The 115000-nt window shown below is 31.8% G+C and overlaps 5 protein-coding genes, 2 long non-coding RNA genes and 1 pseudogene across 19 annotated transcripts; 5 read left to right on the plus strand and 3 right to left on the minus strand.

Annotated features, from left to right (window-relative positions):
• Positions 1-161: 161 nt before the first annotated feature.
• On the minus strand, positions 162-1788 carry LOC139782968 (52 kDa repressor of the inhibitor of the protein kinase-like; the record flags this gene model as incomplete). The annotated part of the gene is made up of 4 exons (XM_071722069.1): positions 1686-1788; positions 736-921; positions 500-565; positions 162-278 (listed from the first exon to the last, which is right to left on the minus strand). Coding segments are annotated over exons 1-4 (470 nt in total), but the record flags the coding sequence as incomplete, so codon positions are not given.
• Positions 1789-4059: 2271 nt separating this feature from the next.
• LOC139782960 (uncharacterized) lies at positions 4060-5867 on the minus strand. Its single transcript, XR_011721072.1, has 2 exons — positions 4366-5867; positions 4060-4249 (listed from the first exon to the last, which is right to left on the minus strand). It is a non-coding gene; the product is annotated as an uncharacterized lncRNA (long non-coding RNA).
• An 886-nt stretch (positions 5868-6753) lies between these two features.
• Positions 6754-17580, plus strand: LOC139782963 (cytochrome P450 4C1-like). 5 transcript variants are annotated; one of them, XM_071722055.1, is made up of 13 exons: positions 6754-6890; positions 8039-8266; positions 8597-8706; positions 8972-9062; positions 11444-11629; positions 11831-11924; positions 12368-12470; positions 12648-12753; positions 12946-13052; positions 13134-13202; positions 13868-14036; positions 14419-14598; positions 14674-17580. In XM_071722055.1, the coding sequence occupies exons 2-13, from the start codon at positions 8110-8112 to the stop codon at positions 14847-14849; spliced, it is 1548 nt and encodes a 515-aa protein (XP_071578156.1). In that variant the 5' UTR covers positions 6754-6890; positions 8039-8109; the 3' UTR covers positions 14850-17580. The 5 variants fall into 5 exon arrangements, with proteins under 5 accessions (XP_071578156.1, XP_071578158.1, XP_071578159.1 ...); XM_071722057.1 differs by having other exon boundaries at positions 12377-12470; XM_071722056.1 differs by lacking the exon at positions 6754-6890 and adding an exon at positions 6906-7183.
• A 47-nt stretch (positions 17581-17627) lies between these two features.
• Positions 17628-30173, plus strand: LOC139782961 (cytochrome P450 4C1-like; annotated as a pseudogene).
• Positions 30174-32752: 2579 nt separating this feature from the next.
• Positions 32753-40226, plus strand: LOC139782965 (cytochrome P450 4C1-like). 6 transcript variants are annotated; one of them, XM_071722061.1, is made up of 13 exons: positions 32753-32893; positions 33916-34134; positions 35611-35720; positions 35996-36086; positions 36571-36756; positions 36947-37040; positions 37481-37583; positions 37761-37866; positions 38059-38165; positions 38358-38426; positions 39053-39221; positions 39604-39783; positions 39859-40226. In XM_071722061.1, the coding sequence occupies exons 2-13, from the start codon at positions 33978-33980 to the stop codon at positions 40032-40034; spliced, it is 1548 nt and encodes a 515-aa protein (XP_071578162.1). In that variant the 5' UTR covers positions 32753-32893; positions 33916-33977; the 3' UTR covers positions 40035-40226. The 6 variants fall into 6 exon arrangements, with proteins under 6 accessions (XP_071578162.1, XP_071578166.1, XP_071578165.1 ...); XM_071722065.1 differs by having other exon boundaries at positions 36571-36660; XM_071722062.1 differs by having other exon boundaries at positions 32784-32870.
• A 150-nt stretch (positions 40227-40376) lies between these two features.
• Positions 40377-65717, plus strand: LOC139782962 (cytochrome P450 4C1-like). Of its 2 annotated transcripts, XM_071722053.1 has the most exons (13): positions 40377-43021; positions 43842-44066; positions 52676-52785; positions 53032-53122; positions 53582-53767; positions 53984-54077; positions 60923-61025; positions 61200-61305; positions 61487-61593; positions 61672-61740; positions 63522-63690; positions 65090-65269; positions 65351-65717. In XM_071722053.1, exons 2-13 carry the CDS (start codon positions 43910-43912, stop codon positions 65527-65529), a joined length of 1551 nt encoding a protein of 516 aa, XP_071578154.1. In that variant the 5' UTR covers positions 40377-43021; positions 43842-43909; the 3' UTR covers positions 65530-65717. The 2 variants fall into 2 exon arrangements, with proteins under 2 accessions (XP_071578154.1, XP_071578155.1); XM_071722054.1 differs by lacking the exon at positions 63522-63690 and having other exon boundaries at positions 65351-65571.
• LOC139782966 (uncharacterized) lies at positions 46875-52300 on the minus strand. 3 transcript variants are annotated; one of them, XR_011721074.1, is made up of 7 exons: positions 51744-52298; positions 51477-51615; positions 51250-51372; positions 50768-50982; positions 50472-50675; positions 50189-50346; positions 46875-50098 (listed from the first exon to the last, which is right to left on the minus strand). It is a non-coding gene; the product is annotated as an uncharacterized lncRNA (long non-coding RNA). The 3 variants fall into 3 exon arrangements; XR_011721075.1 differs by having other exon boundaries at positions 50185-50346; positions 51250-51615; positions 51744-52300; XR_011721073.1 differs by having other exon boundaries at positions 51250-51615.
• A 2039-nt stretch (positions 65718-67756) lies between the features above and the next one.
• On the plus strand, positions 67757-74935 carry LOC139782967 (cytochrome P450 4C1-like). Its single transcript, XM_071722067.1, has 13 exons — positions 67757-67859; positions 68876-69100; positions 69417-69526; positions 69792-69882; positions 70420-70605; positions 70818-70911; positions 71818-71920; positions 72093-72198; positions 72975-73081; positions 73162-73230; positions 73906-74074; positions 74463-74642; positions 74720-74935. The coding sequence occupies exons 2-13, from the start codon at positions 68944-68946 to the stop codon at positions 74896-74898; spliced, it is 1551 nt and encodes a 516-aa protein (XP_071578168.1). The 5' UTR covers positions 67757-67859; positions 68876-68943; the 3' UTR covers positions 74899-74935.
• Positions 74936-115000: the final 40065 nt, after the last annotated feature.

Genomic DNA, 115000 nt, shown 5'->3' on the forward strand with positions numbered 1-115000 from the left:
AAAAATGTTTGCGGATATATATATATATATATATATATATATATATATATATATATGAATGTATGTATGTATGCATGTATGTATGTATATATGTATGTATTGTATATATATGTATATGTTTGTATATAATTGACTTTAATAATTTATGTATAAAAACTTACGGTTCAATTTGAGGTTCTATGTCAGCATGCAATGGCACAGTTTCATCTCCTTCTATCAGCTCACAATCAGTTTCTGTTTGCATTACTTCAGTTTCTGATTCTCTTGGCTGTAGATCTCTGAAAAATATACAATGATAACAGATAAAATCTTAATTACTATTAATTTTATGTTTAATAAAAGCAAAATTATTTTATTATCTATACACGTAATATGCAAGCAATTTATATTTGTATATATATTGTTATTGAAAGAAAAATGCGAACAGATTTTATATAATAGAGATATGCTATATTATTATTAAAATAAATATAGATAAAAAAATTCACATTAAATATACCTATTTATTTCCTCTTGTTGATTTTCTGCATCTTTTTCTTCAGATATTAAATTGGAAACTTCATTACTGTAAAAAGAATTATTATCATCAATTTTTTTTCTTATATTTTATTTATATATTCATATTCAGTATATTAGAAACATTATATTTGTATTATATATAAACATCAAACACACACATTTTATACATATAGTTATTTAAATTATTACAGTAATAATAACAAGATGAAAGCCTACCTATTATTCAAATCTGACATAAAAAATTTCGTTGGAATGGCATTTGGATGAAGTCGTGCTCTTGCTTTAATTGTATACCATTTTTCTTCAAAATGATGGTGACACAGACGACAATTTCGATAGGCATATTCTGGTCCTAAAGGTATAAGATCTTGCCTTCCACATGCTTGTACCCATGCCAACCATCTATATAATATTAAATATATTAATATATTATATAAATAAACAATTAATAAGTAATTAAAAATAATTAATTGTTAATAGTAAATAATTAATTAAATACTAAAAAATTAATAATAAATAATATAAATAACTATAAAATAATTAATATTTATAATTCAATATTAATAAATGTTGGATTACATATCTACATTCAGACATTTATTAATAGTTTCAACATTTAATTGAAAGCAGTGCATTGCACATAATATATACTACTCTAAAAAAATAGGAAACGCGTTTTACAAAGAAAGAAATGGGCTATCTTCAAATCGTTGTAACTCCGTGAAAAATCATCATACAGAGGTGCTCAAAAAAGCATTTCAAAACTTGAAGTTTCTACTTAAACGTACTATTGATAGTTTTTAAAAATCTCTTAATCTTCTCAGTGCTGTGTTCTAAAAAAGGGCATATCGTTTTTTTCCCTTAAATTTACGTATTTTTAACGTTCTATGCCGTGACAGGATAAATTCTCTCGACAAATACAACTAAATTTCCATAAACTACAATCTTTTACGTACAAATTGCTTTTTTAAAATTTTTCTACAATTTTTTTGCCCGAGTTACATGACTTTGAAGCTAAACTTGTTCTCTTTTTCAATATATAATGCCAGTTATGACAAAAAAAAAATATATATATATGTAATCAAAAATCTAACATATTATTATTTATACAATTTTAAAATATTTATGTATTATAATATATTAAATATTAAGTAATATATGTATACCTTTGATGCTCTTTTGGAAAACGGAAATAATGTCGCTTCTCTAAATTTACTGCCAACATGCAGTTTGGTGCTGCACACCAATGAGTATTCTTCGAAGTCATAATATATTTTTTCTTGAAAAATCTTCACTCTAAATTACAGCAAAATCTGAAACAAAATCAAGACCAAAGCGTAGACCAAAAAAAAAAGCTCACGAGGGATTGAAAACCTGTGTAACCTGTATATACTGTTTATACAGATTACAATCCCTAAAATTGGTTTCTCCTTTCCTTATCACTTCCTTTTCACTTGCACTTAACTAGTAGATCACTCAATGTAACACTACACTTGTCATGAGAATTGACATTTAATCAGACACCACAATTTAAATGCACCTCTGATTGACACAGCTGACTGACGTACATTTACCGCCAATTTCTCACGCAATAAACAAATGACGGTAGACTCAGTCAACAGCAAGCCAACAACAAAGAGAATCCAACACACAATATAGAAAAGACATTGAAAAGATAGATTTTTAAATTAAATATATTTATATCACAGAAAAAGAGAGATTTTCTGTTATTTAATATTTATTTCTATTTCTAATTTTTTTTATTGCGCGTTGGGCCTAACACACACATATCATACAATAAAGTATGCTTTATTGCAGTTACATTAATGAGTGAAAAATTGTGATAGTAATACATATATATTTATAAAATTCTTTTTGAATAATTTATTTTTTACAAAGCAAACAAAGGAACAGATCTATATAATTCTTTTATATATATATATATATATATATATATATGTGTGTGTGTTAGATAGATGCATAAAAATTTACTTAAAAGAATTATATAAATCTGTTCTTTTTTTGCTTTGTAAAAAATAAATTATTCAAAAATAATTTTATAAATATATATGTATTACTATCACAATTTTTCACTCATTACCCAGTGAGAAATACCTCATCAAAACGATATCAAATTGACGTCAAATAGATGAAAATTTCATCTATTTGACGTCAATTTGATATCGTTTTGATGAGGTATTTCTCACTGGATAATGTAACTGCAATATAGCATACTTTATTGTATGATATATGTGTATACATATATGTATATTTATAATGTATATTTACTATACATTACATTGCATATACATTTTAATTTTAGGAATATTCACATATATGTTACATATAGTGTGATGCGTAAAATTATAAATAAAATTCTTTTAAAATTGATATTAAACATGGTGCAAGTAGAAACTTGCACATTGCTTCCTCATAGTTTTTAAGTGTGAAACTTTCTTACTTTATTTATTTTGGCTTCCTCATAGAGGAAGCTATCCACTTCCCGGAAAATTCTACCTCTGTTTCATATACTTTTGATAAAAATTCGGTCCACTAACAAATGAGTAGTTCGCGGACAAACGGACGGACGGACGGACGGACGGACAGACAAACAGTCGGGTTTTATATAATAGTATGATAGTATGATAGTATTCGTATTATACAAATATCGAGATTAAAATAACACGTTACTTTATTGATTTAAAAATAAATTATTTCTATTTTTAAAACAAACTTTAACAGGGTTCTATTTATGTACAGATTCTCAAAAATTTCAAACGTCTGTAACTCCGGAACTAATTAACCAAATTTTAATTAATTGTATATGAAATAGGGGTAGAAAAAACTGGAAAATACAATAGAATTAGATATAGATCGCTATCTCAAATATTAAAAAATTACAGCGTAAAACACACTTTTCTAAAAAAAAATTTTTTTTCAAAGAACCCTTTTACAGATCATCGCCCAATTCAATACCAACCTTCGTTGAATGATTCTCTATCGATTAAAAAAAAAGAGCCCGATATCTCAATATTTGCGAAAGTTAGAGCACATACAGACAACATATGCACACACATACACACATACATACAGACGGACATGCGATTTTAATGCAATATTTCGACATTTTAGAACACTCTGAACATATTGGCATCAAAAACTCAAAAAACAATCTTTTCTTTGGTTTCTTCTACCCCTATTTCATATATAATTCATTTAAATTTGGTTGACTAGACCCAACTTTATACACGATCAAAGGTTCATATACGAAATTCACGAAAACAAAGCTTCCTCTATGAAGAAGCAAAATTATAAATACTCTAAAAGCATTATTAATATTTATTATAATATTTATTATAACATTTATTTATATAAAACATTGTTATATACTCATATTTGTTCTATAAGGATTTTCTATAAGGATTTATTTTATATAAGGGTATTAATTAGTGACATTTAAATTCTAAGAAATATTTTTATTACAATTATATATTTCCATTACATTTAGAATACATTTATTATAATTTTACTATTGTCATATATAAATATATTACATTTTTATTTATTTAAACATTATATAAATATACATTATACATATCTAACTATAAATGTACATAACGACCTATTTGAAATGGGCGCTCAGAGGGCGCTGCCATCACTTGCCCTAAGTCGCGCATGACCGTGGACAGCTTGGCTTCACAAAATAAGCGGAGTTGCGCTACTGTATATACTGTGCCCAAACACAAGTTTCAGGTTTGATCGCCCACGAAATATTAGACATCAACGATAATGAAAAAACTACACTGGATTCGTGTTCAGCATGCATTACTCTTTATAATCACGTACCTCGAGATTTGGGGAGCAAATATTATTGCAGATATTACAAAATTTCCACGCGCAAAAAATTTCACTTTCACCTTCCGAAAACACGTTTGCCCTCGTAAAAATCATAACACGGCAGGTAACCTGCCGAAACTCCGTTGGTCACATGGGTACCATAAGCAGCGTTTACAATGTTAATAGCGAGTTCGCACAATATACAGGTTCCGAGATATTTGATTTGACGCTTCAACCCCGTTGACCTTTTAGCCCCGGTCTCCCCTACTTGATATTTTATTACACAATAAAACTGCATTGCAGCGCAAACGAACAATTTTTATAAATAATAAATAATAAGTTATGAAATACTCTCCTTGCATTCCCTGTCACATCTGGCCATTTCACTGGCCTCCTTTTTCTTTTTCTTTTTTTCTTATTGCTATTCTTTTATAGCACTTAGATTTGTTCGGTAAAATAATTACTGATACACAGATCACGTGGCTTCGTCATACTTTGTACGATATTAAATACGACGCGTATTTAATAATGTCGCAACAGCAGAGAGATAGAAGCCTGACCTCTGCGATGTTTCACAAATAAAAGTTCAATAAAATGAAGTATCAGTACATGAGCGTAGAATCTGTACCACGCAAAAGATATTGCAGTAAATAATAAATAGACGGTTCTTCTTTGAGGATAGGTCATTAGTAACTGCAATAATTTATTTATTATAAAAAGAAAACTCTTAAAAAGTGTTGAACAGTTTATGTAACAAATATGGTGGAAATAGAGAATGACCCTTAACCAATTTTGTGGCCTTCTAAATTCGAATCGAATTGTATGCCAAACAATGCTACATGATGGGACATTAATCTCAGCAAATTTTAAGTTGAGGATAATTTTGGAGATACGGGAAGTCATAGTGGCCAAATTCCCAATATTGTCCGAGCACAAAGGACACAAAAAAAAGTTAAAACTTCTTTGATAATAGTGGTAATTTGATTAAAATTAGTCAGAATAGTTCTCTGACCACCGTACTAAAAATCCGACCCTTCCACCCTTGTTGCTTAATTTTTAAAGGGGCCCCCAAAAAATCTGTCCCCCAAAAAAGTTTTTGCTCTCGAAAACGGATGCAGTTACGAAAAAATGTTTCAAATGGAAGGTGTTTATCTTGGAATTCGATCTACACAAATAGGTCTCTTTAATTTTTTTCGTAGGGCTAATCCTTTGGCTCGAAAACTCTCTCACTCGCTCACTCTCTCAATGCATCTTTCTTTTAATTTAAAGTATAAGAACTGACGCTGAGTCTGGTCTTACTAAGCTCTTACCGTCTATCACTTGCAATATGCCAACAATAACTTTTCAAACTCTTAAGCTGGGTATACACTTAGCGAACAAACACCGAACGAACAGTGAATGCAAACGTTTGTTGTCAATTATTCAACAGATATAATGAAAAATCTGAAATTGCTACATGCAGCAAACACCGAATTTAGTCGAATTCTGGTATTTGGTGCAAACGAAAAAAAGAACAAGCAACCAAGGAACACAAATGCGAATGTCCGAACGTTCACGTTTGCTGTTTGTTCTCTAAGTGTATATCCAGCTTTAGACGTATTATTAATCCATATGCATTTTTAATCTTTAACTTCCCATTAAACAGGGAATCCATTAAACGAGGTATACGCGAAATGAAGGCCGGGCCGGAATCGAATCACGGACCTTTGAGTTAATAAAATCATTCGCGCAACCACGGAGCCACGCGTCATCCCCCTCTCAATATGCATCTGCGAGGCTTGATCGTTAGCGCATTCTCTCAGAAATTGCAACCGTACAAGAAAATCGAAACATATTAAAAATCTGAACATACTAAAAATTCTCCTGCTCGCATAAATATACACGGTAGTGTCTCGCGCCTCGCGTGTACTTGACGCGAGACACTACCGTGCCTCTTGATATTTCCATGTATGAGCGTCTAGACTCTAGACTCTATATAGACTCTAGAGCATTCTCGGCGGTTGGAGAGGTGACGATGCAGTCACAACAATACAATATTTATACAATTTATACAATATTAAAACAATTATTTTCTTTTATTATAAAGTGTATTATATTACTGTTTGTGCTGGTATTGATGCAGCACTAAGAGAAGGAATCGAAAAAAGTTGAAGAAGTTTTCAGATCGTTAAATATTTAATAGATACGGCACATTTATTATTCCATATTAATCTCTTTATTCATTTTAATATCAATGATGCAAATCATATGCGACATTGTAGTGATTCTAACTATTTCGCTATTGATAACCTTTATACTACTGATATTATTTATAGATATTGCTTGTATAATCAATTTTTTTTTAATCTTATAAAAGCTTATTAATAACAAATTTTAGATATTGTTATCATCTAAGACTGTTCACGTCAATGAAATGATCAAACAGAACATCATAAAAGCAAACGAATAGTCAATAGATCAGTACCAGAACTGATCATGCAGTCACTCGCAAGCGTTTAATATAAAAACTTCGGTTTATCGTGACACACTTTATAGTAACGAAAACATTTGTATCTTTAAAATATTTAGAAATTAAATAAATTTTTACTCAATTTACATTTTTGTTGTGCACATGCACATTTTTTAATAAAATAAATAATACATTATATCTCTTCAAAATTTGTTAGTAGTAGAGTATTAATAAAGTATTTAAACGTACTTTTTATTTATCAAACGTAATTAAGATATAAAGACCGTAAATACATATTTAGTGACTTGTGTAATTTAAGAACTAAAAGAAGATATCAACACATAAAAAGAGAGCATATAGTGCCACAACAGAGTGTTTGTAAATAACCTTTAGTTAAAATAATACTTTAACAAACGTTTCGGTCTGTTGTCAGATCATCTTTAGTGTAATCAGTTAAGATAATACATAAAGACTAGTAAACAAGAGGATGTAAATAAAAACCGCAAAACATTGCATTAATCGCATTAGTTCTTATTACAATATAAAATTTGAATCGAATGCATCCTATTTCTTCAAAGTATAAAAGTCGAGAAACAAATTGAAATAAATAACGGATTCACAAATGACAACATGTCACAATAAACTAATAACATTAGTGAAATTTTACAACATGACTCTCTACATAGAACATCATATCTAATCATCTCATCACTTATGCACATATTCAGAAAACATTTTACTTACACGTTTATTTCGATGACATGTTATTATTTGTGAATCCGTAATTCATTTCAGTTTACTCCTCGACTTTTATATTTAAAAAATAGAATGTTTGTTCGATTCGAATTTTATGCGATAAGAACTAATGCGATAAAAACTAATGCAATTAATGCATTTATTGTGATTTATATTTTTATCTTTTTGTTTACCGGTCTTTATGTTACCTTAAGTTATCACATTAAAGATGGTCTGATAACAGACCAAAACATTTGTTAAAATATTATTTTAGTTAAAATAAGAACTAATGCGATTAATGCAATATTTTGCGGTTTTTATTTACATCTCCTTGTTTACTAGTCTTTATGTATTATCTTGACTGATTACACTAAAAATGATCTGATAACAGACCGAAACGTTTGTTAAAGTATTATTTTAAATAAAGGTTACGAACACCCTGTTGTGGCTCCATGACCTCTTTTTTATGTGTTGATTTCTAATCAATTGAGTTTTTAGATATTAAAAGAAAACAGCAGAAAAAGGAAACGAAACTTGCTAAAACTGGCTAATTATTTCGTCAGTCAATAATGATCACTATTATACTGCTATTACTTACCCTTATTCTACTGATATCTAATTACTATGTGCATTATCATGGAAGAAAGGGGCGACTTATCAATCTTATACCAGGACCATCAGGTTATCCGATTGTTGGAAATGCATTTCAATATCTTGCTTCACGAGGTAAGTTATAATTTCACATACAATATTCCCGTAAATAAATATTCACCTGTGCACACAAATTTTTAAATATAAAATTTGCAACCATTTTTCTCTGAGATATATAATTATCGATATTATTGCACGTTAACTACTTTTAAGAATTATTTAAGCTTATAGGTAAATATTTTTAAGCAATAACATTCATTTTTTGATTACTGAAGTTATTTGAGGAATAAAATATCTAGGTACATTATATCAATATAACGATAAAGTCAATCATACATATTTCGATCAATATTTATAATATTTCCGTAAACTTACATAACAAACATATATACATACATTTTTTAGAAGAACAATGGAAGTTTCTGATTACCTTAACTGACGAGTTTTATCCCATTGGAAAAGCTTGGGGATTCTTTTTTCCCCTAATATCCATCCGTCATCCGAATGATTTAGAGGTGAAATATGAAATTTTATTCTGTTTTTTTATTATTGATACATTAGCGATAAAATGTTTACTTCTTTATGTTTTTTATTTTGCAAAAATATGTTTATTCGCCAAAAGTCTGAAATAATTAAATATTTAAAATTAAAGATGATTATCTCTTCATTCATCTCTCAGAGATAATTGAATATTTAAAATACTTGTGAAATCAATTAATTGATTATTTAAATGGCGTCCAAATTAAATAACATTTAACTTAATATTTTCTGTAATTTTAGACAATATTAAGCAGCACAAAACATATCGAAAAGAGTCTTTTTTATGATATTTTACATCCGTGGTTCGGTACTGGTCTTCTCACTAGTGGAGGTAACATCACGATATTAATGTAAAAATGGTACATGCTTTATTAAATTTTGCTTTGGCTTTATATTAAATTTTGTTTTAAGTTTCAATTTTGATAACAGAATAAATCTATGTAATTAAATGTAAACAGCACATATTATATCACACAGTAATTAGATTTACATATATGTTTACAATATCTCATATTAATCATGAAAAAATAATTGTAAGTATTATTAAATATAAAAATAAATTAATAATTGATATAATCACATTGAATATAAATATTATAAAAAAAGATGATAAGCGTATAAAAAAGAATTTCTTTCTTATCTATATATATATTACGGGCAATTTGATTAATTCGGTCATTATGCATAATGGCCGGGCAATATGCATAATTCCCGCTTCTTTCGGGACATTTGAATAATAAAAGCCAAAATGTTCAAATTAATCAAACTGACCGGTCATTATGCATAATGCCCACAGACAAGTGGGAAATGTGATTAACATATTAAAATATCTTTCTAAAAAGAATGGCAGTCTGTCTATAATTTCAACTTTCGGTAAATGTCTACAATTAGGGCCCCAACGAGAAATCAATTGAAAAGAGGTAAATTCTATGTATTTTTGCCCCTCGAATCCAAAACTGTTGATAAAATTTGGGGGTTGCTAGAATTTGTTAAGATATCGTTAAGAAAATAAGAAAAAAACACTAAACTCGGATATTTGGTTTTTTTATTTATCAAATACGGATTAATTATTACTTATTGTCGGTTGTATTCTCTTTCGGTGGAAAAAATTTTCTGATGACTTTGAAAAAAGCAACTATTCTGTCGCTAAACTTGTACATAGGTTAGTGACGCGCTTTAAACAGTTAAATACTTTTAAAGCGCGTCATCTAACCTATGTAGGTTATACCTTTGTTGGCAACATTGTCGCTGTCGCTATCGCTATCGCTATCGTCTATTGTGCAAGGGGCTTAAGATTGCCGGGAAAATTAACTCAAATAAGGTGATTTATCAAAATGACCATTTAGCATTGGGAAATATGCATAATGACCGGGCAATTTGATTAATTCTTCTCTATTAATCATTTTGACCGAACAAATTGGGAATTATGCATATTGCCCGGCCATTATGCATAATGCCCAATTTATCAAATTGCCCGTAACATATATAAAATAGAATGTCTGTATGTATGTATGTATGTATGTATGTATGTATGTTCTTTATACACTCTTGAACTATTTGACCGAATTTTTACCAAAAATATATGAAATAGGGGTAGAATTTTTCCGGGGAGTGTTATAGAGTGTATAGTTTTTTGTTACCGATCTTTTTGGGAACCGGTATCCGAAATTTTTCCAATTTTTCGGGAAATAATTGACCGAATTTCAAAGAATTGTATGTAAAATAGGGGTAGAATTTTCCGGGAAGTGGCATAAAGTGTATAATTTTTCGTTACCAATCTTTTTGGAAAACGGTATCAGAAATTTTTCGAATTTTTCGGGAATTAATTGATCGAATCTTAAAGAATTGTATATAAAACAGGGGTAGAATTTCCCGGGAAGTGTTATAAACTATATAGTTTTTTGTTACCGATCTTTTTGGGAACCGGTATTCAAAATTTTTTCAATTTTTTGGGAAATAATTGATCAAATCTTAAAGAATTGTATATAAAACAGGGGTAGAATTTCCCGAGGAGTGCTATAAACTGTATAGTTTTTTGTTACCGATCTTTTTGGGAACCGGTATTCAAAATTTTTTTAATTTTTCGGGAAATAATTGACCAAATTTTAAAGAATTGTATATAAAACAGGGGTAGAATTTCCCGGGGAGTGCCATAAAATGTATAATTTTTTGTTACCGATTTTTTTGGAAATCGGTTAAGAAATTTTTCCAATTTTTTAAGAAATAAATTGAGTAAATTTCAAAGAATTGTATACGACGGAATTGAACTTTAGTCGATAAAAAAGTGATATTTTTCAATTTATAGCATTTTTATAGATTGGTGTGTATGTATGTTTGTTTAAGGAGGTTCAATGGCTACAAAAAAATGCAGCCAGTTTCATGAAATTTTAATATGTTGTTCTGGAATGCAAAATAGAACTATATGAATTTTTTGGGAATTTTTCACCGTCCCGTTTTGAAAAAAATCTACTCCAAATGAAGTCGTTTGAAGGAAAACGACTCCCGGGCGAAGCCCGGGTAACCAGCTAGTACGTTATATTACACAATGTGCCGTCGTAAAAGTTTAAACACATATCACAAAAGAAATACATTTGTAATATGGTTATTAAAAATCAATAAATTTCAAATTAAGTAAAAAATATACAAATCTCACTGCAATGTTTGTTTCAGATTGTTATTCCACAATTGTGTAACATGTTATTTATGTTTCAGGCGCCAAGTGGCATCTACGACGAAAGATATTAACCCCCACATTTCATTTTAATATATTACAGCAGTTTATTCAGATTTTGATCGAAGAAGGTGAAAACATGACCAAATCTTTGAAAAATGCAGGAGGCACAGTTGTGAAAAATTTAGTACCATTTTTTAGTGAACATACGCTGAATGCAATATGTGGTATAATGTGTTCATAACTATATATTTTAACTGTAAATTTTATTCCTATTGATATATAAAATTAGACTAAAATCAAATTTTTAAAACTGTAAGTAGTAATATCACAACATAGATACTGATTCGTATATAATTATTACAGCCACAGATTTTTGAAATATGTATAATAATATTATCATGATACTTTTACAAATGCGTTTGCAGAAACTGCCATGGGCACTTCTTTACGAGGCCTCGGTGATTTTCAGCAGCAGTATCGAAAAGCAGTTCATCGGATGGGAGAACTTTTTATTTACAGGTATAATAATTCATGTTTTATTAGCTATAAATAACTGTATATTTATATTCTGTCTTAATTAAAATATAAATTTGTATTGTATAATTATATGAACAGGTATTATAAGTATAATAATACAATATTTAATGTAAAGGTAAATTATCACTTTCGTTAATTAGAAATGTATGAATTACGTGTATGTTAAATTATCTATTTAAAAAGAAATAAAAACAAATTTAAAAATAAATAGTTAAAAAGAGATGTAATGTTTATACTATATATAAGATTTTGCATATGTATCTAGCATAATTTTATTAGTGTTCTAATGTATTCTCTTTTTATATAGTTAATGAAATAAAACTAATTGTAAAAGTATACAAAAAGCTTAAAGAAATATATGTTTTCCAAATTTACATTATTATCTTTTCTTAAAGTAACATGCCTAACATTTATTAATTATTTAGACTATTTAGGCAATGGCTGTACAGCGATTGGATATTCTCGTTGACGTCGAAAGGTAAAGAGCAAAAGAAGATGCTGAAAATATTACATGGATTTACTAAACAAGTATGCAAAAATGCTACTTAATATTATATTTAGACATTATTTATTTAGAATTATTACAACACAAAGAAATTACAACATAATTAGAGTGTAGAAAAATTATAATTTGTAAATGTTAACAACACATTATTAACGTATTTATAGAAGAACCATTATAATGTTAATGTATTTTATACATAGATAATTGCTGAAAGAAAAGTTTATCATAATCGCACTAATGGTCAATACTTAAAAAATTTTGATAATGACACGTCGGCAAAGAGAGATGACGCAGAACCGGTAAGAGGTACGTAATTTAATCAGTTATAGCTATTCTTTAAATCTGGTTGGTGTTTAATTTCATTAATTATATTTTACAACTTATGAATATTATACTTATAGTTTAAATTCTTAACGTAGTCAAGTTTATGTAATGAAAACGTCGCAGAAGAATTGAGTTGTTAATTTGATACAGACATGTTTACGTATTTCGATTTAGTACGAAGAAAACGGCTTGCAATGTTGGATCTTCTAATAGCGGCATCTCGTGACGGCCTTATGACTGATTCAGATATTAGAGAGGAAGTTGACACTTTTATGTTTGAGGTACATAATTTCTTTTGTAACCTCTCTTATTCATTATTTATAGATACATATATTATAATACATTGATGTATACGATTATAGGGTCATGATACTACAGCGATGGGTCTGTGCTTCATTTCGGCACTATTATCTGAGCATAAGGACATTCAGGTATCGTCAAATGTAAATTGCTATTCCAAGACAAAGAAATTAATTAATTCCAAAAGTTATTTATTAACCTTCCGTCTGTATACGTGAGTCTATAGCGCCCGAGCCAAAATGATATTTGCTTATGACTTAATAAGCAAATAAAACTTGCGAGCTTTCCAGAAAATATTAAATTAACGATGTTTATCGAAATGATTATAAAATCTTTAACTACAGTGTAGACAGAGGTTTCTTGAATTTTTTCTTCTCTTCTTAGAAGAAGAAGAAAAAAAATTTTTTCAAATTTTTTAAAATACTTTAGAGAAAAATAGCGTCCAACGTGATAGACCCGCACGTATACACTCCGAGGATGCAAAAAAAATGTATACAAACGGACGATTAAATATAAATCAATATCTAACTTTTTAAATATTTTTTAAGTGTGTATATGTATGTACACAATTTGCTTTTTTGAATTAATAGATGTATAGAAAATATTCGCACGCACACGCTTAAGCGTACGCACATATTTCAAATATTCTTTTATATCTTAAGTGCAATTTATATACACATATTTCAAATAAATTAATCAAAACATTTGTAAAATAAATATTTCCTAGATATATTTGTTTCCACGTATAAACATCACAATAACAAGAGAAGCCTTTTAATTAACAATGATGATACAGGATCGTGTCAGGAACGAAGTCAATACTGCCTTGCAAAAGAATGAGCAGAAGTTTACTATGAAATTATTGCAAGACCTACCATATTTGGACAGATGTATAAAGGAAGCATTGCGCTTATATCCCAGCGTATTTGCAATATCACGAATTGCTGGGGAAGACGTAAAATTACGTATGCATCTAATCAATTTTTTTCTTGTATAAATTTTTAAATAATTACGCAAACATGTCATTAAATACGCATAAAAGGCAACATTCCCGTATATTTCAAAGATTTAAAAATTTGTATATTTCTATTGATTTTATTTCTATAATATTTCAAAATTTTATATACAAAGCTTCATCTAATACAACGTATAATATTTTCAGAAAATAATGTTAAGCAAGTAATGCTCAGTAAAATTTGAATAATAATTACATTATATTTTTTATCTTGCAAATTATAGGCAACTATTAACTATTCCTACGTTGTATTATATGTATATTCAATTTTAAAATTTTAATACAGCTTAAATTATTTTTTTTAAGTCTTAATTGTACGATATGCTTTCTAGAGTCATATTTGGTACCTGCTGGAACATTGTTGCATCTTAACATTTACGGAGTCCACAGAGATCCAAATTTTTGGTCAAATCCAGAAGTATTTGAGCCTGATAGATTCTTGCCTGAGAAGATCCGACATCGTCATCCTTATTCGTATTTACCATTCAGTGCAGGACCACGTAACTGCATCGGTAAGCTGTATTTTTTATATCCTGATGTGTAATACCATGTCATATTAACAGATTACGATATGTACCAAATTATAGGTCAACGATTTGCTATGCTGGAAATGAAGGCCATGATAGCTCCTCTGGTACACAATTTTTACTTGGAGCCCATTGATTATTTAAAGAACCTTCGGCCGAAGGTTGATTTGGTAATTCGCGTTGATCAACTTCGTGTAAAATTTATCCCTGTCTGTAAAACGAATTTAAGCCTTTGAAGCAAATACCGAGTTAATGAACATCGTAGAAGGCAAAGAAAAGGTTTTGTTTGCTTACAAAACGATTGTCAATTGCATCATAATAGTAACACTTTGCTCACGTGTCATTATCGGTCACAACATTGAAATATAAATGAAATGTAACAAATATATAAAATATATAAAATATTTAGAATATTAAATATAAAAAATATGAAATATATAAAAAATATAAAGTATATAAATTTTATAAATTTTATAAAATATAAAAAATATATAAAATATATAAAATATATAAAATATATAAAATATATAAAATATATAAAATATATAAAATATATAAAATATATAAAATATATAAAATATATAAAATATATATTCAATAAATAATTATTTTACTATATAGTCAATGTTGTTGACAATCTTTTTATAGACAAACGGGATCCTTACATAAAATATCGTAAAGATAAGAAATATTATACATATTATACATAATCAATAACATATATTACATTTATTTTAATTCTTGAAATGCACACAATTATTCAAAATATATTCTAACTTGTAGAGCGTAAAAGAATAACATATTAGAAAAGAATCTTTATAGGAAGAACTATTATGTGTATTATGTTTTATGTATTAAATATACACACTATAAAATATGTATTATGTGTGTACGTACATATTATATTAAATCGGAAACCATACAAAATATCTATAGTGTAAGTAAGACTTTGACGGAGTGTATTATCAAATATAATGCAGATTTTACATAAAATAATGTCCAGCAATGTATAAATAACTTCAGACGTTTACATTTTCAAATTTTCATGATTAACAAAGTGATACTCTAATTTGTATTTTATTACGTATAAGTTATTGTTTTTTTGTTACATATAAGGTTACATATAAGATTATTTATTTATCATGTTATCTTACATTTACAATTTACTCATTGCAACGATAATATTCTATATACCAACAAATTATATTCCTTTTTAATGTATTAATTGATGTTTACCGGGTATAATCTACTTTATATTAACCTTACTATACTAATCTCATTTTCACCCTTATATTTCCTGTCACACAACCCTAACAGCATTAATATCCGGTATATCTGTAGAATATACTAAAAATGTCTTAATATACTGAGAACATCCTTATAATATCTTACACTTTACGATATCCTCTGAACATTCTCAGAATATACATTTGCTCTTAGGAAACGTGAACATTCAATTCACGAATCGCAAAATACAAGAGGATAATCGTTCACATTTACAAGATTTACAAAACACCTGTATGTACATGCTACTAAAACGAACTATCATCGTGTTGTCAAATTTGTCGTGAAATAACAATAACGTCGTCGACCGCTGGACGCGCGGAAAAAGCAATGCGCCGATGAGCGTTATCTCGCTTGCTCTTTTATTCTCTCGCTCACTCACTCTCTCGCTCGCTCACTCTCTCACTCGCCCACTATCTCAATGTATTTTTTTTTATTCAAAGTATAAGAACTGACACTGAGGCTATCTTACTAAGCTCTTATCGTCTATAATATGCCAACAATAACTTTTCAAACTCTTAAGCTGAGTATACACTTAGCGAACAAACACCGAACAAACAGTGAACGCAATTAAACGTTTGTTGTCATTATTCAACAAATATAACCAAAAATCTCAAATTGCTAAATGCAGCAAACACCGAATGTGGTCGAATTCTGGTGTTTGGTGCAACCGAAAAAAAAGAACGAACAACCAAGAAACACAAATGCAAATAATGTCCGAACGTTCGCGTTTGCTGTTCGTTCTCTAAGTGTATACCCATCTTTAAACGGATTATTAATCCATATGTATCTTTAATCTTTAACTTCCCATTGAACAGGGAATCCACCTCTTAAACGAGGTATAGGCGTAGGCCGGGCCGGAATCGAATCACGGACGCATAACACTAGTTGCATATGATTTGCATAATTGATATTAAATCAATGGTTCTAACCATTTCGATAACCCTTGTATTGGTAATACTATTTATATTGCTTATATAAGCAATTTTTTTTAAATCTTATAAAGAGCTTATTTATAATAAATTTTAGGCATCGTTATCATCTAAGACTGTGTTCACGCCATTCAAATAATCAAACAGAACATCATAAAAGCGAACGAATAGTAAATAGATCACACAGGAAAAAGAAGAATATTCTTGATTTGAAAATATATTTAGTTTCAAGTTCCAACAACATGAAAATCTTGAAATGAGATTATATTGCGTTACACGAAGAAAATTTGCTTGTGTGTGTGAATGAAGTCATTATACATATAGTTCAACCAAGAAACAAAAATGTTGAAATAAAAAGTTGAAATTCTAATAAGAAGATGTAGATTGTTTCGTATATACGCAAGATTACCATAAGCTTCTTATAAGAATTTCAACTTTTCTTTTCTTGATTGAACTATATAAAACTTCGTTTAATAATAATATATAAATGACTTTATTCAAACAAATTTTCTTCATTTAATGCAATATAATCTCATTTCAAGATTATATATTCTTGCGTAAATACAAGTATATCAGTGTTGATTTCGACACTTCTTATTTTTCTGTGCAATAACAGAACTGATCAGTCACTCGCAAGCGTTTAATATAAGAACTTCGGTTTATCGTGACATACTTTATAGTAACAAAAACATTTGTGATAATGTAATATTTCTAAAATATTTAGAAATTAAATAAATTTTTACTAAATTTACGTGTTTGTTATGTACATGCACATTTTTTAATAAAATAACTAAAACATTATATCTTTTTAAAATTTGTTAGTAATAAAGTATCAATAAAGTATTTTAACGTACTTTTTACTTACCAAACGTATTTAAGATATAAAAACTGTAAATGATACATCTTTAGTGAATTGTGTGATTTAAGAATTAAAAAAAGGTATTAACTCATAAAAAAGAGGGCATAGTGCCACAACAGGGTGTTTATACCTTTTATTTAAAATAATACTTTCGGTCTGTTATCAGATCATCTTTATTGTAATAAGTTAAGATAATACATAAAGACTAGTAAACAAAGAGATACAAATATAAACCGCAATACATTGCATTAATCGTATTAGTTCTTATTGCAATATAATATTCTCATCGAACGCACATCCTATTTCTTCAAAGTATAAAGGTCGAGAAATAAACTGAAATAAATAACGGACACAATTAACAACATGTCACATAACATGCCACATGTCAATGAACTAATAACCTTAGTGAAAATTTTACAACATGACTCCCCGGGAACAAAAGATTATATATAATTATATATAAATATATATGATTATATATGAATTTTGTCTCTATATGATCATATATAATTATATATAATTATATATAATTATATATAATTATATATAATTATATATGAACATATATAATGATAATATATAATCATATAGGGTTATATATACTTCCATATGAATCTTATATGGATCCATATATGAGTGCATATATGATCTATTGTTCATATCTAGTTATATTTGGAATTATATATGTCCATATATAATCATATATAGACCCATATATAATTTCATATATAGAGACAAAATTCATATATAATCATATATAATCATATATATTTATATATAATTATATATAATTATATATAATCTTTTTTCCCGGGTCTCTATATAGAACACCATAATCATCTCATCACAAAACTTATATATGCACGTATTCAGAAAAAAATTTACACGTTTATTTCGATGACATGTTATTATTTGTGAATCCGTAATTTATTTCAGTATACTCCTCAATTTTTATACATTAAAGAAATAGGATGTACGTTCGATTCGAATTTTATACAGTGATAAGAACTAATGCGATTAATGAGTTTATTGTAATTTATATTTTTATATTTTTGTTTACCAGTCTTCGTGTTATCTTATCACATTAAAAATGATAACAGACCAAAACATTCGTTAAAATGTTATTTTAATTAAAAGTTACGGCAGTCGGCATGAACACGCTGTTGTGGATTTATTCTCTCTTTTTTTAGTGTTGATTTCTAATCAATTGAATTTTTAGACGTTAAAAGAAGACAGCAGAAAAAAACAAAGCTTGCTTAAACTGACTAATTATTTTGTCGGCCAATAATGATCACCGTAGTATTGCTATTACTTATCCTTATTCTACTGATATCTAATTATTATGTGCATTATCATGGAAAAAAGGGCCGACTTATCAATCTTATACCAGGACCATCAGGCTATCCAATTGTTGGAAATGCATTTCAATATCTTGCTTCACGAGGTAAGTTATAATTTCACATACAATATTTCCGTAAAGGCCGTAAATAAATATTCGCCTGTGCATACAAATTTTTAAATACAATATTTGCAAACATTTTTCTCTGAGATATATAATTATTGATATTATTGCACGTTGATTACTTTTAAGAATTATTTAAACTTATAAATATTTTTAAGCAATAACATTCATTTTCTGATTATTGAAGTTATTTGAGGAACAACAGAATATCTAGATAAATTAAATATAACTATAAAGTCAATCATACATATTTCAATCAATATTTATAATATTTCCGTGAATTTACATAATAAACATATACATACATTTTTTAGAAGAACAATGGAAGTTACTGTTTACCAAAACTGACGAGTTTTATCCCATTACAAAAATATGGTTAATCTTTTTTCCTGCAATATCCATCCGTCATCCAAATGATTTAGAGGTGAAATATGAAAAAAATTTTATTCTGTTTTATTTTAATTACTAGACATTACAGACGCGCGCGCTTCGCGCGCGCCATTTAGCTTTAACATTATGCTATTACTATTACACTATTAACCCTTGATACACACAACTGTCAAAATATACAATGACAGCTGCAAATAACTCGCACAACGCATCGAGATAACCAATCGGCATCGCGGAAAAGAGGCTTTAATTTTTCGATACAAACGAAATTCACTCAGTTAACACGCCTTTTTTAAAAGTGGACTAGACATTACAGACGCGCGCGCTTCGCGCGCGCCATTTAGCTTTAACATTATGCTATTACTATTACACTATTAACCCTTGATACACACAACTGTCAAAATATACAATGACAGCTGCAAATGAAGTAAGCGCATCGAGATAACCAATCGGCATCGCGGAAAAGAGGCTTCAATTTTTCGATACAAACGAAATTCACTCAGTTAACACGCCTTTTTTAAAAGTGGATAGATATATTGGCGATAAAATATTCACTTTTTTATGTTTCTTTATTTTGAAAAAATATGTTTATTCGTCAAAGGTCTGAAATAATTTAATAGCTTGGGAAAAAAAACCTTTATAATGTCTTATATGTTTATATAAGAAGCGGTCTTATATGCTCATATATGAATTTTGGCCGCATAAGCTCTTATATGGTCATATATGATTATATAAGATTATATAAGGACATATAAAAAATATCTCTTATAGTGTGTTATATGCTCATATAAGAAGCTATCTTATCATATATGAATTTTGGCCTGATAAGAGTTTATATGGTCATATATGATTATATAAGATTATATATAAAGACATATATATTTAAATAAGTTTTAGAAAATTGTTATATATTTTTAAATGTTATTTTTTAAGCGTGCCACTTTATTATAAGAGTGGATTCACGATATAACTTCACGATATAACTGATACAAAAATTGTGTCGCTCCGAGACAGCGTCGCGCGAGAATAGCGCAAGACAGTGTCGTGTCTTTTTGATGCCGTTCTTATAACACTGTTTGTCAAATTTTAAATACGAGAAACAGATCACATCGAATGCCATCTATCGGATACTTTGAGATGCAATATTCTGATCTGATCATATATAATCTTATATGACTATACCATTTCATATACGATTATATTATTTTCAGTTTAAATTATAAGGTTTGTTTGCAAAATAATACGATTAATATATTTATTTATAAGAACTATAATATATATTATATAACAGTTTTTTTCACAAATTATTACTGGTAATTTCACTGTTTACGAAAATATTTAATAAAAATTAATATGTTAATTAAAAAAATTAAGTATCTTATGCAAAATTAGAAAAAAAGAAAACTTAAAATAACATATAAGCAATAAGAAGTGCCGTTTTCGGTCGAAGCGGATCTTGATGCTTAATAATATTTCACAATATCAATTATTATTAAATACATGTTTCAGTTTTTTAAATTGGCACTGCGTGCCAATATGGACTTTGTCGGACTTAAAATGCAATTGTGTAAACTGAAACTAGAAATAATATATTTCATACTTGATACAGTTTCAAGTAAAATAATATACTAGAAGAATATTTATAACAGTCCCTTACGGAAAGAAACTACAGCCAGTAAATATTACACTTGTGTAGTTACTACAGGACCACCTGTAGTTATCACAGAAAGGAATACAATAATCTGTAGTTATTACACGCTGTAATTACTTAGTGCGTGAAATCCCTGTAATATGGAATACACGTCTAATCATGAAGGGTAAAATCCACTACACGTGTAATCCACTATATATGTAATATACTACACGTGTGGTAAGTGACTTGTGTAGTAGACTACACGTGTAATCCATTATATGTGTAATATACTACACGTGTGGTAAGTGACTTGTGTAGTAGACTACACATGTAATCTACAAAATGTGTAATACACTACTACACATGTGTATTAAACGTAATGCTACCAGTAATCCATAAAATTTGAAATAGCGAGTCTTATCATATATGGAGGGGTAAAAACCACAGTGGTGTAAGTCAAATTTTTAAAAATATTTTTTCGTGTGCATAGATGCAATTTATATATTGTACAGATTGCATCTATGCACACGAGAAAATATTTTTAAAAATTTGAGTTACACCACTGTGGTTTTTACCCCTCCACCTCCATATATAGTATACTTTTACTTCAATGCAGCTGTATATATATAAATTATTTTTATAAATATTGTTTGAAATTTATTAGATTTAATGTATCACTTTTTAACCACATTTTATTATTTTTTAATTTCATATTTTATAAGTAATTTTATAATGAGCCGGCACTGGTTTCTGACATTCACTCGACTTTAAGAAATATTATATCATATATCCAATTTAAAATTTTATTACTCTTTTTAAACTGAATTTATTTCTTAAGATGATTTTTGAAAAATTATATATTTGTGCTGGTTATGACATATGTAGACTATATATAACACTTACATCAAATTAAGAAGTAGTCTACCACGTAAGGCAGTTGGCTCACGATCCAGAGGTCCCGAGGTCCCGAGTTCGAATCCCACCAAGGTAAGTGTGTTTTTCAAATACAAGAAAATATTTATAATCATAGACTGCATCTTAAGAAACAAATTTAGTTATAAAAAAGTAATAAAACTAAGAAAAAAATAATTTTTTTTATGCCGGGTGAATATCGGAAATCAGTGTCCTCTAGTATTAAGAGGACTGCAATCTTGTAGTCCTGTAATCCTGTAATATTTTCCTGTAATCCGAGCGTATAGTACGAAAATATTACAGTATATTACAATACTTCAGTCTGTAATTTTGTGTAATACTTTTATGTAGTTCCTGTAATATAATTTTCTGTAATCCGCTGTAGTTTCTTTCCGTAAGGGGTTATACAAATTTATATGGATAGATCCATTATAGAGTATATATTCATATATATGATTATCTTTAACCTTATAAATATACTTTTACATGATCACACATGATAATATACTAGTATATAAAACTATATATGACTATATAAAGTTATACTTAAAGAGATTTAGCCATATAATATTGTTCAAGATTATATTTCCATTTCTTATATGACCATACATAATTATATATTTACTAATATAAACAAATAAGAGGTATTTTTTCCCTAGTATATAATCATATATGCTTATATATGGCCATATATAATTATATACTCTCATATATAGCCATATAATATTGTTTAAGATTATATTTTCCATTTCTTATATGATCATATATAATCATATGTCTACTAATATAAACTAATATAAACTAATATGGATAAATAAGAGGTTTTTTTTCCCAGGAGGGGTAAAGAGAGTACAGTTGTTGGCCACTCTACAATGATTAGCCACATCTTAAAAAATTAAAGATTATAAAGAAATACTATTAAAATGTTTTTAATTATAAATACAAAAATAATGTCATTATTATTTTTTATAATTAAAAACTAATTAAAAATAAAAATGTTTAATCATTTCTGAAGGATGAATGAAGAGATAATCATCTGTAATTTTAAATAGGGATGAACAGTACAGTTGTTGGCCACTCTTTGATGATTGGCCATATCTCAAAAAATTAAAGATTACAAAGAAATACTATTAAAATGTTTTTAATTATAAATACAAAAATAATGTCATTATTATTTTTTATAATTAAAAACATTTTAATAGTATTTCTTTGTAATCTTTAATTTTTTGAGATGTGGCCAATCATCAAAGAGTGGCCAACAACTGTACTGTTCACCCCTATTTAAAATTAAAGATGATTATCTCTTCATTCATCCCTCAGAAATGATTAAACATTTAAACTTTTGAAATCAATTAGTTGATTATTTAAATGGCGTCTCAATTAAATAACGTTTAACTTAATATCTTCTGTAATTTCAGACAATATTAAGCAGCACAAAACACATCGAAAAGAGTCTTCTTTATGATAATTTACAACCTTGGTTTGGTACTGGTCTTCTCACTAGTGGAGGTAACATACCGATATTAATATGTAAATAATGGTATAGGCTTTATTAAATTTTGCTTTGGCTTCTTATTAAATTTTGTTTTAAGTTTCAATTTTGTTGATAACAGAAAAATTCTATGTAATTAAATATAAATAGCATATATTCCATTACGCAAGAGAATTCAATCTTAAAAAAATTTTAGTTTATTTCTTCCAAATCGATTATCTTGAATTAGATTAATATTAATAGTAATTAGATTTACATATATGTACACATCTCATATCAATTATGAAAAAAATAATTGTATTATTAAATATGAAAAAATAAATTATTAAATGATATAATCACATTAAATATAAATATTATAAAAAAAGATAATAAGCGCATTACGAAGAATTTCTTTCTTATACGTTTTATTACACGATGTGTTGTCGTAAAAATTTAAACGCATATCGCAAAAAGAATACATTTGTAACATTCAATGGTTATTAAAAATCAATAAATTTCAAATTAAATAAAAAATATATATGTGTCTCACTGCACATCGTTATCACACAATTATGCAATATGTTATTTATGTTTCAGGCGCCAAGTGGCATTCACGACGAAAGATATTAACCCCCACATTTCATTTTAATATATTGCAGCATTTTATTCAGATTTTGATCGAGGAAGGTGAAAACATGACCAAATCTTTGAAAAATGCAGAAGGCACAGTTGTGAAAGATTTAGTACCATTTTTTAGTGAACATACGCTGAATGCAATATGTGGTATGATGTGTTCATAACTGTACATTTTGACTGTAAATTTTATTCCTATTGATAAATAAAATTTAGACCAAAATCAAATTTTTTAAATTGTAAGTATCAAAATTACAACATATAAATATTGATTCGTATATAATTTTTACAGCCACAGATACCTTTGAAATATATATGATAATACATTATCACGATATTTTTACAAATGCGTTTGCAGAAACTGCCATGGGCACTTCTCTACGAGGCCTTGGTGATTTCCAGCAGCAGTATCGAGAAGCCGTTCATCGGATGGGCGAACTTCTTGTTTATAGGTATAATAATTTATGCTTTATTGGATGTAATAAATTACTGTATATTATACATATTTTGTCTTAATTAAAATATGAATTTTTATTGTATTATAATTATATAAAGAGGTAAATAATAATACAATACTTAATGTAAAGCATCACTTTCGTTAATTAGAAAAATTTATAAATTACACCGTTGGAAAATTTGTGTTAAAATATAACATAAATCACACGTCCCAAACGGTCAACTCAAATTTTTGTGTTAATTTAACATAATATAGATGTATTAAATGGTAGCAGTTCAATCATATTTCTTTCTCTAAAACGATTTGTGACCTAATTCTACTGGGATTGTAAAGGTCTATAGTTGTACTTTAAGGGGATTAATGCATATTTTCAATTATTTCCAAAAAGTATAATTATTTTGAATGGTGAATGTAGGTAATCTTTGGCTCTTAGTAACTTTTTATGGTAATGAATAAAATAAATTATTTGCGTGATTTGACATTACATATTAAATATTTTAAGTAAAAAATTGATAATTAATAAATTTCTAATGATATTAGCATTCTAATGACAAATAGCAAGAATTGAAATTTACGTTATTGTACATTATTAGGTAACTTTGAGATTATAAAATCAATGAAAAAAATGTTTATTTGATTTTTCAATTTCATTTTATTACAAAATCCTATTTAATTATTTTTTCAAAATTGGTATATATCACGGATTTACTAACGTTAACGGTACACTGGGTTAGTGTAACCCGGAGACTAACTTTCGATGTTTCTTACTCGGCAGTTTTTAATGCACTGGTTCGATTATGAGTGCAGCATAGTAGGGGGCTCTTCAAAGTTTCCCCCCCCCCCTGTGGTCCCGACCCCCCTTCCCGTACAGTATAGAAGTGCCGCAACTTTTAAAATCGCTATGGGTTACGCTAACCCAGTGTACCGTTCTAGGGTTAACATATTTTTTAAATTATTTTATTAACTTTACATATTTAATTTGTAAATTAACACAGCAGGCAAATGTTAAATCTTGCAAATGTGTTGATTATTTCAAACAAAAATTTTAACAAGGACCTTTCTTAACGAAACTACAAAAATTTTCCAACAGTGTACACGTCTGTTAAATTATCTATTTAAGGTAGTTCTCCGGTCCTTATACTAGAGAAAATCGATTTTCTCTAGATTTTCTTGAAACTGTGAATATACGTTAATTTAGGTGTGCTTTATGCGTGGTATAAATTTCAGTACCTCTTCCGGTATAAAAAATAAAGATACTGAGCCTCAAAGTTTCAATTTTTACCAAAAAAATTTTAAATTTAATTTTTTTTTAATTTAGGCATTTTTTCCTTATAGAACTCGACGAGAGGAGCAACTTTGGTCCTCTTGGCCAACCTCGTATCTCTTATCGTTTGGCCTGGAAAACCTTTTCATTAGTAAAAGTTGAAACTTTGAGACTCAGTATCTTTATTTTTTATACCGGAAGAGGTACTGAAATTTATACCACGCATAAAGCACACCTAAATTAACGTATATTCACAGTTTCAAGAAAATCTAGAGAAAATCGATTTTCTCTAGTATAAGGACCGGAGAACTACCTTAAAAATAAGTAGAAATAAACTTAAGAATAAATAGTTAAAAAAAGGTATAACGTTTATATACTATATAAGATTTTGCATATTTCTATAGCATAATTTTATTAGTGTTTAAATTTACTCTCTTTTTATATAGTTACTAAAATAATAGTAATTGTAAGAGTATACTATATATAAAAAACTTAAAAAAATGTTTTCTAAATTTACATTAATATCTTTTTAAAGTAACATGCCTAACATTTATTAATTATTTAGAGTAATGAGGCAATGGCTGCACATCGATTGGATATTCTCGTTGACGTCTAAAGGTCGAGAGCAAAAGAAGATGCTGAAGATATTACATGGATTTACTAAACGAGTACGCAAAAATGCTTCTTAAATATTTAGACATTACCTATTTAGAAATATTACAACACTAAAAAATTACAACATAATTGTCGTGTAAAAAAATTATAATTTATAAATATTAACAACACATTACTAATGTATTTATGGAAGAATCATTAATGTTGTATTTACATAGATAATTGCTGAAAGAAAACTTTATCATGATCGCACTAATGGTCAATACTTGAAAAGCTTTTATAACAACACGTCGGCAAACAGAGATGACGCAGAACTGGTAGGAAGTACGTAATGTAATCGGTAGCTATTTTTTAAATCTGGTTGGTGTTTAATATCATAAATTATATTTTACAACTCATGAATATTATACTTATAGTTTAAACATAGTCAAATTAATAAAAACGTCACAGAAGAATTTTGCTGTTAATTTGATACAGATATGTTTACATATTTCGATTTAGTACGAAGAAAACGACTTGCAATGTTGGATCTTCTAATAGCAGCATCTCGTGATGGCCTTATGACTGATTCGGATATTAGGGAGGAAGTTGATACTTTTATGTTTGAGGTATATCATTTCTTTTGTATAACCTTGCTTATTCATTATTTATCGATACATAATACATTGATGTATACGATTATAGGGTCATGATACTACAGCAATGGGTCTGTGCTTCATTTTGGCACTATTAGCTGAGCATAACGACATTCAGGTATCTATCGTCAAATGTAAATCGCTATTCCAAATAGACAAAGAAATTAATTGATTCCAAAAGTTATTTATTAATTCTTCACCTGTATACGTGAGTCTACGGTGTCCGATCCAAAATTATATCTGCTCATAACTATAAAACTTGCGAGCCTTCCAGAAAATATTAAACAAACTATGTTTATCAAAACGATTATAAAATCGTCAAAATTACAATGTAGACAGATGTTTCATAAATTTTTTCAAATTTTTTCAAATAATTTAACCCTTAAATGCCACCCGGGGTCCAGTGGACCCCAGACCCTTTACAATGATATATTTTCAAATGTTCCCGCCAAAAATGGAGCTCATATTTATTTATTTATTATTTTTTATTTTTTTGATTTTGGAGCCAATATTTTAACTGTTGGCGATCTTAATTTTTTATACTATGTTGAAATTGAAATTTTAACAATATAAGCATTTTATTCTTTTTTCTAAGCCTTGAACAACATTGAAAATAATTTTCATAACTAAATATCAAAAAATCAATAAGTAAGGAGACATTTTTCATGCTGGGGGCTTTTAGACCCGATGTGTCATTTACGAGATTCTTGAGAGGTGTGGCATTTAAGGGTTAAGGTAGAGAAAAATAGCGTCAAATGTGATAGACCCACGTATACACTCTGAGGGTGCAAAAGAAAAACGTATACAAACGGAGGATTAAATACGAATAAATATCTAATTTTTTAAATGTTTTTTTAAGTGTGTTATGTGTAATGTACACAATTTTCTTTTTTGTAGGTATTAATAGATATATAGAAAATATGCGTGCGCGCAAATGTGTGTATACGCATACACTTAAACCTAAAACACCACACTGGGTGTATATAGCACACCCATGTTTTAAAAATGCTGGCTGTTTCTACAATATAGTGATAGTTAGGAAATCGAAGTGATAAGGTAAATAAACTTTTGTTCTCTTTCTACCAATCCCCATGCTGTGCAGCCTCATCTGCCGTTTAATAGACGTATGGCTATACACCCATTAGGTAGATGTGCTAAACCTAGTGTGGTGTTCTAGGGTTAAGCGTACGCACATATTTCAAATATTCATTTACATTTTAAGTGCAATTTATATACACATATTTCAAACGAATCAAAACATTTGTGAAATAAATATTCCAGTGATATATTTGTTTCTATGTAAAAACTTCACAATAACAAGAGACGCCTTTTAATTAACAATGATAATACAGGATCGTGTCAGGAACGAAGTCGATACTGCCTTGCAAGAGAATGAGCAGAAGTTTACTATGAACTTATTGCAAGACCTACCATATTTGGACAGATGTATAAAGGAAGCATTGCGCTTATATCCCAGCGTGTTTTTCATATCACGAATTCCTGCGGAAGACGTAAAATTACGTATGCATCTAACCAATTCTTTCTTGTATAAATTTTTAAATATATTACGCAACATGTCATCAAATACGCATAAAAGGCAATATACATGTATATTTCAAAGATGTAAAAATTTGTATATTTTTACTGATAAGTTTATTTCTATAATATTTCAAAATTTTATATACAAAGCTCCATCTAATACAACGTACAATATTTTCAGAAAATAATGTTAAGCAAGTAATGCTTAATAAAATTTAAATAATAATTACATTATATTTTTTATCTTGCAAACTATAGGCAACTATTCCTCTGTTGCATTAGCTACACTAAAAAAAATTCTTGATAAATTCGTGAGATGCATTTAGTAATAAGTTTTTTTTTAATTTTTGATTATTATTGCCAATTTTAATAATAATAACAAAACATTTTGTAATGATTATAAACAATCTAAAAACTCAAACTTTGCGTTTAGTACTTATTACCAAACAGTTCGATAATAATTAGTACTAAATTGTCTTAAAAGCCTTATCTGATTGGTTTGCTGAAACTTACTCAATTATTTAGTAAGCAATTTGGTTACATTTATCATTACTTGGTAATAATTATCAAACTTTGCCAATATTAACCAAATCATATCAGGTTTTGCTAGAATTATTTGTTAACATTAACCAAATTATTTCGTCGCACAATCACCTATACGTTTAGTTGAAACTACTTCACCAAGGTTCTTGGTAACATTAGCCAAGCCTGGATAATTAGACATCTTTTCAATGTATATATTCAATTTTAAAATTTGAATACAGCTTGAATTATTATTTCTAAATCTTAATTATTGTACGATATGCTTTTTAGAGTCATATTTGGTACCTGCTGGAACATTCTTGCATCTTAACATTTACGGAGTCCACAGAGATCCTAATTTTTGGTCAAATCCAGAAGTATTTGATCCTGATAGATTCTTGCCTGAGAAGATCCGACATCGTCATCCTTATTCGTATTTACCATTCAGTGCTGGTCCACGTAACTGCATCGGTAAACTGTATTTTTTATATCCTGATATGTATAATACCATGTTATATTAACAGATTACGATATGTACCAAATTGTAGGTCAACGATTTGCTATGCTGGAAATGAAGGCAATGATAGCTCCTCTGGTACACAATTTCTACTTGGAGCCTATTGATTATTTAAAGAATCTTCGGATGCAGCTTGATTTGGTACTTCGCCCTGCTCAGCCACTTCGTGTAAAATTTATCCCTGTCTGTAAAACGAAAACAAGCCCTTGAAACAAATATCGACTTAATAAAGATCATAAAAGGCTAAGGAAAGGTTTTATTTGCTTACACAATAATTGTTAAGTTAATAGCTCCGTAATAGTAACACTTTGCACACGTGTCATTATCGGTCACAAAATAAAAATATAAATAAAATGTAATGTATAAAATATATTAAATAAATAATTATTTTACTATATAGTCAATAAAGTATTACAGTATTTTATTGCAGTATTTTGTTGTACATGATATTTTATTACACAATAAAACTGCATTGCAGCGCAAACGAACAATTATTTTTATAAATAATAAATAATAAATAATAAGTTATGAAATACTCTCCTTGCATTCCCTGTCACATCTGGCTATTTCACTGGCCTCCTTTTTCTTTTTCTTTTTTTCTCATTGCTATTCTCTTATAGCACTTAGATTTGTTCGGTAAAATAAAATTACTAAGATACACAGATCACGTGGCTTCGTCGTACTTTGTACGATATTAAATACGACGCGTATTTAATAATGTCGCAACAGCAGAGAAATAGAAGCCAGACCTCTGCGATGTTTCACAAATAAAAGTTCAATAAAATGAAGTATCAGTACATGAGCGTGGAATCTGTACCACGCAAAAGATATTGCAGTAAATAATAAATAGACGATTCTTCTTTGAGAATAGGTCATTAGTAACTATAATAATTTATTTATTATAAAGAGAAAACTCTTAAAAAGTGTTGAACAGTTTATGTAACAAATATGGTGGAAATAGAGAATGACCCTTAACCAATTTTGTGGCCTTCTAAATTCGAATCGAATTGTATGCCAAACAATGCTATACATGATGGGACATTAATCTCAGCAAATTTTAAGTTGAGGATAATTTTAGAGATACGGGGAGTCAAAGTGGCCAAATTCCCAATATTGTCCAAGCACAAAGGACACAAAAAAAAGTTAAAACTTCTTTGATAATAGTGGTAATTTGATTAGAATTAGTCAGAATAGTTCTCTGACCACCGTACTAAAAATCCGACCCTTCCACCCCTGTTGCTTAATTTTTAAAGGGGCCCCCAAAAAATCTGTCCTCCAAAAAAGTTTTTGCTCTCGAAAACTGATGCAGTTACGAAAAAATGTTTCAAATGGAAGGTGTTTATCTTGGAATTCGATCTACACAAATAGGTCTCTTTTATTTTTTTCGTAGGGCTAATCCTTTGGCTCGAAAACTCTCTCACTCGCTCACTCTCTCAATGCATCTTTCTTTTAATTTAAAGTATAAGAACTGACGCTGAGTCTGGTCTTACTAAGCTCTTACCGTCTATCACTTGCAATATGCCAACAATAACTTTTCAAACTCTTAAGCTGGGTATACACTTAGCGAACAAACACCGAACGAACAGTGAATGCAAACGTTTGTTGTCAATTATTCAACACATATAATGAAAAATCTGAAATTGCTACATGCAGCAAACACCGAATCTGGTCGAATTCTGGTATTTGGTGCAAACGAAAAAAAGAACAAGCAACCAAGAAACACAAATGCGAATGTCCGAACGTTCACGTTTGCTGTTCGTTCTCTAAGTGTATATCCAGCTTTAAACGTATTATTAATCCATATGCATTTTTAATCTTTAACTTCCCATTAAACAGGGAATCCATTAAACGAGGTATACGCGAAATGAAGGCCGGGCCGGAATCGAATCACGGACCTTTGAGTTAATAAAATTACTCGCGCAACCACGGAGCCACGCATCATCCCCCTCTCAATATGCATCTGCGAGGCTTGATCGTTAGCGCACTCTCTCAGAAATTGCAACCGTACAAGAAAATCGAAACATATTAAAAATCTGAACATACTAAAAATTCTCCTGCTCGCATAAATATACACGGTAGTGTCTCGCGCTGCGCGTGTACTTGACGCGAGACACTACCGTGCCTCTTGATATTTCCATGTATGAGCGTCTAGACTCTAGACTCTATATAGACTCAAGAGCATTCTCGGCGGTTGGAGAGGTGACGATGCAGTCACAACAATACAATATTTATACAATTTATACAATATTAAAACAATTCTTTTTTTTTATTATAAAGTGTATTATATTACTGTTTGTGCTGGTACATTGATGCAGCACTAAGAGAAGGAATCGAAAAAAGTTGAAGAAGTTTTCAGATCGTTAAATATTTAATAGATACGGCACATTTATTATTCCATATTAATCTCTTTATTCATTTTAATATCAATGATGCAAATCATATGCGACATTTGTAATGTTCTAACCATTTCGATAACCTTTGTATTGGTGATATTATTTAATTGCTTGTATAAGCAATTTTTTAAAGAATTATCATCATCATCCTCTTATAAAAGCGGTATGAAACCGTGAAGTTGACTGAATCGGGTTTGCAATTGTTGCCGTGTTATTGCGAACGTGATTGGTCGTCTCGATTCAGTCGATTGATCGAGTGTACAAATGTTTTTTGCATAGATAATAACAAATAAAGAACATCACAAGGCGCGCGCGAAGCGCGCGCTATAATCTAGTCATATCTAAAAAAGTCATGTAAAGTCGATACTCGAATCTATCAAACTTTATTGTTGTCGCTTTTCCGCGATGCCGATTGATTCTCTCGCTGCGCTTACTTCATGAGCAGTTGTTATCGTATTTTAACAGTTGTTTGTATCAAGGAGTTAGTGATGTATAGTAATAGTATAATGTTAAAGCTAAATAGCGCGCGCGAAGGCGCGTCTGTGTTGTCGATTCTTATAAAAAGCTTATTAATAATGAATTTTATATGTTATTGTCTAAGACTGTTCAAGTCACTCAAATGATCAAACAGAACATCATAAAAGCGAACGAATAGTCAATAGATCAGTACCAGAACTGATCAGTTACTCGCAAGCGTTTAATATAAGAACTTCGGTTTATCGTGACACAGTTTATAGTAACGAAAACATTTGTAATAATGTAATATCTCTAAAATGTTTAGAAATTAAATAAATTTTTACTAAATTTACATGTTTGTTATGCACATGCACATTTTTTAATAAAATAAATAATACATTATCTCTTTAAAATTGTTAGTGTCTATAAAGTATTAATAGAGTATTTTAGCGTACTTTTTACTTACCAAACGTATTTAAAATATAAAGACTTTAAATGATACATATTTAGTGATTTGTGTAATTTAAGAATTAAAAGAAGTTATCAACATATAAAAAAGAGGGCGTAGTGCCCAACAGAGTATTCGTAACCTTTATGTAAAATAATACTTTAACAAACGTTTTGCTCTGTTATCAGATCATATTTAGTGTAATAAGTTAAGATAATACATAAAGACTAGTAAACAAAGGGATAAAAATAAAAACCGCAATACATTGCATTAATCGCATTAGTTCCTATCGTTATATAAAATTCAAATCGAACGCACATCCTATTTCTTCAAAGAATAAGAGTCGAGAAATAAACTGAAATAAATAACGATTCACAAATAACAACATGTCACAACAAATAACAACATGTCACATGTCAATGAACTAATAACATTAGTGAAAATTTTACAACCTGACTCTCTACGTAGAACACCATGATCATCTCATCACAATACTTATGTACGTATTCAGAAAACATTTTTCTTACACGTTTATTTCGATGAAATGTTATTAAGTATTTGTAAATCTATAATTTATTTTAGTATACTCTTCGATTTTTATACATTGAAGAAATACAAAGTGCGTTTAATTCAAATTTTATACAGCACAGTGATAAGAACTAATGCGATTAATAAGTTTATTGTGATTTATATTTTTGTATTTTTGTTCACCGGTCTTTATGATAAATCTTAACTTATCACATTAAAGATGGTCTGACAATAGACCAAAACATTTGTTAAAATATTATTTCAATTAAAAGTTACGGCACAAAAACACCCTGTTGTAACTCCATGCCCTTCTTTTTATGTGTTGATATCTAATCAATTCAGTTTTTAGACATTAAAAGAAGATAGCAGAAGACACTTGCTTAAACTGGCTAATTAGTTCGTCAAGCAACAATGATCACTATTATATTGCTATTACTTATCCTTATTCTGCTGATATCTAATTATTATGTGCATTATCATGGAAAAAAAAAGCGACTTATCAATCTTATACCAGGACCATCAGGTTATCCGATTGTTGGAAATGCATTTCAATATCTTGGTTCACGAAGTAAGTTATAATTTTATACAATATATTCCGGTAAATAAGTATTCGCCAGTGCATACAAATTTTCTAATATAATATTTACAAACATTTTTCTCTGAGATATATAATTATCAATATTTTATTGCATGTTAATTGCTTTTAAGAATTATTTAAGCTTATAAATATTTTTAAGCAGTAGCATTCATGTATTTTGATTATTAGAGTTATTTGAAAAACAATAAAATATCTAGATACATACCCACATAGCACATAATATTGCAGAAATATTGCAGTAATATTGCAATATAGTGGAAATATTACGTATTACAATGAAATATTTCAGAAATATTACTGATATATTACACGTTTTTAAATAATATTGAAATATTACAGTAATATTGCTGCAATATATTGTTGAAATATAATAAAAATATTATTTAAAAAATATTATTTTACTAAAATTTTATTAAAATATTATTAAAGTTAATATATATATATACATATGCATGTTATTCTTGGTAAGATACAATAGTATGTAATATTGGCAAAATAATAAATTTATCTTTGGTCGGAATTTTATAAGCTTTTGCTTTTATATTTTGACACAACCATGATTCTATACATCTATTTTGTTTGGCTATGACTATTCCAAAATGTTGTGATTCGCATGGTGTAGTGAACAAATTTGTATCAGGTATCAGTTTTTTTCCTATAATATACAGATTATTATTTTGACTTTTAGCAATATTGTGGACGCAGATAATAGTATTGTCCTTCAATAAAACGCAGTTATTTTTGTTATCGTCACAATTTAAATATAATGAATCTATATGCAATATTTTATATTGTTCTTCATAATCTCGTTCATGATCCAATGGACCATCTTTGTGGTCTTTCTGTAGAAATTTTTTATTATGTATTTCGGAACGGCTAATACAAAAATTTAATTCATTTAATCTTTTAGCAATTTGTTGAAGTGGTTTATCTCCTTTTCGGACCAGTTTCTTTAAACCACAAATATAACTTTCAAATTGGAATGCGCTAAAACCATCTAGAGCACCAAATTGTTTTACATCAGATGTTAAATGTAGCAAATTGTGGACATTATGAGAAAAATGGAAATTATTAAAATGGTTTAATTCCTAGCAATATTATACAAATATTACGCAAATATTATAGTAATATTACTGATATATTGCAGTAATATTACGTAATATTACTGAAATGAATATCAGTAATATTACTGATATTCATTTGCGCGGACATTTTAATATTACTGAGATATTGCAGTAATATTACTGCAATATTTCTGCTATATTTCATTGTAATATTGCAATGGAAAAATAATATTGCTGCAATATTACTGAAATATTATGTGCTATGTGGGTACATTAAATATAACAAAGAGTCAATCATATATATTTTGATCAATATTTGTAATATGTCCGTAAATTTACAAATCTAGTTTACATAATAAACATCTATACATACATTTTTTAGAAGAACAATGGAAGTTTCTAATTAGCTTAACTGACGAGTTTTATCCCATTGGAAAAGTTTGGGGATTCTTCTTTCCCATAATATCCATCCGTCATCCGAATGATTTAGAGGTAAAATATGAAAGAAATATTCTTCTGCTTTTTTTATTATTGATATATTGACGATAAGGTGTTTATTTTTTTGTTTTTTTATTTTGAAAAAATATGTTTGTTCGTCAAAAGTCTGAAATAATTGTATATTTAAAATTAAAGATGATTATTATCTCTTATTCATTCATCTCTCAGAGATAATTAAATATTTAAAATACTTTTGAAATCAATTAATTGATTATTTAAATGGCATCTAAATTAAATAACATTTAACTTAATATTTTCTGTGATTTTAGACAATATTAAGCAGCACAAAACATATCGAAAAGAGTCTTCTTTATGATGTTTTACATCCGTGGTTCAGTAATGGTCTTCTCACTAGTGGAGGTAACATCACGATATTAATGTAAATAATGGTACATGTTTTATTAAGTTTTCCTTTGGCTTCTTATTAAATTTTGTTTCAAGTTTCAATTTTGTTGATAACAGAAGAAATCTATGTAACGTAAACAGCATATATTATATCACACAGTAATTAAATTTACGTATATGTTTACAATATCTCATATCAATCATGAAAAAATAATTGTAAGTATTATTAAATATAAAAAAATAAATTAATAATTGATATAATCACATTGAATATAAATATTATAAAAATAATAATAAGGGTATAAACAAGAATTTCTTTCTTGTACGTTATATTACACAATGTGCTGTCGTAAAAGTTTAAACGCATATCACAGAAAGAATATATTTGTAATATTCAATGGTTATTAAAAATCGAAAAAATTTCAAATTAAATAAAAAAATATATGTGTCACTGCACATTGTTATCACACAATTATGCAATATGTTATTTATGTTTCAGGCGCCAAGTGGCATTCACGACGAAAGATATTAACCCCCACATTTCATTTTAATATATTACAGCAGTTTATTCAGATTTTGATCGAGGAAGGTGAAAACATGACCAAATCTTTGAAAAATGCAGGAAGCACAGTTGTGAAAGATTTAGTACCATTTTTTAGTGAACATACGCTGAATGCAATATGTGGTATATGTTGTGTTCATAACTGTACATTTTAACTGTAAATTTTATTCCTATTAATAAGTAAAATTAGACCAAAATCAAATTTTTTAAATTGTAAATATCACACCATAGATACTGATTCATTGACAGCCACAGATACTTTTGAAATATATATGATAATATTCTCATGATACTTTTACAAATACGTTTGCAGAAACTGCCATGGGCACTTCTCTACGAGGCCTTGGTGATTTCCAGCAGCAGTATCGAGAAGCCGTTCATCGGATGGGCGAACTTCTTATTTATAGGTATAATAATTCATGTTTTATTAGATGTAATAAATAACTGTATATTTTATATGCTATCTTAATTAAAATATAAATTTGTAATGTCTAATTATATAAAGAGGTAAATAATAATGCAATACTTAATGTAAAGCATCACTTTCGTTAATTAGAAATGTATGAATTACGTGTATGTTAAATTATCTATTTAAAAATAAATAGAAGTAAATTTAAGAATAAATAGTTAAAAAAAGATGTAATGTTTTATACTATATATAAGATTTTGCATATGTCTCTAGCATAATTTTATTAGTGTTTAAATGTATTCTCTTTTTATATAGTTATACTGTAATAAAACTAATTGTAAAAATATACAAAAAGCTTAAAGAAATGTTTTCCAAATTTACATTATTATGTTCTTAAAGTAACATGCCTAACATTTATTAATTATTTAAACTATTTAGGGCATTTAGGCAATGGTTGCGCAGCGATTGGATATTCTCGTTGACGTCAAAAGGTAGAGAGCAAAAGAAGATGCTGAAGATATTACATGGCTTTACTAAACGAGTACGCAAAAATGCTACTTAATATTATATTTAGACATTATTTATTTAGAATTATTACAACACAAAGAAATTACAACATAATTATAGTGTAGAAAAATTATAATTTGTAAATGTTAACAACACATTATTAACGTATTTATAGAAGAACCATTATAATGTTAATGTATTTTATACATAGATAATTGCTGAAAGAAAAGTTTATCATGATCGCACTAATGGTCAATACTTAAAAAATTTTGATAATGACACGTCGGCAAAGAGAGATGACGCAGAACCGGTAAGAGGTACGTAATTTAATCAGTTATAGCTATTCTTTAAATCTGGTTGGTGTTTAATTTCATTAATTATATTTTACAACTTATGAATATTATACTTATAGTTTAAATTCTTAACGTAGTCAAGTTTATGTAATAAAAACGTCACAAAAGAATTGAGCTGTTAATTTAATACAGACATGTTTACATATTTCGATTTAGTACGAAGAAAACGGCTTGCAATGTTGGATCTTCTAATAGCGGCATCTCGTGACGGTCTTATGACTGATTCAGATATTAGAGAGGAAGTTGACACTTTTATGTTTGAGGTATATAATTTCTTTTGTAACCTTTCTTATTCATTATTTGATTTATCGATACATGATACATTGATGTATACGATTCCCAGTGAGAAATATCTCATCAAAACGATATCAAATTGACGTCAAATAGATGAAATTTTCATCTATTTGACGTCAATTTGATATCGTTTTGATGAGGTATTTCTCACTGGGTTATAGGGTCATGATACTACAGCGATGGGTCTGTGCTTCATTTCGGCACTATTAGCTGAGCATAAGGACATTCAGGTATCTGTCGTCAAATGTAAATTGCTACTACAAGACAAAGAAATTAATTAATTCCAAAAGTTATTTATTAACCTTCCGTCTGTTACGTGAGTCTATACGGCGTCCGAGCTAAAATGATATTTGCTTATAACTATAAAACTTGCAAGCTTTCCAGAAAATATTAAATTAACGATGTTTATCGAAATGATTATAAAATCTTCAACTACAGTGTAGACAGAGATTTCTTGAATTTTTTCAGATTTTTTAAAATACTTTAGAGAAAAATAGCGTCCAACGTGATAGACCCACGTATACACTCCGAGGGTGCAAAGAAAACATATACAGACGGACGATTAAATATGATTCAATATCTAACTTTTTAAATGTTTTTTAAGTGTGTATATGTGTATATGTACACAATTTGCTTTTTTGAATTAATAGATGTATAGAAAATATTCGCACGCAAACGCTTAAGCGTACGCACATATTTCAAATATTCTTTTATATCTTAAGTGCAATTTATACACACATATTTCAAATAAATTAATCAAAACATTTGTAAAATAAATATTTCCTAGATATATTTGTTTCCACGTATAAACATTACAATAACAAGAGAAGCCTTTTAATTAACAATGATGATACAGGATCGTGTCAGGAACGAAGTCAATACTGCCTTGCAAAAGAATGAGCAGAAGTTTACTATGAAATTATTGCAAGACCTACCATATTTGGACAGATGTATAAAGGAAGCATTGCGCTTATATCCCAGCGTATTTGCAATATCACGAATTGCTGGGGAAGACGTAAAATTACGTATGCATCTAATCAATTTTTTTCTTGTATAAATTTTTAAATAATTACGCAACATTTCATTAAATACGCATAAAAGGCAACATTCCCGTATATTTCAAAGATTTAAAAATTTGTATATTTCTATTGATTTTATTTCTATAATATTTCAAAATTTTATATACAAAGCTTCATCTAATACAACGTATAATATTTTCAGAAAATAATGTTAAGCAAGTAATGCTCAGTAAAATTTGAATAATAATTACATTATATTTTTTATCTTGCAAATTATAGGCAACTATTAACTATTCCTACGTTGTATTATATGTGATTTAATTTTAAAATTTTAATACAGCTTAAATTTTTTTTTTAAGTCTTAATTGTTGTACGATATGCTTTTTAGAGTCATATTTGGTACCTGCTGGAACATCCTTGCATCTTAACATTTACGGAGTCCACAGAGATCCCAATTTTTGGTCAAATCCAGAAGTATTTGAGCCTGATAGATTCTTGCCTGAGAAGATCCGACATCGTCATCCTTATTCGTATTTACCATTCAGTGCAGGACCACGTAACTGCATCGGTAAGCTGTATTTTTTATATCCTGATGTGTAATACCATGTTATATTAACAGATTACGATATGTACCAAATTATAGGTCAACGATTTGCTATTCTGGAAATGAAGGCAATGATAGCTCCTCTGGTACACAATTTTTACTTGAAGCCCATTGATTATTTAAAGAACCTTCGGCCAAAGCTTGATTTGGTAATTCGCGTTGATCAACTTCGTGTAAAATTCATCCCTATCGGTAAAATGAATTTACGCCTTTGAAGCAAATACCGAGTTAATGAACATCGTAGAATGGTCATCGCAAAGAAAGGTTTTATTTGCTTACAAAACGATTGTCAATTGCATCATAATAGTAACACTTTGCACACGTGTCGTTATCGGTCACAACATTGAAATATAAATGAAATGTAACAAATATATAAAATATATATTAAATAAACAATTATTTTACTATATAGTCAATAATAATATACATATATACAAAATGTTTCTATAATTTTACTATTTTATATGTGCAATACATATATAGTCGTGTGTTTGCAGTGTATTTGTGTATAATATGGTCAATGTAACTTGTATCTGTGCAATATGACTGCATGTACAATATATGCCTATGCGCAAATAATGCTTATGTTGATAATAATCTTTTTACAGACAAACGGGATCCTTCCGTTAGAAAGGATATAGCAAAAATAAAAAATATTCTACATGTTATACATAATCAATAACATATTACATTTATTTTAATCCTTAAAATGCTCGCAATTATACAAAATATATTCTAACTTGTAGAGCGTAAAAGAATAACATATTAAAAAAGAATCTTTATAGGAAGGACTATTTGTGTATTATGTTTTATGTATTGAATATACATAATATAAATACGGAGCGGCCGGTCTAGTGGGTAGAGCGCCAGATTCGTAATCCGGGGAACCAGGTTCAAATCCCGTTAAGAAATTGTTCCAGTAAAAACGCCGCTCCCTTCATCTAGCGGACAGAGAGGTAACCCTAGATGGATAACTGGGCTTCGTCTTTCGGAAGAGACGTTAAGCAGTGGGTCCACTTATGGCCGATGATCGCTATGAGATACCACCTCAATCTTACCCCTATCAACCCGCATTGGCCAACGTGATAGGAAAATGGCTAAAAACCTCTAAAAACAATGCAATTGTTAAAAGAGAGGCCACTGTCCAGCAGTGAACGAAGCCTTGTCCAGCAGTGGACGAGGCAAAGGCTGGTGATGATGATTGAATATACACACTATAAAATATGTATTATGTGTGTACGTAAATATTATATTAAATCGGGAATATACAAAATATCTATGGAGTAATTAAGACTTTGACGGAGTGTATTATCAAATATAAATGCAGATTTTACATAAAATAATGTCCAGCAATGTATAAACAACTTTAGACGTTTACATTTTCAAATTTTCATGATTAACAAAGTGATACTGTAAATCAAATTTGTATTTTATTACACATAAGTTATTGTTTTTTGTCGCATAAGGTTATTTATTCATCATGTTATCTTATATTTACAAGTTACTAACTGCAACGATAATTTTCTATATACCAACAAATTATATTCTTTTTTTAATGTCACTATTAATTGATGTTTACCGAGTATAATCTACTTTATATATTAACTTTTACTATATTAATCTCATTTTCGCTCTTATATTTTTTGTTACAATGTGTACACTCAATTCACGAATCGCAAAACACAAAAAGATAATCGTTCACATTTACAAGATTTACAAAACACTTGTATGTACATCCCACTAAAACGAACTATCATATTGCCGCGAAATGCAATAACGTCGTTGACCGCCGGACGCGCGGGAAAAGCAATACGCCGATGAGCGCTATCTCGCTCGCCCTTTTATTCTCCCGCTCGCTCGCTCACTCTTTCACTCGCTCATTATCTCGATGCATTTTTTTTTTTTAATTAAAAGTATAACAACTGACACTGAGGCTATCTTACTAAACTCTTATCGTCTATCACTTGCAATATGCCAACAATATAACTTTTCAAACTCTTAAGCTGGGTATACACTTAACGAACGAACACCGAACAAACAGTGAACGCAAACGTTTGTTGTCATTATTCAACAAATATAATAAAAAATCTCACATTGCTAAATGCAGCAAACCCCGATTCTAGTCGAATTCTGGTGTTTGGCGCAACCGAAAAAAAGAACAGACAACCAAGGAACACAAATGCAAATAATGTCCGAATGTTCGCGTTTGCTGTTCGTTTTCTAATTGTATACCCAGCTTTATATAAACGGATTATTAATCCATATGTATCTTTAATCTTTAACTTCCCATTGAATAGGGAATCCACCTCTTAAACGAGGTATAGGCGTAGGCCGGGCCGGAATCAAATCACGGACGCATAACACTGGTTGCATATGATTTGCATAATTGATATTAAATCAATGGTTATGACCATTTCGATAATCCTCGTATTGGTAATACTATTTATATTGCTTATATAAGCAATTTTTTAAAAAATCTTATAGAAAGCTTATTAATAATAAATTTTAGATATCGTTATTATCTAAGACTGTTCGCGCTATTTAAATAATCAAACAGAACATCATAAAAGCGAACGAATAGTTAATAGATCACACAGAAAAAAAAAATATTCTTAATTTGAAAATATATTTAGTTTCAAGTTCCAACAATATGAAAATTTTGAAATGAGATTGTATTGCGTTAAAGGAATAGAAATTTGTTTGAATGAAGTCATTATATAGTTCAACCAAAAAAAAAAAATATTGAAATAAAAAGTTGAAATTCTAATAAGAAGATGTAGATTGTTTCGTATATACGCAAGATTACTATAAGCTTTTTATAAGAATTTCAACTTTTCTTTTCTTGACTGAACTATATAAAACTTCGTTTAATAATAATATATAAATAACTTTATTCAAGCAAATTTTCTTTGTTTAATGCAGTATAATCTCATTTCAAGATTATATATTCTTGCGTATATACAAGTATATCAGTGTTGATTTGACACTTTTTTTTCTGTGCAGTACCAGAACTGATCAGTCACTCGCAAGCATTTCATATAAGAACTTCGGTTTATTGTGACACTTCATAATAACGAAAACATTTGTAATAATGTAATATCTCTAAAATATTTAGAAATTAAATAAATTTTTACTTTTACATGTTTGTTATCTACATGCGCATTTTTAAATAAAATAAATAATACATTATATACATTTAAAAGTTAGTGATAAAGTATCAATAAAGTATTTTAACGTACTATTTACTAACCAAACGTATTTAAGATATAAAGACTGCAAATAATATATATATTTAGTGATTTGTGTAATTTAAGAACTAAAAAAAGATATCAACTCATAAAAAAAAGCGTAGTGCGACAACAGGGTATATTCGTAATCAGTTAAGATAATACATAAAGTCGATAACTCGACTAGTAAACAAAAAGATAGAAATCGAAACCGCAATACATTGCATTAATCGCATTAGTTCTTATCGCAATATAATATTCTCATCAAACATATATTCTATTTTTTTAAATATATAAAAGTCGAGAAACAAATTGAAATAAATAACGGATTCACAAATGACAACATGTCACAATGAACTGACAACATTAGTGAAAATTTTACAACATGAAATTCTACATAAAACATCATAATCATCTCATCACTTATGCACATATTCAGAAAACATGTTCCTTACACGTTTATTCCGGTGACATGTTATTATTTGTAAATCCGTAATTCATTTCAGTTTACTCCTCGACTTTTATACATTGAAGAAATAAGATATGCGTTTGATTCGAATTTTATACAGCGATAAGAACTAATGCGATTAATGCGTTTATTGTGATTTAAAATCTTAATCTTTTTATTTACCAGTCTTTGTGTTATCTTAACTTATCACATTAAAGATGGTCTGATAATAGACCAAAACATTTGTTAAAATACTATTTTAATTAAAAGTCACGGCACGAGAACACGCTGTTGTAGCTCCATGCCCTCCTTTTTATGTGTTGATGTCTAATCAATTGAGTTTTTAGATATTAGAAGAAGACATCAGAAGGAATCGCAATTTGCTCAAACTGGCTAATTATTTCGTCGGCCAATAATGATCACTATTATATTGCTATTACTTATCCTTATTCTTCTGATATTTAATTATTATGTGCATTATCATGGAAAAAAGGGGCGACTTATCAATCTTATACCAGGACCATCAGGTTATCCGATTGTTGGAAATGCATTTCAATATCTTGGTTCACGAGGTAAGTTATAATATCTCACAAAATTGTCTCACAAAAATTGTCTCACAAAATTGTCTGACAAAAATTGTCTCACAAAATTATTAAATTACAAAATTGTTACTTTATTCAATCCAAGTGATATCTATCTTAACAAAATTATTAAAAACAGAAGTCGTTTTTGTTCGACCCAACTGGCCTAATAATTATTGTAATATATTTAAACTCACAACGTTTCGAAAAATTATCTCACAAAATTGTCTCACAAAAATTGTCTCACAAAATTATTAAATTACAAAATTGTTACTTTATTCATTCCAAGTGATATCTATCTCGAAAAAACCTAAATAACAAGTAGTATCTATTTAAAAAAAAATATGTGAAATCTTTTAATACTGCGCCAATTACAAAGAGAGAATATATATATATATATATATATATATATATATATATATATACCTTATGACAAAATTATTATTATATCACGAAATTGCGTTACCAAACTCAATCCAAGTGATATATATATTTCAAAAAAATATATAAAATCTTTAAATTACGCCAACTACAAAGAGAATGTATATATTGCTTTGAAAAATAATTGTAGTGCAACTACTCTTAAAAAATAAAACAAAATTGTGTTACCTAACTCAACCCAAGTGGTATGTATCTTTGTATTCCTGAGGATCTTTCTATCAACCCAAGTGGTAGTAGTTTTAATTCTCCTTGATAAAATTATAATATTACAAAGAATCATTTAATCATTTTAATCACAAAGAATTAAAGAGGTAACATTATAAAATAAAAATATTTAATTAAAATAAAATAAAAAATTTTTCTTGTAAAAAACTTGGCGCTGCTTTTTTAAGGTTAAACCAGACAAACTTGCATAGGTGCATAAGCATATGCATAAAGAGATAGATTGGTCTATTTCCTTTTGCACATATATCTGAACCAATCAATTTCTTACGCTTATGTTTATGCGCGATGCAAATTTGTCTGGATAGACTTTAAAAAAGCAGCGCCAAGTTTTTTACAAGAAAAATTTTTTTATTTTATTTTAATTAAATATTTTTATTTTATAATGTTACCTCTTTAATTCTTTGTGATTAAAATGATTAAATGATTCTTTGTAATATTATAATTTTATCAAGGAGAATTAAAACTACTACCACTTGGGTTGATAGAAAGATCCTCAGGAATACAAAGATACATACCACTTGGGTTGAGTTAGGTAACACAATTTTGTTTTATTTTTTAAGAGTAGTTGCACTACAATTATTTTTCAAAGCAATATATACATTCTCTTTGTAGTTGGCGTAATTTAAAGATTTTATATATTTTTTTGAAATATATATATCACTTGGATTGAGTTTGGTAACGCAATTTCGTGATATAATAATAATTTTGTCATAAGGTATATATATATATATATTCTCTCTTTGTAATTGGCGCAGTATTAAAAGATTTCACATATTTTTTTTTAAATAGATACTACTTGTTATTTAGGTTTTTTCGAGATAGATATCACTTGGATTGAATAAAGTAACAATTTTGTAATTTAATAATTTTGTGAGACAATTTTTGTGAGACAATTTTGTGAGATAATTTTTCGAAACGTTGTGAGTTTAAATATATTACAATAATTATTAGGCCAGTTGGGTCGAACAAAAACGACTTCTGTTTTTAATAATTTTGTTAAGATAGATATCACTTGGATTGAATAAAGTAACAATTTTGTAATTTAATAATTTTGTGAGACAATTTTTGTCAGACAATTTTGTGAGACAATTTTTGTGAGACAATTTTGTGAGATAAAATTAATGATACTACCACTTGGTTTTTTTCCGAGGTAACAACCACGCGTGTACTTGGCGCCCTTTTTTTACCTTTTTTGAAAAAGGTAATTTTGTACTGATATCATGCATTTTGTAGTGTTACGCATCCTCTTCTAACTAGTCTTATAAAGAATATATCTTACAAACAGTATGTACAGATTGTAAAGCTAAAGGTGTTGCAGACTATTATTTCTAAGAAAATAGATTTTTTTAAATAACATGTAGACATGATACAAATAAAACAAATTTATTCTTTATGTTTTTTTGTACTTTTAAGTACTCTGCATTTAAAAATAATTTACATTATTTTCATCCATTTGTATCATGTCTATTTGTTATTTTAAAAAATTTGGCAATTATACCGTTCAATAAAGCAAAGTTTCAGCTTTAAGAATCTGTTTTTTGAATTGCAATACGATGATTTTTAAGGAAGTTATGAGCAATCAAAGTCAAAATGCTCATTTCTTATTCAATCCACGATAAAAACTTTCAAAAGTAGAGATTTCAAGCTTTAAAATCCTTTTTTTAAATTTAAATTTTATTCGTTTTTAACAAAGTTACAGCTGCTTGAATTTTGCCTATTTTTAAAGATAAATTTAGTGTTCTTTTAAAATACCTGACACATTGAAGATAATGAAAGTGCTTCTAGCATGCTCGGATTTTAGATTTCGAATATGCAACAAAATCAATATGTAAGTATTTCTTCAGAAAAATGCATCAACATTGGTTAGCGCTTAAACGTTAAATTTTCTTTTCCTGCGTTAAAAACTAAAGCTACGATTTATTTAAACATTATTGGTGCAATAACTAGGTAAAACATCAATTTAAACATACATGTGTAGTTTAGACAGGATATAAATCCAGGTCAGAATTACAAATTTCTTGAATGTACCAGCATTTAATTATACAGTAAATAATAAATTTATTTACAGTTACAATAGATTATACATATTAAATAAAACTTGATTTGGTAAGTATGAAGTAAATAACAATATAATAGTTTTATTAAATGTTTATTTAGCAATTATGTTTTCATGTATGTATAAGAAACGTAGCATATTCACATATTCACTTTGTATGTGTGTGTTCATATGTGTATGGTCAGAGGTACGAATATATAATACTGACGGGTTATATTACTGCTTAAAAATACGGCTTAAAAATAATTATGTTACTGTCTCGGTCTTCTGCCTCGTCTACCCCAATGGTAGTTAGCTGACGACATCTTTCTTCTTGTCGTCGTATCCCCGCGGCTCTGCCTCTTGGTCTTCGAACTGTAAATATGCTCATGTACCATAGCGTTTGGTCCAAAGCGTTTGGTCTGCACTATGCGATCGTGTTCTTCTCTATTATTGACAATGCGATCAAGTGCGATTTTTTGCGCATTTTTATTACAGACGTTCTTCATTACATTAACATAACAAAGTCTATACTTTCAAGGTACATGATGATCGTTTTAAAATGGTGTCTACCTGTGAGATCTTTAAGGATTATGCGCAGTGTTCAAGCTCCCGCACGGAGCACATTAAGCTAAATTAGTCTTCGTTATTTTATTTTTATCTTGCAAATTGTCTTTATTTGTTCTCTCTCTCGCGAGCTTACCGATTATTAATATCGAGTCGCCGCAAGCGCTTGGACACTTCGATAAGATTAAAGCGATCACAGACAGAGGCATTCCGGTAAACGAAACGCCGCGAACACCCCAATAGATACAGAGGCTAATACTTCTTTTCTTTTTTTTTAAGGATTTCTAATGATATCCCCTGGTGGAAATCTTCTCATGGGTAGGCAAAAAAGTCCCAATTCTCCCCATGAGTATCTTCCCTTTTTTGCCTACTTATGAGAAGATTTCCACCAGGGTAATGAAAGATCAATGTGTAATATTGTTTATCGCTGTAGTTTATTTTAATGTGTCTGTTTTGTAATTAATATCTTTATAATGCGTAATTACAAAATAAATTGATAGTGAAGTTACTAATTAAAATATAAAGAATTATAATTTTGCCTACCCTTTTTGCCTACCCATGAGAAGATTTCCACCAGGGTCCGTACCGCACGTAGGGCGTTCCCGTCGTTGCAAAACCGTTTCACGACTCGGAGGCTGCAAATGTAGCGAGTCGAGTTTGTAACGCAAGCTCCGTGTCCCAATTCGTTCTAGATGCGCTCCTCTCTACCTTATGTAATACATTACTCGCGTAAAGTATCGCGCAATTGTAATTGTACGTTATAATATGTAGTACAAATAGAGAATATACCGCGCGCGCGTGATGTAAAATTGTAAGAGTAGACCTAAAAGGTAGTAAAATCGTAAAACGTAAATATCGTAGAAAAGTTTCGCGAAAAAGCAAAGGCTCGTTCCAAAACAATAGCGGAAGGCTTATGAAATAGAATAAGAAAGCATTTATACTTCTAGTAGACCGTCGTGTTATAGTTCTGAAGGCACTGTTCAAAAGTTTATTACATTTCTTGGAATAACGGGTCTTCGCAAAACACCTCTTCGAATGGTGCGACAAGGAGAGTCGTTATAAATATCGACATGACCATTGCACACGCCTCCTTCGGTCTATATCACAAAATTCAAAATAGAGTAGTCTCAACTTGACAGCCTGTGCCACAATGTCAATGCCATATTTGTCGGGTCTGTGATCGCTTAGGAATTATCGTGAGCTAGCAAAAATCGATGGTCAGAATTCAGGCTTATGATACGCAATGGCCGGTGCATTTCCATTAATTATGTCATATCAATATCGTATCATTATATTACACAAACGCTTATTAATTTAGAGGCACATTGCTAAGGGTCTCGGTTTTTTTTCTTTTCAAGTTGCTCCCTACATTAATGAACTTATGACAATTAGCTAATTACGATTATTCAATACGTCAGCGATTTGGCATATATGTATATATATATATATATATAGAAGAGAGAAGTGTGTGTGACGAACGAACGGTGGATATCTTTCTTGAAAAGAACATTAATGTGTGTCAAGGTAGTTTAAAGACAATATTTGAGCTCGGAATTTCTTAAAATTAAGCGTAAAAAAATGCCATGTGCATAAAAATAATAAGACAACTCTCTACAGATGCTATAACGATCCCGCTATCGGATTTCCTTACCTAAGCAGGAAAACTTTGGCTACTGCTACACGCTATTTGTACTTCGGCGAAAAAGAGCCGAATTTACGATTCTTGCTAAGAACACCGATTGCGCATTTAGAAGAAAAAAGAACGGTACGCAGCACACACAGTACCTAAACCAGCAACAGATCATTTATATGTTCAGGAAGACCTTAACAGTACTATATATGCTCACGCTTTAATAAATCTGAATTCTACGCACAACGATTGTAATGTCAGAGAAGCATTTACTGTACTCAGAGAGTGTACTTTTTGCCGGAATGTTTAAACGTGATATTTCTTTTCTTTTCTTTTCTTTTTATATTCACACACAGCACTGGACTATTTGCGTTATTCGCGCTCATAAATTATTTAAAAGCTCTTAGTCTTTTGAACATTAAAGTCCAGAATGCTGCTCTGAGATATGAATGCTCTACAGAATGTACATAGTAGACAGCAAAAGCGTCTATACCACAGGATGTTCACATTTGCTCTGATGCAAAATATCGTTTTCTTTTTTTTTCTCGAGCTACAAAAATCAGGCTGATGCAATGGCAGATACTATGTAGATATATAAAAGTTAGCTTTACAACATGTAATTAACTTTACAACATGTAAAACCTGATAAAGTTCTTAAAAAATGTAAAGAACATTCCCTGAATAAGATCAATCACACGACAATTCAGTCCTCTCTAAGTATCGTACTTTGATCGTAGAACGCATCAAATAATTTCTTTTAAGGGAATCAAAATTTTCTAAAGTAATATGTATATAATCAATGATATATTCTCATGAATGTGTGGGTCCGTCATGGTACCAGCCTGGATCCGGCCAATCAAATCATGTGATTCCGTAGAGTCTAGACACAGACATTTCTCTTCCGCATTCGTACAGATGAGCCACTTAAGATAGATCACAAAAAGTACGGAGTGGGCATTAGAGGTGGGATTACTCTCTCGGAATCAGGCACTGCCTGGAACAGCACTGGTGATCTCTGATCCACTGTCGTGAACTGCATGATACTAGCTATGTTACCACATCAATAACAATAATTTGGGACCGACCACACTGTGACGAGTTTGTCATTAAACATGTACCTATAACCTGCATGATAAAAATATGCGTCATCAATACATACTTCTGAGATATTTAAAAAAATCTGCGACAGAAATATTTGAGCAAAGACATACCTACCTGAACTAATTGGTGCGCCCTACAGATGAGTTTAAGATCATTCACTTCCATGAACATGTAAGTCACTTTGCTGCCAAACAGCCAGCCTGCACCACGCGGACTTACTGTCCATGTTTCTACATCTTCTGGATCGGACCAGACCAAATCACAGAAAGCACCTGTAATATGGCAATTAAGCAACGATATTTTATTATTATTGTACAATAACAGTAAATATCCAGTCATGTAACTTTTAATTATTATGTAACTTTTGCAATGACATATCACTTTATACAATTAATACCTTTGTGTGGAATCTCTTGATTTCTTTCAATCGTTCTAATTTGATCTAGTGTTCTAATAGCTGGAGACAATCCACCGTGTACACAAAGAACCTGTTCATCAATTAACTAAAACAGAATTTTATTCGAGCGTAATCAAAAGTGGAGTTATACCCTACAACAGTACTTCCACGCATTAGCATTGCCGTACTTGTTTTGGCATTCATCTAGAACAGAAAATGAAGAAACCAATGAAATCAAAGCTTTATTATACACAAATAAAAAAAGCCCAGAAAAGAAAGTATCGTTGCGCACTTACCGTAAAATCCAAATAAACGTGCGTGATTTGTCTAGTTTCGTGATTACCGCGTAGTAACGTTATCCTGTCGGATCCTGTCGGACCATTTAGCTTTAAGTGTGAGCAGACGAGTAAACGTTTCTAAGCTAGCCCCGATCGACAAAATCTCCCAGGAATATGTAATTTGTATCTGGCACGGGGCCACCGTTACGAAACAGTTCCTCTAAATCATAGAACTGTAACAGCACAAAAACATGAACAATCTGATGTATATTAATATCACGATTGTGTACAAATAACTATACAGCTACAGAATATTAAAATCGAAAAGTTGTGAGGCAATAGATAATGGAAGACTAATATTGTTCCGACGCTAATTCGGAAGATTAAAATCCGCTAAAACTTTACGTCGATCCCGTAGCGGTGAGCAAGGATGCTCCGACTTTGAGGTTAGTACAACATTCATCGCACGATAATGTTATAATTGCAAATCGGAAACGTACCTCGAGTCCAGCTCTTCTGCGATCAACGAAGTCGGGATCGAACGTGTCAGTCGTCACTTTCTGCCAAGCGTAGAGAACCTTCTTTTCCGGCAGCGGTGGTAACACGATGTAGGGATACGAAATCTCCAGATAAGCACGAAGCAATTCAAATTCAGTATATCGCCGGCACGATTACGGTGTTACTACCGTTTCGCGTACGCGCGTATGCGCGCGTTGTCGCACCTTACCTCGCGACAGCGTGCGGCTCGTGCAAACGTTAACGTGCGGCCGCAATCGCGCCTCGTGTGAACAGGCTCCTTGATCTCAGTATCAGCTCCCTGCTCCCTGCCGTCAACTCCTTGATTGATTGATCTCAGTATCAGTTCCCTGCCGTCAATATATAATAATATAGTATAGGTTAACCTGTATGTAAACACTCGCGTAAACGTAGTAAACAGTAAAATAAGTAACAGTAATATATAGAATAGGAGATAATTACATAATAAAACAATTACCTTGAATTAATCGTCGCGTCGCGTAAAGAGTCACGGTCGGTCTCGCTCCGCGCGTACTACCGTGTCTCTCGACGAGATAGGTTAACTGATGAACTGACTGACAGCGCGCTAAACGCACTGTCTGCACTGTACTGCACTGCGCTGCGATATAATTGATGAACTGACTGACAGCGCGCTAAACGCACTGTCTGCACTGCACTGCACTGCGCTGCGATACTAACGCCGTTAGCCGCCAGTGTCGAAAAAGTGAAAGTGACATTTTTCTGTTATATATATATGTTATATTGAGATGAGAGCGGTCGACGTAGAAGAAAGTATCTTAAAATAAAATTTTCAACATTTGGACTTTGCGTCGCAATATCTCCGCTCGTAGGGCACGTAGCGGAATATTATAACAGAAACCCCCCCCTAATTCGACCCCAAGCTATCGATCAAGCCTACTTAGAACTTGATCCGTTTACTCGTTATCGAGATCTCAACATCTCGTATACTCGCAACCCGTCGCGTCGCGTAAAAGAGTCACGGTCGGTCTCGCTCCGCGTATACTTGGCGCGAGACACTGCCGTGTCTCTTGATTTTATATACAATATATTCCGGTAAATAAATATTCGCCAGTACATACAAATTTTCAAATATAATATTTGCAAACATATTTCTCTGAGATATATAATTATCAATATTTTATTGCATGTTAATTGCTTTTAAGAATCATTTAAACTTATAAGTGATTTAAGCTTATATTTTTAAGCAGTAGCATTTATGTATTTTGATTATTAGAGTTATTTGAAAAGGAATAAAATATCTAGATACAAACATTAAATATAACAAACAGTCAATTATACATATTTTGATCTATATTTATAATATGTCCGTAAATTTATAAATTTATTATAATTATGTATACATAATAAACATATACATACATGTTTTAGAAGAACAATGGAAGATTGTGATTACTCTAACTAACGAGTTTTATCCTATTGCAAAAGCTTGGGGATTCTTTTTTCCCGTAATATCCATTCGTCATCCAAATGATTTAGAGGTGAAATATGAATAAAATTTTATTCTGCTTTTTTTTATTATTGATATATTGATGATAAGATGTTTACTTTTTTATGTTTTTTTATTAAAAAAAATGTTTATTTGTCAAAAGTCTGAAATAATTGTATATTTAAAATTAAAGATGATTATCTCTTAATATTTAAAATACTTTTGAAATCAACTAATTGATTACATAAATGGTGTCTAAATTAAATAACGTTTAACTTAATATCTTCTGTAATTTCAGACAATATTAAGCAGCACAAAACATATCGAAAAGACTCTTATTTATGATAATTTACAACCTTGGTTCGGTACAGGTCTTCTCACTAGTGGAGGTAACATCACGATATTAATATAAATAATGGTACATGTTTTACTAAATTTTGCTTTGGCTTCTTATTAACAAAATTAATCTGTATAATTAAATTTAAACAGCATATATTATATCACACAGTAATTAGGTTTACATATATGTTTACAACATCTCATATCAATCATGAAAAAAATAATTGTATTATTAAATATAAAAAAATAAATTATTAAATAATATAATCACATTAAATATAAATATTATAAAAAAAAGATAATAAGCGCATTTTTACGAAGAATTTCTTTCTTATACGTTTTATTACACGATGTGTTGTCGTAAAAATTTAAACGCATATCACAAAAAGAATATATTTGTAATATTCAATGGTTATTAAAAATCGATAAATTTTAAATTAAATAAAAAAATATATGTCTCACTGCACATTGTTATCACACAATTATGCAATATGTTATTTATGTTTCAGGTGCCAAGTGGCATTCACGACGAAAGATATTAACCCCCACATTTCATTTTAATATATTACAGCAGTTTATTCAGATTTTGATCGAGGAAGGTGAAAACATGACAAAATCTTTGAAAAATGCAGGAGACACAGTTGTGAAAGATTTAGTACCATTTTTTAGCGAACATACGCTGAATGCAATATGTGGTATGATGTGTTCATAACTGTACATTTTAACTGTAAATTTTATTTTATAAATTCTTATTGATAAATAAAATTATACTAAAATCAAAATTTTAAAACTGTAAGTATCAAAATTACAACATATAAATACTGATTCGTATATAATTTTTACAGCCACAGATACTTTTGAAATATATATGATAATACATTATCACGATATTTTTATAAATGCGTTTGCAGAAACTGCCATGGGCACTTCTCTACGAGGCCTTGGTGATTTCCAGCAGCAGTATCGAGAAGCGGTTCATCGGATGGGCGAACTTCTTATTTACAGGTATAATAATTCATGTTTTATTAGATGTAATAAATAACTGTATATCCATATTCTATCTTAATTAAAATATAAATTTGTAACAGCTAACGATTTAGAAACGGCCAAATTCGAGCAGTAAACAGATGTTAAAGATACAGTACAAAATTACCTTTTTTAAAAAAGGTAAAAAAAAGTGCCAAGTACACGCAATGTATTTTGTAAATTCAATCGAAAAATTATCTCACAAAATTGTCTCACAAAAATTGTCTCACAAAATTATTAAATTACAAAATTGTTATTTTATTCAATCCAAGTGATATCTACCTCGAAAAAACCTAAATAACAAGTGGTATCTATTTAAAAAAAAAATACGTGAAATTATTTAATACTGCGCCAATTACAAAGAGAGAATATATATATATATATATATATATATATATATATATATATATATACCTTAACAAAATTATTTTTATATCACGAAATTGCGTTACCAAACTCAATCTAAGTGATATATACCTTAACAAAATTATATCACAAAATTGTTTTACCTAACTCAACCTAAGTGATATGTTATTTCAAAAAAATATATGAAATCTTTAAATTACGCCAACTACAAAGAGAATATATATATTGCTTTGAAAAATAATTGTAGTGCAACTACTCTTAAAAAATAAAACAAAATTGTGTTACCTAACTCAACCCAAGTGGTATGTATCTTTGTATTCCTGAGGATCTTTCTATCAACCCAAGTGGTAGTAGTTTTAATTCTCCTTGATAAAATTATAATATTACAAAGAATCATTTAATCATTTTAATCACAAAGAATTAAAGAGGTAACATTATAAAATAAAAATATTTAATTAAAATAAAATAAATAAATTTTTCTTGTAAAAAACTTGGCGCTGCTTTTTTAAAGTCTATCCAGACAAATTTGCATCGCGCATAAACATAAGCGTAAGAAATTGATTGGTTCATATATATGTGCAAAAGGAAATAGACCAATCCATCTCTTTATGCATATGCTTATGCACCTATGCAAGTTTGTCTAGATTAATCTTAAAAAAGCAGCGCCAAGTTTTTTACAAGAAAAATTTATTTATTTTATTTTAATTAAATATTTTTATTTTATAATGTTACCTCTTTAATTCTTTGTGATTAAAATGATTAAATGATTCTTTGTAATATTATAATTTTATCAAGGAGAATTAAAACTACTACCACTTGGGTTGATAGAAAGATCCTCAGGAATACAAAGATACATACCACTTGGGTTGAGTTAGGTAACACAATTTTGTTTTATTTTTTAAGAGTAGTTGCACTACAATTATTTTTCAAAGCAATATATATATTCTCTTTGTAGTTGGCGTAATTTAAAGATTTCATATATTTTTTTGAAATAACATATCACTTAGGTTGAGTTAGGTAAAACAATTTTGTGATATAATTTTGTTAAGGTATATATCACTTAGATTGAGTTTGGTAACGCAATTTCGTGATATAAAAATAATTTTGTTAAGGTATATATATATATATATATATATATATATTCTCTCTTTGTAATTGGCGCAGTATTAAATAATTTCACGTATTTTTTTTTTAAATAGATACCACTTGTTATTTAGGTTTTTTCGAGGTAGATATCACTTGGATTGAATAAAATAACAATTTTGTAATTTAATAATTTTGTGAGACAATTTTTGTGAGACAATTTTGTGAGATAATTTTTCGATTGAATTTACAAAATACATTGCGTGTACTTGGCACTTTTTTTTACCTTTTTTAAAAAAGGTAATTTTGTACTGATATCACCTATTTTGTAGTGTTAAGCAAGGATCTGCAAAACATTTTTATTTTTTATTTTTTAATTATTCACAAAATTAGCAATAACAACAAATACATAAAAATTAATAATATTTAAGTAAAAGTAAATTATACATTTCTCACAAAAATTGAAGGAACACTAAATTTATCTTTAAAAATAGGCAAAACTCGAGCAGCGGTAACTTTGTTAAAAATGAATAAAATTTAAATTTCAAGCTTAAAACCTCTACTTTCGAAAGGTTACTATTATTCGTCCAATTTTTATTATGTCTAGACATAATTTTAATTCAGCGGATTTTTATTATGTCATGACATAATTTTAATTCTGCCGCTAGGGAATTTTTAAGTCGATTCTTATGAATCAAGCTTGAATTTGATGTCTAGGTGTCCCAGGTTGCCGATAACGAAGTCCACATAGTGCGCTCCATAGTTTTCGGTGTCCAGGTGTATTAATACCTTGAATTCGATGTCCACGTGTTCCAGGTTGCCGATGACGGGTTCCAGATAGTGCGCTCCATAGTTTTCGGTGTCCAGGTGTAATAATACGTTGAATTCGATGTCTAGGTGTCCCACGTTGCCGATGACGAGGTCCACATAGTGCGCTCCGTAGTTTTCGGTGTCTACGTGTATTAATACCTTGAATTCGATATCTACGTGTCCTACATTTAGATTTAAAGTTATTAATACACCTAGACACCAAAAACTACAAAGCGCACTATGTGAACCTCATCATCGGCAACCTGGGACACGTAGACATCGAATTCGAGGTATTATTACACCTAGACACCGAAAATTACGGAGCGCGCTATCTGGACCTCGTCATCAGCAACCTGGGACACCTAGACATCAATTTCAAGGTATTAATACACGTAGACACCGAAAACTACGGAGCGTACTATGTGGACCTCGTCATCGGCAACCTGGGACACCTAGACATCGAATTCAAGGTATTAATACACGTAGACACCGAAAACTACGGAGCTCACTATCTAGACATCGTCATCGGCAACCTGGGACACCTAGACATCGCATTCAACGTATTATTACACCTGGACACCGAAAACTACGAAGCGCACTATGTGGACCTTGTCATCGGCAACCTGGGACACCTAGACATCGAATTCAACGTACGATTACACCTGGACACCGAAAACTATGAAGCGCACTATCTGGATCCCGTCATCGGCAACCTGGGACACGTGGACATCGAATTCAAGGTATTAATACACGTAGACACCGAAAACTACGGAGCGCACTATGTGGACCTCGTCATCGGCAACCTGGAACACCTAGACATCGAATTCAACGTACGATTACACCTGGACACCGAAAACTATGAAACGCACTATCTGGATCCCGCAATCGGCAACCTGGGACACGTGGACATCAAATTCAAAGTATTAATACACGTAAACACCGAATACTACGGAGCGCACTATGTGGACCTCGTCATCGGCAACCTGGGACACGTAGACATCGAATTCAACGTATTATTACACCTGGACACCGAAAACTATGAAGCGCACTATCTGGACCTCGTCATCGGCAACCTAGGATACCTAGACATCGAATTCAAGCTTGATTCATAAGAATCGACTTAAAAATTCCCTAGCGGCACTTTCTGCCAAGCGTAGGGTTCCTTCTTTTCCGGCAGCGGTGGTAATACGATGTAAGGATACGAAATCTCTCCAGATAAACATGAAGCAATTGACTCAATATGTATTATATATATATACCTAATTTACCTAAATAGAAATATTTCTCCTGACCGATAAGTCTATCGACCTAATTTAATTTACCTACTAGATCGATCGAAATACGCGCGCGATATCGAAACTGGCGATACCTGCGCCGCCAGTGTCGAAAAAGTGAAAGCGACATTTCTCTGTTATCTGTTTGTTACATGTATGTTATAATATATTGAATTGAGAGCGTTGACGTAGACGTATCTTAATAAAAAATTTTCACATTTGGACTTTGCGTCACAATATCTCCGCTCGTAGGGCACGTAGCGGAAAATATTATAGGAGATACCCCCCCAAAGTCGACCCCAAGCTATCGATCAAGCCTACTTAGAACTTGATCCGTTCACTCGTTATCGAGATCTCAACATCTTGGGTACTCGCAACCCGTCGCGTCGCGTAAAAGAGTCACGGTCGGTCTCGCTCCGCGTGTACTTGGCACGAGACACTACCGTGTCTCTTGATATTTAATTTCGATAAAAAGTATACAGTCAACGTTTCGAGCCTTACTTGGCCTTCTTCAGAACATTAAAAAATAAAAACCATAAAGAATAACGCATTACATAAACTCGTCTTACTTTACAATCAACGAAAATTAATCTACTTCTGAAATCATCGCCTCAGCAGTTAATAAATCAGAGAATTCGGTGGGATACCGTATACCGTATTCTAAATAAACTGAGTAGCATTATTAAGGTCCAGAAGGATAAAAACGCCCATTTTTCCAACAATGATGTAGTCTATAAAATCTGCTGTAAGAATTGTGATGCCTCTTACGTCGGTCAGACTAAGAGGCAATTACAAACTAGATTAAAAGAACATAAAAATAACATCAGATTGGATGAGTCCAAACATTCAGTCGTCTCAGAGCAAGCCACCAAATTTAATTATTCGTTTGACTGGGATAATGCACGCATCTTGGAAATTGAGCATAATTACAAAAAGAGATTGACTGCAGAAATGTTACATATTAAAGAGCAGCCAAATGGTATATATTTAAACAAGGACACGGAATTACTGAACGATGCCTATTTTGATATTTTGTATCGGTTATCATAAATGTTCCTTTAATAACAATGGCTAGTGGTTGCTGTGTCCTTGCGATGCGTGTATCGTCTCAGTCGTCTGTTATCTTTCGCGTCGAGCACACGCTTTTCGGAGACGATGGAAGGATTTCACTTTCCTTGTTGCATTGACCGCTTATGTGAGTCCGTTTATGAGTACAAACTCAATAATTAAATTTAGAGTTTTATCTTACGTGAATTTCTATACTTTCGATGTAGTTGCCACTAACAAGGGGAGGACCAGGTAGTGCCCTCACCGATTTAAATAAATTTTTAATATGTTGTAGGGTTAACCCCCCACTAATTAATAGTAAAGTGGCACGATGCAATACTCGAGCATTCGCAAGATATTTGCATCGAAATTTACTTATTTAGTCCATTCGCCAGGTCGATTGAGCATTTTTATCGTGGTTGATGGCTTAAGTTAATGTTTTTTTATGTTTTTTGGGTCATAGAACAAGAATCTGTAAATAGTTTTTTTGTAAGTCGATGCAAAGTTATTAACAATTTATTTGTTTAAATTGCCCTAGCAATCAAACTATACATCCTATAAAAAAAATGAACTAGAGAAAATTTGTTCCTCTTTTCACGATGAACAAAATGGCGTTTAAATTTTTCCAAAATCTTCATTATTGACGGAAATATGTCAATTTTTAGGTAATTACTGCCTACGCGTCGCGGAGTACCCTAGGAGCAAAAAAGGATAAAAAAGGAGCAAAAAAAATAAATTAAATTAAAATTAAAGGAGTAAAACTCGTGTGGTACAATTGAGCGTGAGCGCGCACGCCTAGGGTACTCCGCGACGCGTAGGCAGTAATTACCTAAAAATTGACATATTTCCGTCAATAATGAAGATTTTGGAAAAATTTAAACGCCATTTTGTTCATCGTGAAAATAGGAACAAATTTTCTCTAGTTCATTTTTTTATAGGATGTATAGTTTGATCGCTAGGGCAATTTAAACAAATAAATTGTTAATAACTTTTTATTGCATCGACTTACGAAAAAATTATTTACAGATTCTTGTTCTACGACCCAAAAAACATAAAAAAAAACATTAACTTAAGCCATCAACCTCGATAAAAATGCTCAATCGACCTGGCGAATGGACTAAATAAGTAAATTTCGATGCAAATATCTTGCGAATGCTCGAGTATTGCATCGTGCCACTTTACCATTAATCAGTGGGGGGTTAACCCTACAACATATTAAAAATTTATTTAAATCGGTGAGGGCACTACCTGGTCCTCCCCTTGTAAGATGGTCTGGCGACAAAGACCTGACAATTACACTGGTTTCATGGACACACGAGTGTCATGCAACGAGGGTAGCGACCGATTCGACTTGTGATTTGACGAATACTCGACGATATACTTCCGACTTCACTATGACTAATTGGTCATCTGCTTGGGTGAGATTGAGTAATGGAAACCGTAGCGTTGGATCAAATTTTCGTTGATTGTAAAGTAAGACGAGTTTGTAATGCGTTATTCTTTATGGTTTTTATTTTTTAATGTTCTGAAGAAGGCCAAGTAAGGCTCGAAACGTTGACTGTATACTTTTTATCGAAACTAGCACCACAGACGCGCGCTTCGCGCGCGCTATTTAGCTTTAACATTATGCTATTACTATTACACTATTAATTTCTTGATACACACAACTGTCAAAATATACGATGACAGCTGCAAATGAAGTAAGCTCAGCGAGAAAACCAATCAGCATCGCGGAAAAGCGGCAACAATAAATTCGACTATCGACTTAACATGCCTTTTTTTAGAAAGGATTAAATATATCTTTAACATCTGTTTACTGCTCGAATTTGGCCGTTTCTAAATCGTTAGCTGTTGCTTTGTCGAGCGAAATTATATTGTTATAAATTTGTAATGTCTAATTATATAAAGAGGTAAATAACAATACTTAATGTAAAGCATCACTTTCGTTAATTAGAAATTTATAAATTACACATCTGTTAAATTATCTATTTAAAAATAAATAGAAATAAACTTAAGAATAAATAGTTAAAAACAGGTATAACTTTTATATTATATAAGATTTTGCATATTTTTCTAGCATAATTTTATTAGTGTTTAAATTTACTTTCTTTTTATATAGTTACTAAAGAAATACTAATTGTAAAAGTATATAAAAAACTTAAAAAACTTAAAAAAATGTTTTCTAAATTTACATGCATTAATGTCTTTTTAAAATAACATGCCTGACATTTATTAATTATTTAGAGTAATGAGGCAATGGCTGCACATCGATTGGATATTCTCGTTGACGTCTAAAGGTCGAGAGCAAAAGAAGATGCTGAAGATATTACATGGATTTACTAAACGAGTACGCAAAAATGCTACTTAATATTAAATATATTTAGACATTACCTATTTAGAATTATTACAACACTAAAAAATTACAATATAATTGTCGTGTAAAAAAATTATAATTTATAAATATTAACAACACACTACTAATTTTATTTATGGAAGAATCATTAATTTTGTATTTACATAGATAATTGCTGAAAGAAAACTTTATCATGATCGCACTAATGGTCAATACTTGAAAAGCTTTTATAATGACACGTCGGCAAAGAAAGATGACGCAGAACCGGTAGGAAGTACGTAATGTAATCGGTAGCTATTTTTTAAATCTGGTTGGTGTTTAATATCATAAATTATATTTTACAAATGAATATTATACTTATAGTTTAAATTCTTAACGTAGTCAAGTTAATAAAAATGTCACAGAAGAATTTTGCTGTTAATTTGATACAGACATGTTTACATATTTCAATTTAGTACGAAGAAAACGGCTTGCAATGTTGGATCTACTAATAGCAGCATCTCGTGATGGCCTTATGACTGATTCAGATATTAGGGAGGAAGTTGATACTTTTATGTTTGAGGTATATTTCTTTTGTATAACCTTTCTTATTCATTATTTGGTTTATCGATACATGATACATTGATGTATACGATTATAGGGTCATGATACTACAGCAATGGGTCTGTGCTTCATTTTGGCACTATTAGCTGAGCATAAGGACATTCAGGTATCTATCGTTAAATGTAAATCGCTATTCCAAATAGACAAAGAAATTAATTGATTCCAAAAGTTATTTATTAACCCTCCATCTGAATATGGCATCCGAGCCAAAATGATATCTGCTCATAACAATAAAACTTGCAAACCTTCCAAAAAATATTAAATAATAAAGAAATGATGTTCATTAAAATGATTATAAAATCGTCAAATACAATGTAGACAGATGTTTCATAAATTTTTTCAGATTTTTTAAAATTATTTAGGGTAGAGAAAGATAGTGTCAAACGTGATAGACCCACGTATACACTCCGAGAAGATGCAAAAAAAAAACGTATACAAACGAAGGATTAAATATGAATCAATATCTAATTTTTTAAATGTTATTTTAAGTGTGTATATGTGTAATGTATACAATTTGCTTTTTGTAGGTATCAATAGATATACAGTAATATGCGCGGGCGCGCGCGGGCATATGCGTATATGCATACGCTTAACCCTAAAACACCACACTGGGTATATATAAAACATCCATGTTTATTTTAAAAATGCCGGCTGTTTCTACAATGTGGTGATAGTTAGGGAATCGAAGTGATAAGGTAAATAAACTTTTGTTCTCTCTCTACCAATCCCCATGCTGTGCAGTCTCATCTGCCGTTTAATAGACGTATGGCTATACACCCAGTAGGTAGATGTGCTAAACCTAGTGTGGTGTTCTAGGGTTAAGCGTACACACATATTTCAAATATTCATTTGCATTTTAAGTGCAATTTATATAGGGGAGACCGGGGCTAGAAGTCACACGAGTAAGTTGTCACAAAGCTTATATCTCACAATAGATCGAGTGGAATATTCTTATTTATAGTGTAGGTTGCTCCTATCGTGTTAGTCGGGTGTACGAAATAGCTCGTTTCAAAAACATCGCATGTGATATTTAAAAGAATTTTTTAAAAATTGGAGGTTGTGAGTAAATTTTTCTTGCCTCTATTTTTATTGTTCCGTTGGTTTTTGGAATTACTAGTCGTAATTTCTTTTGGGTCATAAGAAATATTATAGTTTTAGATAATTTTTCCTGTATTTAGTTAACCGTCATTGCAACATAGTTTATAAATATAATCTTTGTTCAAAATGACCGTTCAGGGTAAGTTGTCTTAAATGAGATGGGATTCAAAGTTGATGAGAATTATTATTCTTTTATTTACTCAAAATTTATGAAAGTATTACAAAGTTTATGAGAATTATTATTCTTTCATTTACTCTATGTTTATGAGAATTATATTACAAAGTTGATAAAAATTATTAATTTTTCGTTTAATTTACGCTGCAATATATTATTAAGTTAAAGTTATCAAAAACTGGCACTAACTTTAATAAAGTATTAAAACAGGAACTATTTGTTGTATATTTCCTCTACATGAAAGATACATGACAATCAATCCAGAGTCATGTGACAACCAACCCTGGGTATAGGGTAAGTTGTCACATTTGCGCGGTTTTGCTTAGAATTAAATAACTTTCTTGTGTATAAATATATACAAGTCTAATTTTTTTTTCTTACATCTAAAGAATATAGCTACATTATAAAATAGTATACGATATTATAAAATTTTGCTAACATTCTTTTAAAAATCAGTATTTGAAAAGTGTGACAACTAGCCCTGGTCTCCCCTACACATATTTCAAACAAATCAAAACATTTGTGAAATAAATATTCCCGCGATATATTTGTTTCTACGTACAAACATCACAATAACAAGAGACGCCCATTAATTAACAATAATGATAATACAGGATCGTGTCAGGAACGAAGTTGATACTGCCTTGCAAGAGAATGAGCAAAAGTTTACTATGAATTTATTGCAAGACCTACCATATTTGGACAGATGTATAAAGGAAACATTACGCTTATATCCCAGCGTATTTTTCATATCACGAATTCCTGCGGAAGACGTAAAATTACGTATGCATTTAACCAATTTTTTTTTTGTATAAATTTTTAAATATATTACGCAACATGTAATCAAATACGCATAAAAAGCAACATTCTTGTATATTTCAAAGATGTAAAAATTTGTATATTATTATTGATAAGTTTATTTCTATAATATTTCAAAATTTTTAATACAAAGCTCCATCTAATACAACGTACAATATTTTCAGAAAATAATGTTAAGCAAGTAATGCTTAATAAAATTTAAATAATAATTACATTATATTTTTTATCTTGTAAACTATAGGGCAACTATCCCTATGTTGCTTTAGATACACTAAAAAAAAATTCTTGGTAAATTTGTGAGATGCATTTAGTAACAGGTTTTTTTTTTAAATATTTGATTATTATTACCAATTATAATAATAATAACAATACATTTTGTAATAATTGTACACATTTAAAAAAATCAAACTTTGCGTTTAGTACTTATTATCAAACAGTTTCGTAAAAATTACTCTAGTTTAGTGATAATTAACAAACAGTTTGATAATTAGTACTAAATTGTCTTAAAAAATTTTATCTGTTTGGTTTGCTGACAGTTACTCAATTATTTAGTAAGCAATTTGGTTACATTTATCATTACTTGGTAATAATTTATCAAACTTTGCCAATATTAACCAAATCATATCAGGTTTTGCTAGAATTATTTGTTAACATTACACTGTTAGAAAATTTGTGTTAAATATAACATAAATCACATGTCCCAAACGGTCCACTCAAATTTTTGTGTTAACATAATATGGAGGTGTTAATTGGTAACATCGATACTATGTTAAAATATTTCAACAGAAAGGAAATGTAATTCTGATCGTAATTTGAGGTCAATTATGTGTACAATTAACATAACTTTTATGTTGAAGTTAAGATTGTAAGATAAAATCACACTCTTTTTCTGTAAATTTTTATTCCCACTTCTGTTATAGGGCAAAATCAACACTATTTTTCTGTAAATTTTAACACATTTAATAATTACATTCAAATTGTGTACTTTAACATATTTTTTAAATTATTTTAATAATTTTACATTTTAAATTTGTTAAGTTAAATTAACATAGCAGGCATATGTTAAATCTACACATGTATGTGTTGATTATTTTACACACAAATTTTAACAAGGACTTACTTTTTTTAACAAAACTACAAAAATTTTCCAACAGTGCAGTAATCAAATTATTTCGTCGCAATTACCTATACGTTTAGTTGAAACTACTTCACCAAGGTTTTTGGTAACATTAACCAAGCCTGGATTATTACAACCAAGAATTATTATTAGACACTTTTTCAGTGTATATATTCAATTTTAAAATTTTAATACAGTTTAAATTATTATTTTTAAATCTTAATTATTGTACAATATGTCTTTTAGAGTCATATTTGGTACCTGCTGGAACATTCTTGCATCTTAACATTTACGGAGTCCACAGAGATCCTAATTTTTGGTCAAATCCAGAAGTATTTGATCCTGATAGATTCTTACCTGAGAAGATCCGACATCGTCATCCTTATTCGTATTTACCATTCAGTGCTGGTCCACGTAACTGTATCGGTAAACTGTATTTTTTATATCCTGATATGTATATATAATATCATGTTATATTAACACATTACGATATGTACCAAATTGTAGGTCAACGATTTGCTATGCTGGAAATGAAGGCCATGATAGCTCCTCTGGTACACAATTTCTGCTTGGAGCCTATTGATTATTTAAAGAATCTTCGGATGCAGGTTGATTTGGTACTTCGCCCTGCTCAGCCACTTCGTGTAAAATTTATCCCTGTCTATAAAACGAAAGCGAGCCCTTGAAACAAATATCGACTTAATAAAGATCATAAAATGCTAAGAAAAGGTTTTATTTGCTTACACAATAATTGTCAATAGCACTGTAATAGTAACACTTTGCACACGTGTCATTATCGGGAACAAACAGAAAATATAAATATAATGTAATAAATGTATAAAATATATTAAATAAATAATTATTTTACTACACATATAGTCAATAAAGTATTACAGTATTTTATTGCAGTATTTTATTACACAATAAAACTGCATTGCAGCGCAGACAAACAATTATTTTTATAAATAATAAATAATAAGTTATGAAATACTCTCCTTGGGTTCCCTGTCACATCTGGCCATTTCACTGGCCTCCTTTTTCTTTCTCTTCTTTTCTCATTGCTATTCTCTTGTAGCACTTAGATTTGTTCGGTAAAATAATCACGTGGCTTCGTCATACTTTGTACAATATTAAATACAACGCGTATTTAATAATGTCGCAACAGCAGAGAGATAGAACCCTGACCTCTGCGATGTTTCACAAATAAAAGTTCAATAAAATGAAGTATCAGTACATGAGCGTCGAATCTGTACCACGCAAAAGATATTGCAGTAAATAATAAATAGACGGTTTTTCTTTGAGGATAGGTCATTAGTAACTGCAATAATTTATTTATTATAAAGAGAAAACTCTTAAAAAGTGTTGAACAGTTTATGTAACAAATATGGTGGAAATAGAGAATGATCCTTAACCAATTTTGTGGCCTTCTAAATTCGAATCGAATTGTATGCCAAACAATGCTACATGATGGGACATTAATCTTAGCAAATTTTAAGTTGAGGATAATTTTGAAGATACGGGGAGTCAAAGTGGCCAAATTCCCAATATTGTCCAAGCACAAAGGACACAAAAAAAAGTTAAAACTTCTTTGATAATAGTGGTAATTTGATTAGAATTAGTCCGAATAAATCTCTGACCACCATACTAAAAATCCGACCCCTCCACCCCTGTTGCTTAATTTTTTAAAGGAGCCCCCAAAAAAGTTTTTACTGAATTTCTCGAAAACGGATACAGTTACGAAAAAATGTTTCAAATGGAAGTTTTTATCTTGGAATTCTACACAAATAGGTCTTTTTTATTTTTTTCGTAGAGCTAATCCTTTCGCTCGAAAACTCTCTTACTCGCTCACTCTCTCAATGCAACTTTCTTTTAATTTAAAGTATAAAAACTGACGCTGAGTCTGTTACTAAGTTCTTACCGTCTATTACTTGCAATATGCCAACAATATAACTTTTCAAACTTTTAAGCTGGGTATACACTTAGCGAACGAACACCGAACAATCAGTAAACGCAAACATTCGTTGTCATCATTCAACAAATATATAATAAAAAATCTCAAATTGCTAAATGCAGCAAACACCGATTCTAGTCGAATTCTGGTGTTTGGCGCAACCGAAAAAAAGAACAGACAACCAAGGAACACAAATGCAAATAATGTCCGAACGTTCGCGTTTGCTGTTCGTTCTCTAATTGTATACCCAGCTTTAAACGGATTATTAATCCATATCTTTAATTTTTAACTTCCCATTAAACAGGAAATCCACCTCTTAAACGAGGTATAGGCGTAGGCCGGGACGGAATCGAATCACGGACGCATAACACTTGCATATGATTTGCATGATTGATATTAAATCAATGGTTCTAACCATTTCGATAACCCTTGTATTGGTAATACTATTAATATTTCTTATATAAGCAATTTTTAAAAAATCTTATAAAAAGCATATTAATAATAAATTTTAGATATCGTTATCATCTAAGACTGTCCACGCCATTCAAATAATTAAACAGAACATCATAAAAGCGAACGAATAGTCAATAGATCACACAGAAAAAAAAAGAATATTCTCGATTTGAAAATATATTTAGTTCCAAGTTCCAACAACATGAAAATCTTGAAATAAGATTATATTGCGTTAAACGAATAAAAATTTACTTGAATAAAGTCATTATATAGTTCAACCAAGAAAAAAAAAGTTGAAATAAAAAGTTGAAATTCTAATAAGAAAATATAGATTGTTTCGTATATACGCAAGATTTTCCTTTCTTGAACTATATAAAACTTTGTTTAATAATAATATATAAATAACATCATTCAAGCAAATTTTCTTCGTTCAATACAGTATAATCTCATTTCAAGATTATATATTCTTGCGTATATACAAGTATATCAGTTGATTTGACACTTGTTTTTTCCTGTGCAGTACCAGAACTGATCAGTCACTCGCAAGCGTTTCATATAAGAACTTCGGTTTATCGTGACACATTTTAGAGTAACGGAAACATTTGTAATAATGTAATATTTCTAAAATATTTAGAAATTAAATATATTTTTACTTTTACATGTTTATTTTTACATGCGCATTTTTTAATGAAATAAATAATACATTATATCCATTTAAAATTTGTTTGTGATAAAGTATCAATAAAGTATTTTAACGCACTTTTTACTGACCAAACCTATTTAAGATATAAAGACTGTAAATAATACATATATTTAGTGATTTGTGTAATTTAAGAACTAAAAGAAGATATCAACTCATAAGAAAGAGGGTATAGTGCCCAACAGAATGTTCGTAACTTTTATTTAAAATAATACTTTAACAAACGTTTCGGTCTGTTATCATCAGATTATCTTTAGTGTAATAAGTTAAGATAATACATAAAGACTAGTAAACAAAAGGAGAAAAATAAAAACCGCAATACATTGCATTAATCGTATTAGTTCTTATCGCAATATAAAATTCGAATCGAACGCAATCCTATTTCTTCAAAGTATAAAAATCGAGAAATGAACTGAAATAAGTAATGGACACAAATAACAACATGTCACATAACATGTCACATGACAACAACATTATCTAACTAATAACAATATTATAAATGAAAATTTTACAACGTGACTTTTTGCGTAGAACACCATAATCACCTCATCACAATACTTATGTTACATATTCAGAAAATATTTTTCTTACTCGTTAATTCTATGACATGTTATTAAGTATTTGTGAATCCGTAATTCATTTCAGTTTACTCCTCGACTTTTATACATTGAAGAAATAGGATGAGCGTTTGAATCGAATTTTATATAGCGATAAGAACTAATGTGATTAATGCGTTTATTGTGATTTAAAATTTTTATCTTTTTATTTACTAGTCTTTGTGTTATCTTAACTTATCACATTAAAGATGGTTGGATAATAGACCAAACATTTGTCAAAATATTATTTTAAAAAGTTACGGCACGAACACGCTGTTGTGGCTCTATGCCCTTCTTTTTATGTGTGGATTTCTAATTAATTGAATTTTTAGACATTAAAAGAAGACAGCAGAAGGAAACAAAATTTGCTTAAACTGGCTAATTATTTCGTCGGCCGATAATGATCACTATTATATTGCTATTACTTATTCTTATTCTACTGATATCTAATTATTATGTGCATTATCATGGAAAAAAGGGGCGACTTATCAATCTTATACCAGGACCATCAGGTTATCCAATTGTTGGAAATGCATTTCAATGTTTTGGTTCACGAGGTAAGTTATAATTTCACATACACAATATTCCCGTAAATAAATATTCGCCTGTATCAACACAAATTTTTCAATAATATTTGCAAACATTTTTCTCTGAGATATATAATTATCGAAATTATTGCACGTTAATTACTTTTAAGAATTATTTAAGCTTATAAATATTTTCATGTATTTTGATTATTGGAGTTATTTGAAAAACAATAAAATATCTAGATACATACATTAAATATAACAAAGAGTCAATCATACATATTTTGATCAATATTTATAATATGTCCGTAAATTTACATAATAAACATATACATACATGTTTTAGAAGAACAATGGAAGATTCTGATTACCCTAACTGACGAGTTTTATCCCATTGCAAAAGTATGGGGATTCTTTTTTCCCGTAATATTCATCAGTCATCCGAATGATTTAGAGGTATGAAAAAAATTTTATTCTGTATCTTTTTATTAATGATATATTAGCGATAAATTGTTCACTTTTTTATGTTTTTTATTTTGTTTAAATATGTTTATTCGTCAAAAGTCTGAAATGATCGTATATTTAAAATTAAAGATGATTATCTCTTCATTTAAATCTCGGAGATGATTAAATATTTAAAATACTTTTGAAATCAATTAATCAATTATCCAATGACGTCTGAATTAAATAACGTTTAACTTAATACCTTTTGTAATTTCAGACAATATTAAGCAGTACAAAACATATCGAAAAAAGTATTCTTTATGATATTTTACATCCGTGGTTCGGTACTGGTCTACTCACTAGTGGAGGTAACATAACGATATTAATATAAATAATGGTATATGTTTTATTAAATTTTGCTTTGGCTTCTTATTAAATTTTGTTTTAAGTTTTAATTTTGATAACAGAATAAATCTATGTAATTAAATGTAAATAGCATAGATATATTATATCACGCAAGAAAATTCAATCTAAAAAAAAATTTTACTTTATTTCTTCCAATCGATTATCTTGAATTAGATTAATATTAATAGTAATTAGATTTACATATATGTTCACAATATCTCATATCAATCATGAAAAAAATAATTGTATTACTAAATATAAAAAAATAATTTATTAAATAATATAATCACATAAAACATAAATATTATAAAAAAAATAATAAGCGTATTACAAAGAATTTTTTTCTTGTATGTTTTATTACACGATGATGTGTTGGCGCAAAAATTTAAACGTCTATTACAAAAAGAATACATCAAATTAAATAAAGAAATATATATCTCACTGCAATAATTGTTTCACATCGTTATCCTACAATTATACAAATGTTATTTATGTTTCAGGCGCCAAATGGCATTCACGACGAAAGATATTAACCCCCACATTTCATTTTAATATATTACAGCAGTTTATTCAGATTTTGATCGAAGAAGGTGAAAACATGACCAAATCTTTGAAAAATGCAGGAGACACAGTTGTGAAAGATTTAGTACCATTTTTTAGCGAACATACGCTGAATGCAATATGTGGTATGATGTGTTCATAACTGTACATTTTAACTGTAAATTTTATTTTATAAATTCCTATTGATAAATAAAATTATACTAAAATCAAATTTTTAAAACTGTAAGTATCAATATCACAACATAGATACTGATTCGTATATAATTTTGACAGCCATAGATACTTTTAAAATATATATGATAATATTATCATAATACTTTTACAAATGCGTTTGCAGAAACTGCCATGGGCACTTCTCTACGAGGCCTTGGTGATTTCCAGCAGCAGTATCGAGAAGCGGTTCATCGGATGGGCGAATTTCTTGCTTATAGGTATAATAATTCATGTTTTTTTAGATGTAATAAATAACTGTATATCAATATTTTGTCTTAATTAATATTTAAATTCGTATTGTATAATTATATGAAGACGTAAGTATAATAATACAGTACTTAATGTAAAGGTGAATTATCACTTTCGTTAATTAGAAATTTATGAATTACATGTATGTTAAATTATTTATCTAAAAATATATAGAAATAAATTTAAAAGAATAAATAGTTAAGAAATTGTATTATGCTTATACTATATAAGATTTTACATATCTCTATAGCATAATTATATTAGTGTTTAAGGTAGTTCTCCGGTTTTTGTACTAGAGAAAATCGATTTTCTCTAGATTTTCTTGAAACTGTGAATATACGTTAATTTAGGTGTGCTTTATGCGTGGTCTAAACTTCAGTACCTCTTGCGGTATAAAAAATCAAGATACTGAGCCTCAAAGTTTCAACTTCTTTTACTAAATTTTGATAAAAATTGAAACTTTGGAGGCTCAGTATCTCGATTTTTATAGTGTCTGCTACAGTAGAGTATCTGCAGTACCTCTTGCGGTATAAAAATCGAGATACTGAGCCTCCAAAGTTTCAATTTTTACCAAAATTTAGTAAAAGAAGTTGAAACTTTGAGGCTCAGTATCTTGATTTTTTATACCGCAAGAGGTACTGAAGTTTAGACCACGCATAAAGCACACCTCCCAATTCACAGTTTCAAGAAAATCTAGAGAAAATCGATTTTCTCTAGTACAAGGACCGGAGAACTACCTTAAATGTATTCTCTTTCAATATGATTATTGAAATATTACTAATTGTAAAAATATATTAAGAAATTAAAAATATATTTTACCAAATTATACTATCACTTTCTTACAGTGACATGCCTAACATTTATTAATTATTTAGAATAATGAGGCAATGGCTGCACATCGATTGGATATTCTCATTGACGTCAAAAGGTAGAGAGCAAAAGAAGATGCTGAAGATATTACATGGATTTACCGAACGAGTAAGTAATAATGCTGCTTAATATTATATTTAGACATTATATCTATTTGGAATTATTAAAACACTAAAAAATTACAATATAATTGTCGTGTAAAAAAATTATAATTTATAAATATTAACAACACACTACTAATTTTATTTATGGAAGAATCATTAATGTTGTATTTACATAGATAATTGCTGAAAGAAAACTTTATCATGATCGTACTAATGGGCAATACTTGAAAAGCTTTGATAATGACACGTCGGCAAATAGAGATGATGCAGAACCGGTAGAAAGTACGTAATGTAATGGGGGCGGTGCTCCGTTTGCCTATATTCCCAATTGCCATCAACAGCTTTGTTTGCCGCAACATTTTGCCTACAGCTTCGTTTGCAAAGTAATATAGCAAAACTTTTTGTTGCAATAGCAAAAAGTTTTGCTATTATTGCAAAATTAATTAGGTCTTGCAGCAAAAAATGTTAGTTGTTTTATATTTAACAAATCTATATTTAACAAATATAGCTTTGCTATAGTAGCAAATCCTTTTTTTTCCGTGCGTATATATATGTGCGCAATAAAGTTATATGTGCAATATGTGTATGTGCGCAATATAATCGTGTGCGCAAAGTGTTAATATAATTTCCTTATTTTATGCGTGCACTATGGCCATGTGTGCAATGTATATGTGTGCAATAAAGTCATGTGTGCAATGTGTTTGTGTGTAATAAAGCCATGTGAGCAAACGCACATGCGTATTTTTAATTATTACATGTGCGCAATAATGCTTGTATATAGGCAATCGAGAATATCGGCAAACAAAGCTGTCGGCAAAATCTTGTAGGCAAACGAAGCTGTTGGCAATCGGGAATGTAGACAACCGGACCCTCCCAATGTAATCAGTAGCTATTCCTCAAATCTGGTTGGTACTTAATATCATAAATTATATTTTACAACTTATAAATATTATAAATATAAGTTAAATTCTTAACGTATTTAAGTTTATGTAATAAAAACGTCACAGAAAAATTGGGCTGTTAATTTGATACAGACATGTTAACATATTTCGATTTAGTACGAAGAAAACGGCTTGCAATGTTGGATCTTCTAATAGCAGCATCTCGTGATGGCCTTATGACTGATTCAGATATTAGGGAAGAAGTTGATACTTTTATGTTTGAGGTACATAATTTCTTTTGTAACCTTTCTCATTCATTATTTGATTTATCGATATATAATACATTGAATGTATACGATTATAGGGTCATGATACTACAGCGATGGGTCTGTGCTACATTTCGGCACTATTAGCTGAGCATAAGGACATTCAGGTACCTATCGTCTAATATGAGTCACTATTCCTCGGCAAAGAAATTAATTGATTTTAAAAGTTGTTTATTAATCGGTCTGTATACGTGTGTCTGCGGCGTCCGTGCGAAAATGATATCTGCTCATAACTATAAAACTTGCAAGCCTGCCAGAAAATATTAAACAAATTCAAAATGATTATAAAATCGTCTACTACAATGTAGACAACGTTTCGTAATTTTTTTTCAGATTTTTTAAGATATTTTAAAATAGAGAAAAATTGCGTCCAACGTGATAGACCCACGTATACACTCCGAGGATGCAAAAAATGTATACGGACGGAGGATTAAATATAAATTAATATCTAATTTTTTAAATGTTTTTTTAAGTGTGTATATGTACACAATTTAAACAATAGGATTGACAATTTTTAAGGATAAAACAATAAGATTGTTTCAAATAACCGTGTATGGAAAATATGCTCGCGCACGCATGCGTATACGCACACGCTTAAGCGTATGCACATATTTCAAATGTTTTTTTTATATCTTAAGTGTAATTTATACACATTTGTACACATATTTCAAACGAATTAATCAAAACATTTGTGAAATAAATATTCCTGAGATATATTCGTTTTTACGTAAAAACATCACGATAACAAAAAGACGCCTTTTAATTAACAATAATGATAACAGGATCGTGTCAGGAACGAAATTGATTCTGCTTTGCAAGAGAATGGGCAGAAGTTTAATATGAAATTGTTGCAAAACCTACCATATTTGGAGAGATGTATAAAAGAAGCATTGCGCTTATATCCCAGCGTGCATGTCATATCACGTCTTCCTGGAGAAGACGTAAAATTACGTACGCATCTAACCAATTTTTTTGTATATATTTTTAAATATATTACGCAACATGTCATCAAATGTATGAAGTAAATACACATAAAAAGCAATATTCCAGTATATTTTAAAGATTTAAAAATTTGTATATTTTTATCGATAAGTTTCTTTCTAATCAATATTTCAAAATTTTATATGCAAAGTTTCATCTAATACAACATACAATATTTTCAGAAAATAATATTAAACAAGTAATGCTTAATAAAGTTTAAATAATAATTACATTATATTTTTTATGATCCAAACTATAGGCAACTATTCTTATGTTGTATTAGATGTATAATCAGTTTTAAAATTTTAATACAGCTTAAATTATTATTTCTAAATCTTAATTAATGTACGCTTTTTAGACTCATATTTGGTACCTGCTGGAACATACTTGCATCTTAATATTTACGGAGTCCACAGAGATCCTAATTTTTGGTCAAATCCAGAAGTATTTGATCCCGATAGATTTTTGCCTGAAAAAATCCGAAATCGTCATCCTTATTCGTATTTACCATTCAGCGCTGGACCACGTAACTGCATCGGTAAGCTGTATTTTTTTATATTCTGATATGTAATACCCTGTTTATATTAACAGATTATGATATGTACCAAATTATAGGTCAACGATTTGCTATGCTGGAAATGAAGGCAATGATAGCTCCTCTGGTACACAATTTCTACTTGGAGCCCATTGATTATTTAAAGAATCTTCGGATACAACTTGATATAATACTTCGCCCTTCTCATCCACTTCGTGTAAAATTTATCCCTGTCTGTAAAACGTATGCAAGTCCTTGAAACAAATATCGACTTAATAAAGTTCATAAAAAGCAAAGGGAAGGCTTTATTTGCCTACAAAACGATTGTCAATAGCGTCGTAATAGTGACACTTTGCACATATGTCATCATCAATCACAAAATTAAAATATAAATAAAATATATAAAATATATGTATAGTGGTCAGCCGCGATGACTTTGTAACATATACAAACATAATATTCAAATTAAAATAGCGCTTAGAATAATCAATGATTTAAAAGATAATTTTAACATGAATAAAACTTTTTATCACATTTTGATTAAATATCTATTATAATAATTGTAAGTTTTTAAGAAAAAAAGATCTTCATAAAACTAAACTTTCACAGTATCAGGTTAATTCATTTTCTCTAATTATTATTTATAAATTGTGGAAATAAAACGATTGAAATAAGCGGGAAGAAATGATTAATTTTACACAAATAGGTAATGCTTACCGCAAAGTTGTTTAACCGGCGTCAAATGTATTTCCAGGTTTCTTTCTCCTTCTCTTCACAGATTAACAGAACTTCTTCTCATTCGCATCACGATGCAGAGTCAAGAGACACGGTAGTGTCTCGCGCCAAGTACACGCGAAGCGAGACCGCACCGTGACTCTTTTATGCGAACGCACGAGAGTTGCAAGTACCCGAGATTTTGAGATCTTAATAACGAATGAACGGATCAAGTTCTAAATAGGCTTGATCGATAGCTTCGATTTGAGTTATGTAATAAAAATGTTTTTATTTTTTTATATTAACTATAACACGAATCTGTAACTTATACGAAAATAAAATAAATAACGTCTAAAATAACCCAGGTAGCAAGATGACGTCTAATTGACGTCTAGAGACGTCTCTAAACGTCAATTAGACGTCATTAAGACGTCATTTCACGTCACTCTGCTACTGGGGAAGTATATGGAAGTAATTTTTGCATGCGAGTACCATTTTACTCGTAATTCTAAGAAATACTTAATAAAGGAATAATCTCTTAATGAAATTGCTCTCTCAATTTATATAAAACTAGCGATGCTGGAGCCGTCTGCTTTACCGGCATTTTTTTGTCGAAACGTAGCGTCGTTAATATTTGACAGAATTAAAAATCCTTCCCCAGAATTGCAGTACATACATTAATGATTCAAGGGAACTCCGATTTTATATAGAAAACGAGAAAAAATTACGGAAGTACAGATTTCCTTATCTACTTTTATCCCAATATGGCGTCTCGAGTTGCGGCGAGCTGTCAGCTCGTCACAAGATGTATTTCATATAAGAGATATACCATGCGCATTGGTACGAACGCGAAAACAAGTTCCCCTGAATTGTACAACAATAAAAACATCGATAAACCCCCCAAATCAAGATTTGGAAGCGTAATATAAAAGTATAATTTCGATGTGTATCGTGCGTATGTGTGCGTGCAATGTAGCGTGCTATCCTTGTCTATATCTTTGTCTATACAAGGACAGATATAGTCGGTAAGCACTTCTTTATCGACGCTGATCGAGTTCGCCTGTGGCTCCAGCATCCCCTTATATTAAGCTTGATGGCATTGCCTGTCGAGGAATCCGTGAAAATACATTTTACCCCTTTTCACCCCCCGTTAGGGGTCGAATTTCTAAAAATCTCTTCATGAAGAATCAGTCAGTCAGTAAGGTATCAAAATAAGTGTCGATATTTTAAGATATAATTGTAGAAAAATTTTAGTTATCTTAAGTATTGTGAACGGTGACATTGGCTGCGTTCAGGGAGCGCGTTATTAGCGCTATTTGCTTATTCTATTCTTGTTTAACACCTGATGAGCGATAAAGATAGAATGATGCAATAGCGCTAATAGCGCGCTCCCCTAAAAAACGTGTGTTTTTAGGGTCACTGTTTTTATATCACTCATTTGTAAGATAATTCCTTTGAAATTTAAATAGTTGTTTATTTTATATGTGAGTTGCAGAGCCACCGAGAGATTGAAGAGGACACTCGGTTAGCAATAATGCGTTACGACAATTCTCATTATGTTTAAATTCGTAAAAATAAAAAATATAACTTTTATATACAGAATACTATGTAATCTCTACTCTCTACTTCTATCTACTAGTCTACTATGTAGGGGAGACCGGGGCCTAACCGTCAGTTTTTTTTCGGTGCCGATTTTTAACAAGAAAATAAATAATTTTAGTTAAATGTGGTATACCACTGTAAAGAGTGAACCTTTAGCTACAAAATTTGTATAGGAAATTTTTATCTACGTCGCTTTGTTTAACCGGTATAGAGCAAAAACGACAACGGTGGAAAAATTGAAATCTCAAAAATGCCGGGGTTTAACCGTCACACTGCATTTTCAATACATATACGTACATCTAATGCTGAAAAATGATAGGATACATCTTAATAATTGTTTTTTAAGAGAAAAATATAAAAATTTATTTAAAATTTTTATGCAAAACGTTATTAAAAAATAGTTACGAGGGTTCCTCTTTCCGCAGAAGTTACTCGCCCGACTTGTTTCACTCCTCGACGTCCGATGACTCTATTCGGTGTCTGAACGGTTGTAATTCCCGTCTCATCCATATTCCATATGCAGTGAGCCTGGAAATGCCCGGAAATGCCTTAAAAATGCACCCGGACTGCTTACTGACGGATTAACCCCAAACACAAGTTTCAGGTTTGATCGCCCACGAAATATTAGACATCAACGATAATGAAAAAACTACACTGGATTCGTGTTCAGCATGCATTACTCTTTATAATCACGTACCTCGAGATTTGGAGAGCAAATATTATTGCAGATATTACAAAATTTCCACGCGCAGAAAATGTAACTTTCACCTTCCAAAAACACGTTTGCCCTCGTAAAAATCATAACACGGCAGGTAACCTGCCGAAACTCCGTTGGTCACATGGGTACCATAAGCAGCGTTTACAATGTTAATAGCGAGTTCGCACAATATACAAATTCCGAGATATTTGATTTGACGGTTCAACCCCGGCGACGGTTAGGCCCCGGTCTCCCCTACTATCTACTTCTTATTATATAAAGGGGAAAAGTTTGTACTGTTGTTCGGGGTAATCTTAGAAACTATTGGACCGATTTTGAAAGTATTGTATATGAAGTAGGGGTAGAATTTCCTGGGGAGTGCTATAGGGTGTATAGTTTTTCGTTACCGATTTTCTGGAAACCGGTTTTTCTAATTTCTTCAATTTTTCGGGAAATAATTGACGGAATCTCAAAGAATTATATATGAAACAGGGGTAGAATTTTCCGGGGAGTAATATGAAGTGTATAATTTTTCGTTACCGATTTTTTTTGGAACCGGTATCCGAAATTTTTCCAATTTTTCGGGAAATAATTGACCGAATCTTAAAGAATTGTATATAAAACAGGGGTAGAATTTCCCGGGGAGTGCTATAAACTGTATAGTTTTTCGTTACCGATCTTTATTGGAACCGGTATCCGAAATTTTTCCAATTTTTCGGGAAATAATTGACCGAATCTTAAAGAATTGTATATAAAACAGGGGTAGAATTTCCTAATAAAGGGGTTACCGATTTCTGTCTTTAAAAAATCTACGTAATTGTTCTGTTTTCTGCAAATTTTGAGATATCGAGCTAATTTTTTTTTATGGATAGAATATTATTATATTGAATATTGAATTTGGCGACAATCGGTGAAAGGGTTGCCGATTTTTGCTTAAAAAGTGTGTAAGTTATACATGTCATATTTGTCATCTTATATAGAGTATCATTAAAAGAAGGTTGTTTCGAATTTGGCGAGGATCGGTGGAGGGGTTACCGATTTCTGCTTAAAAAATGTATAAGTTATTTGATGGATACAGTATTATTTAAGGAAGATTGTTATTGAATTTGGCGAGGATCGGTGAAAGGGTTACCGATTTCTGTTTGAAAAGTGTATAAGTTATACATGTAATTTTATATAGAGTATCATTAAAGGAAGGTTGGTATTGAATTTGGCGATGATCGGTAAAAGGGTTCTTTCTTTATAAAAATCAAAATGACATATAATATGTGAAACCAGCAGTTTATAATGACAAGAGAGTGAATTGATAGCAGGTCAGCTTAGTAATTTCACAAACAGTTTTTATGAAAAATCAATACATCAAACTTCGTACTGATTGTATTGATTTTCTTAGTACATGAGAAACGTCATTTGTCGGCGACACGTTTTATATGAATGCTTTGCATTTCGAGAAATTTCGTGTTTTCGTAAGACAATTTAGAAATTATTATAAATATTTGTCGGCTATGCGAACAGTATAGAAAGAAATAAAATGAATAATAAGTTCAAGTATTTCTATTCGAACTGAGTAAAGTGTTGTGGTAATTAAAGCTCTTTCGACATGTGATGTTCCTGAGAAGGCGAAATTGTGACAAACAGATTGGTGAATTTTGAATCTTTTTAGTTAAAAAATTATAGCAGCCACTCATTTTGGTATTAGGTATTAGGTATTATCATTTTGTCTACAAAAGATCTCAGGAATCTGCCATTAATAGATGATACGGTAAGTCAGGGATACAATAATGTATCCGTGATCTGTTGAAGTTTTCAGTATTCTTGGAACCGTTGTTCATAAAGGTAGATAAGCAAAATTAAAATTTCAGTCTCTCTCTTAGATTATTATTTCGTATAATTTAAATTATTAATTTTTATAATTACTTGAAATCATTCTTTAAAATTCAAAATGCCTAAAAAAAATCACAGCTGTCTAGAAAAAATTCCGATGCCAGACGTATACATTTAAATAGGCTTAATGAAACAGAAGAAGCACGAGAAGCTCGGTTGTCTCAAAAGAGATTAGTATATTCTTCTCGACAAGCTGTGGAAAGCGTGCAGCGACTTAATGAACAACGTGAACGTGCCGCTAAGTACAGAAAACGAAATTGCATTAATTTAGGCAAATCAAGATCCGCGTTTTTATATGATCCGAACATTGATTATGCAAAAGAAACGGATATACAAATAGGTAAAATGAATAAAGTATGTGCAAACTGCCATACTGAAAAAATGGCTTGAAGAAGAAAACGGTCTTTGTTGTGACGGTGGGAAGATAATGCTTCCAGAAATTTCAGAACCACCTGAACCGATTAAAGACCTTTTATTACGGTTACACCCATTATCAAAAGACTTTTTAAATAACATTAGACAATATAACATGGTATTCCAGATGACGTCTTTTGGCGCAAAACAAGTATGTGAGAGTAACTTCGTGCCCACTGTCAAGATTCAAGGGCAGGTGTATCATTTAATTGGTAGTTTATTACCGGCTCAAAACAACAAACCGCAATATCTACAAATATATTTTATTTCAGAAGCTGATCAACTTTCAGTGAGATTAAATATTGCTTCAAATTTGAAAATCGAAATAATTAATCAATTGCAAAGAATATTACATGAAAACAACATATATATATACGCAGCTTTAAATACAATTTAGAAAATAAGTCTACAACTGATAACTTACGAATAATAATTCGCGCAGATCGTATTCCACAAAATGAACATAGGGGACGTTACAATTTACCTACTGCGAACGAAGTTGCTGTGTTATTAGTACTTAGATGAAGACAAAGGTCCAAGAGATATTGTGTTGCATCAAAGGGATGGACAACTAAAAAGAGTTTTAGAAAAAAAACACTAACAAAAACTGTCTTAAAACTTATATTGATCCGATTCGCCTCGATCTACCCTAAGTTATTTGATGGATAGAGTATCATTTTAAAGGAAGATTGTTAGTGAATTTGGCGAGGATCGGTGAAGGGATTACCGATTTCTGCTTAAAAAGTGTATAAGATGTACATGTAATTTTATATAGAGTATTATTAAAAGAAGGTTATTTTGAATTTTGCGAGAACGGTGAGAGGGTTACCGATTTCTGTTTAAAAAATGTGTAACGATTTCTGCTTAAAAAATGTGTAAGTATCTTTAATGATACTCTATCCATAAAAAAAAGTGTGCAAGTAGAAACTTGCAGATTGCTTCCTCATAGTTTTTAAGTGTGCAAGTAGAAACTTGCACATTGCTTCCTCATAGTTTTTAAATGTGCAAGTAGAAACTTGTACATTGCTTCCTCGTAGTTTTTAAGTGTGCAAGTGGAAACTTGTTTAATATTTTATTATAAAAACCAATACTTTGTGTTATATTTCATTTTCAGTTTAGTTTCAATAAAAAATAAGAGGAAGGAAGAAATTTTGAAAGAAGAAGAAGAAAAACGGAAGTTTTTCTGTATTTTCGTTTCTTTAAGGGGATGCTGGAGACAGCTCTGTTTTATCGCGAAATTTTCAGACACACTAATCTTTTGATTGATTTCACCGAATTAAAAATTTTTTGTCCAGAATTAAAGTATGGACGATAACGAATACCGCAGACACCATTTGCGTATGAAAAACTAAAAAAAATTAGAAAATTACAGTTTTATTTTCGATTCTGCGGTCGACTCATGACAACATTTGCTGCACATAAAAGTTTTAGACTGTGTACGTATACAAAAACCTGGCAGCGGTCTCGGAAATACAATAAAAAAGAATCCTGCGCTTACAGAAATGAGCTACGAGCTTTAATATAAGAGAAAAGTGTGTTTGAAAATTTCATATGCACATGTTACGCGTCTCCCCGAATTCAGCCAGAAACATACGGATCAATATAACGGGTAGCCCTAGAGCAAGCGCTCTGTAGGTATGTGTAAGAATCGGTGAGCACTTCTTTATCGACGCTGATCGAGTTTGCCTGCGTTCTGTATGTATGTGTAAGAATCGGTGAGCACTTTTTTATCGACGCTGATCGAGTTCGTCTGCGGCTCCAGCATCCCCTTAACTGTTAATAAAATTAATAGTTAAAGTAAGAAATAATAACAAAGGCATTAAAGAATAATAATAAAGGCATATTATATAAGAACTACATTACGGAAGTAAATGCGATGAAGAGACCACCAGTGAAAGTGCTCTTAGTAATTGAAGCAAAATGTACATTGTGAATAATGTAAAACCATATAAAGTTTGCTCAGGCATATACACAATTACGCAAATGTTACAAAGTAATAATAAGTTTAAAATTCTGTTCTAATTATAAAAAATTAATAAATAATAAATAATTAATATAATTAATTAATAATAATAAATAATATTAATTAATTATAATTAATTTATTATTATTTATTTTGTTATAAATATTATAGAAAATGCCCCGTTAACGGGGCATTTTCTATAATATTTATGTAATTGTATAATATTTACGTAATTATAATTATAAAATTCAAATCTATTAATCATTGTTATATATTATTTTTTCAATTATTTATACTTAAAACTAAAGAAAATGCTACAGACAAGAGAAGTGACCAGTAAGAGAGACCAGATTTAACACGCAAATTCAGACGCAAGCAAATAAGTGCAAAGAAGACTTTTGAAGGATATAAAAAAAGACGCTGACGTAACATTACCCGGAAGAGATCGCCAGAAATAGATAGACGAAAGCTGGAAGGAGTTTCTATAAGTGACAGTTCTATGAGCTGGAATATAAAAGGTGTGAGAAGAAGAAGTGACCAGTCGATCAGATCTTCTAAGCAATGGGTCCAGTGGAGTAAAAAGCTCACGTAAATACATGGGCGAACCCATATAAACAATACGATACATCTGGCAACCAAGAAAATACAACCTTCTGTTCTCGACTGAAAGCCACCCCAGGCGACGTCTAAACGGGAGAGAAAGAGAGAGAGAGAGAGAGAGAGAGAGAGAGAGAGAGAGAGAGAGAGAGAAGTTAAGAATTCACCTTTGTAATCAAAAGATAATAGGCATGTTAAAAATTTCGTACATAATGAGTTATATGTACAGTTTATGACTTTCTTTCTTTTATTTTTCGAGGTTTTTAATTAATTATTAAAAATGTATTTATATCTTTGCGAGACATAAAAACAATTTAAATAAAAAGATTTGTATAAAGTCATTTAAAAATCATGTTATTATATACCGTTAAATTTTTTTTAATGTGGTATTACTAAAAAAAAGTAGCAATATTAAATATAGTTGTAAATGTCATCGAAAAGTGAATTATGATACTTTACAATATCTATCTTCTATATATATAAAATAGAATGTCTGTATGTATGTATGTATGTTCTTTATACACTCTTAAACTATTCGACCGAATTTTTACCAAAAGTATATAAAATTGGGGTTAGAATTTTCCGGGGAATGCTATAGAGTGTATAGTTTTTTGTTACCGATCTTTTTGGGTATCCAAAATTTTTCCAATTTTTCGGGAAATAATTGATCGAATCTTAAAGAATTGTATATAAAACAGGGGTAGAATTTCCCGGGGAGTGCTATAAACTGTATAGTTTTTCGTTACCGATCTTTTTTGGAACCGGTATCCGAAATTTTTCAAATTTTTCGGGAAATAGTTTACCGATGAAAGTATAAAATAGAGGTAGAATTTTTTGGGGAGTGTTATAGAGTGTATAGTTTTTCGTTACCGATCTTTTCGAAAAAAATGATTTTTTTTTTTTTTAGAAAAAAATATGGTTTTTACTCCGAAATTAATATATCTTGAGCAACTTTTAATTTATCATCATTACTTTATTTCAGATATGTGCCCCGCCATGACTGGTTGCCTCCGTTGTCCTCCGTGGGAATCCCAATAGTAGAAGATTTTCCACACGTAAAAAAAAAAAAGATATGTGCCCCGCGAACGATTCTGAGCATTATCACTAGTAGGAAATACACAAACACCTTGCAAGGCACTTGCAATAGCGGTCGAACGTCTTGGACAACATTGGAGTCGGAAATATCTGAAATTCACTATTTTGGTAATTATTTTTTATTCACTATTTTGAGGCAATGAATTTCTAATCGATCAATATATAATATCTGTATCTATATGCTTAATACTATTATTTCTTTTAACATTTTTTGACTACGGTCATGAAGCCTTTTTCTTCAAAACTATGGATTGTTTTACAAGATGGGAAAAGTGTCTTTTGTCAGAAAAAAATGAATAAACTTGTTGATTATGTAGATTAGTAAAAAGAATGATTAAATATAAGTGTGGAGCTACTCGAGGAAAAAAATGTCTAATACTCTCTATAGTGTCTAATGTTCTTTTCATCTTGTAAAAATATTTTTTGTAAAATTTTCAAACATTTTATATTATTTTTTATTTTATTATAAAACAATGAATAAAATAATAAAAATAAGTTAAATTATAATAATGCATGAGTTTGATTTCATTTCTTATTGTAGATTTGTATGTAATACATTTTTAATCAATAATCTCAAACTTTTGGCCGGCAATGTATATCAATAATATATTTTTGTTAAAAATGGATTAAAGAATATATTTTCTGTTCAGAAGGATTAACATTAAATATTGCACAATTCGCGCGCGCGCATATACATAATAATTAATACACACACAGATATTAATATTACATACAATAGATTTCAGCAAAGATACGTGATTTAATCCAATGCACGGTTTCACGGTTGCCTTTGCAGCAAAGCAGGTATGTTAATGAAATATTATAATTAAAATTAATAATTTATATTAATTTGTAAATATTTCCGTGTTTAATTCTTACTCTTTCTATAATACAATATTAATTTTAATTTTGTCAAATGTTTTGCCGTTTAACTATGGCCTTTATGACTGATTGTGAGTAATTTGAAATTACAGAAAATGTACAGAGCAATAAGCCGTATCGTAGGAAGACCAAGTGACAATATCATAGGTAGCGTCAATATAGCACATTTCTATAGAAGCACTCATTTTATGAGATCAATAGGAAAACCACAGAGATACCGATACACGACAATCTGTCGCAATTTGGTATGAATTATATGTAACAAACAAAACTTCCATTACACGATCATATGCAAAAGCGGATTTTAATTAAACTATTATAACAGGCTATGCGGTAACATCAGGATATTAAACCAGAATCAACCCTTTTACGCTTGTGGTGATCCGGGGTGGAATTATGTAGGGCAGGTAAAGCATTCTATTCATGCCACTTACGCCCATTTCTATTAATGCACATTAATTTTAATCTCCGTTTAACTTACTATTTATCTTCTTCTAATTCTTAGAACCGAGAAAAAATAAAAAGTAAGAGTTGTTAATCTATATATTGATAGAGATGAACATTATTCAGGCAAAACGTTTTGTACAAGATCTGAATTGACCTTGCTCGTCTCTGTGGAGGAATGAGGGAACGACTTCGTTTGAACAGACGAAATATCGTAACTTTGTATTCTCGAAAACGTATAAAGATCTGTGGTAGTTGCATACGCAAAATCGCAATCAATTTGCACAAGTAAAGAATTGTTGGTTAGGGTTAAGCAAACCCCCCCCCCTTCGGGAGGGGGGGTAATAGCCTAAATTGTAGTGCTTGACGAGAGGAGTTGAGTGGTGGTAGTCTCCCTTGTTAACTCCCACCCGTTGGACCCCTAGGGGGGAAAATGTAAAATAGTTTTAAAAAATAGGTATTTATGCATAAAAGGGACCTCCTCTCCGATTTCAATGACCTTGATATATGTTGTCAAGGTCATGACCCCGAGTGACCTTCAGAAGGTTTTAGCCGTCGGTCGTTATTCGTTAAAAAGTTATTAACAAAAAAAAGTTTGGAAAATATAGTAGCTATTTTGAGTATTGGAAGGCATAAATATAACATATCAAAGTACATGCGTGGGCGGGGGGGCTTCGCCCCCCCTGCACCCCCCCATTGTGTAAGTAAACCTAGGAGTGTGGGCGGGGGGCGCTCCGCCCCCCTGCACCCCCCCCGTGCACTGGGCGGTGTGGGTTGGGTTGATGGGTGGGCAGGGGGGGGCTTCGCCCCCCCCCGCACTCCCCCCATGGACACACCTTCGGCGTGCTTGGGTAGGAAATGTATTTCGCTTTAAGCGTGAGCGGGAAGGGCTTCGCCCCCCTGCACCCCCCCCATTGTGTGAGTAAACCTAGGAGTGTGGGCGGGGGTGGCTCCGCCCCCCTGCACCCCCGTGCACTGGGCGGTGTGGGTTGGGTTGGTGGTTGGACAGGGGGGGGCTTTGCCCCCCGCACCCCCCCCCCATGAACACGCCTTCGGCGTGCCCGGGTAGGAAATGTATTTCGCTTTAAGCGTGAGCGGGAGGGGCTTTGCCCCGCCCTGCACCCCCCATGCACGTATGCCTCACTTTATAAGTTATAAATTACAAAGCGAGGTTTGTACTTTGCGCATGTACTTTGATATGTTATATTTATGCCTTCCAATACTCAAAATAGCTGCTATATTTTCCAAACTTTTTTTTGTTAATAACTTTTTAACGAATAACGACCGACGGCTAAAACCTTCTGAAGGTCACTCGAGGTCATGACCTTGACAACATATATCAAGGTCATTGAAATCGGAGAGGAGGTCCCTTTTATGCATAAATACCTATTTTTTAAAACTATTTTACATTTTCTCCCCTAGGGGTCCAACGGGTGGGAGTTAACAAGGGAGACTACCACCACTCAACTCCTCTCGTCAAGCACTACAATATAGGCTATATTACCCCCCCTCCCGAAGGGGGGGTTTGCTTAAACTTAACCAGGACGGTTCGCGTCGCAAACGCTGCAGTATGCAACCAATGTCACTAGTATCGCATGATAATCACGTTCTCTATATTACCATAAGTCTGCTCGCCTCTCCACCTCTCTCAGGCGAGGGGCTTTTCACTCAAAAAATCTGGAAATCAAAGAACTTGGACTGCGGCATTTGCAATGAAATTTCTATTGACTCCCATGTTGATTTCTAAGATTTCTTCGGGATTACCAGTGATTTCCACGGGATTACCAGTGATTTCCACGGGATTACCAGTGATTTCGAGCCGGGCTCGACTCGGGCGAGGTCGGGACAAATCGGTTTTTTTTTCGATTACTTATATTCGTACGAATCAAGTAAGATGTTAAGAACGTAAAGCAATTCAAATTTTTTAAATATGTACGAAATTAAAAATAGTTTTCCATGATAGTTTTTAGATTGTTTTTATTCTTAAATAAATCTCAAATATATATTTACTCAAATATATATTATAAACGTTACGAAACAATTAAAACTGATTTAAATAAAAATGAATATTAATAGATATTTGGAGAATTCCTTATTAAAATAAATGAAATTTAGAAATTGAATAAAAATATTAGTTTATTAATTGTCTAAACAAATTATTAGTCTCATCTTAGATAATTACTATTAGAATTAAACGTTAAAAGTGAATGGTTATTTTGATGAAACAAAAGTAATTACAATTCTACAAGAAAAAATTATTGTTTTAAAAAAAACCATGTTTTAAAAACTGGAATGAAAAATGATTCAGTGTCGAACATTATAGTCGTAATTGTTTTGGTATGAAATTATAAGGTTCGTTTAATGTTTTAAAAAGTATATTAAAACGAATGTTTCTACACAACTTATCTGCAAAATGTATTTAAATCATGTAACTGCGTACTACATAATACATTACAGTTTGAACTACATAAAATACTTTTAGTACTTTTTAATAACAGAAGCATTAATTTGTGATTCATAATAATCTTAAATAATACTCGAAATAATACATAAAATTACACAAAGAAAAATTTTTAATACTATTTATTTGATAGAATCCGATAGAATCTTCACATTTTTCAAATAACAATTATTACTGTGTCTGGAATTAACAGCCATATTATACAGTCTTTTTACTTATACCATAAATTTTTTAAAACTGATTAACAATATATTTGGCATCACGTATATAAATAAAATAAAATAAAATAAAATAAAATAAAATAAAATAAATAAAAAATAAAGCAACATTACATTACTACTTTTTTTTTCTTAAAACAATTCTTTGATTCTTATAAATATGTTTCTTGAAAGTGCCAAACCTACGTCAGTAATGACAGGCGCAGATGTTGTTAATTTGTACTTATTAATGTTTATATAACCGTGTGCGAAAGTGTTCATTAATGTTAAATATCCCCCACCCGTAAGTCCAAACCATTGACATGATACTCCAATATCTCTTTGGTTTCCTTTAATGCTTGCATAAGTACTAGAATACTCTTTTGTTTTTCGTGTTGTGCCATTTAAATAACCAAATCCAAGAACAAGGCCTATAAGACATTTATTATTGTCAATTCGATTAAATACTGTCCAATCACCAATATTTATTTGCTCACATTCCTCAGCGAAATCCTCTGAAAGATTTACAGTATTTGCTTTATGGGTGTTTCTACGTAAATAGCGTTTTTTACTGTCCAAGCTTGTTATATGTTCATGATTGAGAGGAGGGTAAGCAAGCGTTGTGAAAGTTCACTACTGCATCGTATTTGAAGTATCGCACAATAATCTGTTAATTGGGGAGTGGCTTATCCAATGGAAACATGCAGAAACTCCTAAAAATGTCAGTTACCTGGCCTGTCCATTGTCGAAAATTCTCTATTCCAGTTACACTTACTCCCTCCAATTGCAAACTCAATTGAAAATTCCCCATGTTCATTCAATCATAATATAGAACTAAGATTTTAACATCATTATTAAACATAAATCTCCCTTTGGAACCGAAAAAACCGGCTTCAAACTTGGTCCGGACATATGGAGTAAAATTGCACATTTTGAATTTTACCGCGGTTCCGCCATGTTGCATCGATTCAATGGGAGTCTGGTGTGGAGATTTCAAGAATTGGACATCAGGTGTGTTGTTTACATTGTTGGTGGTTGGTTGTTTTGAGCGTGATACAATCGTAATCGTGTATTTTACTTGAGAAAAGGTATGTCATAAAATTACGCGTCATTTGCCTGGCACATCTTTTTTTATTATATCGCAGTAAATTTTTCCTTCTAGTGGTAAAATTCTGATGATATTCGGTAGGCTAAACTTGATTTTTAATGGAAATTGGTTTACGTCAATTCAGGAGAAAGTGAGATTAATTCAACCATGAAATGTCAGTCTACTGGCATGTCATTCACCTGGCCATTCATGGGTTTGACGTTGAAATAAAATCAAACACGGTAAAAAACGTTGAAATAAAATCAAACACGGTAAAATACGGCGAAATAAAATCAAATACGGTAAAATACGGCGAAATAAAATCAAATACGGTAAAATATTTTTTTGGCCCCAAGGGCCCCAAAACGTTTTGGCCCCGTTTTGGCCCCAAAAACGGAATTTTTTTGACATTTCCTCTCAAAATCACTCATTGTTGAGGTAATTCAATATTTTACTAGACATGCAAAGTCGACTCATTACCGCACTTTTACCAGATCACTGATGAATAAGCCATTACTTTCAGGTTTTTGATGTTGTAGTACGCTGGCTTTCAAGGTATGTTTCTGCTTCTATATTCACTCAAAAACAGGAAAAAAAAAATTTTTTTAGGTATGTTTGAAATTGAGAGATTTGCAATCTGAAAAAACGCTATTTACGTAGAAACACCCTTATACGACTCATATTCAGATTGTCGAACTCTCTGTAATCTATCACTACTTAATTTTCCCGAGAATTGATTTAAAAGCCAACAGATAGACGATTTTCTTACTATAGTCTCTTTTCCAGAAGAATCTGTAACAACTGTAAACGGACTTCCTTCATCCAATTTATTTATCAAATTTGTGTAATTTTTTAATTCTAAGGCCCAGTTTCACAGTGGCCAGTTAGCTTAACTAGTAGTTAATTCTCACTCTCCGTCTCTTTCTAACCTTTGAGGTTAGAAAGAGACGGAGAGTGAGAATTAACTACTAGTTAAGCTAACTGGCCACTGTGAAACTGGGCCTAAATGACCTTGTATCGCTGATAATACGGTCAAATCTGTCAGAAGATCCAAGTTAGAATCTGCTACTGAATCTGTTGTCAAAGTTTCTTCATCTGCTCTTAAGTTTAAATCAAAATTCTCCTCAAATTCTATTCCTTCATCGTGCAAATCATTATTTTCAGTGTCGTCAGTTGTAACACATTAAAAATCTACTTTTTCTGCAACGTCTACATCTATTTCAATGCCTAAATTACACATTGAGTGAAATGCATCTTCTTTTGCTCTGTTCATTAAGTGAATAATTTCGCTGTTACTTGGAAGAGCAGTATTGCTGTTACTCAAGAAGTTTTCATAAGCTACTTCTTTATCTTGAGATTCAAATGATGCATTTAAATGCTTTACTCGAGGAAACCTAAACGTATCGCAATCAGAATGCTTTTGCACCGAGATGTCAGATTGGAGCTGAATTCGCGAAACTCTATGGATGCAATCTAGCATTGTAAAATTCACCATCGTACAATAAGTAGTTGTCATCGACCTTAATTGTCGGAAGAAACTTTCACAAGGCTGACTGCTAAATAACAATGGTAGGAAACATTCAGGCATTTGTTTGTCCCTGCACAGTATGATTGCACTTATCAAACTGTGAGCATTTATTTCAATACATATGTAAGAATTTCGACTTATGAAATGTTCAGTCACTGAGTAGTTAGCAATTGTTCGCAGCCAAGAACGCCACATTCGCAGAAAAAAAACAGAATACCAGATGTAATAAATTATATCATGAACAGTAATGGCTTCAGACAAATATGCAGTTAAAATGTAGTACATTATTTGTAGGTAGGCTCGTGTTCCTTCGCTGGTTGGAACATGTTTTTCTAATAAAGCCCAGATTTTTGGATCACAAATTTTAATGACTGCTTGAAAATTCATTTTATCGGAATTAGAAACATCCTTTTCTGTTAATTGATGTTTATCTCTGGAAACAAGCTTCATTAACATTTTGATGTGAGTGGCAGAAATAACGTAATCTCCAATTGGCAGCAATGCAGTATCTTTCAACAATCTTGTTCTTAATTTTCCTCCAATATGAATAGTATCTTGACAAGAAATAACATTAGGTAAACGTTTTGCACAAAATCCTGGAAAAACTACGTCAAAATCATCTACAGTCAGAAATTTATGATCATGTGTTCCTAAACAGCTTTCAATTGACATTGCTCTTAATAAGCGACTATCTCCATCAGAAGATACGCCAAGAACTGTTATTGAAACATCCAACAATCCCTTGATAATAAAATTCCAGCGGTCTCTCACATCTTTGGTGTTAAACTTATTATCAGTTCCATACAAACAGAGACAAAAAGGCGGACTATTCTTAACTAACGGTTGTACCATTATCGCGTATAGAAGTGAAGCTGGCTTATTTGCATAAAAAATATTTTCAATTACTTTTGCAGAAGTCGCAAGGAATGTTTTGGTTTTAGGCATACCATTAGAATCTAAGGGTAATACAAAACCAACCAATTGATTCGTTTTTGGATCATATTGAATTCGATTTATAATTCGAGTTGCATCTTCACTTAGCCAGACGTAAGGAGGCAGATTCCTAGAGCTTAAGAACAGTTTTAACTCCTCAAATCGACATTCTCCTTCAATTATTAAAGAACTTGACCTGGCCATTGTTCGCATTACTGTACTTGTTGATGGAAGTGGCAAATTAGCTGCTAGTGTTTCGTACGCAATTCTACCTCCAGTCATAAATATGTAGCTTGAAAATTGTTTCAAAATGCCTCATCATATTTATAACCTCTTTTGTTTTTCAATATTTTTTCATGCGAAGCTTCATTTAGTTTTTTCAAAAGGGGGTAAGTAGAATTGCTTGCTTCTTCATAGTTTCGAACATTTTTTAAATCAACAGAATGATTCGTCCGATAATCATTCTGTACATTTATTCCCCCTGTGTTTGTAGAATATTGCAAGAACTGCTTATCAGTCCTCCACAGTCTAAATTCGTCGTAAATTGTCCATTTATTTCTTGAAGATAGTTATTACTTGTTGCTGGTATCGAGTTTGGTGTACTGTGGTAATGATAATTCATCAAAGGTTCGAAAGAAGTAGAATTTTCCAGATTTGGCGCAGGTACTATTGTATGTGTATTACTATTGCCTTCAGACATGCTGCTGTTCAGATCCAGTGCTCGAAAAATGTTTTCCTTTTCTGCTTGACAAATGCTTTCATTTGATGAATTGGAAAAATTAAAATTGTTTCGAGATTTCTTAATGGAAACAGATTTTGTCTTTCTGATATGACCATTTATGTGCCTATAAAAGTTAGACAATATCCATTTACTCTTCCCATTTTTTTGAAACACTTTGTTAACGTTACATTCAATATCACATAAAGAACATGTTATTTGAGAAGAATATGTGAATAAAGTTAAGGCATTTTGTGGATCTGCTAAAATTGTAACATTAACCTTCAAGTCAGTCAACACTTTCTCTTGTAATTTTGTATCGTTCATTAGTTCTTTTGAATTTTTTACATACAAAACAATTAAATTTAGTAGTTTCTTCTTTTCTCCTTCAACATCACAACCATTTGGAATAATTGGATCACTCGATGAAATACTGGTTGTCTTTGTATTAGTTTCTTTTCGATACACAGAAGTTGGTGAAAAATTGTTTATTTTTTTATTCCAAACTTGCAGTTTTAAAGACTTAACGTAAGTAATTACATTATGAATCTGAGTTTTTACGCCACTCATGAAACGAAAACTTTTTGGGTTCTTATAGAAAATTCCAAAAAAACTTTCGAGATTTTCAGTTTTATCCAAAAGTAATGGTAAATCATTTGCAACAAACTTTTCCATTTCGTTGATTTGCGCTTCTCCGACTTCACGTAAAGATACATAATTATCTACATGGTGTATTTTAAAAATGTTTTTTACATACAACGGCAATTTAATAGATGTATCAGTCTCAACTATGTTCCAAAATATTTCTGCTGCAGCTTCTTCAGATTCTTTTTTTCGTCTGCAAGTTGGACACTTTTCATCTCGCTTTTCATTTGTACTGTTAATATCAGTTTGTGTTTGTTTTGAGACCATTACAACACGAGGTTTTAGAATATTCATACTATCCTACAAAGATAAACAATATTTAGAAAATATGTATATAAATACAATTTTTATTAGACTGTACAAATATATTTGAATTTTCGCATTTGTAAAATTTTACTAGAATTGACATATGAATAACACTATTTTAAAAGTATTTAATAGATTACACGGAGAAAAATGTTAGGTTTTGACGAGCGAATATTAGCCTGTGACATCAATATTGTAGTGCTGGAATGGACATAGTCATCAGGTAGCCTTACTGTTATGCTGCTTATGCTTTAGGAAGACAATTCCACCATGCTAAATCCTATTCTTATGGCACATGTACGCGTCTTTGTCTTATATATGGCAACAATGCATTTCCAAAGTTGTTTACTTTTCTCAATTCGTCGCATAATCTCGCGCATAACCTCTATTGTTATCTATAGAGGTTATAACTTCTATCTATATAGCGACGCCTCAAGCACAGGTGCCAAGTGTACGCTAATGCCGAAAGTGTTAGTTCTGTCCTAGCCTAACGTTGTGCTGTAAGAAACTAAAGTTTAGACTACAACTTATGTTACCACAGCATAAGGCATTTTCCTGCAATACAGTAGCGAAAACTTAACCCACTCTAAATGTGACTCTATGAGAATGCAATTTCGTCAGCACTACGTGTTGGGCTCCGCGTCAACAAAATTTTTTTTCCGTGTAATCTTTATAACAACTGAATTTCATTACAAAACATAAAAAACGAATATTTTTATTCTACACACAGTTTTACGACAAAATTCACAACAAACTTATGGTGACCCCTCATTTTATCTCAGCCCAAAACATCTCAGCAAAAATATCTCGTCTATAATATCTCAGTCCAAAATGTCTCAGTTCAAAAATATCTCAGTCCAAAAATATCTCAGACAATAATGTATCGAACAAAAATATCTCGAGTAAAATAATAATGATGGGACGGAACGTCTGGTGGATTCATCAACGTTCTAAATCGTCGATTTAAACGAGGCACATGTTTCTATTGTTGGCTTATAATAAGAGATGGCATTAGTTGAATGTGTATACATGATGGCTGGTTGATTCGCTGTTGATTGGGTGGTTCGTGTATTATTGGCTCGTTAAGTACGTTGAAGCTCGTTAACTAATTGCTGATTTTTATTGTTAACATGCCGTTACACTTAGTACAAAATCAAAAGAAAGGATATAACCTTATCCATGATGGCTATATTTATCGCTATTATTGTCAGAGTTCCGATCATCATGTTTGGAGATGTATTTATTACGGCACCGGAAAATGTCGTAGTAGTTGTAATACGACAACAAAAGACGAAGACTGCTGCTACTACTGCTGCTGAGCTTGTCGTCCCTCAGGAATATTGCATTACAAAAAGTTCCGACTTATTTTTACAACGAGATGTTACGATTACAACTGCCAAGAGAAGTGATCGGCTTTTGATATTCACTACAAACAACAATGTGAATATGTTGCGGTCTAGTAGAGTTATGTATGCTGATGGTACATTCAATACTGTACCTAATATATTTTACCAAATGTATAGTATACATGGTGCTGTTGAGGGCAAACTATTGCCATTAGTTTTCGCGCTGACTACTGGGAAAACACGAAAAATTTATTCCACATTATTGAAAGAGTTAAAAGCTATAGAGCCTAGATTTCAGCCGGAAGTAGTGATGGCTGATTATGAGCGTGCATTTATCACGGCAAGCGCCAAAATATTTCCGAATGCAATTATTAAAGGATGTTTCTTTCACTTCACACAGTGTGTGTGGAAGCAAATTCAAGCGTGCGGATTGCAAGGAAACTACGGCAATGATGCGGAGTATGCCTTAAATTTAAGATTGTTATGCGCGCTTGCGTTTGTACCGCCGAATGATGTTGTGGGAGCTTACGAAAAACTTATTGCTACCCCCTTTTATGTTGATCGCGCTCAAGAATTGGATCGTTTATTACATTACTTTGAAGAGACCTGGATTGGAATTCGTAATCGACGTCAGCAGAGGACTGGGGCTTTATACTCTATTTCATCATGAAATCATTATGATACAACTTTGCAGCATGAAGACAGAACAAATAACAAAGTAGAAGGTTGGCACAGTGGATTTAATAATCGTGCCCAAGCAGCCCATGTCAGTGTGTGGAAGTTCATAGAGTTACTTCAAGAAGAGCAAGTATTTACTGATCGTGAAATTGAAAAATTGCTGGCTGGAAATGATGGTACTCAAAGTAAGCGTCGGTACCGTGATTGTGAACAAAAAATTTTCAAAATTGTGGGAAAGTATGATGAAAAAGAAGCTGAAATTATTGTTTATTTACGTGGCATCGCGCATAATTTAACATTGTAGAAGTTGTATTTATTTATTTGTATATTTAGTTTGATCTATTATATTTTTATTATTATTTTTATATTCATTTGACTGGAATAATTTAATATCAATGTATGGCTGTTCATGAATGTGATACTAATTAAATGTAATATCATTTTGTTTCCACGCGTGGAAAGCCCACGCATGTACTTTGGGGGCACACTATGTGTCTAGTTTAACAATAGTGGAGCCCCCCGCAGGGGGGCGGAACCTACTGCCTCCACGCATATACTTTCCACGCAAGACAAGGTGCCTATATGGGTTTACAACTTTCTACGCGTGGAAAGCGTGGACTGAGATATTTTTGAACTGAGACATTTTTGACTGAGATATTATTGAACTGAGACATTTTGGATTGAGATATTTTTGAACTGAGACATTTTGGATTGAGATATTTTTGAACTGAGACATTTTGGACTGAGATATTTTTCCCGAGACTTTTTTGTATGAGATCATTTAGGAGAGACATTTTGACTGGGAACCGCCTATATGGGTTTACAACTTTCTACGCGTGGAAAGCGTGGACTGAGATATTTTTGAACTGAGACATTTTTGACTGAGATATTATTGAACTGAGACATTTTGGATTGAGATATTTTTATAAATCTCTCAATATATATATTCTCTATATATATATATATATATATATATATATATATATAGAGAGAGAGAGAGAGAGAGAGAGAGAGAGAGAGAGTTATCAAAAAATCAGTAGTTTACGAGATATTTTATACTCTATTCTGGCATATATTTTGACATAAAATATAAAATATCTCGTAAACTATTAATTTTTTGATAAATTTTAATTAAATTTTTTTGTGCTTTAAAAATTTTTGTACATAGAATGAAATAAATCAGTTGATGTAAAAACGGCACGTAATTGTTTTCCAAAAAAGTAATTCTATGTTGCAAGTTGCACAATTTTATTGAAGTTATAATAAGTTTTATTATATTAAAAAGTTAGAGCAACCACAGACATTTCTAAAAACAGCTCGATATCTCAACAACCCGATATCTCAATATTTGCGGAAGTTAGAGCAACCACGGACATTTCTAAAAAAATTCAAAATTTTTTTAAAAAAACAGCCCGATATCTCAATATTTGCGGAAGTTAGAGCAACCACGGACATTTTAAAAAAATTCAAAATTTTTTAAAAAAAGAACCCTTTTACCGATCATCGCCAAATTCAATACCAACCTTTCTTGAATGATACTCTATCGATTAAAAAAAAAAAACAGCCCGATATTTCAATATTTGCGGAAGTTAGAGCAACCACAGACATTTCTAAAAAAATTCAAAATTTTTTTAAAAAAGAACCCTTTTACCGATTATCGCCAAATTTAATACCAACCTTCCTTGAATGATACTCTATCGATTAAAAAAAAAAACAGCCCGATATCTCAATATTTGCGGAAGTTAGAGCAACCACGGACATTTCTAAAAAAATTCAAATTTTTTTTAAAAAAGAACCCCTTTACCGATCGTCGCCAAATTCAATACCAACCTTCCTTGAATGATACTCTATCGATTAAAAAAAAAAACAGCTCGATATCTCAATATTTGCGGAAATTAGAGCAACCACAACATCAAATGTGCACATACATACATACATACATACATACATACACACACACATACAGACATTTTTTTGGCGATATTTCGACGTTTTACAACAATCTAAACATATTGGCAGAAAAAACTCAAAAACCAATCTCTTCGTTGATTTCTTCTACCCCTATTTCATATAAAATTTTTTTAAATTTGGTTGACTAAACCCAACTTAAACGCAATCGAAGGTTCATATACGAAATTCATGAAAACAAAGCTTCCTCTATGAGGAAGCAATATATGACATAATATAATATATGTATAGGTATAATAAATTTAAAATATATTTATTTACATGTAATATATGATATATGTACATTGACAGAAATAAATATTGATAGTTAGATAAATATTAGTACTGAAAAAATATATATAATTACAAGAATTGTCAAATCTCTCAATATTCGAATATATTTATACTTTGAATATATTTACTTTGAATGTAAAACAAAATAATAAGTACCATAAAGACGATATGCATTCTGCGTTGAAGATCACAACTTGAAGACGTTGCTGTTTTCTAAAATATATTTTGAATGGCAATGGCGAGAAATTATAATTCTATTCAAACAATAACAAATATTCGTACGTATAATTATGGAAAAATTTTATCAGTATTATTAAAGAATTTCTAAAACTTAATTGTTTTTATTCTTTTGTCATTCGTGTGACAAATTTATATCATTGATGGCGTTACATATCCTCGTGTTTTCGTTTTCCTCAATTACACATATAAACAATGTGTAAGGCTCGTATTTATAGTTGTTACTCAAATCTCGTCTCAAGAGCGTATCAGGAGAGTTTGAGAAACTCAAAATTGCATTTTATATCTTGAGACGCGGACGGTTCAATAGTTATGTTTTGATTAGAGATCCATTGAGACTGTATTTATAATTATTATGTTAATATTAATAAACTCAATCTCTTTTTTCAAGTCACCTATATATAAACCACACTTGAGTGATACACGATTTTCTCCGACTCAATATTTAATTGATATATGATATTTTTTTCTAAAAAGTGACTACTGAACTGTCAGAAATAGATTTCAGATTATATCTCAAAACAACCTACACACACACACACACACAGTTAAGTTTCTCTTACTTGAACTACGATTACAAAAATGATGTATCAAATATCAAATTGATTCTCAAGATTCATCTATTATTCTATTGAAACATATCACGACTCAAAACTCACTTTTGGTGAGTTTTTCAACTGAAACACGAGTATAAATACGGGTCTTAATCTTCTAAAAAAAGTATCTCTTTCTTTTTACAGAACTATGGGAATTGCAGAATTATATAAATATGTTACGCATATATTGCTGTTAGGACTTATCGACACTCACGTCTTACCGACGGGAGGCGTTACATCTCGCGTAGCGCGTCTATCGCAATCGCGCGCCCATGCCGAGCCCAGAATCCCCCGCGCTTCTCACTCGCTCGCCAGCTTCCGTACGATACTGTGGTTTTTGCAATAAAGGACGGTCAGATACATAACCATAGTCTTTATCCTTGCCTCACCTTAACAGGTTATGGGCCCAGACACAAATCGTCTGATATAAGTGTTTTGCGCGAAAAACGACGAGACAAGAAGTCTACGCGGAAACCCACGCGGAAGCCCACGCGGAAACCTACGCGGAAGTCCACGCGGAAAGCCACGCGGAAGCGCAACTGCACACACGACATCATGGATGGACAAGCAGCGAATATAACACGAATACCAATGCTATCCAAGGAAAACTATGACACCTGGAAGCTGAGAATACAGGCCTTGATGACGAAGAACAAAACATGGGCCTACGTAAACGGACAAAGGCCCGCGCCACAGGCAGCCGAGGGTCTACCAGCATGGAAAGAAGAGGACGAAAAGGCAAAAGCCGATCTCTATTTGGCAGTTGGCGACGCTGAACTCAAACAAATTAGAAACTGCTCAACGGCCCGGGAAATCTGGCTAAAACTGGAATCAATCTTCGAGTCAAAAGGACCTGCGAAAAAGGTATCATTGTACAGACGGCTAATGAATCATCGGCTCAGCGAAAACGGTGATGTACAACGACACGTCGACGAATTCTTCGACATAGTCGACAAGCTATCGGAATTGTCCGTTCAGGTCAGTAGTGAATTACAATCCATTATGCTCCTACATAGTCTACCGGACAATTTCGAGAATTTCAGATGCGCTCTTGAGTCGAGGGACGAGTTACCGACTCCGGAATACCTAAAAATCAAAATTCTCGACGAAAGCGCGACAAGAAGGCAACGTAGCCAAGTCGACGACCACGCCATGCTTGCTCGGAAGGGAAGGTCGAACAGAGGAAAGACCGCCAGAGCGGCCAATAAGTCCGTCGATAAGGCGGAAAACATTCGTTCCGGTACAACATTTAAATACAGATGTCACCGATGTCGCCAGGTCGGCCACAAGGCCATTGATTGTACCGCTGATAGAACCGAGCGAAACACGAAAGGGACTGAAAACAAAGAGAAGGCCGCCATAGGTGAGGATATCTCATTCCTAACCTCCGTTACTAGCGCTATTTCATGTTCCGTAGGAAACGCTTGGAGAAACAATGCATGGTGCCTCGATAGCGGGTGCACGTCGCATTTATGCCGCGACGAAGAAAGATTCGAGAAAATCTCAAACTCCGGTAACCTGAAACTTAATTTGGCGAACCACGGCTCCACCGATGTAAGGGCGAAAGGTACTGTAAGAGTTACGGCCACAGATGGAAATGCGACTAGATCTATACGTCTGGAAAACGCATTACATGTACCCGACCTACGAAGCAACCTGGTCTCCGTCGCAAAGATCACGGACGCCGGAAATCGTGTCGTATTCACGAAAGAAGGAGCAGAGGTGAAGAACGGTAACGGAACGACGATCCTAGTTGCAGATCGGAAAGGAGATCTCTACTTTCTTCGCGAACCTGACGGGGAATCGGCACGTGCGGCCTCGACCGGAGCACATAAGTCATTGATGACTCTCTGGCACGAGAGATTCGGCCACCTAAATCAAAGCGATCTATTGGAAATGGACAGGAAGGAAATGGTGTCCGGACTTCGCTTGGGAAGTAACAAAACAACCGTCACGTGTGAAGTCTGCTCGGAAGCAAAGCTCACGGCAGTACCAGTCGGTAAGCAAGCACAAAGGAGCAATCAATTATTGAGCATTATTCACACAGATGTATGCGGGCCGATGCGTAACGAATCCAGAGGAAAAGCTAGATATCTTCTTACATTTACGGACGATCACTCTCGTTGGACGGAGGTACGCTTTCTACGGAAAAAGGATGAGGTGTTGCAGGCCTTCAAGGAATACAAAGCTCTCGTAGAAAGACAAACCGGACAAAAAATTAAATGTCTCCAATCGGACAACGGAAGAGAGTTTTGCAATGATGAATTTGATAGATTCCTGAAGAAGGAAGGGATCACGCGGAAGCTCACGACGCCGTACACACCCCAGCTGAACGGAGTAGCGGAAAGGAAGAACCGCACTCTCATGGAAATGGCTCGCTGTATGATGACGCAATCAAAACTCCACATTTCATTTTGGGCTGAAGCTGTAGCCACAGCAAATTTTATTAGAAATCGGTGCATTACAAAGGCGTTAAAGGACAAAACACCGTTCGAGTTATGGCGCGGAAGACGTCCAAATGTAGAACACATGCGGGTTTTCGGAGAAACAGCCTACGTACTAGATAAGGCTCCCGGCAAGGGAAAACTGGATCCACGAGGAATGAAGTGCAATTTCCTCGGATACGATGAATCATCTAAGAGCTATCGAGTATGGGTCCCGAGTAAGCAGAGGGTGATTATCACACGCGATATAAAATTCCTCAACACTGACTTGGCCACAAAGGAATCTACGAAACCGGAAGTTTATGATCAAGAATCGACCCATGAGTCAGAGGAAATATCACCTACTTACCACGAACTTCACATTGACCCTATATACGACGAGGAATCGGAAGACGGATCGCAGGAACACGACACTCCTGAGGAAGATGGAGAGGAGGAACATAGCATTCCCATCGATACACCCAAAAGAGGTCCCGGTAGACCTAGAAAACTTCTTACAGGGAAAAGAGGTCGCCCACGAAAGCTATATTCACTCCAACAGAGAAAAAACAATCTCCCTGAACCTAGCAGAGAGGAAGACAGCGATCACGATTCGGATCACGAGGAACCGACTAGCTCGGATGGACCGGAAGCAAATCTGGCCAGTCTCTCATCGGAAGTTCCCTGCCAGCAAGCTCTAAATGGACCAGACAAGAAAGAGTGGAGAGACGCGATAATCAAAGAAATTGAATGTCTAATAAAAAATGACACTTGGCAAGATCGTCAATCGACCTAGAAACCGCCATGTCATTGGATGCCGTATGGTCCTAAGGAACAAATATGGTGCGGACGGGCGAGTTGAAAGAAGAAAGGCGAGGCTCGTTGCAAGGGGTTTCACACAACGCCCCGGGATAGATTACCACGACACCTTTGCCCCCGTCGCTCGCTTAGGATCTTTGCGCCTGTTACTCGCTCTCGCAGCGAAGCATGACTTGAAAGTACATCCATGCGTTTATCTCAAGCGAGGGGGAGAGCCCTTGCTAATCCTGGTTTACGTGGACGACATACTGATATTTTATCGAAATAAAAGAGATCTTAATTTTATTCGTAAAGGTTTGTTGCAGGAATTCGAGGTCAGGGACCTGGGGGATGCTCGCTACTGTTTGGGAATCGAGATTACCAGAAGCGAAGATAGCATTGCAATTTCCCAGGCGGGTTATATTCGAGAGATCCTTTCACGCTTTAGGATGGAAAACTGCAATCCTGTTCGCATTCCGGTCGATGTAGGCGTGAAACTCGACAAGGCTGTTAACGAAACGGATGAGGTCCGGAAAACTAGGCCTTATCAGGAACTTATTGGAGCTTTGAACTACCTGGCTATCGCAACAAGGCCGGATATATCACATATTGTTAGCTGCCTTAGCCAGTTCAATACCTGTCACGACGAACAACATTGGAAGGCGGCAAAACGGGTCCTACGATACTTGAAGGGGACCATGGATTTTGGAATTACGTACACCAAAGGCACAGGAACCCTGGAGGGATTCGTGGATGCTGACTGGGCTGGTTGTCCGGTGGACCGGCGATCCTACACCGGGTTCATGTTCACACTGAACGGTGCCGCTGTGAGCTGGGAATCCAGAAAGCAACGCACCGTTGCCCTCTCCTCCACTGAGGCGGAGTACATGGCGCTGACCGAGGCGACAAGAGAGGCCTTATATCTACAGGGATTTCTATCGGAATTGGGGCTATCCGTACCCGAAAAGATCCGAGTGATGAACGACAACCGAGGAGCGCAATTCCTGGCTCAAAATCACACCTTTCATGCCAGGTCTAAACACATAGATGTGAGGCATCACTTTGTCAGGAACGCTTTGCGTGAGGGTCAACTCGAGGTTGGATACATCCCCACGGAGGAAATGCCTGCGGACTTCCTTACCAAGGGATTACCTAAGGACAAGCATCAGAAATGCCTAGAACTGGTTGGTGTCGGAAGGTTGGCGGAAAGTCGACCCAGCGCTACACTCGAGGGGGAGTGTTAGGACTTATCGACACTCACGTCTTACCGACGGGAGGCGTTACATCTCGCGTAGCGCGTCTATCGCAATCGCGCGCCCATGCCGAGCCCAGAATCCCCCGCGCTTCTCACTCGCTCGCCAGCTTCCGTACGATACTGTGGTTTTTGCAATAAAGGACGGTCAGATACATAACCATAGTCTTTATCCTTGCCCCACCTTAACAATTGCTTTATCTACTAATATTATTAGCGCTTTATTCTGAGAGATATTTGGTAATTATGATATTTAAGTATAATTTATGTAAGTAATAATGAAGAGACACAAATGCGGTTACGTGCATTAACGATAAATTAAATAGATGTATAGCATGACGAAATGTCTATGAATATTTTTGCATCGCATTTCTTAATCGAGCTGACATTTGAAAACAAAGTCACAAATAATTTGACGCCGACTTCAAAAAATTGAAAGAAATTCTTAAAAGTATTATTTCATACTTTTTACAGCCTTTTTAAATTTTTTAAAATTTTTTTTTATGTTTTTTAGAGCTTTTTTGTTCAAACGTTTCTTAATATTTCTTTACGGTTATAAAACTATATGTACGTTCAAAAAAAATATATGAAACTAACATGTGCTACCTGGGAAAAGTTTTCCTTAGGTGCGGCGTATATATATCGGAGTTACTCTAAAGGCACATAATAGAGTAATTGCGCGTAAATCCTTGTGCGGCGTAAATACAGGAATTTTCCTAATATAAAAAGGTATAAAACAGTAACTTCCGTCGCCAGTAAGTAATTCAAAACAAAAGTCGTTTTAGTTCGACCCAACTGGCTAAATTAATATATTATTCATAAATTGCACAACGTTTCGGCCGAATTCCGGCCCTTCTCAAGTGAGCTTCACGCAATCCATCCGCCAAAAACCGCATATAGAAATCAATTACGTCGCTGACGTTGTGCCCTGACTACATCATGCCAACGCAAAGATATCTTGTGCGTCTCGAGACAAAATATGAGAACAGTGTCGCGTGAAAATAGAAACGTCGCAAGCTATATCCACGAACACGTGCAAACCGTGCGTAACAGTCAAAGGTGACTTTTGATAAAAAAGTATTGCGTCGAATAATCAAGTACGACTAATAATACGCTGATTTTTTTATATGCGACGACCTTCTTCTTTTCCGCCGCATCGGTCAATTTAGTGATATTTATCTAAACATTATTCTAATATATTCTAATACATTCTGAACATGATACGCAAATTTTATATATACACTTACTCGATTTACACGGAATATTTATTCCACGTGGCATTTTTTTACGCGGCTGAGACTCGCGTGTGAATAAGCTTTGTGCTCTCCACAAATTAATAAATATTCAAGTGATGTTAAATAACTATTAAGTAACTTTTTTACAAATTATTATTTTAAATAATTAATGCAAAATAGATATTAAATAAATGTCACACACATAAATATTTTCTCTAAATTATTTATTTAAACAAATGGTTTATGTAAAACAAATTTCAAAAGAAGTCAGATTATCGTAATAAGTACGATCGAGTAAGCGGAGTAAGAACGTTTAGCTTACTGATATACATATAATAAGTTTAATAAATACAATAGAAAGATACATTTTCTGCCCGCATATAAAAAGCACCGCGTAAACGGAGGAATTATTTACGTGTAAAAAAACTGCGTAAAAGAAAAACCGCGTATAAAAATCGCATATTGCTTCATGTCGCTATATTTTATTAAAATTAAAATTTAACAAATGTTTTTATTTATCAGGCCATTTTCAGTGTAATAAAAGTTATTTAACAATAGAAACCGATAAGAAAGATATGAAGTTCGCAAATTTGCATAACTCGCATTAAGTAATCATCACAAACCATTGTGTGCAAATCGTATTCCGTCCGGTGTACCATTCTCTCGCGTTATGCATACGTTATACATAAATTCTCCTACGTTTTTAATACAAAAATGGATGTTGATTATCTGCTAAAGACATAAAAACGTGTAGTACAAGTAATCTATTTTTTCTTACTTATTTATTTACATTAAATGGTATATGTCTGTTATATAACGGAAAAAATATCTGCGTGTTATTCTGTATATTCAACGTTAACGTGATTATCTATTTAATTATGAGAGCAATTAGTAATTATAGGAAAGATTTATGTAAACTTTGATAAAACACTTTATAATTCATAAATTCATATTTATAAATTAAAATGTTATTTTAAATGTTATCAAATTTACAGTCAAATGTTAAATTCAAGTCTTTTTATCATTTTATAATTAATTTTTACGAATTCAAAGTTGCAAATGAAATTGTTTGCCTTTTTACAGGCTACGCAGTCATACGTTTAAAATTTGTGTACCCGAGGTAATTAAAGTTCTAATTACGCCATTGGAGTTAGTTCGAATTACCCTATTGGTGTAATTTTTTGACAGTGATTTAAAAGAAAATATATTAAAAAGATTTTTTAATTTGTTTCGTTTAATTTTAAACGTTCAGTAAAGTATGACAATAATAATAAAGAAAGAATATATAAATTCAACTAAGGGAGACCGGGGCAAGTTGTCACACTTTTTAAATACTGATTTAAAAAAAAATGTTTGCAATATTTTGTAATACCGTATACTACTTTATAATGTAGTATGTAGTTAGATCTTTTAGGTGTAAAAAATATATATATTAGACTTGTATATATTTATACACAAAAACGTTATTTAATTCTAAGCAAAATCATGCAAATGTGATGACTTACCCTAGAGTGGATTGTTATGTATCTTTTATATAGAGGGAACATACGACAAATAGTTCTTGTCGTAATATTATATTAAAGTTAGTTTTTTTGTAGATGACAGTTTTTTTGTAGATTTAACTTAATAATCTATGAATTAAACAATCATTGAACAAAAAAAGTGTGCAAATTACAAACTTGCACATTGCTTCCTCATCATTACAGATCGCTACCATTGCTCCTATTTTATTTAGCTCACAAAGCTTCTCTTATGAGGAAGCTTGTATTTTATTTGGTGCATAATTATTAGTATTTATTGGTTTGGTTTTTTCATAGAGGAAGCTTTATAAGCGAAATAAAATAGGAGCAATGGTAGCGATCTGTAATAATGAGGAAACAATGTGCAAGTTTGTAATTTGCACACTTTTTTTAATTTTAAATTTAATTTTTTTATGAATTGAAAGAGGGTCAGTTTTGCAGTACAAGTGGGGTTTTACAATCGACGCAATGTCAAATCGACGTTGACTTTGGGAGTTCAGAGACGGGATTCTGTAACTCCTTAACGACAGTTTCGGTATCGTTGCGCAGGTATTATATATACATGATAAGAATCCTATCTCTAATTAATTCTTTAAATTTTCAGTACGAATAATGAATATTAAAATACTATCCATATGAAGCAATTGAACTTAATTATTATTACAGAGTTACATCAAGTAATTTCGAAACAGCGATTGAAAGAGAGAGAGAGAGAGAGAGAGAGAGAGAGAGAGAGAGAAAGAGAGAGAGAGAGAGAAGGAGGGAGTGGGATGGCTTTATCTATATTAAACGATTTAAGAATATTTGCAGCAATCTGGTGAAGAATTTTATACTCGACTGCGAAGCGATTGCTTGGGATAGCAAGAAGAAATAAATCTTACTGTTAAATATTCAATATAAGAAAACAAAAGGTAATAATTATAACATGTGTCACGACTTTTTCACTCCCGGAGCGGTCCGGGACGTGTGCCGGATCAAAAGGGGAAAGGAGAGCGGGATGATAGGCCTCTCCGGTGATTCTCTCGCACCTCCGACACTTCACGAAGCGATTCTCTTGTTGGGCGCCAGACGCGTAAATTCGCGTCCGCGAAATCGCGAGAAACCAAAAACGAAACGCAAAACGAATAAGTCGGTGTGCGAGGGAATGGCTAGCTCGACCTAATAGCAGGGCGGGGTTGATGAAGGGCAGCGCAGTATTCGGCGGGGTGACGCCTAATTAATAACGAATGTCGTAACTCAAGCCATTAACAAATAAAGAATAACATTTATTCTGTAATGATCCCCGGATGAACAGTAAATGCCAATGGGGCTTTCAAAACAAAAGCAAATAGCAGGTGGTAGATAACGCGGGCGTCAAATTTCGAATACAAAATATGATAACGCGGACGCCAGAAATAAACGGAAAATTACGTTAACTCAGTATACGCGCGGAAGGCGCAGCAAGAGAACGTGTGAGGAAAACTAAACTTACCAAATCATCGAGATCATATAATTTCACAGCTAACAATAGTAGAAAAGCTCGCGGGCAAATAACATAGAATATCGGTACAAATTACGACTGACTACGACATAACGGAAATAAACGCGAAATAATAGCGCGCAATACCGCGAAATTATAATGCGCCACGCTTGGAGCGCGTGAACGCAAGTTTCCAAACCCGTGCCGGGATTCTGTCGCCAAATAATCTTAACCTAACGCAAATCATAATCTTAATCTACCGCAAGTAATAATCTTAAACTAACGCAAAGAATAATCTTAAACTAACGCAACGAACGCGACGCGAGTAACGTCCCAACGCAAGAAGGAACGAACGCAACATGTGATATCGCCAGGGATATCCTCACGCGAAGAATAAAGGCGCCGGGGCGCTCGACGAAACGCGAAATACTAAACTAACGCGAGAAAATATACGGAAGTACCGCGAGCAATATTATAACTAACGCGAAATGACCGATTTATCCTAACGCAAGAACTGAGATTACGCCAGTGATTCTGATCGAACGCAACACACGCGATCGTCAGCGATCGTCCAACGCGAAAAATGATGCGCCGAGACACTCGGCATAACGCGAAATACTCGAATTAACGCGAGAAAGATTACGGAATTACCGCGAGTAATAACGAGACGCAACCTTAGGTCGACGCGGATGGTATCTTAAGGCGAACCACATCCTACCGCGAATAATATCTCAACGCAGCCGATATCGCGAGGATAGTCTAAATGCCCGAACGCGAATCGTAAGTAACGCAATTAAACCAACGCGAATATCCCTCTGACGCCATTAATATCGCGTGCAGAATCTACGATTCGACCGGGCGCAATACTACGCATAACGAGACACGCGATCGTGAACGTGAAGGGCGCGAGAAATGGCGTATTCGCGATATCGAACGTCGTCATCGACGCGCCTACCGCGATCTCCAGAGGTTCGTAGATTTCGATCGCGATCCCACGGCCACGAGACCATTCCGGTGCCCCTCGCTCTCGCTATCGATCGCTAAATACGCCTTGTCGGCGAATACGCTAATTATCGCAAATTTTCCCGAGCGAGAGCGCGACCCGGGGAGCGGTGTCGTGGCTTTACATAAAACGTTACCGAGGCAACCTCACCGTAGGCAGATTCTCTCCCGAGGATCCTCGCCGTCGTCCCAAGGGTCGAAAGAGAGCAGCCGGACGTCGTACTCAGCTCCCAAAATGCGACTTAACGCGAAGAGAATATCGCGACTTGGCCTTTGACGTGCGTCGGTTATCGAGGACGATCCACGAATGCTCCCGAAATTTCGCTCGATGGCGGAATCGATAGCGCACCCCACCCCGGGCGTACGCGGCCCCGCGACGTTGGAGCGCGGACCAATGAGGGGTGAGCTCGCAGGCTCGCGGCGGATTCGTGCGTAGGGCCGTGAATTACGGCTTTCCGCAGGGCGCTAAACGGCCCTTCGCTCGCGCGGCAACTTTTCCGGGATTCTTCCCGGCGGCGGACGGGACGTGTCTGCCTCCGTGTTCCTTATTTTCGGTTCGGGAATGGCGGCCGCCTATCCCGGAATCCGGTCAGCAGTGTGAGGAGGGCAGATGAGCTGATTTAGCCCCGGCGTCCCGGGGCCCTGCCATTATGGGTCCGCCCGCCGCTGTGTCACGCGCCGCGCGCGTGTTTTCCTGCGCTCCGTCGCTCTCGGCGGCCCGCGAGTCGCTTCGATCCGCTTTCCGTCGTCCGGTCTCTCGCCGTTACCCTTCTCGTCGACTCCGCTTTCGCGTCCTCTGCATCCTCTCAGGAAACTCCGGTCTTCGGCTCGGTGAGGCGCCACGCAAATGATACAAAATAAAATAAAAGGGATCAGTAATTTGTAACGCAATTATAATATGCCCCTGGAGATCTCGCATCGATTCGTTGAACCGTCCTCGGGCGTGAAAAAGGTCGCGAAACCCGCGCCTTGTGACGGCGGCGGGGCGCTGCAACCATGCAGCGAAACTGCAACGTCACACATGTTATAATAATTTTTGTTTCTTTTAGTGTGTATTTTATAAAGAATATCTCTATATATATAAAAATGAATGTATGTATGTATGTATGTTTATCCGCTATGCAAATCTACAGTTTTCAAATTAGAACAACCAAATTTGGTATACTATCTCATGATACTCTAACTTAAACTGTAGAGGGTTTTGGGAAGGGGTCTGAGCCCGGGGACAAGGGGCCTCCATACAAAATTGTTTAAAAATGTCCCTTTTTTCAAAAAAAATTTTTTTGGGGGTAAATATTACTATTCGGGGAAAAGAAGGAAGAGCTTTTAAGCCCGCGCAAAGCGCGGGCGAAAAAGCTAGTCCCTCTCTAAAAATGGCATGTTAACTGAGTGAATGTCATTTGTATCGAAGAATTGAGGCCTTTTTTCCGCGATGCTGATTGATTGTCTCGAATTTTGCATCGCGGCGTGTTTCACTGGTGTCGCTTCTGTGGCTGTCAATTTCGAAAAACTTTTTGCTAAATGGCACGCGCGTAACGCGCGCTTGTAGTGTTCTAGTAACTTTAAATTTTCCTATACATTAAAACACGACAGTGCTATATCTCCTGCATGGTCGATAAATCGTTTTGTGAACAGCTTGAATGGCGATGCCGTCGCTGATACGCCATTCACAAAGTACGGCACAGAAAAATCTCATTCCATTTCGAAGACCAAACGTAGACTGATTTTGCAACATATATGCTCCACGCACGCTTCATTTTTCGCTATACACATATGTATATGTCTTTGCACAAGGAAAATCGTCCGTAATATGATCGATACGATTTCCAATAGGGTAGACCAGGGCAAATCGGATCAATATAAGCTTTAAGACAGTTTTCGTTAGTGTTTTGTTTCAAACAAGATGTTTTATCATACCAGCTATCTCCGGGCATGTCCCTCGCACCAGAAATAATAAACAACAGCTCCGTATTTTGTGTGTTATTTAGTGTCAGTTGACGACAGAAGCGCAAAGGTCGTGAGCGCATGAAGAAATTTTGACGCTGATATAAAATTACGATCTCAGTTTTGTGACTTTATAACGAAGAGGTATAAAAATTATGCAAATTATAATGATTTTTACAGTGTGTAGTATGCTGAATCAGTTTAGTAAGTAGTTTAAATAATATTGTTAAGATAGTTTGGAGAAAACAAATGCCTTTTATAAAGTTGACATATGGGGCTAATCGGATCATTTTTTTCGGGGTGATCATGAAATTTTTTGACATTTTATAGCTATTACAATAAAACTATGTTCTTTTTCAAATACCTGCGAAAAATTTAACGTTTCCAAGAAACCGATTTTACACTTGACATCTTCTAAACACAGGACTCGTGTTTTTAAAAAATGCAAGAAAAAGCAGAAAGAGAGAACAAATCAAAAAATAAATCAAACAAAGATTCTTCCATAAAATCAATTTAAAAAAATAAGGCAACACCAGGAATCAAAATTAAGAATAAAAATTTATGTATAACGAACTGGCATTGCATCTATTGCAATGAAAAATTCGTTCATCCACCTGTCGAAGATTGGATTCAGTGCAACAAATGTGAAGAGTGGTGCCACGAGCACTGTGCAAATAGAAAAAGTAAAAAAAGAGCATTTATTTGCGAATTCTGCGTTGAATAAATTATTTTTTTCTATTCTAAGTTATTTATTTCAACGAGTTCGTTAATCCCAAAGAGTAGTTTTTTTTTATTTTCAAGTATTAATTTATTTCAAAGTAATTTATTTTAAGCAATTTATTATTGCAAAGTAATTTATTTATTGCAAAAAATTTATTTAAAAGAATTTGTTTATTTTTATTTTTTTAAGACCTAAACTAGTGATTCGATTCGCCCCCAATTTCGGGGCGAATCGGATAATTCTCTTCTTTCTATGTTTTCATTGTGCAATAAAAAATACTATGTTTATGTATTATTTTATTATATGAAATTCAAGCCAAAGTTCCAAAGATTAAGAATCTATAATAAAATTAAATAACAAAATTTGTTTTCGACTACTTTTTTACCGAAAAAGAAAAATTGATCCGACTCGCCCTGGTCTACCCTACTAGATAAAAAGTGTCTAAACATAGAAGGAGCGATATAAGTATCGTCCATAGTTTATGAGATTCCGATTTCGTTATCCTCGTCCTGCCTAATGTAGATCTCTACTACTTATAGTTAGTAATAGCAACGCCAGCGAGACGATTGGTAATACAATTTTCATATAGATACATTACGTATATAATTTCACAATAATTATATCAAATATATATACAGGATACACTAGAATCCATGAGGCTAGTTTTAATTACAGTTTGTTTGCCGACTCTTCTAATTTGATTGTTTGAATTTAATTATTTATTGCAATTATTTAATCTAATTTCTTAATCTATTTAATCTATTTAATCTATTTAATCTATTTAATCTATTTAATCTATTTTATCTAATTTAAAATTAAAAATTGCATCAATGTCTTAGAAAAGCAAAACTTACAATGGTGGAATATTTTTGACGTTTGCAAAAAATCTTTATTTCTAGCTATTTTAATATCGAGACATTTAATATAGTGGTTCAAAAATAATTAATATGCCAAAACAGAATCAATTTAAAAATAATTAAAATTCTAATTTACCAAGAAATATTTAATAAAAATAAAATTGAATATTTTGAATGTTCTATACCTGCATTCAATATCGTGCAGGGAAAAAATTGTTCAATAGAAGTTGACCAAAAAATTGCTATTTCGTCAAAATTCAATCAAAAAGCGTTATTTTGAATTTTTGCATACTAGCTGGATCTCTTGTTAAAATTCTAATCTCGTTGTTGAAATTCTAATCGTAATCGCAACGGGAATTTTTCGGTGCACCACTACGTTTATTATCGTCGGCTTGTGAGAGATCTTCTAGAGCAGCCATATAGAACCACGGTTTAATTCGCATAGGAACGTATAATCTCATCGTTCGATTGGCTTTTACGTCCATCGGATGCCGATATCAACCGCGACGTTTCCGTTCATCCTCGACATTCAAGCCGACGAGGCGCACATGTAAAAAATCGATAGCCGCCTCGATTTACTATGACACACCGCCGCTACGTGCGTCCTTCCACGCTCGCCAAAGCGGAATCCGACTTCCTCGTCTGGCTCGCCAGCAGAAATTGCCTCGTTGAAGCTTCGGGAAGACTAACGACTACCGTTAATCTGTTAGAATATCGTAAACCAGCTAGCAGTCTAGCTGGTGCAATATAAATTCAGAATCAACGCCAACTGGTCTGAATTAATTAGATTATTAATTTTAGTAAATCACACACAGATTATCCCGAGAATTATCCTCCATTAGCTTACAGAGATTAGTAGATGGTCGATCTAAAGCCATCGTCAACTAATGTGAACTGAATAAATCATCCGTTACTGTTGCCGATTAATTGTTCGATAATAAGAAAATTATCATTACTGTTTGGGTCAGTTTGCCAATGGCTGTCATCACCGCTACATGACGACGATCCGATAATCCGACACGATTTCACGGCACGCGTCTCGACACGACAGTTATTGCGTTTTAGAGATCGCGAAGGCGGGCCGCACGGTGGTGCGAACTCCTGGCCGACCGAGAAGCTTCCGCGCGTACGATTGCGGCGTGTTATTGAGAAATAAATTTTAAACCAGACGCAATTACGCGATATGTATATTCGGTTCACAACGATAATATTGTACAAGCAATAGATTTTGTAAAATAAACAGTTAAAGGCATTATTATATAAGTTCAGAAATACAGAAGTTATATTACTTACACATATATTGTTAAATTAAAACTTTGCATCTGCATTATTAATTGAAACTTTATATATATATATCAAAAAAATATTATAAATCCTAACTCTTGCATTCCTTTAACGATAAAACTTACATATATATGCCTCTTCTACATATTTTTGCATTTGCTCATTTATAATGTAGAACATTGATACTTTCTACGACGTATTGGCATGTTAAGACATATTACTTAAGACATTACAGCCTTGAAATAAGATCTATAAATAAGACTATAAATACGGGTTTATGAAATATCTTAGACAGAATCTGAATAATTAGAAATGAGTTATCGTATCCTTAGCGCGCTGTTTGAATTGATTCTCAGATATACTAACCTATAAATAACGATGTCTAATGACATTATATTACTTTGAAGATAATTGCGCATTTATGATGATTATTATTCACGACGATAGCATCGCGCCGTACACATTGCCGCTAATTAAACGGAAACATTTTACAACAACAAAATACGCCGCTAATTCTACGTTTTTATGTATAAATTTTAAATGTGCAATCGTTTCTTTCCGTAAGAAACATATAATAGAAAAATCATAATTACTGATAAAAGACAAAAGTCAGATCTTTTCAGATTTTATTCATTCTGATATTATTAAACAAAAATTATAAGATCGTAACGGAAAATTTTACATGGAATGTTCTAATTCGTGATCAAACTGCGAATTAAACAGAAATCCGTGAAAGCGGTTTATAGCCTAAAATGTTAATCTTATATTGTTTATAAATCAGGAATGAAAACAAATGCAAAGTCGTATGATACAAACGATAGTATTCTCTCAAAGAACATTTAACAATTTATTTAACATTACTAAATTTATCATTACAAGACTAATTATAAAAAGACTTAATAGTGCTTAAATAATAATTGAATGATAAATTTGGTAAATCTAAGTAATAATATTTTAGGAAAGAAAGAGAGAAAGAGAAAGAGAGACAGAACTTATTTTTATAATATTATTTTAATAGAAATATAAGTCCTCATACATACATATACATGCAATTATAATTTTTCGTAAACTATAATTTTCGTAAACTGAAATATTTAAAGCAATAATATTCTGGAGATCATATATTCAACTAGAATTAAATATTACAAAATAAAAATATTGAGGAATTATTATTGCGTACTTAAAATTGCATTCGTAATTATATTATATATCATGCAGTTATGTATGTCAATCACTTATCAATTTCTGACATACATTTTTCAAATAATATATATATGAATCATTAATATTAATAAAAAATAAAAAGATAAATACGTTTATTGACTCCCCTCAGGGTTGCAAGGCGTTTTGTAGGGACGTTCCCAACCCTTTATTCAATTCTCATCCAATACTACCCTTCTCCTCTCACTTAACCCTCTGGACCAACGGCTTAACGTCTCTTTCCGAAAGACGGAGCCCAGCTTGCTCTGCACAAGAGCCTATCTTGCACGGAGGGCGCAGCTTTCGGAAAAAACTTTCCATGTCTACATGGCTCTAGTGGACTCGAACCTGGTTCCTCAGATTACGAGTCTGGCGCTCTACCACTAGACCACACACTGCCGCCTATCATTAATATTATATTTAAATGTCTAATTTGAGTTTCTATGTCAATACTATTATACTAAATTAAAAATTTCGAAACTTTTTTCCTTAGGCAGATCTAAATTCGTAAAAAAAACTCAAAAAATAAATAATGATCTATACTTTTACACAGTTCTAATTAGATAAAACAATTTTTAGTTATTAAGCAGATAGCCAATCTAGTATTAATTTTTGAGTTCTAGAGACTACTCTATTATATACACGAATCATGCGATTGATTTGTCGCGCTTACAACAAAGCCTTTTTTGTTAAAGCTGGACTGTCTTCTTACATATTATGATTAATATTAATAATTAACTTTTGCGTCAGTTATTCTCCTATACCTATTACGTTTTTAATTGGATAACATTGTGTATTATTGCTTAATTGCGAATAGCAATTAAAAATTGATTGCGAGTTATAAAAACGTGCACGTTGATTAAACTAATCATTAACAATGATCGCTACATAAAATCCCAAATTAATAACACTTGTTTGATGTATGAATAAATTCTGCTTTTGAAAAATTAAGAATTAAACTTTTTGTATTAATCTCAAAAAGCGTTTTGTATTATAACGGCATACTTACATCTTTAATAACAATATAAAATAGTTTTATTAACTTTTAAAATAAGTAATCTTTATTAAAGTTAGATATAATCTAACTTTATAATATAGATTACATCTAACTTTATCAATATGATATATAATGTAATATGCATGATAATTATAAAGTGTGTAGTATAATAGAAACATATTAATTATTATGGTAATTATAAAATATAATACAAATTACTATACTCTTTTAATTTACAAAATAAATGGATTGCACTAATACACCCTGTATATCGCATACACTTGTGTGTATATATACGGAGTAAGAATATCTGTTTGAGGTAGTCCTAGTAATAGCGTCTAATCAAGCAGACGTTATATAGATAGAAGATATAACTAACATACTTTTTAATTGTTAATTTAAAT

Source organism: Temnothorax nylanderi, unplaced genomic scaffold (genome assembly GCF_030848795.1).
Source record: "Temnothorax nylanderi isolate EJ_2023f unplaced genomic scaffold, tnyl_v1.0 TNYL_tig0456_pilon, whole genome shotgun sequence".
Classification (NCBI taxonomy): Eukaryota; Metazoa; Arthropoda; class Insecta; order Hymenoptera; family Formicidae; genus Temnothorax; species Temnothorax nylanderi.

What these genes read in the sequence shown, in the direction of transcription:
- LOC139782965 (XM_071722061.1), top strand. Translation starts at nt 33,978, where the DNA reads ATGATCACTATTATATTGCTATTACTTATCCTTATTCTGCTGATATCT. An exon ending in TCAATATCTTGGTTCACGAA is followed by an intron (nt 34,135 to 35,610) that starts GTAAGTTATAAT and finishes TACATTTTTTAG; the next exon opens with AAGAACAATGGAAGTTTCTA. An exon ending in TACATGGCTTTACTAAACGA is followed by an intron (nt 37,584 to 37,760) that starts GTACGCAAAAAT and finishes TTTTATACATAG; the next exon opens with ATAATTGCTGAAAGAAAAGT.
- LOC139782962 (XM_071722053.1), top strand. Translation starts at nt 43,910, where the DNA reads ATGATCACTATTATATTGCTATTACTTATCCTTATTCTTCTGATATTT. An exon ending in TACGCTGAATGCAATATGTG is followed by an intron (nt 53,768 to 53,983) that starts GTATGATGTGTT and finishes ATGCGTTTGCAG; the next exon opens with AAACTGCCATGGGCACTTCT. An exon ending in TGACGCAGAACCGGTAGGAA is followed by an intron (nt 61,306 to 61,486) that starts GTACGTAATGTA and finishes ATTTCAATTTAG; the next exon opens with TACGAAGAAAACGGCTTGCA.
- LOC139782967 (XM_071722067.1), top strand. Translation starts at nt 68,944, where the DNA reads ATGATCACTATTATATTGCTATTACTTATTCTTATTCTACTGATATCT. An exon ending in GGCGAATTTCTTGCTTATAG is followed by an intron (nt 70,912 to 71,817) that starts GTATAATAATTC and finishes TTAATTATTTAG; the next exon opens with AATAATGAGGCAATGGCTGC. An exon ending in CTGAGCATAAGGACATTCAG is followed by an intron (nt 73,231 to 73,905) that starts GTACCTATCGTC and finishes TAATGATAACAG; the next exon opens with GATCGTGTCAGGAACGAAAT.
- LOC139782963 (XM_071722055.1), top strand. Translation starts at nt 8,110, where the DNA reads ATGATCACTATTATACTGCTATTACTTACCCTTATTCTACTGATATCT. An exon ending in TCAATATCTTGCTTCACGAG is followed by an intron (nt 8,267 to 8,596) that starts GTAAGTTATAAT and finishes TACATTTTTTAG; the next exon opens with AAGAACAATGGAAGTTTCTG. An exon ending in GGAGAACTTTTTATTTACAG is followed by an intron (nt 11,925 to 12,367) that starts GTATAATAATTC and finishes TTAATTATTTAG; the next exon opens with ACTATTTAGGCAATGGCTGT.